This window comes from Geotrypetes seraphini, chromosome 10, assembly GCF_902459505.1.
Source record: "Geotrypetes seraphini chromosome 10, aGeoSer1.1, whole genome shotgun sequence".
NCBI classification, from domain to species: domain Eukaryota; kingdom Metazoa; phylum Chordata; class Amphibia; order Gymnophiona; family Dermophiidae; genus Geotrypetes; species Geotrypetes seraphini.
In genome coordinates, this window is record NC_047093.1 from 37,268,069 (window position 1) to 37,372,289 (window position 104,221).

Consider the following 104,221-nt stretch of genomic DNA (forward strand, 5'->3'; position numbering starts at 1 on the left):
ATTTGGTCCGATGCAAAGATATCTAACCTTAAACAGTATTTTATTTGCAAGCTGTTATTTCTATACCGTACGAGGGGCCACTGAAAAGTTCTCAGCCCAACCAACCGAATTGGAGTAGTCTCCATCAAGGGCTATACACTTAAATTAGTCCAGCAATTTTCCACTTTTTTTGTTCCGTATTTTTCCGACGGAACGAAAAAAGTGGAAAATCGATGCTGGCTGAGAACTTTTCTGCTGGCCCCTCATACTTTCTTTACAAACAAAAGCGCATCAGGTCTTAAACTCTTTCGGCCATGCGTGAGCTCACGTCACCTCCAAACGCCTTTACCCCGCCCTCTTATTGCATCACAGGCTCAGGCTCCGCCTCCCGGTTTTTGCGTGATGTCAGCTCTTGCGTGTTTGCCGGAAGCTGTAGCGACTACTGTGGAGTTGCAGCCTGACTGTTCCCCGTTTCGAAACACCTCTATAGAGGTGAGGGAACTAGTCACTGTCAGGCAAAGAGGAGGCGCTGGGATGATTTTTTAACTGGTGTACGGTTGCGGAAGAAAGAGGAGTGTTCCGAGGCGGCCGTTCGGTAAGTAGAAAACAAAAACCAAATGTGGGTTTCTCTGCCTGGAAGAGGCTGGTGAAGGGTAAGCGCCCGAGTCGGGGGGGGGGGGTATAGAGGTGAGGCGGCGCGAGGCGTAGAACGGGTGTCTCGAGCCGGTAGGCCGTTGGCGCTATCGGATTCTCCGCTGAGCGGCGCGAGGGCAGCAGCCTGACATCGCCTCGAGAAGGTCTGAAGTGTTGCTGGCAGCCGCCCACACTGAGGACGTGTCGGGAGAAAGGACCAGAAAAGGAGAGTCCAAAACTTAAAAGTGGCCGTTCATACCGAGATCCAAGTAGGTTCCGCATTTTGCTATCTACCCCACCCCCCGCCCAGGCCACCCTGATTGAACGTTATCCAGAAGCTTTTTTTTTTTTCCTGTCAGTTTGGTGTGCACTATTTTGAGTGACCTGTGATGTATTCCCCCACTTTCAGCGATATGCTTTATTTTTACGACTTATTTTTTTGCCATGCTCGGCTTTCTTTTAATTCTGTACCAACAGAATGATCGAAAAACTGACAGGTAGGCGCTTCCACCACCTTGTCCGTTGTCCCACCCTTTATCGTCAACCATTGGGCCGTCAACCAATGTAAAGCGTCCTGTGATTGGTGGATCATTCTATCATAAAAAGATTGTATTCTGTCTACGTCCTTCCTTTGCTGGCGACGAGAGCCAACTTGTTTATAGAGCTCTTCCCAGTTTAATACCGTTTGTATTATTGTTCATTAGTTTATTATGACTGATGTATCAGGCCAGTCATGATGGCAAGCTGTGTGGAGAACCTGGGAGATCAGTTTTTTTGTTCCGACAGAGGCCAGAGAGTACAGTGCATGCTTCTGAGGAATGTATCCGGAAAGGATGTCTTTATAGAAGAAAAACGGCTGGAATCAGTATCTTTAAATTACCTCATTCAAGAGTACATTTTGTCTGTCTGTTAATGCTAGTAGCAGTAGCATAGAAGGCAGTTTCTGGGTGGACCAATGAGTAAGCACAATAACCCCCCTCTCTCTCTCCCCAGCTCCCCTACCAAATTTAAAACTTGAGCACCTTACAATGTAAGGCTTACATGATGGTGATCCCCAAGAAGCCTGATGAACCCTCTGTCAGAAAACCATAGGGCTTGGTGATACTAGGATACAAAATATAAGTAAATGACAACAATAAAAGTGGTGGTAGTATGGCAATATATGTCATAGGTTCCAAAGTCAAGTAGGATAGAAATCTGCAGGAAATGAGCAGCATTTTGAAATCTTATTTTATGGATACAAGTTTCATTTATGAAGAGTATAATGCTGGGGACTTACCGTTGTGCATCAAACCAAGATGCTGAAAGAGACTGTGAAATGCTACTGCAGTTTAGGTAAGTTGTTAAGAATGGAAACATAATAATAGAATGTTTCAGTTGTTTCCAGCATGTTTGGGCAAATGTATCATCAAGGAAAGCTGGGGAAGTATATGTTCTTGGATGTCATAAATGACCACTTCATGGAACAACTGGTCCTAGAACTGACGAGGAGGTGAGAGCTACTTTGATGCTTCAATGTTATATAGTGGAAGTGCTGAAATTTCCTCTAATTCTCTTTCATCGGTATCTAGAACCTGCTGCTTTCCAGCTTTTAAAAAGGTGTTCAAGACTCATCTGACCATTAGGTGGTTTTCTAATGCCACAGTTATTTTAAGCAAAACCATAGGTTTTGACATCCATCATATATATTTTAATCTGCATTGTAATCGGATGTTTGTGTAATGATCATAATTGTTGAATTTAATTTAAAATCTTGGGGGGAGGTGCTGCAGTCTGTGATCCTGAAAGTTGATTGAGGGGGAAATATTAGGCTGACTAGGCACCTGTCGCCCTTGCATTGGCTCTGAAAGTTAGGTGCTGAACTTTCTGTCTGCATTTCATTAAGAATCTAGTAATATGGATATAGTTTTTGCTAGTTCAGCAATGATATTTAGGGCCTCTTCTACTAAACTGTGCTAGTGGTTTTAGTGTGGGGAACCGCGCTGAATGGCCTGCGCAGCTCCCGACGCTCATAGAGTTCTTATAAGCGTCAGGAGCAGCGTGGGCCATTCAGCACGGCTCCCCACGCTAAAACCGCTAGCATGATTTAGTAGAAGAGGGGGTTTAGTCTTGAGGCCCAATTTGGAACTTATTATGAATTTTCTACATATATCATGGTGTTAGTGTCTCTGGTTTTAAAAAAAAAAGTGGTCAAAATGTAAAGAGGAGACAGCAGTTCCTGCTTTTGAGACCTAGGGATTTTTCTTCTGATGTTTTCCCTACATATTTTATTAAATTCCAATCATGAAGGCATTTTTTTTTCAAGGAATCTTAAATGACAGCCATTCTGTGTAGAAAACAGATGTCTGACACGCCTCCAGCTGAGTCATTTTTTCCTAGAATCTGCCTAAATTAAATCATTTGGGATTATTGGGTATGTAAAAATTTCTTGCTCATGATGTAGTCGGGGTTTCTCTTGGTACTTTAGGAAAGAGTTGTGATGTATGCTTTATAATTTTTCATGTTTTCCCCCCTTTTTAATGCTAATTTTCTGATTTGGTGATGAAATGATCTCAACCCCAGACTATATAGCCTTCAGAACAGAAATAAAAACCCTGCTATTCAAGAAATTTGTTAAAACAAACTGAACCTGCGATCTTCAGAACAAATCTCAGACTGGAAACCAGATCTTGTAATAGGTTCTTGATTATGTAATTCACCTGGAAATGGCCAGAGTACCTCTTTTGTAATCCGCCTAAAACTGCAAGGTTAAGGCGGAATATAAGTCACTAATGTAATATAATGTAATTAATAAAAATACAAGAAACAGAGAGTCAAAATGGTCAGATTTACTAGTTGTTGTTAGGTGCCATTGACTCGTGCTTGAGTCTTAGCGACTTGATGAATTGCGGATCTAAAAAGAAATCTGTTTTGTGCTAGTCTGGAAAGGTCCTTCAGCGTCATCCCCATGGTTGTTTTCAATGTGTCCAGCCATCTGATTGCAGGTCGCCCTCTTCGCCTGGTTCCTTCGATCTTCCCAAACATAATGTCTTTCTTCAGTGATCTCTCTCTTCTGATGGTGTGACCAAAATAAGACTGTCATAACTTCATTATTTGGACTTTGAGTAACATAGCTGGTTTGATCTCTTCCAGAAATGATTTGTTAGTTCTTCTGGTGGTTCATAGCATGCCTAAAATTTACTAGAGGAAAGGTAAATAGTGGAGTATCTAAGAATTTGTTACTTAGATTGGTGTTTAACTTATGATCTGGAAAAAGAAACAAGTATAGTGATCACATTTTTGCAAATGACACAAAAATATTAAAAGTAGCTACAACCCATGAACTGCAGAAAGATCTTGATATTGGAGAACTGGACATCTAAATAGTAGAAGAAACTGAGATTTGTACATATTGAAGTGAAGTAATCCTAACTATATCTAAATAATGAGAGATTTGATGGGGCTCTTTACTACTAACATGCCAAATATGGGCTCTTGGCATCTTTTAATGCAGGACTTTGTCACTCCCTAAACCCATTTTTAAGGCACCGGTGTTTTAGCTTTAATCCAACTAATATGTTTGTATGCAGAAGTGAACAGATGGATCCTGGTAGTATTTTAGGGGTTTAGTCTGATATGTATTCAAAAATGTCTCTTCCAGATCTGCTACAAAGAGGATTGCTTATTGTGGTGCTATCTTAGTGCCAATAGCAGTGCCCATGATTTGCAGATAGATACCATTGTTAAAGCCAAGATAGTTGCGAGTTGGAATGGATTTGATAAATTTTGTAATAGCTATTTGTGGGTTTTTAGGAATTTTATCACATGCAGCTAGGTCAACTTTAGGGGAATTTTGCTGTATAGTGATTCTACATCCATTGTGACCAGAACAACACCTGATGCTTGATGCCTTTTTAATTTGTTCAGAAAGTTATGGTGTCTTGTATGAAGCTGCTTATCTTGTGTACTAAGAGGCTCACAAAAAAAAAAACCAAAACCCCACGTCTAAAAAGTGGCCTAAATGGGTACTTGGATGACCAAAACCCTGATCGTCCAAGTACCCATAATCAAAGCTGGGTTTAGACATATCTAAAACCAGCTTAGGCCTTTCCCCTGCCTCTAAACGCACAAAGAGAAAAGAGGTGTTTTTAGAGGAGGGGAAAGGGCGGGAGATGGGCCGACCTAGGAGAGCAGCAGGTATAACCAAAACTTTAGGCAGGTTGCCTAGTTGGCACTTATACGTTTTGACTTAGACCAAGTCAAAACAGGTATAAGTGCTGAAAAGGGGCCGCTGAGCTGATCGTGGCTGCTGCGATCAGCTCAGCGGCCCAAGCAACCTGCCTATCCCCTACAGCAGTAATCGCGGCAGGAGAGATGGCTCATCTCCCCTGCTGCGATCCACCCTTCCCCCCCCCCGACAACAATCAGGGCAGGAGGGAGCCCAAGCCCTCTTGCCCCGTGGTACCCCCGAACTCCCCAACACTATCGGGGCAGGAGGGGGCCCAAGCCCTCCTGCCCCGGGCACCCCCGAACTCCCTGAAAGGATCGGGGCAGGAGGGAGCCCAAGCTCTCCTGCCCTTAACGCAAGGGCCCCCCCGATCGCTGACCCGCGACCTCCCCCCGCCGACCCCCCCCACCCCTCTCCCCATACCTTCAGTAACGTTGGTCGGACGGATGGATGCTAAGCCCGTCCGTCCGACAGGCCAGCCATCTGTTGAATGGCTGACCTTAGGACCTGATTGGCCCAGGCGGCTCAAATCCCGCCCACAGGTGGGGCTTGAGACGCCTGGGCCAACTGGAATAGGCCCAGTAGGCTTAAGCCCCTCCTGTGGGGGAGTTCGGGGGTGCCCGGGGCAGGAAGGCTTGGGCTCCCTCTTGCCCCGATCTTCATCGGGGGTTCGGGGCTGCTGTGGGGCAGGAGGGCTTGGACTCCCTCCTGCCCCGATCCTGTCGGGGAGTTCGGGGTAGTCCGGGGCAGGGGGACGGGCTCCCTCCTGCCTTGATAGTGTCGGGAAGGTCCGGGGTGCCACGGGGCAAGAGTGCTTGGGCTCCCTCTTACCGCAATGCCGTCGGGGGGTGGAGGGGGGGGGGGGTTGGATTTTGTAACCGGTGTTGGTTTTGACAGACACCGGTTACAGAATCCAGCTTTTAAGCAAAGGACTGGCTCCTCCTTCGCCTAAAAGCCCTTGTTTTGGACATTTGGGGCTTAGGCTTTTTTTAGGTTGATTATATGGTATAAGTTTAGACTTAGTGGTGGTCTGGGCGTTTAAACAGCTGAACGTAGAGGCAGACCATTATAAAAAAAAAAAAAAACAACCCTCCTTTTGGATGTTTTTTTTGATAATGGATAATTTTCCCTGCTTCTACTTTCAACGTTTAAGGCCTTAGGCCAAAAGGGGACTTAGACATTTTTTTTTAAAATTATGCCCCTCTAAGTGTTTAAGAATCTTTTCTATAAGTCTAGGTACTTCCTCTGAGTGTACCTATACTAGATATAATTGGTCTGCTAGGGTTTCCAGATTTATGGATTTTAGAAAGCATGTGCTCATAGAAAGATGGTTTGGTACGTTTCAAATACTACTGTGGCTGGCAGGCACTCCATGTAGCTATCAGTAGACTATTTGATTATTCTTTCAATTCACTCTTGAGATCAAAATTGTGAATCATGCTTGCATGTTTCAAGTAGTGGGACCATCGTTGTGGAACTCAGTCCCTGATTGTATTTGTTTGATCACTGACTTTTTGGCCTTTTGAAAAAGTTTGAAAGCTCATTTTTTCCAACTGACATTTTCAGATTTGGGTATTTTATTGTTTTGTTATTAATTAGTTTATTTCTTTGTAGATGTTTTTGAATTGTATACTGTATGGTGGTGATTTATTTTGATTTGTTTTAAGTCTTTCTAGTTTTATTATGCATGTAATGATGTTATCTGCATAGATGCTTGACATGTAGGCTACAAATGTTTTAAATAAAAATAAATAGAGTGAAATTGAGATTTTTTTCACTTAATCCAAAATGAAACTATGGAATTTGTTGACTGAGGAAGTGGTCAAATCACCATCAGTAGGTGTGTCACACAGCATTTTCAACTGCCAGCAAAGGCTCCCTGCAGTTCCTCAGTTTGACCAGAAAAGTGGCTTATCACTTGTGCAGAAATCAGAACATAATCTGCACTAATGAGATTTTATTTAATCTCTCTCCATCAGATTGTCTCTGTAGATCATGCCCCTGTAACCTCACACAAAAGCCCAGACATGAAGGGCCAGTGCTGTACATCCTCAACTGAGACTTCTTAACCTATAGGTCTATGTATAAGGTAATGCCAACATAATCATAAGCAGACAAATCCAGACGCATGGGTTGTCCAGCCACCAGCAGGTGAAGACTGAGGACAGTAAATGTGTGATCCCTATATCTCAGATGGCATGTTCCTCGCACATCCAGTATATCTCCAGCAGGCAGATAGATGACTTCACCCATGCTCCTGGACCTTGCTAACATGAGAGGACTCCCACTGTAGTTTTCTGCTTTGGTTGTAGACTGGAGGTGTTGGGCTCTTTTCCTGTCTAGGGGATATATTCCTGGGGAAGCCAGGTCCATACCCCCCTTCTCCTCCCTACTGCTTCTGCCCTAAGGCTCCCTCCTATAAAAACAAAAGAAAGGGGAACTGTCCATGTTAATTTAAAAAAAAAAAAAAAAAAAATCTGGCAGAGCAACCCTTGTTTGTGCAGAGGCGGGTGAACCCCTCCTCCCTCAGGATAGATGGGTGAGAACCATCTATAGTGAACACTTACTCTCTGGCACTTGTCTCTCCTTTCAGGAGCATGGGAGGCTCCGATGCGGTCTAACACCAGCTATGGAACAGGCTCTCTGATAGCGGCCTCGCTAGACATTCATTATTTACTTTTCTGTCCAGGTGTTCCTCCTCTTCTGGGTTGGCTTGTGCACACTCTTAGTTCTCTCTGGGTCTTCTGGCACACCTTTGTTTCAAAACTTTGTTCTCATGGTGGAGGCCATGAAGCGCTGTTCCCACTGCAGAAAGCAGTGATGGCCAATACAGTGCTTGCTGGCGTGAAGGGGGTCCAGACCACGAACCAGCTCCTTCCACTGCAGAGTTGCCTGCTGGTTCTTTAATGGCTGGTGCAGGATCATCGGGCCAGTTGGCCCTTCCCCCTTGGTCTCCTACTTGGTCTCTCTCCTCTAGGCTCCTTATCAACTCTGATCTCTTCATCTGGCGGTACTAGTTCAGGAGTGCTGCAGTTGGATCCAGGGTGTGGGCAACCCTTTTCACCCGATTTTGTCTTGCTGCTCCATCAAGCCTATCTTTTAAAATGGGCCTAATTTTTCCACAGTTCTGTTCTCCATAGCCTCCTTGCCCAATAGCCAGGGGGAGGCTCTGGCAGTACAGGATGCTCTTTTGCAGCCATCTTCTAGGAGAGAAGCCTCTGCCCAAACGTCCGCGTTTTTGTGATGTGTGGAGGCAACTGCCTCCCCTGTTTTCCCGAATTCTGTGACCAGGGGTTCTCGCTCATCTCCCTCTATTGCTCCTGTGGAGGAGTTGGAAGAAGGCGATCTTCCACCTGATCTGGCAGAGCAACCCTTGTTTGTACAGAGGCGGGTGAACTCCCTCCTCCCTCAGGATAGATGGGTGAGAGCCATCTATAGCACTGGCACTTGGCTCTCCTTTCAGGAGCATGGGAGGCTCCGATGCGGCTATGGAACAGGCTCTCTGATAGCGGCCTCGCTAGACATTCATTATTTACTTTTCTGTCCAGGTGTTCCTCCTCTTCTGGGTTAGCTTATGCACACTCTTAGTTCTCTTTGGGTCTTCTGGCACACCTTTGTTTCAAAACTTTGTTCTCATGGTGGAGGCCATGAAGCGCTGTTCCCACTGCAGAAAGCATTGATGGCCAATACAGTGCTTGCTGGCGTGAAGGGGGTCCAGACCACGAACCGGCTCCTTCCACTGCAGAGTTGCCTGCTGGTTCTTTAATGGCTGGGGCAGGATCATCGGGCCAGTTGGCCCCTCCCCCTTGGTCTCTCTCTTCTAGGCTCCTTATCAACTCTGTATCCTGGCAGTTAATTTCCAAATCTTTATGGCAGTTGGTTTTGTAGAAAGATTTATGGATGACTAATCAGTTATATATACAAATACGTGCCTGTTTGTCAGATGCTAGGGAAAACCATAATCTCCTTCCCCAAGATTTGTTATTTTGCCAGTTTATACTAAGAATAGAGACCCAGGCTATGAGAAATACTTTATTAGAAATATAAAAATATAATTCATAAGCCAGCAGTAAATAATAAACTAATTATTTGTTCACAATGTCTTTGAATACATATATATATATCTCATTACATAATTATCACAGCACACTTGCTAGATAAATGAGTAAAACTAATTCTTACACTCTAAACAATTCCTTATAATAATAATTCCTGATTAGCAGTAACTAAAAATATAGCTTATCACCCCGAGTAACTTTACATCTCCTTATCCCGAACCACGATAGAATTCTTTTATCTAACCCCAGCTGATAAGATAGATAAGTTCCTTATTCTTACCATCTGATTAGGTCAGGTGAAAGGGAAGACGTCTTCTACTCAGCACTGAAGATAAGAATTCTCTTGGTACAGGAACAAGAGTCCGTTAGTCACTGGAACAGCTGTAAATTAGGTTGGCAGCCAAGGTTTCCTTTATGTGATGGAATCCAGATGTATAAAAGTCCGGTTTCTCTCTCAGGCAGAGAGTCACAAGAGGTAAGTTTCCAGGTCTTAATTATCATAGAAGTGCAGAGAACATCTATGATAAGATGCAAGTTCCCTCACATCCTAACACAGACTAAATTAATAATTAGGCACATTCCACTTGGTTCATCAGATGACCTCTCCGGACCAATCCAGAAACATAACTTAGATGAATAGCCTTTCTGTATAGAGTCTCACACAGGCCGTGAAACAGAGGCGCTTTCGTTAGATAAGACCAGCACATGAGCCATGACTCCCCCAAGATTCACACAGGCTGAGCATATAGGCATAGCTGGATGTCCTTGACTAGAATACAGTTCTGGTACATACCCAGAATGCATCAGGCATAAACAGCAAAGATGTTCTCTTCTTGCATGGTTTAGGCTGGAATGATTTCTTGCAAACAATGGTTCAGGCTTGATGTCAGAGAGGCCTAACCTTCAGGTGCAAATAAGGAAACACCCCTACAGTTTCCAAAGCTTCATTGTTGGAACTAGCTATTTCCCTTTGGGACATGTCACACTGCATTATCCTCAGTCTTTTGATTTTCTCATCAAATAAATCTTCCAATCTACAAAGAAGATCGTCTTTATAGGAGCTTTTCTAGTCATAGAACAAACAAAAAGCTTCCCTTCTGCAGGACATATTAAGAACATAAGAATTGCCATACTGTAATAGACTGATGGTCCATAAAGCCCAGTATCCTGTTTCTAACAGTGGCCAACCCAGATCCCAAGTACCTAGCTAGACTAGTTAAACAGATTTTATGCTACTTATCCTAGGAATTATCAATGGATTTCCCCAAGCCATCTCAATAATTGCCTGTTGGCAGTGGTTTATAGTGCATTAAAGCGGTCCATTATTCCCTGGTAAGTCATAGTCAGAATACAGATAGTACCATATGGCAACTTTTGTTTACCTTAAGATTAAGATCCACAACTGGATCTCAAGTTTTAGTGAAATCAATGAACACAGTTGTTGTCATCCACATTTCACTTTTCTACTTCCTTTTGTTCTTCAAGAGCATTTCTGTATGTTAACCAAAGATACGATTTCACTTTTAACAGCAGTAGTTTCTTCTGCTGGCATAGAAAGAATATTCTCTTCCTTTGGATTCATTCATTCCTAATTGAGAAATCGTTTGGAACATAATAAAGCTTGCTTTTTTTCCCCCCAGATTATGAACAAACAAAAAGATTGAAGATGAGTGAGCTACAGAAGCCAGTATTTTAAGATGTTTAAGCAAATATGAGAATACATGTGATATAATGTTAACTGTTTTGGCTAAATAAAACTATTTAAATTGTTGTTAAGGTAATTATGATTTTTCTCCTTTCAATAAAATATAGCAGAAAAGTCATACAAATATGAATTTTATTTTAAAAATTTAATATAACCAGATCAGATAAACTATAAAACTAATCTGAAAAGTAATTTTTCAAAAATGAAACCTTCATCTGGTTGTAAATATTAAGATTATACCAACAAGAATAAGTCTTTCTGTAGAAAACCATGATTTAAATAATTTACTGTATATACTCGAATATAAGTCGATCTGAATACAAGTCGAGACCTCATTTTTCCCTCCATAAAGGAGGAAAAATGGTTGACTCGAATATAAGTTGGGTGGCTTAATATTCAAGTGCCCTTCCCTGTCAGGCTCTGCACCCAGCTCCCTTTCTGCAAGGCACTGCACCCATCCCCCTTCCCTCTTTCCCCTGTCAGGCATTGCACCCAACCCCTTTCCTTCCTTCCCTCCCTGACCTGCCAGACTCTGCAGCCATCACCCTTCCTTCACTCCCTCCTTCTCCTGTCAGGCACTGCACTCAGCTCCCTTCCTGTCAGGCATTGCACACAGCCTCCTTCCTTCCCTCCCCTGTCAGACTCTGCACCCAGCACCCTTCCATCCCTCCCCCGTCAGACTCTGCACCCTCCCTAACTCCCAGGCTCTGCACATTGCTGCCCTTCCTGCTGCCGTGCACCCTGCCACCTTCCCTGTCCTAGACTCAGGCTCATACCTCTACTGATGATTGTCAGTGGAGGTGCAGCGGGCAGGAGCGAACTTTCCAAGCTCCTGCCCCACTGTTAACAGGTTTATGTGAGTGTCTTTAGCCGCGCTGAGAAGCATGAGCAGGCGTGCGATTTTGCACTGCTGCTTAGTGCTGAGCGGCTTCCTTAATGGCTCCTGCAAATTCTCGTGAGCTGAAAGGGGCATTATAGGAGGAGTGGTGAGGGTGGGATTTGGGCTGACCTAGACTTAGTCGTACTGCAAGTATAACCAAAAGTTAAACGAGACTGCTTAGATGGAACTTATACGTAGTGACTTCGGCGATCTAAAAACAGGTTTAAATGCTCAGAAGGTATCCAAAGTGACCAGATAACCACTGCAAGTATAGACCCCCATACAGTCCCCCAGTGAACACTGACTCCCCACCGCCGCCATAAAAATCGGAATAAAAATGTACATACCTGCCTCCAGAATATCAGCAGATGGCATAGGAAAGCCTATTAGATGTGCAACGAGGTGGCTTAAGTAGTTTATGGGGTTGACTAGTGAACCATAGAGAGGGCGACCCAGGCCCATAAGCCACTCTAACCACTTCATTCATGGTGAAAGATGTGCACCCCCCAAAACCCTATTGTACTGCCATATAAGTGGCACCTGCAGCCATAAGGGCTATTGGGGTGGTAGAAAGGTGGGTCTAGTAGGTTTTCAAGTTTATTAATTTTTAATATACCGACCATCAACAGGTATCTAGCCGGTTTACAATAAAATGTTAAAATAAGGATAAAAGGTTATGCTTATAAAAGTAAAGTTTTATTAGAGAGAAGGGAAGTGTACATTAAGGACATGGACGGGACAAACTTGAGAGTGATGATTAAGAGGAAGGAGAGGGGTAAAGTTACATTATTAGAAAAAGAGAAGAAAAAAAAAAGGGGGGTTGAAAGGAAATGGAGGGAAAGGAATAAAACATTAGGGATGTGATCGCTTCTTGAAAGCGGTTGGTTGAGTGAGAAAGAGGTAATTCAAGAGCAGTTGAAAGCATCTTGAAATAGGAAAATTTTTAAGCTAATCTTAAATTTATCGATTAGGTTTTCAAGGCGGAGTTGAGATTGTAAGGCATTCCATAGAGTTGGGGCTACTACTGAAAAATTTGATTTCCTGTTATAGAAAAAATCCTTAATAGAAGGAATGGAGAGTAAGTTCTGGTCTGCTGATCTAAACGTCCGTGTAGGGCGCAATGGGATGAGGAACTTATCGAGGAAGGAAGGTTGATGGGAGAGTTTGATTTTAAAGGTCAACATAATGGTTTTGTAAGTAACACGGTGTGTGATGGGAAGCCAGTGCACTTCTTTCAAGAGAGGAGTGACATGATCGTATTTCCCTAACTTGTATATAAGTTTTATTGCTGTGTTTTGGATTAACTGTAAATGTCGGAATTCTTTTTGGAGAATTCCGTTGTAAAGGGAATTGCAATAGTCAATATGGGAGATAACTAAAGAGTGAACCAAGGTTGTGATTTCATCCGTGTCAAGAATGGAAGTGAGGGAACGAATGAGGCGAAGCTTGTAAAAACAGGTTTGTACCACTGAGCTGATTTGGTCGTGAAATGTAAGGTCTTTATCTATAATTACTCCCAGTAATTTTATTCTTGTTTCTATTTTTACGGGGGAGGATTTGATGAAAATCTTTCCTATTATTGTTTCATTAGTTTTGGTTGGGAAGAGTAGACCACATGATTTATCAAGGTTAAGAGAAAGTCTATTTGTGTGAAGCCAGTCACTTTATTTTGTCTATTTTATTGTTGATTTCTTGTATTTCTGAGGTATTTGAAGTATCAACGGGATGAAGTAGTTGAATATCGTCTGCGTAAGCGAAGATTGTGAAACCGATTGACTGGGCTAAAGTAAGGAGAGGTGACATAAAGATGTTGAATAGCAAGGGAGATAGAACAGAACCCTGTGGAACACCGTAAGTTTGTGCTACAGGTGGGGAGGTTTCCTCCTTTGAGTGAACTTTGAAACTGCGTTCATTAAAGTATGAGGAAAACTATAAGAGAGCTGATCCTGTGAGGCCACAGTCTTTGAGTCGGCCGATGAGGAGAGAGTGGTCGACGGTATCAAATGCTGCGGACAGATCTAGAGAGATAAGAAGAACGGATTTCTGGTGATCAAGAAAATAGTATATAGTTGAGGTAAGACCTAGCAATGATAATTCGGTGGAGTAGGAGGAGCGAAAACCAGTTTGATGTGGATGGAGAGCACGAGTTTTGTCAATAAATTCAGCAAGTTGGTTATGAATGATTTTCTCTGTCAATTTTGAAATAAGAGGAAGATTGGCGATGGGACGGAAATTCGCTGGCAAGGTAGAGTCTAAGTTATGATTTTTTAATTTAGGAAATACAAGAGCTGATTTCCAAGCTTTAGGGACGAGACTGTCGGAGAGACTTAGATACCATTTCCAAGAGAAATGGTCCAAAAAAGGAGAAGAATTTTTTTAGAAGGGAAGGGGGAATACTCTCTGTATGATTATTAGGCACATTTAAAGATTGTAAGATATGGAGAAGATTAGCTAAAGAAGAGGGTTTAAAGTTAGAAAAGGTACTGAATGGTAGGTGGGTAGTATTGTCGGGGACATCTGGAAGTAGGGCAGGAATGGGTGGTCCTAGGTGAGATCTGATATCCTTGATTTTCTTATCAAAAAAGAATGCAAGTTCAGTAGCAGATGGCTGTGTAGATAGAGGTGGAGGTTTCTTATTGGAATAGGGAGGTAGAGATTGAACTATGCTGAAAAGAGCTGAGGAGTTACAGGTTGTAGTAATGTATTTAGAATAATATTCTTTTTTGGCCTGTTGGATAGCAGTTTTGTAATGAGTGGCTTTTTCCTTAAATAGGAGAAGAAAATTATTTGAACGAGTTTTGCGCCATTTATGTTCGATGGAGCGGAGTTGTCGGTGAAGGAGGATAAGTTTGTCGTTGTACCAGGGTTTCTTTTTAGATTCTAATTTTGGTGATTTTTCCTGAGGAGGAGCAAGGTCTATTAAGGATTTTGTTGAAGTGTCCCAGAGGGAGAATTTTTCTTCAATTGGGAGGGTAGTGAAATCTTGTAATTTCGGTTTGAAGGAGTTCTAAATGGCTGGTTATTTTATTAATATTTCTGGAGATATATGTGTTCTGTTGAGAAGAAAATGATTGGGAAGGAGAATTTAATTGACAATTAATGAGAACGTGATCAGACCAGGGAAGAGAATGAATTTGAAAGTTTTGGAAGAGGTGACTGATGAAAGTCAGACTAAAGATCATGTCAATGGTATTTCCAGCAGAATGGATAGGCATGGAGAAAAGAGGGGCTAGAGATAGGTCAGAAATTAGAGTCAAGAATTCTGCTGTATTATGGTGATTAGGGAGGTTAAAGTGTATACTGAAATCTCCAAGAATAATGGAATTGGGGTAGGAGATGTTGAAGTCAGAATAGTAGAAATAAGGGCAGTTAGAGAGGTTTTTGTAACTGGTGGGGGGGAGATAAGTCAGCAGGAAATTAAAAGGTGAGGAGTTTTTTTAATAGAAAATTGAAGAGTTTCAACCGGAGAGTTGGAGTAGGAAGTGAGAGAATCTGAATGAAAAGGAATAGTGGTATGATATATCACTGCTAGACCTCCTCCTTTTTTGTTTGAGCGAAGTTGAAATTTCGCTTTATAATTATTGGGGCAGGCTTGGGTCAGATAGGCCTCTTCCCCCTGAGTTAGCCAGATCTAAGTAAGGCATAAAATATGGAAGTTGTGTTGGAGAATTAAATCATGGATTTAAATGGTGTTTATTTTTAATGGAGCGCACATTAACAAGGCCTATATTGATATTGAAGGAATATTGTGGTGATGAGAGACGAGGGGTGAAAACTGAGGTAGTAGGGATGGTAATATAACATCTAGGTCGGGTTTCTGTGGAAATGAGAGGGGAGGTTCGAGAGAGGGGTCGGCGGCCCCATATAACCAGGATAGAAGCCATAGGTTTGAAGTTGTAGTGTAAAAACGGAGAGGGTACAAGAGTAGTAGGATATAAAGAGAATGGAGTTAAAAGGCCGTGGATAAGGAATACAGTTAAGAGCAATAATGAGAATTTACCTATGAATTTAGTAGAAATGATATCGGAGAAGTGAAAAATAGAAGCATGAAGCAGCTGCATGAAGGAGCGCACCAAGGAGCAGGATGCGCATGCCAAAGGCGTGCGCCTTTGCAGCGTGTGCCGCAAAGCAGGTGAATTTAAAGGCAACGCTACTGGAGGAGAATTGTGGGCGGAGTTGTCGGCGCCGCCGCTTTGCGGCGGCAGTCCCCTTAGGGAGCAAGAGGGCCTGTTAAAATCAAAATAAAAGCATATTAGAGAAGACAGTACAAGTTGAAAAGTAATACAGAAAGATTATACAGTCTTCAGTTAATAATAAAGAAACAGTATAAGGACAACCATACAGAAATTTCAATATTGACATACACGAAGATAAATATTTGAACAAAAAAACAAAAAGTAAAAAAGAAAAACTAACAGGGCAGGACGAGGTAATTAAATAGCTAAAAATTAAGTAAAACCACAGAGAAGGCAGAGTCAAGCTGTTGGTGGTATACGATACTGTTGCAGTAGTAGCTAAACCATCACTTTTAAGGGAGTTGTGGTGAGATATTTGTGGCACCCTTTTTGTGAAGTTCGCAGCAGTTCCCAGTATGGTGCCCCACTACTCTGTTGCCATGTCTGGGTGGCCAGTCCATCACTTTGCTTGCCCCTCCGACGTCCAAAAGGTCTTGTTCTAGGCATTTTTGACTTGGACAAATTTTTGAATGAGAATGGGCTATAAAGATAGATGACTTAGCGGTCTGGACGATCAAACGGCTGGACATACAAGTAGACAATTCTCAAAAAAAAAATAATTTGGATGTATTTTTTGAGAATGGACTTTGGACATGTCCAACTTTGGGCGACTAGTGACTTAGGCCCAAAATGGGCTTAGATGTATATTTTTGTTATGCCCCTCTAGGTCTTTATTTTATAGAGAACTCTCTTAACCAGAGATTTTCAACCGAATTCTCGGGACACACCTAGCCAGTCAGGTGTTTAGGATATCCAAATTGCATGAGATGAATTTGCATACAGTGAAGGCAGGCCATGCAAATTTATTTTGTGTATATTCATTGTGAGTATGCAGAAAACCTGACTGGCTGGGTAGGTTCCAAGAACAGGGTTAATAGTCCCTGCTCTGAATCTATAACAGTTTATTACTGTTTCAGCTGATTTCCAGTTTATTTGAATAATTTTCTAACTGAACAGACTGCTTTCTTAAGTCTTCTTCAATTGAGGAAACCTTTATATGCTGTCTCACTAGAAAACTGACACTATTGAGCAAGACATCCAGAAACTGCCACCTCCAACGTGGCTATAAGTCTCCAAATCTCTAGATTGGTCAGATATTTTTAGGTGGAAATAAAATTAAAACTGCCCTTACATTCTTCTAGATCAGGGGTGTCTAACCTTTGGCTTCCATAGGCCGCATTGGACGAAAAAAGATTTTCTGGGGCCACACTAACACTAGCTGATGAGCAAAAAAAAGGTTGAGCAGGTCCCAAATTAGCAATCACTAATATAGAAGATGTACATATCTAATAATAAACCTTCATTAAAGGGACACTGTGGAGAGGAACCCCAAAAAGCAGTACACTTCTCTCTCCGTACTCGCAGTTCCAGCACTTGTGGTTTCGCTTATTCACGATTTTTGGCATGCTGGCTCCTCCCCTCAGATTACATCATCCAATCACCGATAAAAATTTTGCAAACCCACATACAGGCAGTGCTGGCTCCACCGAGCTTGAGAAACGGAAGCACCAAAGCCAGTTTGACAGTCGGGGCCCTCACCCAATGAGAGAGGCGGAGGGTTTCCAAAAATCCTGTCCGGCCAATGGGAGTGCCGGGATGCATCGCGTGGGCGGGCGCTGTGGGTCATGCTGTGTGCGCCTTGGTGTAGTAGTTTATTGGCAACACAGCTGGAGTGCAGACTGCGATGAGACCGAAGTTGGGCTCCTCTCATCGCTGGGAATTTAAAGTGGTCGCAGCAACCCGTATGTGGCTTTTGCCCGGGAGGTGGCAGATTCAGGTCGCAACTCCGGCTTTCTCATGCCTGCCATGCTGGAAAAGGGCACCAAGGTCTCATGGAAAAGACAAGGCAGGAATAACACCGCTGACAACGGCAATAATAAAACTTTGGCACCAAATGGGAATGGCACCAACTGTTGTGAAGAAGGAAGCTCAGGCTCTTCCAGTGATGAGGAGCATAGTAGGTCAGCTCAAGGGGGTAGCCTTGAATGCACCTGCTTCATTTTTTAAATAATTTTATGCCGTATTCACGGGTCTGTTCTGCCCCTATCCACCGTGAATATGGAGGGAGGAGTTTAATACTTACCCTGACTGAATGATCCTCCACGTGCACTGCTGACAGTGGGAGCAGCAACAGGCTTCCGCATCTCCACACTGATAAGCAGGGATGTGTGCTCCTGGTTCTCTCATTCATTTCTATTAAAGCTACAATGAGCCTCTTCAGAGGTGTGCATCAGAGCGGGGATGCTGAATCAGCTGTCAGCAGCGCACATGAAGGATCGTTCAGTCAGGGGTAAATATTAATGCTTTTTTGGGCCTCCCACTTTGAGCTTAGGCTCCCTCAAAATGAACATCTCCCCTGCTGTAGCTAGTAGGGATCCCCAAGCCTCACCAACTGACGGCCACCTCCTCCCCCTCCAACTTCCCAAGTTCTGCAGCTAACAGCAATATTGCAAAGCTGCTGCCTTCCCTCCTCCCTGCCCCCTCCCCCACTTGGCTTTCATGCATGCATGAAAGCAGTGGCAGCTTGAGGATATTGCCATTGGCTGCAAAGCTTGGAGATTTTGAGTTGCCAGACTGGAGGAAAATGTCTTCAGTTGGCAGGGCTTGGGAATCCCCACTAGCTCAAGTTTTTATAAATTGCACTCAGGCAGGAAGAAACTTTGGTGCCCATCCACTAATTTTGGGCTCCAGTCCCTCCCCCAAATCAGCTGTATTTGACTACGCCACTGAATATAAAAATAATTATGATGCACATATCCCAAAGCTAACATATTCCAATTAATAAATTCAAAATAAAACAATTTTTTCTACCTTGTTGTATGAATGTTTTGTTTTTCTATCATCTTGGTCCCAGTTTATCTTTCTGCTTTTTGTCTATCTTCAACTAATTCTCATTCCAGTGTCTGCTGTTCATTTTTTTCCCCTCTTCTCTCATTCCATTTCCTTCTTATGCCTGTCTCCAATGTATTGATTTTTCCCTTTCAGCTTTCTTAACTTTTTCTTTTCTTTTTTGCCTTTGTCCACTCAAATCTTGCCTTCTTTCTCACCCTTCTTTTTAAATGTTCAACTACCTTTCAATTCTCCATCTTCTCTCAGGCCCTAGCTCTCCCATTTCCCATCTCACTCCTTTCCCAGCCTCCTATTTCCTGCTATCTACTCCCCATTACCACATTTCTACCACTATACTCACTGCTCGCTCACTCATCTTGGCATCTCCCTTTTGACCTCATCCACATGGCTCACCACTTTCAGAATCCTCCTCCCTCTCTCCTCTGGTCAGGCTATAACTCCCTGTCCCTTTCTTTCCATTTCCTAGTATCTTCTTATCCCAGCTCTCTTCTCTCCTATAGTCCATCTCTTCTCTTCTATCCTCAAGGTTCAACATTTTGCTCCCTCTCTTTTCTGTTTTCTTCCCTTCCCCCTTGATGCTGAACAATGAAATGGAGGGGAAAAAAAGAGAGATGCTGCATCTCTCTGCCTTCCATCTACAGGCCTAACATTTCTCCCTCCCTCCCTTCCATCCCCAGATCCAACTTCTCTCCCTTTCTATTCCCAACTGCCCCCCATCCCATCTCTCCCCCTGCCTGTCTACCTCAATTCCCCTGGTCCACCATTTCTCCCTTTCTCTTCCCAACAGTTCTCCCTTCAAGTATCTCTTTCTCTCTTCCTCCACACCACCCCAGGTCCAACTTCTCTTCCTTCTGACCATTGCCCACCATCTCTCTCTGTCCTCTGTTTCTGGCCTCATAAGCTCTCCCCCCATGCCCAATCTAGCACTTCTTTTACACTCTGTACTTAAAAAAAAAAAAAGTCCAGGAGGCTTCCTCAGCCCTGTATGTTCTTCCCCGCTTCTCTCCACATCCATGCATCTCTACCTCACTCCTCTTCCACCATCATGTCCAATAACTCTCTCTCTCCCTTTCTCCTCTCTCTGCCCAACAGTCCTCCTCTTTCTTCATCTCCCCATGTGCACCATCTCTTTCCCTCTCTCAGACACCCAATTCTCCCTTTCTATTCTCTCCCTCACCTCAGCATCTCTTTCCCTCACTCCCTCCATTCTTCCATTTTATGGCTCATGCTCCTTTCCCTCTGTGTCCTAAGTTCATGCCCTTCCTTCCTTCCTTCCATCATTTGTCCTGTTTGTGCTCCCTCCCTCTCAAGTCCCAACACGTCCTTCTCCCTCCCTTCTGTGCTGCAGGTGTTTACCTTCTTGCTGGTTCCCTCCTCCGTCTTGCTGCAGTGTTTGCTCAAAGCCGCGGGCAGTAGCTCCTATGTGCCTCCCGCGGCTGATCTAGAAGCCTTCTCTCTGACGTTGCGACTTGTTAGGGTTTTTATTTCCAGAACATAAGAAAAACCATTCTAGTTTGGCCAAAGCCTAATGTCTAGCATCCTGTTTCAGAGAGTGGCCAGTACAAATTGCGAGTATGCCAATTGTTTTTCATGCTTTACTACTTGCATTTTTTTGCATTAAGTTTTGAAATACATATTTGGGATGTATATTAAATTTTGATTTAAAATTAACTCATTTTTCCAGGGTTTCCGCAGTTCTGTTTTTGGATGGCTAGGTAGGATATTTTACACACAATGCAGGAATTTTTATTTAGTGGGGTTTAATGTATTTTTATGTACATTTAAAATTTTTATTCTGAGTGTAGGCATGCATCTTATTATTCTGTTGCTTTAGAAGGGTTTGGGGTTTATATGAAAAGCTTGTTATAAAAAAAAAATGCTTTTTGAATTGAATCTTTTAATTGCAGCTATATTTATTGCTATAGAAATAAGTACAGAAGGCAGTATTTCTAAAATTCTTTGTGCCTTGTGTATCTTATATATAATTTCAGATTTCATTGGTCATGGATGGTGAAGAAATTCCAAATTTCTCCAGTCCAAAGGAGGAAATTGATTACTGGAAAGAACTTTCCAGAAAGTATAAGCAAAGGTATGAGTTTATATAGAGAAATGAATTGAAGGAATATCTGCTTTTACCCCCCCCCTTCTTTTATGCAGCTGACCTCAGAACTCTAGGTTTTCTTTTCATTCCATACTAAATTCTGTTATGTCCCTTCCGTATTCTATATACTAGGGGCCAGATTCTATATAGGACACCCAGTCTCAGAAGCCGACCTGCATCCTATATAGAATTGGGACTAAGGCTGCTTAAAATAAACCCTATTCTGTTACAGATGTACATGATAAAGAAGCTGGTTAGAAAATCAGGTTATTGTAGATGTGGCCACTAAGCTTATCGTGGCAAGGATCTCCCTGCTGCGATAGGTTTAGCGGCCGCGGCCACCAGTCCCCCCCACCCTGCCGAATGAACACGACAGGAGGGATGACCAATCCCTCTTGCCCGGAAGACCCCCCACCCGCCCCGAACGAAAGCAGCAGGAGGGTTCCCAGTCCCTCCTGCCGGAACACCCCCCACTCCTCCCTGAAGATCACCAGCAGAAGGGTGCCCAATCCCTCCTGCTGGAACACGTCCAACCCCCTTGAAGATCACTGGCAAGAGGGTGCCCAATCCCTTCTGCTGGAAATCCCACACACAGTAGATATCCCGACGCAGCCCCCCCCCCCCGCTAACCTTTAATGATGGCTAGTTGGACGTGTTTTTCCACCATCCGGCTTGCAGGCCCGCCTCCATTGAAATGAGGCAGCCTGCCCCTTCCAGGTGTATTGTGGGATGCACCGGGGAGGGGCCTAAGGCCTGATTGGCCCTGGACCAATTGGTCCTTAGGACTTTCGTACTGGGAAGGGGTAGGCCCGCCTTATTTCAACAGAGGTGGGCCTGCCAGCCGGATGGTGGGAAGACCCGTCCGTCCAGCCATCATTAAAGGTTGGAGGGATGGATGGCATCGGGATATCTATGGTTGGGGGGGAGTTCCAGCAGGATGGATTAGGCACCCTCCTTCCAGTTTCATTCGGGTGGGGGGGGGGGGTTCTGGCAGATGGGATTGGGCACCCTCCTGCTGGCAATCTTCAGGGGGGTGTTCCAGCAGGAGGGATTGGGCTCCTGCTGGTGATCTTCAGGAGGGGTGGGGGTGTGTTTGGGGCAAGAGGGATTGGGCATCCCTCCTGCTGCATTCGTTCGGGGAGGTGGGGGGACTGGCAGCTGTGGCCGCTAAACTTATTGCGACAGGGAGATCTCTTGCCATGATAAGCTTCGCAGCTGCATCTACTTATAATGTAGGCCAGCATTTTGCTTGCCTACATTGTACGCGTCTCCTGCTGGACTAGGGAAATGCGTATGGCTGCCTGGGTTCGCCTAAGGCTATTTCTAGGACAAACCACACCCATGGCTAGGCTTAGGTGAGCATGCGGGCATTCCTAGGCTCCCGGAGGTGCCTCCAGTGTAGGCGGCCCGCCTCAGGAGCTTTTTTTTTAAAAAAAGTGCATCCCAATTGGCTGGTTAGACAGCGGTAGGACACCTACCGCTGCCTACAATTGGAATGCCATTTGCAGAATCCGGGCCTAGGTGTTCAATCCCCGGGCCTAGGTGTTCAGTCCCAATCCACAGTTCAGGTGTTGCAGAAATCTACATCTTTTCTGAACACATGCTGCACTTCCCCTAGTGTTAGAATCCGTTTCAATTTCTGCAAAAAGTCTGTGCAGAAGTCTTTTGCAGTTGCTCTGCTTCTATTTCTTATTTTTTTGCTTAAAGTTCATTGCTCAGTGGCTTCAGTACCTTGAAACCCCTTCCTGGTAGTCCGTTGTCAGACTGAGATGCTTGAAAAACACTGACAGGCAAAGGCATTTCAGAGACTTGAGTATCTCCATTATTTCCTATGGGAACATCGGGGGTGGCTTGTAACTTGCTTTAAACTCTGGTTTACAGAGTTTCTGAGGGTAGGGTTCAGGTTCCCCACCTTCCCAGACCCCAAATCGCTATTTTTTATTTTTGGAATTTGTTTATTTTTGCTATTTTTGGTACAAATTCGTGACGGTGGCCATCTTGGATTTTAAAATCTATCTTTTTTTTCTAACTTTAAATTCTGCCTCAAAAACCCCTCGAATGGACTCAAAATTGATTGGGATGGACTCCTCAGCCCCTAATCTTTTGGATGTTGACATTGATTGTGCCAGATGGGCGCCAGATCAGCGATTTTGAAATGCGTGCCTAGCGTGCCGGGGAGAGGTGGGAGCTTAGGACTTCGCCTCCTTCATGTACTCTTGAGTTGGGAAGCCAGCCTGGGTCCATGCCTTCTGAAGAAAATCTCGCCCAGGGACTGTTCTGGAGTCTGGCGCAGTTTGCCTGTGTTCTGAGTCTAGGGACTCTTTTGATGTGCTGCATGTACATAAACAGTGCCTTACCATGGTTTTGGAGTGGGCCTTATCACCGGATTTTATTTGGCTCCTCTGATAGGCTTATCCTTAGACCCTGCTCATTTTTCTGTAACCGGTGGGCATTTATGGGGCTTTTTTGTTCTATGGCATCTGTGGCGAAGCTTCCTTTCGGGAGCTCTCATGTCTGGCTGTGTCAGATTTTGATTTCAGTAATTGCCATGCAGATTTTTTCTTCTGTCTCCTGCCACTGCATTTAATTTGGATCCGGCTGATGCCTTTACTGAGACTGGTCTCCTTGGCCTCCTTGAGCGTACGGATTTGGAGGTGCTGATCCTTTGCATTTACAGCGGACCTCAGTCTGCTTCTTTACGGTTGATGTTCTGAAAGAGCTCCATTTGGATTTTTCACTTTCCAGGCTTCGATCCTGGTCAGTTCTCCTGTGCTTTTTCCATTCCATCCACAGCTCCTGGGTCTAGTTTCAGGACAATATGATCCCCAGACAGCTTTTTCCGATTTGCTAAAGCTACGTCTATGCTTCATCATCTGAATTCTGCTTTTTGGCAGGTCTGAATATCCTGAGGTAGATTGTGCCATAGCGCAGGTTTCCAGTGTGCAGCCCTCCCTAATGATGGGGGTGGGGTGAAGTTCAGGACTCTCTGGATTGCAGGAGGCTGTTATGATACAAAATATTCTTTTCTAGCATCCTCAGGTAGCCAAGTGGTGGTTGCCACTTCATTTATGACACATGCCTGTTCCGGCCTGCGCAATGCATCGTCTGTGGTGGTGCATGCCTGTCCTCCACTGGTGTAGCTGTGGTGCCGGATGACCTTTATGATCTCATTTGAGTCTTAGTACATGTTCTGCTGGTGCAGAGTTTTAAGTACTGAACTCTTTGAATCTGTCTTTGAATGCAAACGCTGCCTCAAGGACCTCTTCTCAAGAGTGGTGAACGCCACCCTATGAACCAGTTACGCTGTCCATTGGGAGGGGATCATAGTTCTCTTCATTCCTCCCACAGGTGTTGTAGGAGATATTCAGGTTTTTCCTCCTAGAGACATTCTCAGGGCTATGCCTCCATTACCATGGTTGTGATTCCAGGTGTCTTCAAGTTCCTGTGCAGTGGCTATGCCACACACAAAAATAAAAAGAAAGCACTGATGTCACCTGGGGTGGGCATGGCTTCCTCACTTGCAGGCTGTCTTCTACTGTTTTGTCAGGAGTGGACTCATACTTTCATCGGACACTTGTTAGTACTCCTTTGCCTGCCTTCAACTTGGTTTCTGGACTCCGGCAAGTCGACGGCAAAAGAGTCTAGGGTCTGCGCTATTCTACAGCGCCTCTTAGTCTTTGGGATGTTTGAATTTGTTCCAGTCCACGAATGGGGGCTTAGGTGGATGCTCCTTATTCTTCCTCGTGCCAGAAGGGCTTGGAGATTTGGAAACATATTCTGGTTCTACAGTCAGTCACTCACTTCTTGCGAATTCCACTTTTCCAAATGGTCAACGGGGTACACTGTGCTAGCTGCTGTCTCCAGTGGAGTTTCTACTGTCCTTGGATCTCCTAGAGATCTACCTCCATATTTCATTCTGCCCAGAGCAACGCAGGTTTCTATGTTTCCATGTTCTGCCACAGCATTTCCAGTTCGCAACTCTGCCCTTTGGCCTCACAATGGCTTTCGTCAAAGTGATTGTAGTTGAGGCAGCTTTCCGCCAACAGAGGGTCCACATCCACCATTCCTGGGACAGCAAGTGCTCCGGACACCGTCTTGTTGGATGAATGAAGGCATGATGGGGATGGTAGTGTCTCTGCTGCAGGCATGGGCATGTTCAGGAAGAGATGCAGGGCATCCTCCTAGTCTCTGGATTTTCTAAGGTTTCTTTTTGTCTCCAGATGGATTGTCCAGCTCTCTCGGCCTGGGTTTATTTGCAGGTTCTGGAGTCTCAGCCTCCTTGGAGGCAATCCCCTGGGCCAGAAAGACCATGCACCCTTGATGGGAGTCCCTCCTCTCTCAATGATCTCCACTGAGTTTTTTCCCCTTTAGAGGTCGCTTTCCTGGATGGAGCCAGATGGCAGCAGTTTGAGCTGGTGGCTTCGAGTGGCTCTTGGCCAGGCCTGGCTTCTTTGGACTTCTGAGTGGATAACTCTTAGCACAGATGCCAGCCTGTTGGGTTGTGGGCTCATTGTGGGGCTTGCTCCATTCAGGGGTAGTGGACTCCTGGACCACAACGTTGGTTGACCTTTCGTCTGGAGCTTCAGAAATTCGGCTTGTGCTACTCGCTCTCCAGCCCTTTCAGAAAGTCTGGCAGTGCAAGTTTTCTTCGACGCCATGGAAAGCTCTAATGCTTTCCAAGTCAATCAGGAGTTTAGATTGCCTATATTTCATATAGCAGGTTCAGAGCGCAAAGATCAGATGTTCTGCATATTAAATGTTCAGAGGATCTTGCTCCTTTATTTGGAAAGGATGAGTGATCACTTTTTTGTGCCTCACTGTGGTAGACTGATGGATTTGAATGGCCATTTCCGTGACTTACATCGCCCATGGTTTGCAGCTGCCGATTTTGCTTACAGCACTCTTGACGATAAGTGTGGCCACGTCGTGGGCAGTATCTCGTGCAATTCATCCTGATGAAATTTGCAAGGTGGCTACTTGGTCCACTCGTCATACTTTTACCCGATTTTACCGAATGGATGTGGCAGCGCATTCTGATTCCGTTTTTTAGGATCTCATTTATGTGGGCAGGCTCTTCTGTCCCTCCCTAGCTACCATTGCTTTGGTACGTCATCTAGCGTATGGAATCCGGAGGGGCATAACAGAATGGAAGATTTAGGTTTATACCTTAGATAATAATCTTCCCCTTCTGTTAGTACCTGGAGGTGCCATACGACCCGCCCTATCTGTATTCACTCAGCTGTTTGGAATAGCCTGCTTCTTCCTTCCTCAGTTACTCTCATTGCAGTGGCCAGATCCTGTGGTGAGTTTCTATGAGTATACACATTACCAAAAGCCTTTCTTGGGGTTCTTGTTACACACAGCAAGTTAGTACTGTATTGTTCCTCATTATTTTTCTGAGTTGCCTTTGTGCCTGTTTATTACTTGTTAATATTTTGCAGAGCAAACCAGTTCGTAAGTTATTTATGTTGATGGGGATTCTTCCCCGTACCCCCTTCTCCTGGATTTGCGGGTATGTGCTTGGCTTTGGGTCTGAACTGATTCTAACACTAGGGGGAGTTCAGCATGTGTTCAGAAAAGATGTAGATTTCTGCAACACCTGAACTGTGGATTGGGATTGAACACCTAGTGTATGGAATCCTCCAGGGACTAACAGAATATTATTGAAGGTAAAAACCTAATCTTCCTCTAGGCAACTCCCTTGTTTCTTTAGTTTTTCCATATAAAGCTTTAGAGTAGTGGTTCCCATCCCTGTCCTGGAGGACCACCAGCCATTCAGGTTTTCAGAATAGCCCTAATGAATATGCATGGGGCAGATTTGCATGCCTGACACCTTCATTATATTCAAATCTCTCTAATACAAATTCATTAGGGTTATCCTAAAAACCCGACTGGCTGGTGGTCCTCCAGTACAGGGTTGGGAACCACTGCTTTAGAGAACTTGTGTTTTAAGTAATGATTAAAAACCATCTACAGTAGAATCTTGGCTAACCGGCATTCAATTAACTGGCACACTCAACCAATTGCCAGCCCCCCCACAAAAGTCTCTCGTGCTCCTCAGACAACCTCCCTCCCTCTAGCCCCCAAAGCAGTAGGCAGTCACAAATCTCCTTCCCTCCTTTCAGCCCTTGAGGCAGCTGTCCTGACAACACCGCCCCTACCTCTGGACCCGAAGTGGCAGCCAATCCTGACAATTCCCCTTCCCTTCCTCAGCCCTTTCGACTGAATGATGTAGGCCAGTGTTTCTCAACTCGGTCCTGGAGTACCCCCTTGCCAGTCAGGTTTTCAGGATATCCATATTGAATTTGCATAAACTTGATTTGCATACACTGCCTCCATTAAATGCAAATTTCTTTCATGCATATTCATTGTGGATATCTTGAAAACTTGACTGGCAAGGGGGTACTCCAGGACTGAGTTGAGAAACACTGATGTAGGCCACCTAGATTAACTAATTATATAAATGAAATCCACACCCCTTTTTACGAAGCCATATTAGGCTTTTTTATTGCCGGCTGTGGTGGTATTAGCTCAGACGCTCATAAGAATTCTATGAGTGTTGGAGCTTTTACCGCCATGGTCAGCGATTTTATTTAAAAAAAAAAAAAAAAAGCCTAATGCAGCTTCATAAAAAAGGGGGAAGGGTTAGTTTATTGTGGTCATCCTAAAATACCTTCTCTGTTCATTCCTTTTTATCCTTCAGTTGCCAAGAAGCAAGAGAAGAGCTTGTTGAATTCCAAGAGGGAAGCAGAGAACTAGAAGCAGAGCTAGAAACACAGCTTGTACATGCTGAGCAGAGGAACCGAGATTTACATGCAGATAACCAAAGACTAAAACAGGAAGTAGAGACGATAAAGGTACTGTAATCTAGATGGACCCTTGATTGTGCAGGCTGCAAAAAGGTTTTAAAGATTTATGTTTCTTTGCTGCTTTTATATACTACAGTAATCAGCTTTTCAGGAAGTGATAAACTGGCATAAAAATTTTCAGCAGTGGGCTAGTTCTGTGGACATGCTTCTGTGTGAGCTGCATGAATATTTTAACCTGTTATGATATTTATTCAACAAAAGCTGTGAATGTTTTCTGAAATTGTGACTTCATATCCTTCAAGTAACTTTTCAGTACTTCAGAATTGAGTACTAGCTAATTAAGAAAATTAGATTGGGTTCAGCTAAGCGTTATTGCTTTCAAGTATTAGCTCCAACTGTATAACATTTTATCTAAGCCCTCACTGAAAAAATGAGTTTCAAAACCTCTCTTAAGAGCTACTATTTCTTCAGGGCTGCTACGAACATCTAACATATCTCTGTATCTCTTTATTATCTTTATCCCCATCATCAATGCTCTGTGCAATCTCTTTGCTAACTAGTTCTGTCCTCCCACACCGTATTGCCCTATTTGTTATTGTTAAAGTAAAACCCAAGGAGACCAAGGTCTTAAGGGAATTCCAAATGCAGACAACTTTATTAGCAACAGTTGCGGAGGGGTCAAAACCATGCCCGAATCAACTGAGTTTTGCCTAAACAGGCTGCCTTAGGCCTACAATACCAGATTGGTGAAGGAAACTGCTTGCACCAAAACTGGCTAAAATGTTGCTTTCCCTATCAAATGTTCCTTTAATTACCTTTATTTAAACATGTTAGACAGATCCTTCATTGTGTAATACCTTGATCTATGCTCAGTTCTATCTTGCTGACCCTCAGAAAGCAGCTGAAAGCTTTTTTTTGTTTGTTTTTTATTTCATTATTTGTTTGTTCTGTTATTTGGAACAAGCTGTCCAAATCCCTATAGCTGGCTCAGTCTCTAGCAGCATTCAAGGCCCAGTTAAAAGCCCATCTCTTCAAGAGTGTTTTGACTCCTAACTCCTCTCACCTTGGGTTCTGCATCCCCAGCCTTATATGTCACGTCATGTCTGTCCAAATTCGATTGTAAGCTCTTCTGAGCAGGGACTGTCTATAAATGTCAAAATGTACAGCGCTTCGTACGCCTTTCAGTGCCATATAAGTGATGATTAGTAGTAGTAATATTCCCCTTCCCAACAAGCTTTTCTTTGATATATGTGGTGCAGTATTGAAGTATTAGCTCTTATGGGTTATGCTGTGTGCTGGCTATGATGATTTTAATGATGATTCTGTTATGTCCCTTCCGGATTCTATACTCTAGGTTTCAATCCCTTCCCGCAATCCGGGAATTGCAGAAAAACAAAAACACTTTTCTGAGCCAATGCTCCTCCTACTTTAGAGAGTGAGTTAGAGCCTCCTACAGTTTCAGTTTCTGCAAGTAATCCGTGCAGAAGTCTTTTGATTTGCTCTGCTTCTTTTTCTTATTTTTTTTCGGTGGCTTCAGTGCCGTGAGACTCCATGTGATATCCTTTGGTGGAGGAAAGGACGAAGTCCTGCATAGCTGGAGTGCTGCTTTTAAGTTAAGTTTTTTAAGTTTTATTAGGATTTTATATACCGCCTATCAAGGTTATCTAAGCGGTTTTACAATCAGGTACTCAAGCATTTTCCCTATCTGTCCCGGTGGGCTCACAATCTATCTAACGTACCTGGGGCCATGGAGGATTAAGTGACTTGCCCAGGATCACAAGGAGCAGCGTGGGGTTTGAACCCACAACCCCAGGGTGCTGAGGCTGTAGCTTCAACCACTGCGCCACACACTCCTCCTCTGCTTCACAGAGAAACTTTGATGGATCTATGCAGCCAGCCTTGTGGGTTTTCATTGAAGGCTATTCTTCATTTTCACAAGATGCCTCTGAGAAAATACTCTTTCAATTCTCAGAAGGAATTAAGGATCTGAAATACCTACCATGGGTAGAAGAAAAAGACTTAATAAATATAAAAAATCCTTTTAGTAAATGCTCTTTGGCTACGTGGAAAAGTGTGAGGAAAAAATTTCTAGGTAGAGATAGAGGTATTTTTTCCCCCTATATTATTTGCACAAGATTTTATGCCAGGTAGGGAGGGGGGAATTTTTAAGAAGTGGGAGGTAAAAGGGCTAAGATGCTTTGGTCAACTAATTGAAGAAGGGGAGGTAAAGCCTTTACAGACATACAGGGGAAATATCAATTAGAAGGGAGAGATCTTTTCCCTTATTTACAGATAAAAAATTATATATCGATATTAAAGGTGAAGAGTAATGGAGTTTTAAAGAAATCTGAATTCAAAAAAAGATTAGGAGAATTGGATAAAGATTAGGGGAACCAGTAGCAAAAGAGTGTATCTCTTGGTTATACAAAATTATATATGAAGATAAAGCAATCAAAGCCTCATACATGAAAACATGGGAAAAAGACCTGGGGAAGGAATGGTCCATAGATGAATGGGAAGTAATTTTATCACATCTTTTCTAGACAGCTAGAGCTGTCACTTTAGTGGAAAATGCTATTAAACTCTTAACACATTGGTATATTACTCCAGTTTTAATTAGCAAATGTATTAAGCAGAGTGATGCTACTTGCTGGAAAAGATTTGGTAGAAGAGGTACATTCTTTCATATGTGGTGGGAATGTCAAAGGGTACAGAGGTTTTGGGAACAAGTATTTGGTTATATGAGCAGATTAATTAAAACTCCACCTAAATTGAATGCCGAGAGGGCACTATTGGGAGCAAAAATAGAAGGTTTAACATCCTCGCAATCTAAACTTTTGGATTTGGGCATTTATAGCTGCTAGATTGACATTGGCCCAGCAATGGCGCAAGCAAGATGTACCTACATTAGGAGAAATGAGGAAACGCTTAGGAATAGTTTGTGAGAAATAAGATTATCGGCCCTATTAACAAATCAGTGGGCAAAGTTTAATGATATATGGGAGAATTATATTCAAATAGAAAAAGAAGTTTAATGAAAGAATATATTGTCTTATTCTGATAGATTGGGGATCCAGGTTTGGGGCCAGACCACAGGGCTGATTTGTGCACCCGTTGTTCTTCCCTTCAAAAGAGGATCCTCAAGAACCGACAAATTCAACAACGTCTTTTTGGTTTGGCTTTTTGGTTCTGTTATGGAGGGAGATTCGGCACTGGTACCGACGTCGGAGTCCACACTGAAGTCGATGTCACATCACTCAACGTCACTGGAATCTGCCTCCAGTGTCGCATCCAGTGAGTAAGCCGGAAAAGAAGCCTTCCCCTACCCCTTTTTGGTCTTCAAGTCACTTCAGCAGTGAGCCAAGTCCTGCAGACCTCGAAGCGCCCTAAGAAACGCTCGGCTCCAATTGAGGTGAATGCCTCGTCATCGACCTCCTCATCTCCGGAGCACAGAGCAGCACCAAAGGTACCGGCGAAAAAGCCAGCACTACCGGTGCAGACTCTTAAGCAGCAAATTCAAGAAATGCTGCAAGCGGAGTTACGGGAGCAGTTACAACTCTTACTCCATGTCATGGTGACACCGGCTCCTCCGTTGCCGGTCCGGTCTGAGCCTTTGTTATCGGCATCTACCCTTACAACACTGGTGCCTACTGTCTCGGCACCAGATTCCCGAAAGCCTTCATTGGTGCCGTCGGGCATAGTTCAAGGTTCGATGTCGGATACAGCTCGACATCGCTCTTCTTCACACACATCTCCCGAGACGATGTTGGTCAAATCGGGTAAATCCTTGAAGAAGATGAAACATCTTGACCCATCGACACCCCGTTCTCGACATCATCTTCCACCAACACAGGACTCTGATCTCTCGGAAGATTCTGAAGAGCCTGTTCTGACTGATGCTGAGGCCTCTTCTAATGAAGACTCTCAGCCTGCTCAAAAACCAGATAAGGCTTCTTTCTCCAAATTTTTGAGGGAAATGTCAGAGACTCTTTCTATACCTCTGGAGGCTGACTCAAAGACATCTAAAGCATTTTTGGATGCATTAGATTATGAGCAGCAACCTAAGGAGTTTCTTAAGCTCCCTTTCCACGACATTCTATGGGAGACCTTTTATAAAAATCTTGAAATTCCTTTGACCATCCCTGGGGTTCCTCGTAAGCTTGATTCCCTTTATAGGGTGGTTTCAATTCCGGGTTTTGACAAGTCTCAATTCCCTCATGAATCTCTCCTGGTGGAGTCCACACTTAAAAAATTTGCATGGGCCAGTGTTTACGCTTCTGTTCCTCCTGGCAGAGAGGGAAAGACAATGGACTGCTTTGGCAAGCATTTATATCAAAATGCCATACTTGCCAACCGGTCCGGCAATTATGCTTTCCATTTTTCTTTTTATCTTAAACACTTAGTTAAGCAAGTGTCCATACTACAGAAATATTTACCTGAGCGTAAGGTACTTTTCCAAAATTACATATTTAGTTTGCTGCAGCTGCGAAAATTTTTAGCACGCTCTGTTTATGACACTTTTGAGCTCACCTCTCGAGCTGCAGCTATGTCTGTGGCTATGCTGCGCTTAGCCTGGCTTCGAGTGTCGGAGCTGGATGTCAACCACCAGGATCATCTGGCCAATGCTCCTTGTTTGGGCAATGAACTTTTTGGAGATTCCTCAGATTCCACCACCCAAATGTTATTGACCCATGAAACCAGGTTGCTCTTACCTCTGCCAGGAGGGTCAGTGAGTTAAAAGCACTAGTAGCAGATCCACCCTTCACAGTTTTCCATCATGATAAGGTGGTTCTGTGTACACATCCAAAGTTTCTTCCAAAGGTTGTCTCTGATTTTCATCTCAATTAGTCGATTGTTCTGCCAGTGTTTTTTCCTAAGCCTCATTCTCATGCTGAAGAAGCAGCCTTGCATACTTTGGACTGTAAACGAACTTTGACCTACTACCTTGATCGCACAAAGCCACACAGAACTTCTCCCCAACTCTTCATCTCGTTTGATCTAAACAAGTTGGGGCATCCTGTTTCCAAGAGAACGATTTCCAACTGGTTTGCTACCTGCATCTCGTTCTGTTATGCTCAGACTGGGACTGGCACTGGAGAGCCGTGTCACAGCCCATAAAGTTAGAGCTATGGCAGCTTCTGTTGCTTTCCTTAGATCTACTCTCATTGAGGAAATCTGTAAAGCTGCCACCTGGTCCTCAGTTCATACATTCACTTCTCACTACTGTCTGGAGTCATTAAGAACATAAGAAGTGCCATCTTCGGAAAAGACCCTAGGTCCATCGAGTCCGGCGATCCGCACACGTGGAGGCCCCGCCAGGTGTACCCTGGCATAGTTTTAGTTCCCATATCACTCTAAGCTTCTCATAAGGAGATGTGCATCTAGCTTACCCTTACTTATGTTACCATATGCCACTCATAAGGAGATGTACATCTAACTTACCCTTAAATCCTAGAATGGTGGATTCCGCAATTACCTCTTCTGGGAGAGCATTCCAGGTGTCCACCACTCGTTGCGTGAAGCAGAACTTCTGATATTTGTCCATGTCACATTGGACATTGTAAATAATTTTTTTTCCTGCTCTATTTTGTTGATTCCTTTCAGTATTTTGAAAGTCTCAATCATATCCCCTCTTCTCAAGGGAGAACAATCCCAATCTCTTAAGTCGTTCCTCATATTCCAAGTTCTCCATGCCCTTTATTAGCTTTGTTGCTCATCTCTGCACCCTCTCGAGTATTTTTATATCCTTCTTTAGGTATGGAGACCAATGTTGGACCCAGTATTCCAAGTGTGGTCTGACCATTGCTTTATAAAGCGGCAGTATTACTTTCTCCGATCTACTCGTGATTCCCTTTTTTATCATGCCTAGCATTCTATTCGCGTTCTTCGCTGCCGCCGCGCATTGCGCCAACGGTTTCAGAGTCCTATCGATTAATACGCCCAGGTCCCTTTCCTGTTCGGTTTTTCCCAGAGTTGCACCTGACATACTGTACTTGTATTCCTTATTATTTCTGCCTAAGTGCATCACTTTGCATTTTTCCACATTAAATTTCATCTGCCATTTATCTGCCCAATTTTCCAATCGGCTCAAGTCGCTCTGGAGTTCCTTGCTGTCCTTCTGCGATTTTATTGCCCGGCATAGTTTTGTGTCATCTGTAAACTTGATGATCTCACTGGATGTTCCATCCTCCAGGTCATTTATGAAGATATTAAATAAGATGGGCCCAAGTACTGAGCCCTGGGACACACCGCTAGTCACAGTCTCCCAGTCTGAGAATTTCCCATTTATGTCCACTCTTTGCCTTCTGTTCTCCAGCAATTTGCCTATCCATCTTAGTATGTCTCCTTCTATTCCATGGCCTTGCAGTTTCCTGAGGAGTCTTACATGTGGAACCTTGTCGAACGCTTTCTAAAAATCCAAGTATATAATATCCACCGGTTCTCTATTATCAATTTGTCTGTTCACTGTCTCAAAAAATTGAAGTAGGTTCGTCAAACATGACTTCCCTTTCCTGAATCCATGTTGGCTGGCTTTCATCAGATCTTGTGTGTCTAAGTGCCGGGTTATGCTATCCTTGATCAGCACCTCAACCATCTTCCCAGGGACAGACATGAGACCCGCAGGTCTATAGTTGCCTCCTTGCCACAATTTGAGGTTCCCAGGTCCCAGTCTATCCCTGGAAAATTGAAATCCCAGTCGTGGTTGAGGTTTTATTATCTTTCCCCTTCCCGACATCGAGTTTGAAGTTGATCCTGTTGTGATCGCTCGTCCCCAGCGTGACTGTGACTTCTACTTCCTTAGCCGGCCCCGTAATGCTGCTTAGGACCAAGTCCAAGGTGACGTTTTCTCTTGTTGGCTCTCCCACCAATTGTTCCAGGAAGCAGTCCCCTAGCACTTCCAGGAACATTGCCTCCTTGCCACAATTTGCGATTCCCAGGTCCCAGTCTATCCCTGGAAAGTTGAAATCCACCAAGATTACAACCTTACCCGTCTTACATTCGTGTTTAATTTCCTGTATCTATTCTCCAGAAGGGATGGGCACGTCGGCCAATCAGTTTTGCAAAAGTTATTTTCTTAAGGCCAAAACTCTCACCATCCCATTCTGTTAGCTTGGAGGTCACCCATATGTGAGAATATGCTGCCTGCTTGTCCTGGGATAAAGCACAGTTACTTACCGTAACAGGTGTTATCCAGGGACAGCAGGTAGATAGTTTCACAATCCACCCTCCTCCCAGGTTGGCTTCTTAGCTGGCTTATCATAACTGAAGGGACCGCGTGCCTACGTCAGGCGGGAAGACACTCACGCCTGCGTGATGCAGACTATCGTGAACTTTCTAAACTCTTAAAGTGGCGATGCACTTTTAAAGTGGTTCGTACCGGGGCTCCGTTGGTGACATCACTCATACGTGAGAATATCTGCTTGCTGTCCCTGGATAACACCTGTTACGGTAAGTAACTGTGCATTACAGGTAAGTAACTGTACTTTATACAGTAGTGAATTGTAGGTTGGTGTCTATGTATAGGGTAAGAGTGAGTTTGATAATTAAGGGGTCCTTTTACTAAGGCGCGCTAGACGATTTAGCGCACTCTAAATGCTAACGCGTCCATCATATTCTATGGACGCGTTAGCATTTAGCGCATGCTAAATCGACTAGCATGCCTTAGTAAAAGAGGGGGTAAGTGAGGTAATGAGAGGCTTGGAAGTAGGAGACTTAATTAGTGAAGATTTTCCTTAGCATCAGCTTGAGGATTGAGAGTAACACATAGTAGTATAAATGTAATGTGAGCCTAGGGGTGGGAGGACCTAACCACAGGATATGTTCAAAGAGTATCTGTGAAATTAGTCTCTCATGGTGTTCTCAGAAGCAAGCATAAACATTTTTCAGAAGCATATTTACCAAAGCAGAGAGGTAAGAAGAAAGAGAGTCTTCCTGGGTGAGGGAGAGTTTCTTAGGTCTAAGTTGGTGATACAAGGTAAAAAGATATGGGTAGGTAAAAAGATAATAAACTAGGCAGATAGGAACATTAAGTTTGTGTACTAAAAGAGAATGAATAACAGTAAATTGAAGATGTGTATCAAGGGAATTTAGCCAAATCACAGATTGCTTTAATTCTCCTTCAGTACCTATCCATAAACAAAAAATATCATTCAAAAAACGTTATCAAATTGAATTGTTTTGGAAAAAGGTGATGGAAAAATCTTATGATGTTTAAATTTAGCTACATATAGAGTAGCTAACATTACCCCATTGCTACACCCTGTGCCCTGCAGTATCTGTAGATTAAAATAGTATCACTAGAGCCCTGGCAATTTGTAATAAAGGCCAAACATGATGAATTCACAAATCTCTTCATAAAAGGTAAGAGGGGAAAGTTGAGAGTTCTAGACCAGACATTTTTTTTTTTATGTCATTTGCTTTTGAATCAATTGGTATCTCTCTGACTGATCAGGAATAGCAGATTGTTGTACAGTTCAGTTGTGTGTAGCAGATTTTTACCTAACCTGCCATTATTTTGATACAGTCTTTATTGATGTTCAGAAAAAGCAGGAGCAAATAATAGACCTCCAATAAACAGAAGTCCTTTTATTATAAGCACCACAGAAGAATTTAGATGAGTACATATATCCAGAAGACCCAATTTAGATGGATATATCCAATCTGTGTTGTCTTTATTTTTCTGCCAGTTTCTTTAATCTGCTGTGGCTGTGGTTCAGTCTTCTTGATTCTGATATAAGCAATAACAAAATTAGGTTAAGTAACCAGGCACAAGCATTCTTTCCTTTTATTCATGATATCTGTATGTGTATGTGTTGACTTCATTTTCAAATGGTGTATACCAAAACAAAATTATATCATGTTACCTTTTTTGTTTTCAGGAGAAGCTTGAACAACAATATTCCCAGAGCTATAAGCAAGTAGTGATGTTAGAAGATGAACTTGGCCAAACACGGGGTATTAAGGATCAGCTTCATAAATATGTAAGAGAGCTAGAACAGGCAAATGATGACTTGGAGCGAGCTAAACGGTGAGTTCTGTTATAGTGACTTCTGCTATACAGTGTCTTAAACAGTCATGTAATGTCATTTATGAAGCATAACATCTTCATAGCCAGGATTAATATTTTTTAAATGAAAAGTTTGCTTATTCTCTCAAGAGCAAGCAAGATTAGCCATATCATAGAGACCTCTATAAAAACCTAGACAGTCTTTCCAAGCACACATGGAATTTTACATGGTTGTAGTATCAGGTACAAATGATATTATATTCAGGCTATTTTTCAGAGAAAAATTCTCTCCATCAACAAGCGGGATTGAATTGTACACAGTGATAACTGGGTTGGAATAGTTCTCCCACAGTGCAAAGCTAAAGTAAAGTTCCGAGTATGTGTAACCCTGCCCATGTGCTTTCTTAGGGCTTGCAATCTCCTCGGTTTTGGTTTTAATATTGTATTGAATGCATTTGCACAAAAATGGATTATAGCTTAATTTAGAATATTGATCATTTTGGTGCCTTTTTAGGTGACCTGCATGTAAGTGTTCTAGGAGTTTAGTTTTGGATAGAATAGAGGCAAAGTTGTGATACCCATGTGATGATGTTGTGATGGGGGAACGATTGGTAGTAAAAAAAGAGATGACATGCTTGGATAATTGTTTAACTATGGCAAAACTAATATTGAAAACAATTCAGGCAGGATATATGCAATTGCAACTGTTATACAGATTAAAACCTATGTTACCAGCATTCGACTTCCGTAGTGTAGTGCAGTGTTCTTCAACTGTTGGTCTGTGGACTGGTGCCAGTCCGCAGCAATTTCCTGCCAGTCCGGAGGGCTGGCACATGCATTGGGCCCAAGACAGTATTCTTCAATTGCAGGTCCGCACTGCATCGATATGGTGTAATCTTCGGGCCGGCTCCCTCTTCCTCAGTGCTCCTACACATGTTAAGTGCCTGAACCAGAAGCTGCCTCTCTGACGTCGCTATCAGAGGGAAGGCTTCCAGATGAGGCACAGGATTCGTGCGAGGAGCAGCTGCCCGTGGCTTTGTGCAATGCATCAGTGAGGAAGAGGGAGCCAGCCTGAAGATAACACCAAGTGCAGCATAAAACGGACAGGTGGGAGTAGGCGAGAAGGTAAAGCACAGCATGGAGGGAGAGAGATAACAAAGATGGGAATGATTTTACTTTTAAATTTAGTGATTGAATTGTGTCAATTTTGAGAATTTACAGCTGCTGTCTGTATTTTGCACTGTTCAGGAAGAAATGCATTTGTTTCTTTTTCTCTGGGGTTGTACTGCATGCAGAGTCTTACATCTTAGGGTTTGTTTGTATATATTAGTACTTTTATTTTTTGGTCCCGTATTTGAATAGGGGTTGTCTGTGTTCAGGTAGGAATGAATGTTGAGAAGCATACAGGTTAATCATAAATGTGCTGTTAATAAGATTATATAGTGTGTGTGTGTATATATGTGTGTGTGTGTGTATGTGTGTGTGTATATATATATATATATATATATATATATATATATATATATATATATATATATATATATATATACATACACATATATACACACACACACACACATATATATATATATATATATATATATATATATATATATACATACACACACACCACACACACACACACACTATATAATCTTATTAACAACACATTTATGATTAACCTGTATGCTTCTCAACATTCATTCCTACCAGAACACAGATGAATTATGCTCGGAAATCTGGAACCTTGGTTTACGAGCATAATTCGTTCCAGAAGCATGCTCGTATATCAAAGCAAGTTTCCCCATAGGAAGTAAGGGAAACTGCTTTGATTGGTTCCACCTCTCCGAGATTGAGAGCGAGACCAGAAGGCTTTGAGTATGCGCAAATGCTCAAAGCCAGTCCAGCCCAGCCCAGACCAGAAGAGGGAGGATCTCTGACGCACCGCCAAGCCCAGGCCGCGCCAGAAGAGGGAGGAACTTCGGGCACCGGCACTGGTGCCAAGACGGGGTAAAGTTAGTGTCATTGACGTGCTAGGGGGGGGAGGGGAAGTAGGATCGCGGTGGAGGGGGGCAACGCGAGTGGGGGGGATGCCGGATCACTGGGGAGGATGCCGGATCGGGGGGGGGCGCTCGTACAGCGAGGCAAGCTCGGTTTACGAGGCACCAAGTTTGCAAATGTTTTGCTCGTCTTGCAAAACACTCGCAAACCGGTGTACTCGTAAACCGAGGTACCACTGTGTGTGTGTATATGTATGTATGTATGTATATATATATATATATATATATATATATATATATATATATATATACATATACATATACACATACACAGTGGTACCTCGGTTTATGAAAAATGAATGAAAAAAATGGTGTTGCAATTAGTATTATTATGGGGCGGGGTCTGGGGCGGAGATGGGCAGGGTCTGGCCCACGACTTAACCCAGTGTTCTTCAACTGCCAGTCTGCGGACTGGTGCCGATCCACAAAATAATTCTTATATTTTTGCCAGTTCATAGATGTCAAAAAATTGAAGAACACTGGTAAAGTGCAAGCACTGATCCTGAGTAAGGTAGATTATTTCAATGCACTAAACTTGGGAGTTGCTAAAGTGAAGATGAGGCCACTAAAGATGTTGATTAACTCTGTGGCAAGATTGATTACTGGTGTCCCAAGAATGATTCGCATAACCCCAGTGCTGAAGCAACTGCATTGGTTACCCATGCAGCATAGAGTTCACTTTAAGATTCTTTCAAGTATACATCAGATTTTGTATCATGTCTCCCCCGGCTGTTTTACAAGGATTTTTTGAAATTTATCAGCCTAAAAAGGTATCCGAGATCAGAAAATACTTTGAAACTGAGCTTAGAGGGTTAGATGCCAATCTCTCATGTTAGGATTGGTGCGGTGGTGCTGTCTGTGGCAGGTGCTAAACTTTGGAATGCATTGCCTGGAATTTTGCGATACTGTGCTGGAAGGATGAATTTTAAGAAAATGCTGAAAACTGTGACCCCATCCCCATAATAATAGCACTAATTGTAACACAATTTCTTTCATCAATTTTTCATATACACACAATATAATCTTATTAATACATAATGGTAACCACAAATTTAAAAAAACTCAAAGCACACTGTGTGCACAGAAAATGTTAATTTATTCAGGGTTTTTTTTTCCCAAAGAGGTCAATGCAGATGACTTTAAAATATGCAATCAGTAACAACTATAGAAAAATAGACAAATATAGAGCAAAATATAGACAGCAGATATAAATTAACAAAACTGAGACATTTTTATCACTAAATTGAAAATAAAATTATTTTCCTATCTTTGTTGTTTGGTGATTTCATGAGTCTCTGGTTGCATTTCCAATATTTCTTTCTTTCTGCCTCCTGCACGCTTCCTCTCCTCTGAACCCCATTCTCTTCCCCAACCAACATCTCTCTCTCTCTTTCTCCATGAGTCCAACTTTTCTTCCTCTCTCCTCCACCCCTATTGGCAACATTTCTTCCTCTCTCATCCCCTGAATCATGAAATTGTAATGCATGTAATTATTATAGACTGGATGGACTGTTCAAATCATTATCATTTACTATGTTGCTTTTGTGGCATAAATGCACAGGAGGCAAGTCTTTCAGTTGAAAGGAAGCTCTGGAATGAGGGGGGCATAGGATCAGGGCTGGATTAATGAATAGGCCCATAGGCATGTGCCTAGGGCCCAAAATGGTCATGGGGCCCCGCTGGAGAACACTGAAAAAAATTATTTTTTAAACAGCAATGGGGGCCTCCCATCGATCAGCAACACTGGGCCCCCCCGTTGATCAGCAACACCGGACCCCCCGATCGGGCCCTGCCCCCTCAATCAGCAACACTGGGATCCCCCATTAAAAGAAACCGGGCCTGCGATCTATCTCTCTCTCTCTCTCTCTCTCCTCTCCTCTCCTGGATTCCCTCCTCCATAAACGAAATGGGAGGTTACGTCATGAGGGGGAGGAGGGAAGCCATCAGCGGCACGCGCACTGTTTGAGCCCTGCGGCGTGTGTTCAATTTCTTTACAAGCTGCGGTAGGAGAGAGAGATAGCACAGAGCAGTAAATGAGTTGAAGTCGGTAGGCCTGGGGAGGGGAAGATGCTAGATGGAAGAACAAGAAGTGCGGTATGTTGGAGCAGGGGATGAGAGGGAGGGAAAGTAGGGGAAATGTTGGGCATGGGTGGGATCTTAGGGTGACAGGGAGAGAGAACAGCAGGAAAGAGAGCGGAAGCAATCTTGGACCCTGAGGGGGAGGGAAGAGAGAGGTGGTGAGATGATTGATTATGGGATAGGAAGATAGTGAAGGAAAAAGGACAGGGAGATGTCAGGCCATCAGAGACGGAGATGAGATGCTGGGCTACAAGAATGGAGGGAGGGGATATGCTGGAAATTGTGGAAATCGTGGGAAAGACCAAGGGACAGGGGTGGCAAGGAGATGAATGAGAGGAAGATAGCCTCTACCCCCTCACCTCCTCACTGCTGCTGCTGCTGCTTTCCAACATGTCCCTGACACTGACAGCACTTGTGTGCCTAGGGGCCCTCGACAAATTAATCCTGCCCTGCATAGTATAGAGGTGAAAGGTGATAGAATCGGAAGTAATTTGAAGAAATACTTTTTCTTGAAAAGGGTGATGAATTTGTGGATTAGACTCACAGTGGAGATGGTATAGATGAAAATGTATCTGAATTCAAGAAAGCTTAGGACAAAAGAGTAAAAGAGTAGATGGCATGGACTGGCAGACAGGATAGGCCATATGACCTTAGTTTGCCTTCTTTTTCCTATGTGTTTATATAAACTGCTTTGGTTGTACCACATAAAGATGGCAGGCAATATATAAAAAAACTAATAACTGCCCAAATATCCTTATGTGGGTTCTGACTGAATATGTGTTCCAGTGCAATAGGTAAGACATTCTAGACCAGGGGTCTCAAAGTCCCTCCTTGAGACCGCAATCCATTCGGGTTTTCAGGATTTCCCCAATGAATATGCATGAGATCTATGTGCATGCACTGCTTACAATGCATATTCATTGGGGAAATCATGAAAACCCAAATGGATTGCAGCCCTCAAGGAGGGTCTTTGAGATCCCTGTTCTAGACCATAGGGTTATTTCCCCATATTTGCATGAGCTGCAAAAGAAATCCAATCCAGATTTTTCACTCTGCCTCTGTATTACTTCATTGAACAGTCTAGCGCCCTCTAGCTGTCTTTTCTTCTGCACACATGACTGCAGCTATGTGTGTTCTGCTCTCCTCATTTTATTGTTTTTAATTCAACGTAGTTCCGTTGTTTTCGCAGTTATTCTCGTGTTTCCAGTGGATTTGATGCTCTGCCTACTTGAGAATTCATAGACTTGGGTCTGTAGCTGATAGGCTGATCCCTTCAGAGTACCTGTTAGCTAGTCTGCACAATCTTCCTTGGAGCTCAGGGCCGGCCCTGACCTAGTCTCACTCCCTGTTAAGCTTAGGAGGCTCAGTGATGTTCCGCAGCATGCAGGCTTCATTTTCGTGCCTCAGCCCATCCTGGTGTAAATCTGGTGGTCCGCAGGTGTGGAAACATTGTCAGACAGTGGAGTCTGACCTGCAGCCCGAAGATCAATGTGGAGAGAGCCTTCCCAGCATTGTGGCAGTGAATCCTGAACCAGCCATTGAAAAGGCTGGAAGCAGGTGTAGCATCTGTGTCTCTGGTCTCAGTGAGTACAGAGGAGCTGATAGGCTCCAATAACGATTTTCATCGATAGGCTGCCTCTAGCGATTTCTGGGCTCAGCATGGCTGGATATTTGCTCTGACTGGCGGTGGACGCTCCTTAGACTGAGTTAAGCGACTTTAAGTCATCTGAGGGTGAGTTTTCCCCCCAGGAGCTGGATACCTACTTGGCAGGTCAAGAGATGGGGATCCCCTCCCCAATAAAGAACATGTTCTCGCCTCCGTCTGCTGATTTGCCTTATAGTGCTTTGGGGAATCCAGAAGCTGGTCTGCTCTCTATCATTGCTTGTTTGCCAGTCAGCCCTTCCCGGATCGGGGGATCAGGACTTGTGTGCTGTATCCGCGGATCCTTTGGGTGCTGATTCTGTTGTCCTGTGCTTCATCTATTTTGCAGCTTTCCTGGTTCTTTCTGTGGCTTTACAGGAATTGGGTTTATCCACTCAGCCGCCTCTGCCAAGGCTTTAGAGTGGGCGCAAACATTCTGTGACCTTTCCCTGGCATCTGGATATGAGTTTCTGGTACCTGAGCAATTTGACTCTCTCTAGGAGGTACTTTGCAGAATGCTAGAGCTATGTCCTGCTGGTATCCCCTGGTTCTGGTGTGTAACCAGCTTTTGGAGCAGATCCAGGTAGATTCTCTGGTGGCACAGGTGACTTAGGTCACTTCTCTTCCCTGTGCAGGGGGTATTGAGTTGACAGCTCTGCAGTACCGCTGTGTGGCTGTGGTCCTCAGGCCCCTTTTTGAAACGGTCAATTTGGGCTTCAGAGCTGCTGTGGCACTATTTTTTGTCGCAAGTGCCTGTCTCTTGGCTGTGCATCCTGGAGACTGATGCGGTAGAGTTGCCTCTTCATCTGCTGATGGCTGGGAAACTTTCTCTAGCGATGCTTCATATGTCCTATTCAGGGTGCTGGCAATGGTGTCCGTGTACTCCCTTTCGGCCCACCAATGGGTTGGGCTGTAGGCTAGTTTGTCCATTTCTAAGGCGCCTTTAGCGAGCCTGATTTTTCAGGGGCAGTTGTTGTTTTACTCGGGCCTGCAAGTCCTCCTGGATTCAGTACTGGACCATCTCCCAAGGCCTGATAGTAACCACAGTGCTTCCAAGGGTACTGTGCATCATCATTTTCATGGCTCCAGCTGATTCTGACAGTGTGCACATTGAATGTCTCAGTGATTTTCTTATCCTGCCCAACCTACCAGAAGGATACCAGGTCGCCAGGATGCCAATTGCCTCTTTTCAGATAGGAGTCCAGTTCTCTGAGTTTTTTGCGTGCCTGGATGAGCATTACAGGTGAGTCTTAGACATTCTTTGATCAGGATGCCAGCTGAAATTTGTCCAGCTTCTGCCAGATTGGTTTGTGGATTCTCCATCTGGAGGTTTGGACACGCAGATCAGAGTCCAGTCTGCTGTTTAGTTCTTGCTGGATGTTCCAGCTTTAGGGCCGGGGGCACACAAACTCTCAGGCTCATCTTTCGACTCTTTATGCTTTTGCGTGTCTCAGAGCAGCTCAGAGAATTGGAGGCCTCTTTTGGATTTTCAGCATGTGTATGCGGCTTTCAGGCATCCCTGCTTCCGACTGGAGCTCGTGCAGTCGGTCATAGCAGCAGTGGCTCCAGGGGACTTTCTGACCTCTCTGGAGTGAAGCAGGTGCTGGAGGATTTGGCTTGGTTTGTCTTCCTCAGAATTAGTTCTCTACAGCTGCACAGTTGTTGGCATGCTTGGGAGTCTTCTTCAGTAAGGTTGCGGGCCGTGTCAGCGTGCCTATGTCTCGACGGCAGAAACAATGTGTACAGATGTTTGCGCTTTTGGAGCGGTCATCCCCTTTGGCAGGGGATTCTCTTCAGGTCCTGGACTTCATGACTGCCACACTGGATGTCATTTCCTGAAAAGGGGCACACATGTTGTCTTCAGCCTTCCTTCCAGTTTTGCTGGACCCTAACCTGTGATGCCTAGCAGATTTGTTTTCCGTGGCTTCTGCAAATTCAAGCAGGATTCACCCACAATCTCTCTACAGGAGCTTTCTACTCCTCCTTGTCTCCTGGATTGTGTTACAGACAGATGCCAGCCTTTGGGGCTGGGGATCTCCTTGCAATTGTCCTAATCAGAGGCTGGACGATCTCAAAGAGGGTGTGGTCCGTCTGTCTGGTGGAACTGAGAACCATTGGCTTACTCGGATGTGGTTACAGCAGACTACAGGGGACCAAGTGATCAAGGTTTTCTTCGCCTATTTGGCGGTGGTGGCTTCCTGTCTTTTGCCAGGGAGGGACCAAGAGTACTCCTCTGGCTCTGGAAGCCTGCCTTCGTTGTCTTCGACGGAGCGCCTTATCCTGCAACTGGAAGCAGCGCATGTGGCGAGAATGGGCAACCTGTGAATAGGCCTCATCAGCAGATGGTCTCTGGAACCAAACGAGTAGACCCTGTTCCCTGTTCGCTGGTTGTGGCATGCTGGTGGAGTCTCCGCATCAATCTTATGGCCGCTTTAGGATTTCAGCACTTATGTGTCTTCTTCCTAGACGATTTGAGTCCTAAAGCGGAGGGCCTTGGCGCACTTATGCAGTGCTGGCAGAAAATGCTTTCTCCTCTCTGTTTTTACTCCGGGGCCGCAGGTCGGCCATATCCTTCAAAGGCTCTTGGTACATTCTGGCCGTGTGCTGTTGGTGGATTCAGCTGGATTGTGTGAGTGTACAGGTTGCAGTTTTTGAGCTGCACACTTCGGACCCTTCCAAGCAGGGTCCTGTTGCCATGCCAGTTCTGGGCCCTTTGGTTTTTCAGTATGGCTCTTGAGCAGGCGGCCTTTGGGCATCTGAGATGTTTTGCCCTTGTTGTTGAGGCTCTTCTATGGTCTGTACAATCATCCAGGAGGTCAGTGTCCACTGTGGCAAGGGGGCCTTTCAATATGTGGATTCGTCTTCAGCTCCATTCTCTTTGGCTACAGTTTTGTGGATTCTTGCTTTTCTTCCCTCTGGATGAATGCTGGCCTTTCAGGGGTGTCTCTGTGGTTTATGGTGCCCAGACTCTTTCTTAGATCCCGGGACAGTTGGTCCTCTGTGGTGGCTCTTCTTGCTGTCACTCCATTCTTGCCGGGGCCTCGTCTCGGCAGACAGCTGGTTGGCTCTCCTATCCCGGCCTTGGACCTTAGCCTGGTGCTGTCTGACTTTCTCTAGGCTACCTTTGGCCTTCTTTTAGATGGTTCTCTATTGGCTTTGACACTCAAGGCCGTTGTTTTGGCTGTTCCTATAGAGCGGACAGTGTGTTTGCCTGCCTTTTCTTTTGACTGTTTCCTCAACTTAGGATGTCTGTGGTGGAAACTGGTCGTGTGCAGGGTTTTCATGTTTTCTTTGGAAATCACGATGGTGTTTCGTATCTCTGTCTCTGTGTGTGCTGACTCATTTGTTGTGGAGAGGTGCGTTCCGCTCTGAGGCCATGAGTTCCAATGAGTTCTGTAAGGCCCTTTCGTCAGCCTTCTTTCTTCGGGGACTCAGTCCTCTGTTTCCGTCAAGGTGCTTTCTTCCAGGGGTGTGGCTTCTTCGTGAACCGAAGCTAGCTCTTTTCCTTCTGAGGAGCTTTCTGAGGCTGAAACGTGGTCTTCTTTTCCCACGTTGGGTGCATTTTGCAAAGTGGATGTTACTGCTAGGCAGGACTCGGCCTTCCGTGCCTCTGTTGTACGGGCCAGTGCAGCAAGCCCACCATAGCTATTTGTGGGGGACTGATTTTGTACGTCCCTATGGTCTAGAATGTCTCACCTATTGCACTGGAAAAAGAGATTATGTACTTACCCTGGTAAGCTCTTTTTCAGTAGATAGGTGAGACATTCTAGACTCCCGGCCCTGTCTTTTCTTCACCTGTTTACAGTTCAATTATTTTATGCTTCTCCATGCTGGTCTTGGAGGGCTGGAGAGAATGGGTATAGTTGTTCTCTTGTGGAAAAGTTGGGCTGCACTTTTTTGGAGCCCGTGTTGGCGGTACACTTTCTGTTGCCTGTTCTTACTGGTGTCTCTACTTCACATATATGGTGCCTCTCGGTGCTTCAGTATTGACTACTAGAGGACGCTAGACTGTTCAGTGAAGTGATACAGAGGCAGAGTGAAAAATCTGGAATGGATTTCTTCTGCAGCTCATGCGAGTATGGGGAAATAACCCTATGGTCTAGAACAGTGTATCGCAAACTGTGTGCTTCCTGAGATTTCAAGTGTGCTGCGACACACTGTTGAGGAGGAGTCATCCTCGCTGGCTGACTGCCTACAGGACGTGCCTCTTGTGGCGCGAGGCACATCCTGTAGGATGACTGCTATTGGCTGACTATTGACCAGATATTTTTATTGTGTTGTAAAGCTCTCTTTATTATTACATCAAGCTTTTATTTTTTTTATTTTTTAAGTACTTTATAACTTTTCTTCCCACTTGTGTGAGTGAAACAGCAGTTCACTTAAAAAAAAACAATTTTTGTTTCTAGGGCAACAATAGTCTCATTGGAAGATTTTGAACAAAGGCTGAATCAAGCCATTGAGAGAAACGCATTTCTAGAAAGTGAACTTGATGAAAAAGAATCTTTGCTAGTTTCTGTCCAGAGATTAAAGGATGAAGCAAGAGGTATGGTTGAAGAATAATCACATTTACTATTTGCATATATCACCTTAAAATATTCAAATACAATTCTTGCAAGGATTTTGTTTTTATGGAGCTGATGGATTATTCAAGATTCAGGTTCATATATAAGGTAATTAGGATTTTCTTCTTGCAAGAAATTTCTAGAAATAGCAGACATAATAATGGTAAACCACATTTTAAAAGATCTGCCAACACATTATAGTTCTTTAGATTTTGTTTCTTTATTTCCTGCAATTGTCTGCTTTATAGGAGTTGCCCTATTGTTGTTTATGGTACTCTAGCTTTTGTTATATAGTAGAGTTTGTTCAGTTTTGTAATGTATAACTGCCATAGATGGGTTTATTGCTAAAAATTGAACATAAACCATCTGTGATAAGTACCTAATATGCAGTTTGGATACTGCAAATGATATATATATATAACAAACTTAAAGTGACAGTCGTCATTTGTCAGACTGTCCATATCGGGCTCCATGAATGATAGAAACATAGAAACATAGAATATGACGGCAGAAAAGGGCCTACGGCCCAACAAGTCTGCCCACTCATATAACCCTCCCCTCTAAGTTCCTCTTTGAAGTGAGCCCACGTGTTGATCCCATTTGATCTTAAAATCAGTCACGTTACTGGCCTCAACTACCTGAAGTGGAAGATTATTCCAACGGTCGACCACTCTTTCGGTGAAAAAGTACTTCCTAGTGTCACCATGGAATCTCCCTCCCCTGATTTTCAGCGGATGCCCCCTTATCGCCGTAGGGCCTGTAAGGAAGAAGATATCTTCTTCCACCTCAATGCGGCCAGTAACGTATTTGAACGTCTCTATCATGTCACCCCTCTCTCTGCGTTCCTCGAGAGAGTAAAGGTGCAACCTACCTAGTCGTTCTTCATAAGGGACATCCCTGAGCCCTGAGACCATCTTGGTGGCCAATTGTTGAACCGATTCCATTCTTAGCACATCCTTCCGATAGTGTGGTCTCCAAAACTGTACACAGTACTCCAGATGTGGTCTCACCATGGACCTGTACAGCGGCATCACCACCTCGGGCCTTCGGCTGACAAAGCTTCTCCGGATGCAACCCAGCATTTGTCTAGCTTTAGATGAGGCTTTCTCCACCTGATTGGCTGCCTTCATATCTTCACTAATGATTACTCCCAGGTCTCGTTCTGCCACATATGGGTGACATCATTCACGGAGCCCGGTACGGACAGTCTGACAAATGACAACTGTCACTTTAAGTTTGAAAAACTTTGCGACTGCCCGCACTGCACATGTGCGGGTGCCTTCTCACCCGCTGAGGCACGAGATTCCTCAGTTCTTTGTTTTCCGCGGAGCAAAGAAGTTAGTTTTCTTCTGAACTCAGAATGCTACTCTGGTTCGTAAATCTCAGCGTAGCAGCACTCCTCACCAATCTCACCCTGCTGCAAATACTTGTTGTACTATGCAACCACAAATCAATAAAACAATACAAAAATAATTCGTGGTCATGAGAAACTTGAGGCAAGTTTGAAAATTCTTCGATAGAACACAATTCCAGCTCTTGGTCCAGTCCCTAGTCCTAGGTCTTCTAGACTACTGCAACATACTCTATATCCCCTACCCCGCAACCATGTTAAAACAACTACAAACTGTTCAAAACACAGCGCTAAGACTTATCTATTCACTAAGGAAACATGACCACATCACGGCGGCATACCTCGACTCACACTGGCTCCCAATACAAGCAAGAGTACAATTCAAATTCTACTGCCTACTATTTAAAACCATAAATGGAGACAGTCCAAACTACCTCAACCAGACATAGGAGAACCCACAAACTGTTCACGCATCCCCCAATCAGAGACGTCAAACGAAAAAAACTGTACGATGGCCTTCTAGCCACGCAAGCTGCAAAACTGGACTACAAACTCTCCAATTTACTGATAACTACAAATCGTTCAGAAAAGAAATAAAAACCATGCTATTCAAGAAATCCTTGAAGACCAACTAACACCGCAAGACTCATCCCAATTCTCTGAAGCAACCCGCTCTTCTCTTCAATTCCTCTGGAAATGGCCAGATAACTTCTTTTGTAATCCGCCTCGAACCGCAAGGTATTGGTGGAATAGAAATAACTAATATAATGTAAATACTTTAAATACTGAACACAATTTTTCTTGTTTTTCCTATGTTTCTTGTTAATTCATTTGAACTTATTCTTCTTAATCTTTTCTTGCAGAATTCATTGCTAATTTCTTCAATTCATCAAAATTCATTTCTAATGATTCATTTTTAAACTTAGCTTAATTGTGTTGTTGCACTGCTCCCCACCAACGCGTTTCGATTCTTCTTCAGGACGGGGCTAGTGCCACAACTGTAGGGAACAACAAACACATCTCATCAAATCACATACTCTAAACTAGCTGCTGTTTTCCTAATTCATTAAAGACACCGCTTACCAACATACTGAGCTTTTATCAGCTTTGCTTATCCAGCGACCAAAAGATATATTAAAATGGCCGCGGCGTTCCTTGCAAGCTTGATATACACCCTCCCATGACATCATAATTCTTGCAAGCAACGTCGCGGCCATTTTAATATATCTTGGTCGCTGGATAAGCAGAGCTGATAAGCTCAGTATGTTGGTAAGCAGTGAATTTGCAGCAGTTAAGAAATACACAGGGTGAAATTGGTGAGGAGTGCTGCTACGCTGAGATTTATGAACCAGGGTAGCGTTCTGAGACTCCCCAGTATTAAAATCTTTCTAACCATTGGCTTGCAAACTTGATTTTATATGGCAAGAAGGCTTTATTGAATAGTATTGGACTACTTGCTATATAGCCAATTGCTTAATTGTCCTAGGATAGAGCACAGTTACTTATCGTAACAGGTGTTATCCAGGAATAGCAGGCAGATATTATCACATCCCACCTGACTCTCCTGGTTGGCTTCTTAGCTTAAATGGAACTGAGTAAGTAATCTTGTGCCTCGGCAGGCGGGAAGGCACTCGCGCATGTGTGGTGCGGGCAGTCATGAAGTTTTTCAGACTTAAAGTAACAGTTCACGTTAGACTGTCAAAAATCCCTTAGACTGTTTCTAGGGAGTGTGATACATATATCATCTCAACATGCAATGCTTATCTTGAATGGAGATTGCCATTTGAGTTATATGCTTGATGTCTGAATACTGCAAACATAGATGTACTTTGTACTATACAGATTTAAGGCAAGAGCTTGCAGTTCGTGAAAGACAAACTGATGGAATAAGAAAGTCTGCTCCTAGTTCTCCAACTTTAGATTGTGAGAAGATGGATTCTGCGGTCCAGGCCTCTCTTTCTTTACCAGCCACACCAGTTGGAAAAATAGCAGACAGTGGGTTTACTTCACCCAAAGGTTTGTTTTGCAGTAAACTACTTTTCATAAAGCTGTTTATTATAGTCAACCAGCATATCACATGCTTTATAACTACACACTCATTTTAAGTTCTTTCCAGTTATTGGAAAAAAAAATTGTAGTGAAACAAAGCTGAAATTTGACCTTTGTATTTTTTTATTTGGTTTAATAGAAGGTGTTATATTTAACATTAGCTAAGCTTGTGTTTCATTAACATTTGGTAAACATTCAGCTACAGTTTTTTTTTTGTTTGGTTGTTTTTTTTCCCCTTTAGGTATACCAAATGGTTTTGGTACCACACCACTAACACCTTCTGCTAGGATATCTGCACTAAACATTGTAGGGGACCTTTTGCGGAAAGTAGGTGTAAGTATTTCCAGCTCCTATTGTAACTTGTTTTTGTAGTATCTAGCCATTAAAAACATAAAACATAGACTAGCACAGTGTGATCCTTTATTAATTCTAGGCCCCTTTTTGTTAAAGAGAGTATGGTTTTCACACCAAGTTAACTCTTATACTCTAGCACACAAGGAAGCAGGATGGGCTGCCTTAAGCCCTGCATTTTTAGATGTGCGACTCAATTAGATAGAAGATGTTGAAAATCCTGTGCCTAGGGGTACATAAAATGTAAATCTGCTCCTAAGAACCAGGACTGGAATCTGATGCTATGAACTTTCATTTGCAGCTATCTGGACATTTTTTCCCCTTCCTGTCATATCAACAGGAACCCATTTGTGTCATTGCATTGTAATCTTAAGCCCTAAACTTGACTACTGGGTATTTCATGTTGTTGGTGGTGTGGGTGGGGGAGGGAGGTGTTGGCACTGCAAGCTTGCTACCTGAAAGTTAATTTGGATGTGTGTAAAACTGAAGGTTCCCTTAGAATGCCCATTACTTTGGTACTGACTTTGGCCCTTACAATTAACTCATTCATAAAGTTGATAAACAAGAAAGACAGACCCTTCTTAGTTTCCAGAGGGATAGATGAGGTCCATCTTAACAAGTATGTACCAGATACTTTCTCATATCAAGAAAATTGGGAGTGGTAGAGCTGATTCTAGATCTCAGGGACTTAAAACTCTTGACAAATCCAAAATAGATTTTCTAGCAAATATTCTTCTCTTCTTAAATGGGGTTCAAGATCTGAAAGATGTGAACATGTATATAACAATTCATCCAAAGCACAGAAATGTCCTGTGTTATATCCTGGACACTGCATTAGCCTGTCTACAGTACCTCAGGTCTTCACAAAGTGCCTAGCAGTGGACAGCACATCTTAGAATTCAAATATTTTCCTCCTTTGATTACTGTTTGATAGTTTATTTGCAGTTTAGTACTGGCAACAAAGCCCCCTTTACCAGACCCAGGAGTTATATGTTTTTTCTTTCCACCTCCTGCCCCAATGCCTAACAGTCAATCTCTCTCTTTTAAGCCATGCCCTAGCAATCATCCTCACTCAGGCCAGGATTCTCAAAAACCCACGTTAAAAAGCGACGGTCTCCTAATGCAGGCGTTTTGATAGCGAATTGAAAAAATCGAAACATTCTCAAAAAATCACGCATGTAAATGATTTTTTTTTTCTAATTTCTTTATTCATTTTATAACTTACATCAAGTGTACAGTAAATATCAAACAATTATAATACAACATCACTTGAAAAATCTTCAATATCATACATGCATGTAAATGAGATTGGCGGACAGCAGCAAAGATTTGATAAATTTGCATGTTCCCATCACTGGTGATAGCGATGGGCACATGTGCAGAAAATACACTAAAGAAAAAAACCCCCACAACAGTGGGAGAGATGTTCAATCTCTCCCTTCTGTCAACCAACAAACGCCCCCTCACCACCTGCAGCGGGAGAGATACCGATTCTCTCCCTCTGCAAAGAAATCCATGCTGTAGGCGAAACCCCCCTCACCTGCAGCAGGAGAGATGCCAATTCTCTCCCGCTGCGAAGAAACTCATGCCGCCGGCAAATCCCCTCCCTCTCCTTATTTTCAAAGAGATGCACGGAGGGATACAGACTCTCTCCTCCTAGCTGGCCTGCATCTTTGAAAATGGGCCTTACCCTCCCTGGTGCATCTTGGGATGCACCGGGGAGGGGCCTGAGGCTCTGATTAGCCCAAGTTGTTTAAGGCCCCTCCTACCTGGGCCAATCAGAGTCTCAGACCCCTCCCTGGATGCACTGAGAAGGGGCCTATGGCTCTGATTGGCCCAGACGCCCCATAAGAAGGGGCCTTAGGTGTCTGGGCCAATCAGAGCCTTAGGCCTCTTCACGGTGCATCCATGTAGCCCCACGATACTGCCCCTGGAAGTCTCTGCAGCTATTGTCGTCACTGACAGAGCATGGGCAGGAGCAAGTAGGATCACTCCTGCCCCAGTGCAGCTGCTAGACCACCAGGGAAACAAGGTAGGCCTAGGGTCTTTCCTGTGGTCCGGGAGGGGGGCTGGTGTCTGTTCAGGAAAGGCTGGAGGAGGAATGCTGCCTTTCCTTGTCAGGGGGAGGGGGTGCACTGAAGGTATTTTTAAAATTAAAAAAAATTATTGCAGGGGGGCATGCTAACTGTGGGGGAAAGTATCCTGGTTCGGGGGGGAGGGGGCTGGGCTGGGCTGGGCTGATTGTGGTGGCAGAAGCAGAGAAGGAGCACTAGTGGAAGGGAGAGTGATAGGAATAGTACTTCAGGGGGAACTCAAATATAAACTTAGACTCACTGAAGCAATCCAGATAATTGGAGTTCGAATAATCAGCATTGTACTGTGTTCTTTGCCTCTAGCAGATAGTGCAGATGTACTGGTGCAGCAGAATAAAATTTTTGGTAGATGTGGATGTGTGGAACAGGCCTTTAGTCCTGTGGTCAAGCCCTTGGCTGCAGGAACTCTCAGGGATTGGTCTAAAGACCTTTTCTCAGATTCTGGAAGGGAATATGGGGAAGCAGTGGTCCTGCAGGACTATGACCAAAAGAGGGTCCGGATGCCTCAGGCCTCATTCCCTGTACCTCTTTGCTCCTCTGGAACTGTAAACAGAGGGTAGGGTTATTCAGCAACGTTTAGGGGGAAAATGGGGTAACCAGGGTCTAGAGACAGGAGATTCCCTGGCGATAAGTGTTTGGTGCTGACAGGGTGCCGCACAGAGTTAGGAACTTGACACCATTTAATTGTAAAATGAATAGAAAAAAGTATTTGTTAGTTTTATGGCGTGTCCTAATCATAGTCACACTATTTTCTTTCTTTTTCCCCCTTACAGGCCTTAGAATCTAAATTAGCAGCTTGCAGAAATTTTGCAAAGGACCAGGCATCAAGAAAGTCCTATATATCTGGAAATATTAATAGTGGTGTAATGAACAGCAGCAACACAAAGTTTTCTCATTCAGCACATACATCTTATTTTGACAAAGGGTAAGGAATGTTTTAAAACAGTATTCCTTCATTATTACTTCAAGAAGGGTAGTTGTGTTAGTGTGGTAACAGAAATAGCAGAGTATAGTCCAGTCTATTTATTGTGGCAGTTGAGAATGACAGTTCCCTTCTTCAAATGCTAAAATGAAGTCCAGGAGGTGAGTAAGTACTGTATATATGAAGATGGAGTGGATGTGGGGAGAAGAAAAGATAGAGTACAGAAAAGACATTGAGACGTGGAGAGTGTGCAGAGGGAGTGATAACAGCATAATAGGTATTGTGTGATTCATTTGCAGATTAATGTGCATCCTCCCCATGTCCGACCCAATTATCTCCCCCCTACAATGTTAGCACTGATCTTAGAAATATATTAGTGTTGTATTTGAGGGCAAGATGACTGACTCTGTCAGCGGATGGTTATCTTCCTGGGTAATGTCTACAAATGACTTGGTTAGGTGCATAATATCAATTTAATAAAACACATTTTATCTAAATCAGTGGTTCTCAAACCTGTCCTGGGGTACCCCCAGCCAGTCAGGTTTTCAAGTTATCCCTAATGAATATGCTTGAGGTAGATTTGTCTATAATAAAGATGACAGGCATGCAAATCTGCCTCATGTGTATTCATTAGGGATAACTTGAAAACCCAACTGGCTGGGAGTACCCCAAATCAGGTTTAAGAACCACTGATCTAAATAGTAAAATTTGAAGCAGGGCATATATTCTGAGGTCCTTTTCTCCTTCATATTATTTATATGTTTTGATTTTACTACTTAGGTAATAGATTTTTAAGTTGATATTTTCTACTTTTACCTTTCCTGTTTGGTTTTCCTAAATTAGTTTTGTGCATGACATAATAGGAATGAGCTAAATGCATCGGAGATCATCCTTAAAGGATAGCTTGAGAGACAGATCTTCTCATTGTTTGCACTGTATCAGCAAGCTGCTTCCTGAAGTTAATATGTTATGTTATATTCCAGCAATATATCCAGGTGAACTTGAAGATTCTTTTTACTCAGGCTGGTGGTGTATAGTAAAATTTGGAATTGTTGTACCTTTCTGCTATGTTTCTTTGGTCTTTAGTTGCATTTTTTTAGTACTTGAGGATCTTGTCCTTTGCTACACATAGCACAGAATATGCATTTGGTAACAACAGGTCTATTTTTAATGTCACTCATATGCTTTTTTTTCCCTTTATCAGTGTCCAGAATATGCATTTGGTAACAACAGGTCTATTTTTAATGTCACTCATATGCTTTTTTTTCCCTTTATCAGTGTCCAGTTTTCTTGAATCAGTTTTTTTACTGGAAAGAATAGAAAATCCCAGGTGATCCACAAATTCTTCATAATCCCAGTCTTTTTCTTGTCCAAAATGTTGTAGTTTTTGTTCATTTTTCAGTAGATGAAACTCTACTACTACCAATCTTCATAATGCTACTAGATGTACGCAGTGCTGTACATTAAACATGTAAGAGACAGTCCCTGCTTGACAGAGTTTATAGTGATGGAATTCAAAAAAGCATGGGATGAACACGGAGGATCTCTAATTAGAAAATGAATGGTATACAACAAACTAAGGCTGGTACTGGGCAGTTTTGAACGGTCTGTGTCCCATATATGACAATTCGGTTTAGGATGGACTGGGGAGGGCTTTGATGGAAGCTCTAGTGATTTGGAACATGAGGACAGTGCTAAACCACAGGATGGTTAGGATAGAAGGCTAGAATGAGCTTTGATGGCAATTCCGGTAGTGGGAACCTAAAGACTGTACTGGGCGGACTTCCACAGTCTGTGGTACAGAAATATTAAAGAATGTATAATATAAATGAATGTATAATGTGTGCAGACTGGAAGAACCATTCAGATCTTTATCCCAGAACAAGCAGGCAGCATATTCTCACACATGGGTGATGTCAGCCTGGTATGAACAGTGCAAAAGTGTACTGTCACTTTAACTTCCTAGAAGTTTTAAGACTACCCTCCCTTCCTTCCCAATGTTGGCTCACAGGACCATTAGTTCTTAGTTTTCTGCAGAGCTAACAAGACGTGTGTCAGAGTCTCCAATTGTGCTACTTTTTTCCCCTTTTTTTGTGCCTTCCCATATTGGTTTTCTTCATGAATTTACTTTTCTTTGATATTACTACTATCCTTTGATCTCACTTCGGTGGTTTTCCCCCCCAATGTCAAAGCCTTCTACTTGCTTCAAGAGATGCTCTCGGTGCAATAGGATGAAGTTTCAGGTTTATCTAAAAATTTGATATACCGCCTTATTAAAAATTCAAAGCAGTTTTACATAATATAAAACAGAGTATAATAAAAACATACATTAAGAACAAATTACAAACAATGCTACAAACAATCAAACGCACTGATGAACATAAACTTACCGATACAAGATGGAGAAGGGCAGAAATACAATTTGTATGAAGGGAAAGAGTGGGGAAGAGGGATCAAGACAAAAAGAAGGGGAACAAAGTATAAAAAGTCTAGAATTATGTAAAATAAGCTAAAATGATTAAAAGATGACAAGGGTATTAAATAATAATAATAATAATAAACTTTTATTAATAATGACAGGAGTCGCCATTCAGCATATCATCAAAAATTGGAAAAACTACACAAGACTTAATTACACCTTCTGGTGTAATTCATTGTGTCATATATATATAAAATGGAAAGAATAATTGCTATACAAAAAGAGAATTATAATAACTTTAAGAAGATTTGGGGGCCATTGACCATTTATTGTAATGATTAGATGCCGTTTTACATTGAAAATATAATTATAATTATGGGAGGGGGGTTTATAGTTATAATATAGATTTAATCAATAATTATGAAGATAGCATATATATATGTTAACTTTTTATTATATCTTTGAATAGGGTGGTTCGGGGAGGGGGATAATTTATGTACTTCAGATGATAATAGAAAGAATTTCAAGTGATGTGTATGAATTAATTGATGTAATATTGTACACTTGATGGAAGATGAAAAAAATGAATAAAGAATTTGAAAAAAAAAAAAAAGATGGCAAGGAACAGATTTCCATTACCGTCCTTTAAAGGACTATCATACTTTTAAATTTATCAAGGGATTTAATTTCTCTTACATAATTTGGTGCTGAATTCCAGATGGTGAAAGGCTCAGGAGTAATCTAAGGAAATACTGTTTTACAGTAAGAGTGGTAGATGTGTGGAACAGTTTCTTGGAAGAGGTGGTGGAGACAGAGACTGCATCTGAATTCAAGAAAGCGTGGAATAGGCACGTGGGATCTCTTAGAGGGAGGAAGAGATAATGGTTACTGTGGATGGGCAGACTGTATGGGCCATTTGGCCTTTATCTGCCATCATGTTTCTATGTCTTCAGTGCCTTGGTCCTGAGCACTTGGTAGACTCTTGTCAATGTTGTTCAAAGTTACAAAAATGTTCTTTGAAGGCTCAACATCTGAAGCAAGAGAAACTTTTTGGACTTCAATATTCATCACATGTCCTCTACACCCGATGTTGACACCACATCGAAGTCACCACAATCACTGCATCAATTGACATCAACTTCCTCAGCACCGATACTGACACCATCAAGTAAACAAGCTAAAAAGGATTCCCATGCCTCACCTCACCAAACGACACCAACATCTCTAGCATTGAGTAAGTTAATGCATGCCAAATGGTGTTGCCAGCAGTCTCGCTCTCCATTGCTTACTGAAGTGTCATCTTGATATCGAGGTCACCAACGCCTCAACACCCTGTACCATCCATGGTACTGCATCCCACCAATTAGGATAAGCTTTGAGAGCTGCTTCAACAGGAGCTAGCATCGATGCTTCGAGGCCAATTGAAGACAACTGCTGCACTGACTCCTCCGATACCAGCCCAGCCTGAGCACAGTTCAATGAGGCTTTACAGAATCCGTGCCTCAAGGCACAAGTTTTCCATAAAGAATCATTCTTTATAATACCGAGGGCCTCAAAATTGTACCTGGTGAGCCGCCCTTGGGCTGTGAGTTTGAGACCACTAACCTAGACATAGGACACCACTGAAGAGCAAATGGGTCAAGCTCTTTCTGTGCTTATGAAATCTGAACCAAGAGTTGCACTTTTTGATGCACTTGACTTTGAGCACCTCCCAAGAGAATGTTTAAAACTCCCAATCCATGACCTCATAAGGGACTTCATGTTGAAAACCTGGAAGACTCCCCCTGCATATAACAATGGCTCCATCCAAATTGAATTCCCTTTACAGTGGACAGTCATGTCCTGACTTTAATAGGCCACAATTGCAGCATCAGTCTCTTCTGGTTGAATCAGTTTTGAAGAGGTCGTCCACCTCTAGATCATAGCGCATGGCCACTAGGATGATCTTGGGGCTTAAGGATTTCTCATACGAGGACAGGCTGCACAGATTGCGGCTATACTCTCTCGAAGAGCGTAGGGAGAGGGGAGACATTTAAGTACATCACTGGCCGCATAGAGGTGGAAGACAACATTTTCTCTTTCAAGGGTCCGTCAGCCACAAGAGGACATACGCTGAGAATCAGGGACGGGAAATTTCATGGGAATACCAGGAAGTACTTCTTCACAGAAAGAGTGGTAGACCATTGGAACAAACTCCCAGAGCAGGTGATCGCGGCCAGCAGCAAACAAGATTTTAAGAATAAATGGGATGCCCACGTCGGATCTTTACGAGGGCAGTGTAGAGGTGATGCCACCTGTGAGCGACCCCTTAGGAGGTTGTTAGGGGAGGGTTAAAGGAGTGGGCAGACTTGATGGGCTATGGCCCTTTTCTGCCGTTATCTTCTATGTTTCTATGCCACTGCACGTCCAAATAGGGGAAGTCATATGTTGGATAAGTTTGGTTGTAAGCTATTTCAAAATGTGATGCTTACTAGCCACACCCCCAGCTATGCTTTCTATATGACATTCTGTTTTAAGCACTTAGTTCAACGCCTGTCTCATTATGAACAATTCATCCTGTAGACCAGCTTCCTGACTTTCAGCAAACTTCACATGATCTCCAAATTCTTGTTTTCCATACTTCGAGCATTAGTTTATACTGTTTTCCAGTCATTGCTCCCTTTTGCCATTTGTGTAGAGGTAGTTAGTGATTCACTTACTTGAGGGCTTATTCTCATATGAGAAAAGACTAAAGAGGTTAGTGCTCCTCAGCTTGCAAAAGAGATGGCTGAGGGAGAGATATGATTGAAGTCTACAAAATCCTGAGTGGTGTAAGTGAATCAATTTTTAGCTCATCAAAAATTACAAAAACTAGGGGACACTCGAAGTTACAAATACTTTTAAAACCAATGGGAGAGAATATTTTTTCACTAAGAGAATAGTTAAGTTCTGGAATGTGTTGCTAGAGGATATGGTAACAGTGGTTAATGTAGCTGGTTATAAAAAAGGTTTGGACAAGTTCCTGGAGGGAAACGTCTGTAGTCTACTATTGAGACAGACACAGGTATCTGTAACATGGAATGTTGCTGCTATTTGGTTTTTTGCCAGGTACTTGTGACCTGAGTTGGCCACTGTGTAAACAGGATACTGGGCTAGATGGACCATTTGTCTGACCCAGTATGGCTAATCTTATGTAAATGTTTCAGGACAGGTGTAAAACAAATACATAGGATGTTAAAATGAACAGAAGTCAGATAAAATACTCCCCCCCCCCCGGGCAAAAGCCACCTAAAGAGCCCAAATGATCACAACCCTAGTCTGTTGGTATTTGGTTAGGCAAGTGGGTGGTAATCTTCTGTTGATTACCTTGGTCATGCATAGTGGTGATGATCTTGGTGCCTTTTGAAGATGCATCTTTTATCAAAAGTGACCTTCAAATCATGATATGACGTGATTGTTCCATGCCCTGTTCTAAAACACTTCCAGGAGAAATTTGATTAATCTTACCATGCTAATGTAATTTTGAAAGTTTTTTTGTAATATCGCTGTCTGTATACAGTCCTCTGTAAACCGCTCTGAACTGTTTGTGGTATTGCAGTATATAAAAATAAAGTTGTTATTATTATTATTATTATTGAAATAGTTCTGGGAAAGAAAAGGTTTTTCATTTCAGATATTTCTCCAGTTCTGGGGTTCCAAGCAGTCTGAGACTGAATAAGCAATTGTTCTTTTTCAAGTCTACTGCATGCCTCCAGATTAAGCCAGATGTGTCATTGGATTGATACGGCCAGGTGTATTAGATGCAAGGCAAGCATTTCAGCACCGAGCACAGTGCAGTTCAGATGACATAAGTCAGCACAACAAGCTGGAATTAAGTTAGTCTATGATGCACTGGGTATATTAAGGTGGGGGTGGGGTTTACCTTTTACAGTTGCGTGAAAACTCTGGATAAGCAATGTTCCTTTTTGCAGGCAAAGATAAGGATTTGAGTAGAGTCTTTGCATCTTTGCAAGAGTGGATGGATGCTGGCTTTTGTCATAAGTTTTCTTTTGAAAATTGGCTAACTGAAATCATGGCATTTAAAACAGGAAGTACAACTGCTCACACTAGCTGTTTTTCTGTTGCAAATATAGTTTCCTCTTTCATCTATGTTCTTAAACCCAGAGTTGTAATGAGGAAGTTAGAGCTGTTGAAGTTTTGCAGACTGGTGAGTGCACTGTCTGCATCTGCTACTGCAGTGTTTTGGCTGTGACAAAATACAGCAAATTTCATTCTACAAACCATTCCTATCATCTGTATTTGCTCAGTGTGTTTTCATTTTTTTTCTCTTGAGAGGAAATGCTTCAAGATTGATATCAATACAGTGAAGTCTTTTGAGAAATAATGAAAGCTGCCCATATTGCTCAAAAAGATAATCTCATGGGATCTCTTGGAGAGAGAAAGAGATAATGGTTATTGCGGATGGGCAGACTAGATGGGCCATTTGGCCTTTATCTGCTGTCATGTTTCTATGCAACAAAAAAATGCAGTCATGACTTCTACAACCACATTTTTTCCATCAGATCTTTTAGCCAACTCATAATGATAGTATAATGTCTTTTAACTGCAAAATCACTTCTCTGTTTCTCACCTTCTGTAAAGTCCTCAGTTGTGACTAGAATGTTTGTTTGCATGATCTGTGTCTTCTTTTAGATGTAAAACTTTGTGCATGTTGATAAATTTCTAGTAGTTGAACAGTTTCATGAAAGCAGAGAAAAGATTATCATGTACATTCAGAAATCCTATAATAATTTCCATTTTTATGAGTTTGTGCCATGCATTGAATGTGAGTTACAAACTGGTGGCATAACACAAGCACTACTGTAAGAGTGAATAAGCAAATTTTGTATTTCATTTGTTTGTAAACCTTTCTTCATGTCAGTTAAAATATTTTTTTTAAAAAGGAAACCTTGGAATCAAAGAATTGCCAATGCAAACTTTACGATAAAAAACAAGTCTAAGAGAAGGACTTGACATGGTGCTGTGTTTCAGTGCACCCACTTGCATTGGAAAGCACAATAATCTCTAGAACCACAGATAAAACCAAACAAAACAAATAAAATTAAAAATATATACATTGTATGAATCTTCTAGAGGCTGTCTGTTGATTCTATAAATGTAATAGTTGAACTATGTCAGAGGTGGAATAGGGTTTCTCCGGAGACAAGCAGGAGATAATGCAGGCACACTTGTTGGTGAAGTCTTCTGACTGAACCTTGTATCGCTGTTCATCCCTAGCTATAGTAAGCTTTAAGCTTACTGAGCATGTGGAGGATGCCCTACTTCTAAAGCCCCTCCCCCTTATCCTGTCAGTTTTTTCTTCAACTTCTCCTATACAGTTGCAGCTATCCCCTCTCTTCACAAAAATAAAAACAACTTAGAGGAAGCCAAAGAGCTTTCTTCATTTTTAAGCTTACTTTTTCTTTAAAAAAAAGAATAAAGTGGAATAAGCTGTCAATACAGGAAGCCTGTCAGAAAAAAGAATAAAGTTAAACGTGAGTAGCTGTTTTTAAACTGCCAGTTTTCATTTATATTCTTTTTAATTTGGTGGTCTTTAGGACCACGAAGACACTTTTTTCATCTCTGCGGCAGCCATGGATAACAGCGCTCCTTTGCTTTTTCGCACTGTGCCGTCCAAGAAGTGCTCAAAGCCGCTAACATCGCAGCTCCCTCCCTCCTCCAAGGGCCCTGACTTGGTACCAATAGGGGAGGGAAGCACATTACTACCACTGCCGACAGGAAATAAAAAATCGGCACTGGTGATGCCTCAGAAGAAAAAAAGCTCCCGGTGTTACAAAGGTGTGACACCCCCTCTTCACCAGTGGCAGCTTCGATGGCACGTTCCTTGCTGAAAGATTCAGGGACTGCTCCATTCAGTGTAAACACTTCAGAGGGAGCTCTTGCAGGCCCAGTTTTGGCTTTGCAGTCCTTTTTTTTTCTAATCAGGCTGCAAGAAACGCTTTCAACATTGGGAGCTTCAGCAAACCAGGTAAAAACCCGGGCAAAGACCAAACGGGTTGCCTCTCTAGCATCGTTAGGCCCTGAACAGGTACCTTACTACCAGAGCCTCCTTCTCTAGCTCCTGAGTCTGTTCAGTCACTCAATTTTTTTCTGCGTTTTACAGAAGTTTATGCAGGATAGTGCTGCTTTGCTACAGCTTTCTATTACTGCTGTTACTATTTCTCTTCTGGAAGCCCTGTAATGTCCTAGTTGTGTGGAGCAAATTCCTGCAGACCACCTGGTAGATATTCCTTAGGATGTAACTTGGGGACCTTGTACCCCCATATTCTCATCTGCAGCTCAGGGATCATCATCTCTCAAAGACTGGTCAGGCCATGTTGAGGTCATTGATTTAGAGCTAGACCAGCCTGCACTGCCTCTTCTGCAGTCAGCTTTAACAGAGGAGTATTACTATCCAAAATTTTAACAAAAGGTATCTTCTCCTTTGAGTCTAAATCAGACCACAACAGCCACAGGCAGTAAGGAGTTTCAAGCTACCTTCAGTCCTGTAAGACTCCAGTGAAGGAGATTATCTCCCTACCAGTGCATCAGATCCTGCAAGATCTACAACTGGATAATTGGCAGAAGCCCCCTCTCATAAGCACATAAGCATTGCCTCTGCCGGGTCAGACCAAGGGTCCATCGTGCCCAGCAGTCTGCTCCCACGGCGGCCCCCCAGGTCCGTTACCTGTAATTGGTCCTTACCTAAATTATTCATCCCCTATTCATTTAGTACCTGTACCTATACCCTTCAATCCCCTTCTCCTTCAGGAAGTCATCCAATCCTTTTTTGAAGCCCAATATTGTATTCTGCCCTATCACCTCCTCTGGGAGCGCAATCCAGGTGTCCACCACCTTCTGAGTGAAGAAGAACTTCCTAGCGTTCGTTTTGAATCTGTCTCCTTTCAGTTTTTCTGAATGCCCTCTTGTTTTTGTTGGCCCAGTTAGCCTGAAGAATCTGTTCCTCTCCACCTTCTCTATGCCTTTCATGATTTTATAAGTCTCTATCATATCCCCTCTAAGTCTCCGTTTCTCCAGGGTAAAGAGCCCCAGCTTCTCCAACCTTTCAGCATATGAAAGGTTTTCCATGCCCTTTATCATCCTTGTCGCTCTTCTTTGGACCCTCTTGAGTATCGCCATATCCTTCTTAAGGTACGGCGACCAGTACTGGACACAATACTCCAGATATGGGCGAACCATCGCTCGATACAATGGTAGAATAACCTCCTTCGTTCTGGTAGTAATACCCTTTTTGATTATGCCCAACATTCTGTTCGCTTTCTTTGAGGCTGCTGCACATTGCGCCGCTGACTTCCTTGATCTATCCACCAATACCCCCAAGTCTTTTTCTAGGCTGCCTCCCTCCCATCATATAGCTGTACATTGGGTTCCCCTTCCCCACATGCAAGACCTTACATTTTTCTACATTGAAGCTCATCTGCCATCTCTTTGCCCACTCACTCAGTCTGTTCAGGTCTCCTTGTAATTCTTTGCAATCCTCAACAGTTCTGACTCTACTGGAGAGTTTTGTGTCATCCGCGAATTTTATAACTTGCACTTTGTCCCTGTTTCCAGGTCATTTATGAATATATTGAACAGCAGTGGTCCCAACACTGACCCCTGTGGGACCACACTTGTGACCCCTTTCCAGTCAGAGTAGTGTCCCTTTACTCTTACCCTCTGTTTCCTATCCGCTAGCCAATTTCTGATCCATCTATGCACGTCCCCTACCACCCCATGGCTCCACAGTTTCCTCAGTAGGCGCTTGTAGGGTACTTTGTCAAAGGCTTTTTGGAAATCGAGATATACAATGTCTATGGGGTCACCCTTGTCCAATTGCTTGCTTATCCCCTCGAAGAAATGCAGTAGGTTAGTTTGGCATGATCTTCCTTTGCAGAAACCATGCTGGCTTGTTCTCATCAGATTATTATTTTCTAAATGCTCATTGATACTTTCCTTGATCAAGGATTCGGCCATCTTTCCCGGAACTGAGGTTAAGCTTACCAGTCTGTAGTTGTCTGGGTCGCCCCTCGATCACTTTTTGAAGATAGGTGTAACGTTCGCTATCCTTCAGTCCTCTGGGATTACCCCTGTTTTCAGGGTTAGTCTGGCAGCCACCTCTTTTTCCTCCTTCACCACTCCCTTCCTGTTGCCCTCATCCAGAGGTCCTACCTCCTCCCTCGCCGGCAGCTTTCCTTTCACATATCGGAAGAGTGGTTTAAAATTTCGTGCTTCTTCAGCTAGTCTCTCCTCGTATTCTTTCTTTGCTATTCTGACCACTTGGTGACACTCTTTTTGTTGCTTCTTGTGCTCTCTCCAATTTTGTTCAGTTCGATCCTTTTTCCACATCCGAAACGACCTTTTCTTGTCACATATCACTTTCTTTACTTCTGTTGTTATCCATGCTGGGTCTTTTGCTCGATTCTTTTTGCATCCTTTTCTAAATCTGGATATATACTGGTTTTGCGCCTCGTTTACTGTGTCTTTGAATAAGGACCAGGCTTGCTCCACAGTCTGCACTTTCTTGGAGCTGTGTTTGAGTTTTTTCCTCACCATTCTTCTCCATGGCTTTTAAACATCTTAAGCTAAAGTAGAAAAGGCACCTGGTCGTGACCTTCAGCTCCCTCACCAATCTATGGTCTCGGAGTTGGCTATCAAAAGATCCAAGGCATCAAAACATAGAAGCATGATGGCAGATAAAGGCCAAATGGCCCATCTAGTCTGCCCATCCGCTGTAACCATTATCTCTTTGTCTCCCGCCTTTCCTCCAAAGTATACAGATTGAGATCTTTAAGTCTGTCCCCATACGCCTTATCACGAAGGCCACACACCATTTTAGTAGCCTTCCTCTGGACCGACTCCATCCTTTTTATATCTTTTTGAAGGTGCGGCCTCCAGAATTGTACACAATATTCTAAATGAAGTCTCACCAGTCTTATACAGAGACATCAGTACCTCCTTTTTCTTTCTGGCCATATCTCTCCCTATGCATCCTAGCATCCTTCTAGCTTTCACCGTCACCTTTTCCACCTGTTTGGCCACCTTAAGATTATCACATACAGTCACACCTTAGTCCCGCTCTTCCGTCATGCACATCAGTTCTTCACCCCCTAAACTGTACCATTCCCTTGGGTTTTTGCAGCTGAAATGCATGGCCTTGCATTTCTTAGCATTAAATTTTAGCTGCCAAATTTAGCTGCCAAACGCCTAGTAATGCACCTCCAGGGAAAGAATGCCGTTTTTTAGATTCTACTGGCTGTAAGGTATACTAGGGCTCTATGCTTTCATCAAAAATCATGGCCCATCAGCTTCAAATCTTACACTTCCAACATTCAGTTCTACAGCAACTTAATATGGCTTCACCTGAGACTATTCCTAAACTTCATGCGACTCTACAAGGATTCACTTATTTGTTAAAGACCAATTATAACGCTTATGATATGACGACTAGGACAGCGGCAGTGGCTATAGCTGCCAGACATATGGCATGTCTTAGGGCATCAGACCTTAGGGAAGATCTTCATGATAGGCTGGCAGATGCTCCCTGTTTAGGAGACAGCCTGTTTGGAGAAAAGGTGCAAGCCACCATTTCACTTTTAAAAAGGATTCTTTGACTACTGAGATTTCAGTGCACCCTTTGGATCAATCTCAACAATTTTGTCGCCCTTCCTCTACTTTTTCTTTTCATAGAGCATATCAGCAACAGTTTTTTCAGCAATATTATCCTCAACTACGTTTTGTTCCTTACAACAGGATCAGCTTGCAATGAGCACAGCCTTCTTCTTACATGCCAAAGCAATGTCCTAGAAGACTGTAAGTAACCTTCTGCTTCTCAGCTACCTGCACTAAAACCCTCGCCTAGCTTTTGACCATTTGCTAGTGGAAGGGCAGCTAACTCACTTCTCAGCTTGGCAGGACATCACAACAGATCAATTGGTCCTCAGCATTGTGTCTCAGGGGTATTTGCTAAATTTCCTACCCCATATCCTACCCTCTCAGAATCCACCACCATCAACAGTTCCTCCTCAGCACATTCCATAACTTGCAGCAGAGTTATCTCTTCTTCTGCAGAACAATGCTATAGAAAAGGGTTCCACTACTGCAAATAAATCGGGGATTTTATTCAAACCTTTCCTTGATAACCAAGAAGATGCAAAGACTTTGATCAATCCTTGATCTCAGACCTCTCAATACTTGCCTCAAGAGAGAAAAGTTCAGAATGATTCTTCCCTTGATCAAACAACATGATTGGTTAGTCGCCCTAGACGTCAAGGATGCTTACACTCTCATCCCCATACATCCTTCCCACTGGCACTTCATATGTTTCAAGTTTCTCAATATACATTTCCAGTACAAAGTCCTGCCCTTTGGCCTATTGTCAGCACCACGGGTATTCACAAAGTGCCTGGCTGTGGTAGTGGCGCATTTGCGAAAACAGCAACCTATAGTTTTTCCTTACCTAGATGATTGGCTATTGTAGGCCCATTACAAAGACCATCTACTACTCACCATCCAAATCACAGTGCACACCTCGCAAACACTGGGATTCATAATCAACCTCGCAAAGTCCAAGCTAACTCCAGTTTGTTCTCTCACGTTCATTGGAGCACTCTTGGACACCATCTCTGCAAGAGCCTAGCTTCCTCAAAGACATCAAGCCATAATCAAGCTGGTAGACCAAGTAAGACAGTCGTCTTCCCTACTCAAACTGTATTACATCTATTAGGCCACATGGTAGCATCGCTTTTGCTGGTGCCACATGCCAGATTCCAGATGCGTCCACTACAGTGGCACCTGAAGCTACACTGAAATCAACACCTCCATCCACTTTCAAAGCTGATTCCTCTGCCTTCAAAGATCAAAGATTCTCTCCTGTGGTGGATTCATTCCACCTTCCTGCAAAAGGGATGTTGGTTCCAACTTCCACTGCCATTACTTACCATAACCACCGATGCTTCCAATCAAGGCTGGAGGGTGAATCTCAATAGCCTCAAGACTCGGGGTCAGTGGTCAACAAACGAAAAGACCCTGCATATCAATCACTTGGAACTCCAAGCAGTCTATTATGCTCTTCAAGCCTTCCGTCCGTAGATTTCCAAAAGAAACATTCTCATTCAGAGGGACAATCAAGTGGCTATGTTTTATATAAACAGGCAGGGAGGCTCGAGATCCTTCAACTCTACAGGGAAGCTTACTGTCTATGGAACTACGCTCTTTACTTAAAGTAGACCGAGGTAAAATAACATTATTCGTCGATGACGCCAAACTAAGCAATGTAGTGGGCAAAAGCACAACGGACAAAAACTCAATGCCCGACAACATGATGCACGATCTACTCCTACTGGAGCGCTGGTCTAGGACCTGGCAACTCAGCTTCAATGCCAAAAAATGCAAAGTTATGCACCTGGGTAGCCAAAATCCATGCAGCACTTATACCCTTAATGGCGAGATCTTAACAAGAATGGTAGCAGAACGAGACTTAGGGGTGATCGTCAGCGAGGACATGAAGGCTGCCAATCAAATGGAGCAAGCTTCATCCAAGGCAAGACAAATCATGGGTTGCATACGCAGGGGTTTCGTCAGCCGTAAGCCAGAGGTCATTATGCCATTGTATAGATCCATGGTAAGGCCCCACCTGGAATACTGTGTGCAATTCTGGAGGCCGCATTATCGCAAAGATGTGCTGAGACTGGAGTCGGTCCAGAGAATGGCCACCCGGATGGTCTCGGGACTCAAGGATCTCCCGTACAAAGAACGGTTAGATAAATTAAAGCTATACTCACTCGAGGAGCGCAGAGAGAGGGGAGACATGATCGAGACGTTCAAGTATCTCACGGGCCGCATCGAGGCAGAGGAAGATATCTTCTTTTTCAAGGGTCCCACGGCAACAAGAGGGCATCCGTGGAAAATCAGGGGCGGGAAACTGCAAGGTGACACCAGGAAATTCTTTTTTACTGAAAGGGTGGTTGATCGCTGGAATGGTCTTCCACTTCAGGTGATTGAGGCCAGCAGCGTGCCTGATTTTAAGGCCAAATGGGATTGACACGTGGGATCTATTCACAGGGTAAAGGTAGGGGAGGGTCATTAGGGTGGGTAGACTGGATGGGCCGTGGCCTTTATCTGCCGTCTATTTCTATGTTTCTTGCAGTCTATATTCCAGGGAAGCACAATGTCTTGGCAGACTCCCTTAGCAGGAAACTCTATCCTCATGAGTGGACCCTAAATCTGGCTGTCCTTCAAGACATTTTTCAGCAGTGGGGGACTCCCCAAGTGGTCTGTTCGCTTCTCAGATCAATGCACAATGCAGCCTGTTTTCAAGTTTTTATTAAAATTTGATTGATCGCTTATCCAATTTCTAAGCGAATTTACAGGATAAAAATCCACAGAAAACACACAGAAAACATGATGAAAAATAAAACAATGCCATTGACATTAACAGGGACAATATAATTAAAAGAAACATCATCTAATGAATGGCATAATGAGGGGGGACAGATGTAATGGTCAAACGTGAGACAAAAGGGACTAAAGGAGAGAAAATTACCAGCTTGTTCTCCAGGCTTCCTGCGAGGTGAGGTGCGTGGGAGCTCTGCTCCGCCCCTCACTTGAACACCGGGAGACCTCGGACCTACAAAACCAACCCTCCGAACGGCGTGCAGCCTTTTGCTGCCATTACCAGCTTGTTCTCCAGGCTTCCTGCGAGGTGAGGTGCGTGGGTGCTCTGCTCCGCCCCTCACTTGAACACCGGGAGACCTCGGACCTACAAAACCAACCCTCCGAACGGCGTGCAGCCTTTTGCTGCCATTACCAGCTTGTTCTCCAGGCTTCCTGCGAGGTGAGGTGCGTGGGAGCTCTGCTCCGCCCCTCACTTGAACACCGGGAGACCTCGGACCTACAAAACCAACCCTCCGAACGGCGTGCAGCCTTTTGCTGCCATTACCAGCTTGTTCTCCAGGCTTCCTGCGAGGTGAGGTGCGTGGGTGCTCTGCTCCGCCCCTCACTTGAACACCGGGAGACCTCGGACCTACAAAACCAACCCTCCGAACGGCGTGCAGCCTTTTGCTGCCATTACCAGCTTGTTCTCCAGGCTTCCTGCGAGGTGAGGTGCGTGGGTGCTCTGCTCCGCCCCTCACTTGAACACCGGGAGACCTCGGACCTACAAAACCAACCCTCCGAACGGCGTGCAGCCTTTTGCTGCCATTACCAGCTTGTTCTCCAGGCTTCCTGCGAGGTGAGGTGCGTGGGAGCTCTGCTCCGCCCCTCACTTGAACACCGGGAGACCTCGGACCTACAAAACCAACCCTCCGAACGGCGTGCAGCCGTTCGGCGTGCCGACAAAGGCGCACGACAAAGGCGCATGCGCCTTTGTGAGCGCCTTCGTGAGACGCCCTTTCAACCCACTACGTGACCGCCGAAAGCCTTCCTGCCTTTTCAGGTCCTGGTTCGGGCGGACCTGCCTACCTCTTCACCTGACCTTTCCTTCAGCCCTCGAGGCCGCTGAATAGTCTCTCCTCCCCCAGCGACTCCACAAAAACAGAGGAAAGAGGTAGCTTTCCAACATCTTGCTCCCCCCTCATTGCTCTAAGTTCCTCCCCCCCCTCCCTCTTTGAATTTTTGTTAGACTCAAATCGTCAGTTCCTATATTGCTTCCATTACTGGGATCCATGCCCGTCCCCTTCACAGTAATAGCTAGCCATTATTCTGAACTGTACTCTTCCCTTTGTTCCTGAGCGCCATACCTTTGTTCCCGAGCGCTATACCGTCCAAGCACCAAAGTTCTATTTCATTGGACCTCATTGTATTTCACTGTATTTTACTGGAAATTATCAGATGCCAAACTGGAAACTGTTAGTTGTTAAACTGTACTGTATTTTACTGGAAATTGTTAGATGCCAAACTGTACTATATTTTATTGGAACTGTTAGATGCTAAATTGTACTCCTGTCGTGATCTGTACCTGAACCCCCTCCCACTGTTCACCCTTCCTCCCACTAGCTCATTCAAGTCCCCTCCCGGTCCTGGCTTCCTGACAGTATAGCCTTTCCTTGCTTAATCCCCCCGATTAAGCCCCCTCTGCATACGATTCCGCGTGGAACACCCTACTGCCCAGGTTCCAAAAGATAAACAGGTCCAGAGGTAAATCCGCTCTCACTGCTGGGATTCTGGTTCAACCACTCTTCCCCTCCTGTGTTGTCCAAAAAAAACAAAAAAAAAAAAACAAAACTCCCTCCACTTAGTAAACTGTTTCACACACGATCCAAACAAGCCCTGCCTCCCAGCTTAAAAGACTCCCCAAGTCAAACATGAAGCCTCCCTTTTGGCTCTTATTTCTCCTTCTCTGCTCTTCTCTTAAAATCACCCTCTGCTTAAAACCCTCCTCCCCCAATCTACCAGACTCCCCAAATGTCACTTATACCTGCCCCAGCCTCAAAATCCCCACGCTGTTACGCACTAGAAGTCACCCTCACAAACATAAATCCCGCAAAGCCAACCTCGCCTATTTAAAGCCTGTGCCCCCTGCCAACCTTCCCAACCATGCCCCTGACTCTCTAACCCCAGTCCCGATACTTTACTGCAACGCCAGATCCGTATGCAACAAGACCCAAATTATAAAAGACCTCCTCACAGATTTTGATCCTGGACTCTTCTGTATCACAGAGTCCTGGATCAAAAAAGATGATTATTATACTGTAAACGAGATTTGCCCCCAGGGCTACCAAGGCCTCTTTTCTCCTAGATTAAACCGTAAAGGAGGCGGACTGGCACTCCTCTACAAATCTTTCTTTAATGTTGAACTCCTCGAAAAAGGCAGCCACCATTCACTAGAATATATGTTAGCCTCTATCAATGATGAGCTCCATCTTCACCCACTAGGTATCTTATTACTTTATCGCCCGCCCACCCCCTGGAGCAATTCCTCCGAACTTGTTTATGAGACCATATCTAACGCATTCCTTAAGTTCCAAAGACTTCTGATCATCGGAGATATCAATCTCCATCTTGATGACACCTCTAGCAAAGATGCATCCGATTTCAATAATTTCCTCATCTCTCTCGGCTTCTCCCCCCCCGCCTCCTCTCCAACTCATGAAAAAGGTCACTCACTAGATCTCATCAGCTTCCTCGATCTCACGGATTACAAAACCTCAACCGATGACATCCGCTGGGACCACGTTCCCTGGTCCGATCACTTCCTAGGAACCTTCTGTCTCCCCATCTTCATGTCTCCCCTTGGAACCTCTCCGCAGTCCTCTAAGTCCATTACTTTCCGCAAGAAAATTTCAAGTGACCAGTTCTGGTCCAAATTTCTTGACAATCTCCCATCCAAGCCTAAGCCACCAGATTCTGCAACCAACTGGCACACTTGGATCACTCTCTCAGAATCCACCTACCAATCTCTCGCCCCGCTTTCCACCAAAACCATCTCCTACTCCCGTAAGGCCCCCTGGTTCCTCCCACAACACAGGGCGCTAAAACAAAAATGTCGATCCCTGGAACGCATCTGGAAAAAATCGAAATCCCCCGCAGATAAACAAATCTGGAGAGTCAACATTAAATCTTACAACAATACACTCAAAAGAGCTAGGAAAGACTTCTATGGTGACAAGATCTCCAGATCGAAAAACCAGAATAGTATGCTGTTCAATATCTGGCGCTCCTTAACCCCCAACACCAACCCTTCTATTCTTCCCTCCTCCCCATCAGTGGATCAACTAGCAAACTTCTTCAACGGAAAGGTCACCGCCTTGAGAAGCTCCTTCCCTCCTGCAGTCTCCTACAACCCTCTGGTGCCCGCCTCCCCCGATCCTACTACAAAGGTCCCCACCCCCATCCCAGTCAATAGATCCTGGACCACCTTTGAGCAAGTATCCGATTCTCAGGTCCTCAAACTCTGCCTGAAACTGAAATCCTGCAACTGCACCTTGGACCCATTCCCATCCTACCTATTTGAGAAAATACCCGCACAGGCCATCTCTTCTCTCACTATACTCATAAATTCTGCCCTATTATCGGGCCTCTTCTCCCCTGAAATGGGACGCATTGCACTGACCCCCCTATTGAAGAAAGCTGACCTAGACCCCTCCTCCCCATCCAATTATCGCCCTATAGCAAACATTCCGCTCCTAACCAAATTGCTAGAGTCCATCGTCTCCTCCCAACTTTCAGCCTACCTGGAAAGATTCTCTATCCTCCTACCCTATCAATACGGCTTCAGACCCAACTTCAGTACTGAAACCCTCCTGGCCTCCCTTATCTCGAAGATCCAACAATTTCATTCTCATAAAAAATTTGCCGTTCTCCTTCAATTCGACCTCTCTGCTGCCTTTGACGTTGTCCACCATGACATTCTAATCTTCCTACTCTCCGAGATAGGCATCAGTTCTACAGTCCTCGACTGGTTTTCGAACTTCTTACGCTCTCGCTCTTACACCGTCACCAAACATGGTTCCTCCTCCTCCCCATGGAAACCGACTTGTGGAGTCCCACAAGGCTCCCCCCTATCTCCCATCCTCTTTAACATTTATATGTCCTCCCTGAACCTTCTCCACCTATCCCCCCTAGAAACACTCTACACCTACGCCGACGATATCCTGGTCCTCATCGAGACCGACGCAAACCTCACCAATCTCGCAGCTAACATTTCCTCTTGCATAACCAACCTTCAATCCTGGGCTCACACTGTACAAATGAAACTGAATGAGTCCAAAACCAAACTACTATGGCTCGGCCCCAAACTTGATCAATTACCCACTTCAATCCCGCTGCCCACAGGTTCCTCTCTTCAGCTGGAGTTCTCTAGCAAAGTTCTGGGCATCACCATAGATTCATCATTATCTTTCAATGACCACCTCAACTCCCTGATAAAAAAATGCTTTTGCAGCCTTCACATGCTGAGGAAAGTGAGGTCCTGCTTCCACCAAAAACACTTTGCCGTCCTCGTACAATCCATTATCCTTTCCAGATTGGACTATTGCAATTCCATTTACCTAAGCGTAACAAAGAAAAGCCTTCACAGACTCCAACTAATACAGAACACCGCGGCCAAACTTATCTTCTCAAAAAGTAAGTTTGATCATGTCTCACCGCTCCTATCCAAACTCCACTGGCTTCCCGTTATTTCCAGGGTCCACTTTAAATGTGCCTGTCTAACCTTCAAGATCCTCCATGGTATCCTCCCTCCTTTTATCCCTCTATCCTGGAATTCCTCAAATCCAACCTCCACTAGATCCACGCAAAAATTAAAACTATCCTACCCCTCCTTAAAAGGCATCTCCCTTGTTGGTAAACTTGGCTCCTCCCTCCCTTTCAGAATCGCTCAGCTCTGGAACAGTCTCCCTTCCCCTCTCCGCAATTTGAGCCCACTTCTACCATTCCGTAATCATCTGAAGACCTGGCTCTTCTCCAAAACGTAACCCCGTCCCGTTCCTGGCACTCTTACACCTAACCTCTCTCCTCTCTTACTTATATAATTCCACTGGAGTTCCGTTCCTTCCCTAACCATGTAAACCGTGTCGAGCTCCATCTGCGGAGATGATGCGGTATATAAATCCAAGATTTAGTTTAGTTTAGTTTAGGTAAGGACCTAATTTCTAAATCTTTTCTCTTTCCTTCTTTTAGTACCCCATAAGACCCCTGCGGAAGGCATTTTTATTTTGCCACAACATGGCCTATGTTAGGTTATTTGTATTTTATACGTTACTTGGTTTTTATCTTGTGGGTCACTTGTGACTGTATGCGTACCCATAGTGGATTGTTTTTAAGAGTATTGTTTTTAAATTATTTGGACGCTTATTAAACTACAAACTAGTACATCCACAATCATTTTGTTATTTTGATATTCAAAAGGACTTATAAATTTAGTGACCGCTGATAAATCATATAAATTCTGTCTATTTTCAACAGCGCAGTTGTCTCTAACTGCCTCAGAACTATCTGGATAGTGCTGGGTAAAGTTAGATTGTAATGACTAGCTATATTTATGGGGGATATTCAACTGCTATCTGTATCAGGGCTGGTGTTAGATGTGTAGCATCCAGGGAAGAAATTGGGGAGGAGGCTCATGTTCAGATGAGGCAGACTTGGAGCTTCCTGTGGCATGGGATCCAAGGCAATTGCCCTGCATTCCATCCCCTGCTTTTCCTTATTGCTTAAGTGACTATGTATATAAGTGATCTAGAGTAAACTGTTCATATAATGGCTCTGAATACACACTTTTTTTTTTAAACGACCACAGTTTGTGTTAAAATAAAAAACACAATAAACCCAAAAAACAAATCTGACCATCACTGCTGAAAATTGACCCAATGTGTCTATTTGAATAGCTTCAAAAGAACCACTTCATTCAATTACTCCAGGGCTTCCTTTTGGGAATCTTGTAACTAGCTAGGTTTTTATTCTTAATGAATATGCGTGTGATAAGGTTGCACACACTGGATGTTCAGTGTATGCAAATTGATTTTGTGTGTATTCATAGTGGATATCCTGAAATCTGAGATGTTCCCAGAACAGGTTTTGGAAGCCTTGGGTTATATAGAACCATTTGAAAGTAATGGTTAACAAAAACCCCCACCAAAACCCTAACAGGGTAAAAAAAAAAGATTGCCCCCCCATGTAAAATTAACAAAGAAGCAAAGGAGTAGGGGGTCTGACATTTTTGAATCCAATGTAAAGTTTAATCAGATCAAGACTCAACGCTTGGCATTTGCTGTTGCTGGATGCTTCTTTGTGAAGTAGAGCAAGAGGTTTTCCTTTTTTTTATTGGGATCATTTAATTTTTACATGATATAACAATTTGTGACTTCTGATGCTGGCGGGTGTCTGCTGAAACATGGTTCCGTGTCGAGTCTTGATTTGTTTAAACTTAACATTGGACTAAAAAAGGCTTGATTTATTAAACTTTATATTGGCTGGAAGACATTGTGTCAGACCCTACTCCTTTGTTTCTTTCTTGGTAAGTAATGATTACCATTAAAAAAATTCATTGATGTACTGTGTGTTTAGATATAAATTATACAAGTATATCCTTGTTTATACAAGTTTATTACAAATATTTTTTTTCTTTATTAGGCAAGAAACGGTCATATTTCCTACATTATTCATGGGTAATTGAATTAATTTATAGTGCTAAGGTGCATGCTGCTCCAGTCATGGTGTATTTGCAGCATTAACACACAAGATTAATTTTTAGCTGGACTAACTGCATGGGGCTTGGTTCTCTGTAGGACCTTATCTGCTCAGAATAACAACAGTTTTTCCATTAATGAAGTCAGAACTTTATCAGCACATGATCAGTTTTGTGTAACCAACAAAGAAAGAGGGCAGTGTGCAGATATTAGTGACACAGACCCAGATGCACTAAAGCTAGCGATCGTCGCTAAACCTGTTTTAACAGCTTTAGCGACGATCACATTTTCTGACCTGATGCAGAAAACGGCTCACTGCCTGGTTTTCTGCACGATCGGTCATTCCCCAATCCGATCATGCAAATAAGCTAATTAATATTAAAATGCCATGTAAACTAGTAGAGCAATTGATGATCTAACATAGGTTCTCGATGCACTAAAAAAAGTGATTGCTTTAATGATCCAAAAAAAGTGACTGGTCAAGACCAGTTGCTTGCTTACCTGTCTAACCTTTTTTTTTATTGGGACCAGATGCTGTGCACGTTACACATACACAATATCTGCCCCATTAGGGAAAAAAAGCACCCCCCAGTCAATGACGGCTCCCCACCTCCCATACCAGCGAAAATGGCAGGAGGTATACCCACTTCCTCCTGCCATGCCCAACCCACCCCCCGCAAAAGAAAATTAGCAGGAGGATTTCCTCCTACCGTGGCAACCCCCCGCCCTCCCTCCCGCCGCAGTGAAACTGCAGGAGTGATGTCCACTCCCGCACCAGGCGCCTCCCAAATATCCCCTACCCTTCACTTTTCCCCCCTGAATAAAAAGGCAGGAGGGATGCCCACTCCCTCCTGCCACCGGAGGTCTCCTAAAACCCACTCCCTACCCCTGTACCTTTTCAGAGAAGTTGGTGCAGGAGGGAAGCTCAGTCTGTCCCGCTCCTAGGCCCGCCAGTCCTAAATGGCGTACCTTTCCCTCTCTGGTGCATCATGTGATGCAGAGGTAGGGGCCTAAGGCCCTGATTGGCATCTGAGCCAATCAGTACCTTAGGCTCCTCCCTCCGTATCATGGGATACAAGGGGGAGGAGTCTGAGCCAATCAGGGCCTTAGACCCATCCCTATGCATCATATGCACCGGGGAGTGAAAGGCCCGCCATTTTGGACTGACAGGCCTACGAGCGGGATGGACTGAGCTTCCCTCCTGCACCAACTTCTCTGAAAAGGTACTGGGGGGAGGGCTCGGGGACCTCCATTGGCAGGAGGGTGTGGGCATCCCTCTTGCCTTTTTTGGGGGGGGATATTTGAGGGGCACCTGGTGTGGTGGTGGGCCTTGGTGGCAGGAGGGAGTGGTCATCCCACAGGTGGGAGTGGGGGGTGAATGGCAGGAGGGAATGGCCGATTTTCGCTAGTGCGGGTTGAGGAGATTCCCAAAGCTGCCTTTGTTGGGGAGGACTGTCATCGGCTGTGGGAGGGCTTTTTTTTTTTTTCTTCTTTTTAATGGGCAGATATTGTATGTGTGTAATAGGCACAGAATCTGTGCCCAGTAAAAGAAAAAAAAAAGGTTTCCTGCCCTGAACAGCAGGAGGCTGAGTTTGGGGCTTCCCCTGCTGGCTTTGCGCATGTGTGAGTCGCTCTCACAGCGATCATTGGACAGCAGAGTTGGGGATTACGACAAACATCCGCGTGAATCATTTGCATGAAAACCTTTTAGTGTATCAGTAGCTCTTTCTGAATCGGTCAAGAAATCAGATCGGTGCAGACCCATGTGGTCTTACCGATCCTCTTAGTGCATCTAGGTCACAATTTGGCAGCTTAAGTGCATTATCAAAAATGTTATTTAAAACTGCTTAACATACACACTTACCTCTAATAATAGCCAGTCATTAGAGGGTGATCAAAAAATATATAGTTTTGAAAAAGCTCAGAGATATGAAACTCTGAAGGGAAGGCTGAAAAACCTCCCTGTAATAAGAGTTCACCTTCCAGTCATTGCAAATCCATAAAACTCTTGATCACACTCTAAAAGACTCTGGTAAATACCTTAACTTGATAAAAAATTTTCGATGATGTAATGACTGGAAGGTGAACTCTTATTACAGGGAGGTTTTTCAGCCTTCCCTTCAGAGTTTCATATCTCTGAGCTTTTTCAAAACTATATATTTTTTGATCACCCTCTAGTGACTGGCTATTATTAGAGGTCAGTTTTGTTTTTTTGTATAGTATTATATATCTGACCCTCACCTTATACTTATTACCCCTGAGCTTTCTAAAGGAAATTAATATACACACTTGACACATTCACACATTTTATTCTTCTATAACAAATGGCTTTATGTACAATAAAAACTTGGCTCGCATATAGGCCTATGATCAAGCTATATGATGAACATGCAACAAACATAGTATGAAAAATATTTATAAATCGATGCCATAAACATCAGTATTTCTATTTGGACAATACAAGTTTTTGAATCAAATAAATTTATTCATAAAATTGATATTACCAGTGATTGATGCACTAGTGATTTCATGCACCACTAATGTCATTGATCAAGTTTAAGATCTGAAATTAAGTCAGGAAGACACTCTGCAGACTCATTAAGCAAAGGCATTTCAAACATGCACTTTAAATTGCCATTGCAAATAACTTAAATTCTGCAAATTTTTATGCGCAAATTGATTTTGAGCATAATGTTCTTAGCATGCACATTTATCATTTTCATTTGTTCATATGATTTTTCAAAGTACCTTTATTATGTTAAGTTTAGAAAGAATATTTATTATTCAACATGTTTATTGCTTGATCATATTTATCATAGAGTTCTATAAAACCCTGAATGGAGAGGAATGGGTAAATGTAAACTGATTGATCGCTCTTTCAAAAAGTTTTTTTCACTAAGCCTATAATTAAGCTGTGGGACTCGTTACCAGAACAAGCGATACAAGCAGTTAATGTAGCTGGGTTTTAAAAGATTTGGACACATTCCTGGAAAAAAAAGATCCATAAACCATTATTAAAGTGGTATTAATTCGTTTTCCATCCCGTCCTCAAAGAGCTCAGTACGGGTTACAAGTTAACGTACATTATATACAGTTAACAGGTTACTATTTATCATAGTAACAGTACACTTTTTTTTCTGGTACAAGTTTTTATCTTAACTTAATACATACTAGGGATCTAATACCAATATCCATATAAGAACATAAGAATAGCCTTACTGAGTTATACTAATGGTCCATCAAGCCCAATAGCCCATTCTCATGGTGGCCAATCAAGGCAACTACTACTTGGCAAAAACCCAAAGAGTAACAGCATTCCGTGCTACCAATCCAGGGCAAGCAGCGGCTTCCCCCATATTACAGGCTAAATTTGTCATAGTTACAGTGCAAGATTTTTCAGTACAATTTAGGGAAAGTCGCAGCTTATTCCTAGAGTTTAGCATGGAATGTTGATATTTTTGATACTCTTCCAGGTACTTGTGACTTGGACTGACCTCTATTAAAAATAGGATACTGGGTTGGTTGGACCGCTGGTCTGACCCAGTATGTCAGTTCTTATAGGCCTATTGAACCAATTATTTGAGGATCCAGTTATTTTAGGTTCTTATAGGCCTATTGATCCAATTATTTGAGGACACAGTTGGCTGGATTCTGCAAAAGGCGCCTACATTGGTGGCTGCCCAAACAATGCTGCCCATCATGTGTCAATCACGTTACAGTGTTCTTTTCTGTTATCTCTTTGAGGTCACGTTATTCCTCTGTTGAGCTATGACACCCAGTGTTCTCCCCAGGAATTTTTTCCAGCCGGGTGGCATGAAAAAGTGGCCATGGGGGGGGGGGGGGGGGGCGGGATGGGGAAATTTGGTGGTGGGGAAAATGAAAAGGTCCTTTTACTAAGGTTTGCTAGCCATTTTAACACAAGCTAAACGCTAACGTGTCCATTATAGTTTATGGATGCGTTAGCGTTTAGAGTTCGCTAAAACAGCTAGCACGCATTAGTAAAAAGATCACTAAATGTACACTATTTTTATTAGTTAATTGTTATTAATTATTTTCCAGTGCTCAATATGACTTCAGTGTTCTCCCCAGAAATTTTTTCCAGCCAGGTGGCATGAAAAAGTAGCCGTGTGGGGCGGGATGGGGAAAATTAACCCCCTCTTTTACTAAGGTGTGCTAACATTTTTAGCACACGCAAACTCCCGCGCTACGCGGGAAAACTAACACCAGCTCAATGCTGGCATTAGTGTCTAGCGCGCGTGGTAATTCTGCGTGCGCTAAGCACACGCTAAAACCATTTTCGCAAATTAGTAAAAGGAGCCCTAGATGTGTACTATTTTTATTAGTTAATTATTATTATTTTCCAGTGCTCAATATGACTTCCTTTTTAAAGGTTTGACACTTGTGCCAGAATATTTTTACTAAATTTAAGAAGTATCCAATGCTAGAAGGGAATAATTAGATATTTGCCCTCTTTCAAATGGTATAGAGGTTTAAAAAAGGGAAAGGCGTTAATTAAATCATTAGGTTCAATCTAACCATTTATTTCTGTATGAATTTAAACAACTAAAAAAAAAGATAAATATAGCTCATCCAGTCATACAAGAACGGCTCTACAGCAGGAGTGCCCACACTTTTTGGGCTTGCGAGCTACTTTTAAAATGACCAAGTCAAAACGATCTACCAGCAATAAAATTTTAAAAAACACAAAGCACACTGTACGCAGAGAAAATGTTAATTATCATTTATATTCTGTGGGTTTTCAAAGACTTCAAGGCAGATGACTATGCAATGTCACCTCAGAAACAACTATACAAAAATAGACAAATATACCCCCTCCCTTTTTATTAAACCACAATAGTGTTTTTTAGAGCAGGGAGATGGCGCTGCTTTCAGTGCTCATAGGCTCCCTGCGCTAAAAACCGCTATTGCGGTTTAGTTAAAGGGGGCCATAGTGCAAAATATAAATAGCAGATATAAATTCTCAAAACAGACACATTTTAATCACTAAATTGAAAATAAAATCATTTTACCTACCTTTTTGTCTGGTGATTTCATGAGTCTCTGGTTGCACTTCCTTCTGACTGTAAATCCAATATTTCTTTCTTTCTGCCACTTCCCTTTTCTTTCTGCCTCTCTTTTTTTCTATCTCCCCCCTGACTGCCTGTTACTCTCTCCCCCACCCTCTTTTTATTTCTGCCTTTCTCTTTCTCCCCCTGCCTGTCTTTCTTTCTCTTTCCCTCTGCCCCCCCCAAGCCATCGCGCTGATTTCTCCACTTCCACGATTCTTTCCCTACCCTCTAAGCCACCAAGCCGATTTCTCCCTGCTGCTTCCCTGAGCTAGGCCAGGCACGTACAAATGCCGGACTCACAAGACTTCACCTCTGACGTCAATTCTAACGTCGGAGAGGAAGTTCCAGGCCAGCTAATGATTTAGTATGTAAGTGCCATGCTTCTCATAGGTATACATGGGCATGCACTAAATCTAATGTGCACCTTAGTAAAAGGAACCCCATAGTGAGGAAATAAAATACTGTAACTGGAAATAGTGGGAAAACTTTTGCAAAATTGTGCACAAATTACTGTGTACAAGCACTGTAACCTTGTTATCTTAACATTTTAATAAAGGAGTAAAATTTGGTCTTTACAACTTTTCCATGTGTCTTAAAAACTAGAAATCCACAGCATATACCTGCCTTCTGTTTCTCTCACAGTGAAATATTTTGAAAATATTCTGAAGAAAAGAAAGGGAAAACTGGTGTTTTACTAGTCTTAATCACACACATCTGATGATCTGTCTATACAATTGTCTGTTCAGCTTTAGAGAGACTAGACAGCCTGGAACCAGCTCAAATACACATACTATGAACGTGTCAAAGCAAGCCATTTGCAGAAGAACATAAAAAAAGCCAAGACAGATAAGGAAAAGTAAGAAATTTGCTGAAATGGCAAAATCCCCAATTTTGTTGCGCTCATAATTTTCAGGTGTCCATTGTAATAGTTTGGAAGACTGCTTTGTTTGGTGGGCTTGCTGCTGAGGTATATCAATGATCAAAATATCCATTATAAAATAAAATGCCACTTTATTCTTCAGCATGCATGCTGACACAGTACTTTAATTAATCTACATCATGAATTGCTACAGCGAACACTATACTTTGTAAATTGTAATAAATTCATTCATTATCATAATCTCTAAGGTTGTCTTTTTTGTTTTAAGTCCACCTAAATTCTGCATTAGCTTTTCAGACCCTTAAAGATTTATTTGTGTTCAGTTGACTGGAGAGTTGAGTTGACAGTTAATCTTTTCATTCTTTACTGTCTTTAGTGAATGTTGCAGTCTTAATATGTTATTTGGTAGACTTGTCCAATAATAATATGCCCTTAAGGGCAGATTCTGTATAGGATGCCAGTCTCAGCGACTGCTTAAGAAGTGGCTGAGAAACACACCCCAGCATCCTGTATAAAATTGCATCTGTCTTAAAGAACAGACGCCTTACCCCTCCTCCCTGATTCTCTAACTGAATCTACAGAGGCCTGCCTATTTTTGCTGAGGGATCTCTTGCCATCAGCTGATCACGGCAAGAGAAGCCCAATGAGTTGAACTGGCAGGACTCCTTGAAGCTGGTCCAATACAGATGCCCCCTCCATAGGAATGGCCTTTGGTATCTGGCCTAGAAGGAGGCCTAAGGCCCGATTGGCCCAGGTGCCTAAGGCCTCTCATATGGGAAGCCAGTCAAGGCTTTAGGCCCCTCCCCTGTGCATCCAGGATGGGGAAGATCCGCCATTTTGAAGAGGTGAACTTGCCAGCTGGAGGGAATAGGCATCCCTCTGGCCGGCCTTACTTCTAAAGGTACAGGGGGAGGGGCTGTTAGGGATGGTGGGGTGTTGGTGTTTCAGGGGTGTGTCTGGTGGTGTGTTTGGGGGTTCAGGAGGTGTCAGGGATTTAGGTTGAGGGGTCAGAGGGTCGGCAGCAGGAGGGAATGGGCATCTCTTCTGCCAAGCTCAGAGCGGAGTATCTGTGTTGGAGGGTGTCAGGGGGGAGTGGACAACCCTTGTGCCATGTGGGTGTCAAGGGGGTCCTCTGCTGCTGCCAGCTCAGCTGACTGTAGCAGGGATATTTTCCCCTGATCAGCTGACTTTCAGGAAATCTTGCTGGCTCAGCTGTTTGGGAATTCTTGTGCTGCAATCAGTTCAGCCAGCCGCGTGTACTTTTCAGATGAAATGTAGGCTAGCATTTTGTAGACCTATATTTTAGGCTTCTGTTGTGGCTCTAGGGAAACACGTAGGGACACTTGCCCATACATAAATATGTGTGTGTGTATATATCAGCCAGTCAGGTTTTCAAGATATCCCTAATGAATATGCTTGAGAGAAATTTGTATGCCTACTATCTTCTTTATAAGCAAATCTTGCTCATGCATATTCATTGGGCGAGTTTAAGTACCCCTACACATCTCCCTAGATCTGTGACAAACACGTACATTGTAGGCGTCCTGCCTTGGGTAGGTGTGGGTTTTTAAAAAAAAAAAATAATAATACATTCCAATTGGCTGCCAGACGGCGGTAGGATGCCCATTTGCAGAATCAGGCCCTTAGTATCTGACACACAGCTTTTTCTTGTATATTACCTGAAGTCAACATAATTTATAAATCTGCCACACAAAGGAGTGATGCCATATGATGGTGTTGATGCAGATAGCTGTGAAAATTTTTCAGAGTATTTCTGGTAGTTCCTGCACAACCACTCTCAAATCTCTTCAGTCTAATTTTGTTCAAACTACGGTATAAATCTGGGTATGGTGCTCTTTTTTTTTCTGCTAAATTATTTATTGTTTGTTCTCTTTTTCAAGACCTCCCCCCCACCCAATTATATATTTATACACACATATACATAAAATAATCTTTATAAGTAATTTTTGTTTTCTCACACTAGATTTTATGAGTGTACTGTCTCTACTTAAACATTAGACCAAATCCATGATGTCTCTAATTTCATTACTGGAGAGGTACAGATCAAGCCTCTGAAAATCATCCCTGTCTTCCTAGACATAGAAGACTGAACATGTTTACTAGACCCAGTCTTCCTAGACATGGTAGACTAAGTATGTTTACTAGACCCATATATTCACACACTATATAGAATATTTCTCCAAAATTAGACTGAAAAGACTTTGAGAGTTCTTGCCTTTGGACATTTAGCAGCCCAGAGAGGCTTCTTAAGCTGTCTAACAGTAGTGCCCACTTGTCTACACAGAAAGGGGCTGCTTATATTTCCTTATCTAGAAACATAGAAACATAGAAACATAGAAAGGTGACGGCAGAAAAGGGCTACAGCCCACCAAGTCTGCCCACTCTACTGACCCGCCCTATCAAGTCTATATTTCCTTATCTAGAAACATAGAAACATAGAAAGGTGACGGCAGAAAAGGGCTACAGCCCACCAAGTCTGCCCACTCTACTGACCCGCCCTATCAAGTCTGAGTGTCTTGCTAGGCCTCTGTAGGGATCCCACATAGATGTCCCATTTATTCTTAAAGTCAAGCACGCTGTTGGCCTTGGCCACCTGCTCCGGAAGCTTATTCCAGTGCCCTATCACTCTTTCCGTGAAGAAATACTTCCTAATGTCACCCCTAAATTTCCCTCCTCTGAGTTTGAGCGGATGCCCTCTTGTGGCCAAGGGTCCCCTGAGTAGAAAGATGTCATCTTCTACCTCGACTCGACCAGTGATGTATTTAAACGTTTCAATCATGTCTCCCCTCTCCCTGCGTTCCTCCAGAGTGTAGAGCTGCAGTTTGTTCAGTCTCTCCTCATACGAGAGACCCTTGAGCCCCGAAATATTCCTAGTGGCCATCCGCTGAACCGACTCGACTCTAAGCACATCTTTGCGGTAATGTGGCCTCCAGAACTGCACACAGTACTCCAGGTGAGGTCTTACCATGGTTCTGTACAGTGGCAATATGACCTCAGGTTTCCTGCTTACGAAACTTCTATTGATACATCCCATCATTTGTCTTGCCTTGGATGATGCTTTTTCCACCTGATTTGCAACCTTCATGTCTGCACTGATGATCACTCCCAAGTCTCGCTCAACTATCGTCCTGGTCAACGTTTCTCCATTTAAGGTGTAGGTTTTGCATGGATTCCTGCTACCGAGGTGCATGACCTTACATTTCTTGGCGTTGAAGCCCAGCTGCCATGTTGAGGACCAGTTCTCCAATGTAAGCAGGTCCTGCGTCATACAATCCTGCAAATCATTTTCCCTTACTATATTGCATATTTTGGCGTCATCGGCGAATAATGTTACTTTACCCTGAAGCCCTCGTGTCAAGTCCCCTATGAATATGTTAAAAAGGAGTGGACCCAGGACTGAGCCCTGCGGGACTCCGCTGGTCACTTCCGATGTTTCAGAGAAGGTGCCATTGACCACCACTCTTTGAAGTCTACCACTCAGCCAATCTTTGACCCAAGTAGTTAGCGTCTCACCTATCCCCATTGATTTCATCTTGCTTAAAAGCCTGCGGTGTGGGACACTGTCAAAAGCTTTACTAAAATCCAAGTATACTATGTCCAGAGACTCCCCGGAGTCCAGCTTCGTTGTTACCCAATCAAAGAAGCCGATGAGATTAGATTGACATGACCTACCCCTAGTGAATCCATGTTGATTGGGATCCCTCAGATTCCCATCCTCCAAGATCATGTCTAACTTGCGTTTAAGTAGTGTTTCCATGAGTTTACACACTATCGATGTGAGACTCACCGGTCTGTAATTCGCAGCCTCTGCTCTGCAACCCTTTTTGTGCAGAGGAACGACATTAGCTGTTTTCCAGTCTAGTGGGACTCTCCCCGTCCTTAGGGAAAGATTGAAGAGCATGGCTAATGGCTCTGCCAGGACTCCACACAGCTCTCTGAGCACTCTTGGGTGCACTTTGTCTGGTCCCATGGCTTTGTTCACCTTGAGCCTTGCCAGTTCGCTGTAAACGTCAGCCGGTGTGAACTCAAAGTTCTGAAATGGGTCTTCCACGCTTGAATTTGATACCAGCTGAGGTCCGTGTCCAGGTGCCTCGCAGGTAAAGACTGAGCAGAAGTATTCATTCAGTAGTTTGGCTTTGTCAGAGTCTGCTTCTGCGTAATTCCCATCCGGGGTTCTAAGGCGTACTATTCCGCTGGTGTTCTTTTTCCTATCATTAATATACCTGAAGAAGAATTTGTCCCCTTTTTTAATATTCTTTGCTAGATTTTCTTCCACTCGTAGTTTGGCCTCCCTAACTGCTGTTTTGACCTCTGCAGACCTGGCCCTGTATTCACTGTTAGCTTCTCCTTTCCCCGTACGTTTGTATGAAAGAAATGCTCTTTTTTTCTCCTTGATGAGATACGAGATTTCATCCGTGAACCATTGAGGTTTCTTGTTTCTTTGACTAGTTGCTGAAGGACTCTTCTCCCTAACAGACCAGTCACTCCAAACAGTTTAGCTGCTAGGGTCACTGGATTTTGATATAAATTGTCCAAAACTAGAACTTCTGGTGGAGCCATGGAACTGTGACGTTGTGGGTCTTTGCAGCTCCAGATAACCCCACACTAATCTGCAACTACTGCAACCCAAAAAGATTTGCATTGCCCTCTTTTGATTGTGAGAATGCAGCATATGATTCTCAGAAGGGATTCCTTGTCAGATATTAACTAAATGACAATGAAACCACCAAGAAAAGAAAGAGAAGTCAGTGGAAACAAAGGTGTCGGATTGTGCTGCCCCAGCATCACCCACCTTGCCGAGTTTGGCCTGAATAGAAGTTACCACTGAGGTGGAAACAGCAGTAGAGCACACTATAGGGACTCAGCCACAACTAATAATTGTCAAATTACCGTAGGTACCATGGATCAGCATTTCGCCAGCCTTACTGTAGAACTTAAAGATGTGTAACACTGTGTCAGAGACTTGGAAGATCGCATTCAAATGCTAGCCAAGGAGTATCAGCAAATGAAGCCCTGTATCACTGAACTGGAGACCAAACTTGAAGACCTCAAAAATAGATTGTGGCACAATAATTTAAGGCTGGTGAACCTTGCTGAATCTGTTCTGGATAAAGACCTTCGGTGGTTCTTGGAGCTGTGGTTCTCAGAGTCCCTTCAGCTGACAAACAGATCTGGGCCGCTGAGGATCGAAAGGGCACACAGATTGGGCCAAAAACAGGAAGCAGCCAGTTTTTTTTTCATGTCTTAGATTTTAAAGAAGTAAACTCGGCTATTAAATTTATGGATGACCTTTTAACTCTCTCTAATGGAGCTTCCAGCTATTACTGTTCTCTCTTGCATAGACTTATGTGGGTGTTATTTTCTTGTCAGTTGAGGATTATTTGAAGAACTTTCCTGTTCAGTTCTGCAAAAGAACAGCTACTAAGAGCAATTTGGAATGTTGTTTTTCTGGGGTTGAAGCTTACTTGAAAGAACTCTCTTCAATTTTTTATTTTTTTGCAAGATAATTCTAAAGAATAATCTGGGGAATGCTATTATGCCACTGGACAAAGCTAGGTCCACATTTCAGAGATTCTAGCCTTACCAACTCATAAGTTGTCTGTTAAGGGAATACTTGAATGACTGCATGCACATTTGGGGAACAGGACTTTCTGGTAATGTGCCATCAGTATTAACTGTGGGTCAGATTACCAAAGCTTTGGGGTGGGTTTCTGGGCTCTCAGGAAGCACTTATAGGTGGTGCTCAGGCTGTTTTTTGGGTTTGTGGGATTGAAAGGGGGGGGGGGGTCGGGAATGTGGGGCTCTCTTACAGGAGATAATGCTATTAAGTGCTCCAGTCAGATGATGTAATGCTGGTTTGGGGTATCTTTTAGGAAGTTGTTGGGTGAAGGGGAGGGTTGGGACTTGGCAAACCCTTGGGCTAAGTTGACAATATTTTTCTTTCCTAGGATAGACCAAGGAGTGGTGGGTGGGAAACTCCCTGAGCATTCTGGTAGGATCATAGACATTATTGCAATAATGTCTCCTTTTATGACTCTTAAGATTACATTTTGGAATGCGGGAGGAATCCACTCTCCAGTAAAAAGACAGAAAACACTCTGTTGAATAATAAGCATGATAAGTTGCATTTTTTTGCAGAAAACATTTGAATTCAAAACAACATGCTAAACTGTGCAAATGGCAGGGGCAGGGGGGGGGGGGGAGAACTTTCATGGGAACACCAGCTCAGGGTAAGAAAGCTGGTGTACTGATATTGATTAGAAAAGGTATAAAGGTAATTGATTCAGGATCCCCTGGACTGGTATGTAATTGCCTCCAATTAGTTAGAATTCTAAACCTTACATGTTATGCAACATTTATGCTCCTAATAATCCTGGGGTTGTTCTAAATATTCTTTTGCAATGTGGAGATACCCCCAATACTTTTGGGCAGAGACTTTAATGAGATTGATGATCCCACATTAGATCCCTCTCAATGGGTAGGGAATCCATTAAATCAATCAAGGATGTATCATTGTTATGTTTGACTCTTGGCATGGTGGATGTGTGGAGAATGTTACATCCTTTAGAGCAAGATTTTACTCATCTTTCCAGGGCACATTTAACCATGTCAAAAATAGATTATATCCTGACCACTCAATCTCCTTTCTGATGTGACTGAGACATATATTGGCCCAATAGAAATCTCAGACCATGCCTGGATAGAAGTCGTATGGGCCAACATATTAGCACCAAAGGATAATGTTTGTTGGCGGTTCCCCTGCTATTGATATAAAGATCAAAAATATTTTGACTCTTTGATGGAGAAATGGTGATGTTACAGAGAAACCAATAGGGCACATATAGGAGACCTCACCCTCTTTTGGGAGGCTGCTAAAGCGATTCTATGGGGAGAAATAATAGCATATATCAGTTTTCAAAGAAAGGCATGTCACCGAGAAGTTATGCGTTTAGACCATATGGTGATATCCTTGCAAAAGCAATATAGGAGATCACATTCCTTGACTGTTAAGGTCTGTTTATTGGAGACTCAGCCTCTTTCTGTAGAACCTTTCAAAGCACCTCTTTCGACTATGCTGTTTATTTCTCTTTACACCCTTTCCCTCTTACAGTAACCACATTTCCTTATTACACCAAACCAGTCCATTCACATAGGTGTTGCTTCTCTACCAGGAAAAGAAAGCTTGATTGCTGGCATCACCTCAGCTCTCCAGTATTCTCTGTCCTCACTAGATAGCAGATATGCAAGACTATTCAGTTAAAGACTGCTTTGGAGCAATGGTCCTAAGAGATTGATCCACCCACTGGTAGAAGGCCATAGATGGTCATCCCTAGCCCTCTAGATCCATGTGGGCTTGATACCCAGAGAGGTCGTTAGTTTCTTCTCCCCTAACAATATCTCGGATTTTAATTTTAAGGAAATGTTGCGATATTGAGCAGGGTCACCCTTAGTTGGCAGCTAGAGCTGGCTGTTTTGCTCATGAAGCTTTAGGGGGAAAATAGAGACAGGTTGCAGAGAAAAATGAAGATCCTAAGGCCAACTACAGACCCATTGCCAACATACCCTTCTTTCTTAAACTAATGGAAGGTCTGGTTAACATTGCCTATTTAGAGAAATTCAGCATTCTACACGACTCAATCTGGCTTCCGTACAAATTACAGCACTGAAACAGTTTTAGCCTCTATGACTGACCATCTTTTCCATTTGTTTTCCCGGGGAAAAAGTGCACTGGTACTGCAGTTTGACTTGAGCAGTGCCTTTGATCTTGTTGATCATGACATCCTGCTTCGGTGCCTTGATTCCATCTGCATTTCCGAACATGTACTAAATTGGTTCACAGGTTTCCTAAAAAACCGTACTTACCTCTTTTGTTCTCTGTTTTGGTAACACCCAGGTCTGTCCTTACTGATGTTATTTGAGTGGTACGCAGGCAACTGAATTTAGGGAAAAGCTGTTGGGTTCTTAGTAAAGCATTTGATGTTGTCAAGGTAACACTAAGGTTCAGGAGTTCAGGTAAGCAGACTTGAGTAGACATATAATATTCTGAACAAAATTATCAGTAATATGCTGGGGTATAACATTCCACTCCTGGATACTCAAGTTTGCTTCTCCAAATTTAGAAGTCCTCCGAATTAAGGGAGAGAGTGTCCGACAATTAAGAAAGGTTAAAAGATAGTTAAACAAATTTATAGAGTACAAAATGAAGAAACTCCTTTTATGCCATATCACTGCAGTGGTAGTTTCAATATGATCTGCCACAGAATGCAAGTTATTATTTCAAAATTCAGTTGCTCACTGCAACACATTAACATTCTGTAAACATACTGAAAAGGGAGCTTGACTAGCAGGAATCACAAGTTCAACAGTACTAAAGACACATTGTTTCATTTCAAAATTTACACCATTTTCTATCTAAGGGTACAGAATGTGATGTGGTTTTTAAATCAATGCGATAAAGTTAATTCTTTGTGATATCATTAACGACATGTAACATTAACTGATCATATCGTAGCGTTAGTTCATAATTATGTACAGTATTTGTCACCCATTCACCTTCCCTTCTAAATACATCTGCTACTCTGGAGTCAAAATATGCTTCTTTGCCAGCCAGTATTTCAGAAACAAAAGTATCTATTCTACCTTTAAGCAAAGGTAAAATGGGAAAATTAATTTTCCCTTCATAATTTATTTCCTTATGTGCTAAACCTGTTGTTCTTGCATTCCCTAATATTTCTTGCTAATTAGGCCTTTCACTTGAAAGTATCACGTATTGGGAATCATGAAAATTAATAATCTTATTAATATTATATTTGTGCTCTTACTCATGGCATACATTTAGGGTAGCTTCATATTCACCATCGATCACCGCAGTTATCTGGTATCCCGTTTTTCTTAGCATCTTTGGTTAGGGTCTGGCTATGCTCCGGTTTCAATAGGCTTGCTATGCCACTCACATGCCTTCACTCGTGTAATTTTCAGGCACCACCTCCAGAGACCAGCCCTAATGTGAAGTGGCAGGATATGGGCTCACTTCTATTCCCCAGTTGGTGCCACATAACAGCCTCATGGCACGGCACTGTATGTCTGGTTGCGTCTTCATCTTCTCGGTCTGGTGAAATTTTCTCTTAACCCAGCATGTTAGCCAAATTATCAGAATGAGAGAGCAGAGCTGACCAATTTTATCACAAAAGGATGAAAGTCTATGTGTAATAACATTTCCCAGTACGTGATTTTTCAAGGAAAATATTTCCTCATGATTGTTTATCTTCAATGCTTTAATTACATTAAACCCCCCTAGTGGTAAAAGAGAGTATAAGAGAAAAAGGAGAAAAACCACTTTATGTACAGAAGGTGATAACATGTGACACAATACTTGTGTGTAAGGTAGTATTTGTGTGAGATAATAGAAACAACACTAATGCACTTAAAGGTATTCTGTAGGACATTCAGAAAATACATCTTTTTATGTTCTGGACATAATTATTATGTCATTTAAGAGAGACCATACACACGTACAGAATGTGATACCAAAATAACTTATGTCAGAGATGTGCACTGCACTGTTTATACCTGGTAAGTTAAATAAAGAGAGACCATTTTTTATTTTATTTAGCAAATATCAAATACCAATGAACACCATTTTACCAGGTATAAAGCTTTCTAATTATTTCTCTTCAGATATCCTTTTATAATATAACCCCTAACTAAATTATCATTGGGCTGTATAGAAACATAGAAAGATGATGGCAGAAAAGGGCCAAAGCCCATCAAGTCTGCCCACTCTATAGACCCTTTGCCCTTAAGATTAGCCAATGTTTTGCCCTGACCCACGTAGGGATCCCACATGGGCGTCCCATTTATTCCTAAAATCTGGCACGCTGCTGGCCTCGATTACCTTTGAGCCATAGCATAAAATCATTGTGAGCATGGTTTTCATAAGATGCTTTCTGGTATGTAGGGGAATCTTTTTTGGAAAGGGATATGGTACCATTTGGACTAATAGAAGGGGTGGAATAAACTCTGGAAATGGCCAATGTGCAATGTTGGGGTACCCCATAAGCTAAAACAGACAACACATAACAGAAACAGACAAACACAGAGCTCCGGCATGCTTTCTTCAATCAGTAATGATTCAGGGTTGAATTTAATCTGTAAATAAGCACACTATTAATCAAAAGAGTCACAAACAAATGTGGTATCCATTGGATTCCCACTATCAGGTCACATTGCTGGAAGCATTTTAAATGTGGCACAGTGAAATTGGTTCTCCGGACCATGTCTAGATAATAAGCTTCTAAAAGAAAGAGAGATAGAAATTTAAGTTAATTGCTCTATATAGTTTTACTGGTCTTCTTTTCTATTTTCTTCCATTTCAAAGTTCTGTCACACAATCATAAAAATTCAAGCAGGGACGCTTTAATCTATAAAACATATAAGAGAGGTTTACGTGCAGGTACAGTGGTTCACAATGTTAGTGTTTGAGGTAAAAGACACATTTGCAAAATTACTTGGAGTGCAACTTCCTTATACTATCTAACAAAACTTTATACATTATAAAGGTCACTTAGCAATATTTCTACTTTTTTATTGTCCAACCAACCCCATATGTTACCCCAGATGTGAAATATGTTGCCTCCAAAAATCCAAAAAGGCCCAAGTCTGTTTTTAACTTTGGGGAGAAGGGAAGTTTAGCTTTCTCTATCACCTCTCGGCATCTGTAAGTATTTTTTGTGGTAGTTTGGTATATGTATATTGCCTCCCTTGCCAAGTGGATGTAAATTGTTCTGGACATTGCTCCACTATAGGGATAGTAAAAATGCATTGGTTCATGTTTCCATCGGAAAGCTGTCATGTTAACCCTTTTTGGATATCTGGCAAGGAATCCCATAGATTAATCCCAAATTGGTAATTGTCCAATTTTAAAATTTGTAAAATTTTTTCTTCCTGCTTGTATAATTTTCCCCCCAATCCTGATATTTATATTCCTACACCCCAGCGTCCACTACAGCTTGTACCTGTTGCTCCCCAGGTTTCTACTAAATATTTATCTCTACCTGCGGACACTGTTCTAATTTGGTTCAAGCTAACTGAGGCTTGGTATTCACATCATTGATCCTCCCACCACTTCCACCCTTTTAAATCAGGATAAAGAGTGGAAGCAGTTTCCTCAGGAGGAGCAGTTGGCACTGGCACATCCTCACTCTTGCTTACTTGGGCTTGAGACATAGATTTCTTTCCTAATCCTCTACTTTTGTACATTTTCCATAAAGTCCCGGTATCTTTCCCATCTATTTCTTCCCTCTTTACCCCATTTTTTATTAATGCCAAAAACATATCCCTTCGGGATACTCGATTAGCCCTGTTTGAATTGGATTGTCCTTCCCTCTTTTTATCAAAAGTAGTTTGAGGTCCCCAGTCTCCCAGATCTCCTAACTGTCGGACCGCTTCCAAGACTTCCAAAATAGACCTGTCTGTTTGATTGATCAACAGAGTCATAATTACCTGTTTGTATGCCGGTGCAGCATACCTGATAATTTTATTTCTCATGGATACAGTAAAAGGTAATGACATATATGTGTCAGCGTGACCTATTACTAAAGCTACCTTCATAGCCTCTTCCTTAATTCTCATTTGTGCATCTTTCAATGTATACCAAACTTTATCATTGGAAGGCCAGTCAGATTCAAGGGGATATCGCCTCGTGACACCCCTACTAATTATCTCTAATAAAGACCTTTGGGCATTTTTTGTAGGATAAGGATCCTTCCGCAACGCATGTTGCACTGCTATTTCTTGACAAATTTGAACAAATTTAGGGGCATCTGTGGCATCTAACATAATCCCTGCTGCACCCAGCTCCTGTACCCGAACTACCCACTGTATTAGTGGTTCCCCAGGCTGCTGTGTAAAGCGTGCCATCATATCCATGATTTCATGTGGAGTAACATCCTCCCTAACTAGATTTTCTCCTGTTTGCAGATTTCCCTGTAATCTTTGTTTCCTCACAGGCCTTGCTTCTAAACTTTCTGCCTGCTCTCCTTCAACACATATATCCTCCTCACTGTTATTAGAATTTGAATCCCAAATATTCCCATCCCGTTTGTTTGGATTCCAATCATTCGGCAGATGATAAATTAAGATTTTAACTTTTCTGTAACTCACTTTCCACCTCCGTTTCTTGTATTTATATCGTGCATATTGCATAGCTGACTGTTCTATTACATTTTGATAGGTTTCTACCTTATCCATTAACAACTTATTCTGACATTGTAGCATTGTAATGGCATGCTGTTGTTTATTCCTTTTCTTTTCCAGCTCTTCTAATTTCAATTGTAATTCCTGTTTAGCTTCATGCAAATTCCTCCAGTCTGACAAAATCATCCTTCCTTGTCTAGAAATTACTTCTTGCTCTTCTCCTTTTGAGATTTTCACCTTTTGTAAGGAGGCACATAATTCATGTGGATCCCCACTTCCAAAAGTACAGGATTCACACAATCCTGCTTTTACAGACCACTCAGTGGCCATTAATGTTCCCATAATTTCATTCTCATTTGGAATGGAGGGATTGGGAGCCTGCTCCTCAACCCCTTGTTGCCTAGTTAGTTTTTCTGACATCATTAGATCAATCCCGCTTCTGGTACCAATTTGTTCCGCCACTAATTTCTGTCAAGTGGGATGATCAGAGATACTCAGAAAAACACACAGACAATATAAAGCATAAACAATAACACTTTAATATATATATATATATATAAGAATAAATTAGCATCACCGTATCTCACGTAAACCCTCCCTTCACCATTCGGAATCCCTCAATGGATAGGCGAGTAGGACACAGGAGTCTGCCCCTTTAGACCTGACGTCTTGGATAGCCGGCTAGGATTCTGGATTCTAGGAGCAGAATTCCGTCCTTATAAGCTGCTGAGTTAAACAGCTGGTCCTGCAGTAACAGCGTCCTTTGATTCAGGCACACCCCAGGTCGGTCCCTTTGAAGTTGTTTGGGCAACATTCAGGTCAAAGAGGTCAAAATGTCAGATAAACAGACTTGTGGATTCATATCGGTAGCATGCTGAATTTCAGTTACCCCCCTGGCCAGTTCCTTTGTTTGGATAACATTCAGGTCCCATCTGGCGTTAATGAGGTGTTGCAGGGACTAGTAAACGGCTGGTCTTGCTCTTTTGTTCTCTGTTTTGGTAACACCCAGGTCTGTCCTTACTGATGTTATTTGAGTGGTACGCAGGCAACTGAATTTAGGGAAAAGCTGTTGGGTTCTTAGTAAAGCATTTGATGTTGTCAAGGTAACACTAAGGTTCAGGAGTTCAGGTAAGCAGACTTGAGTAGACATATAATATTCTGAACAAAATTATCAGTAATATGCTGGGGTATAACACCAGGTCTACAGCAAAGGAACCTATTCTCAAGCTTGGTCCAATCCCTGCGGAGTGCCACAGGGCTCCCCACTCTCCCACTCACTTTTCAATATCTACATGGCATCACTGGGAAATATGTTATCCGATTTAAAACTGAAATCGTACATATACGCAGATGACATAACACTTATTATTCCCATAACCTCATTGACCCTAGACAGAACAATTCATCTCATCTGTCCTTACCAAGGTAGAACATGGACTATGCATTCCAAATTAAAACTGAACCCTGAAAAAAACCAAGATTTTCTTGGCAAGTCCCAATAACAAGATTATGAACACCTCCTTGAGACTAAATGGGTCATACTACCCAATTAATCCTACAACCAAAATCCTTGGTGTCACCGAAGCCTGACTTTTGAAGATCACAGTAATGCTCAAGTCAAAAAATGCTTTCTCACTTTATGGGAACATTGTACCATTAAACATTACTTTGATTTCTTCTCTTTTTGACTGCTGGTTCAATCCCTGATCTTAAGTACCTTAGACTACTGCAATATTATATACTTGGGATCTCTCAAGAAAACCATCAAATGACTGAGAATTGTCCAAAATGCTGCAGTCCATCTCATTTATGGCCTCAAGAAATCAGTAACCTCTTCCAGTATCACAGCTCTGGCTTAAATTGAACTAAACTCTATGCATAAATATATAATTTAATAAGTAAAGTGCTCAGACCCTTAAACCAAACTGTTCAGTGATAACACCAAACTATGGTTGCCAATGGGACCATCATCGCCTTTACTGTCCCATTGCCACTCACTGGTACCCACACCAACACTATTGAATGAATGTTTAAACACAAATAAAGGAAATGACTTATCTTATATGTTGGTTGGTGGCTTATTGATTTTACTGTGGGCGACCATAGATCTCTGTATAAAGTGCTTGTGCTCAAAAGTGCTCTAATTAAAATAACTAAATGCCAAATCAGACCATGTAAGCCTATATTACAAAAAAAACTACACTGGCTGCCTGTGGAAGCAAGGGTCATTTTTAAGTTTGCTTGCCTTTGCTTCAAAACCATGACAGGTTGATCCCCAACCTATCTCACCAATTTGAATTCCCAGACACAACTAATATATGCAGTACCTATTTGTTCGCTTTGCCATCCCTAAAGGGCTGTACCTACAAGAGATACCTCGATAGAACATTATCATTCCAAGCAGGCAAATGGAGCAAATGTTTAACCAACTTCATCTCAAACGTACTTTCGTACCAAACATTTAGGAAGTCAATCAAAACTTATCTCTTTGAAAATTTCTCTGACCCCACTTCAACCTTGATGTACTTCCAAAACACTTCCAGATAAACTTGACTAAACCTAACATGCCAATGTAATTTTGAAAGTTCTCTGTAATGTTGCTGTCTGTATACAGTCTCTTCCCCTGTAAACCGCTTAGAACTGTTTGTGGTGTGGCGGTATATAAAAATAAAGTTATTATTATTAATGGGGAGGTGATATTCTACTACTGATCAAACAGAATAGCTTTGTTGGGCAGGTGACTCCCTTTGAGTGTGGAATCTGCTACAGCAATGGCTCAGATTGTGTCTTGTTGGCATTGGAGGTGGGAGGTGGTAACCAAAAAATACTGTAACTCAGTGTATCTCAAACTGTGTGCCATGGCATACTAGTGTGCCTCCTGAGATTTCAGGTGTGCCACAACACACTGGGGAGGATAGGTGCCAGCGAGAGGCATGTCCTCTAGGCAATCAACTGGCGCTGGCGCCTCTCCGTGCCTCTTCCCTGCTGGCACCCCCACTGGTGACTCAGAGCCCATCTGGAGGGCCTTCGCATATGCACAGATGTCAACAGGATGATGTCATGCATGCATGCGATGTCATCACAGTGACATCTGTGCACTTACAGGTGCCTTGAGCCGCAGCCACTATGTTTAGTGTGCGGCAGCTTGACAAAGTTTGCGGGACACTGCTGTAACTTAAAATAATTAGGCAATCAAGAGATTGTGCTTCCTCCTAACTTGCCTCCTCACCATTTTACTTGAAATGTGTGCTGTTCCATCAGGCTTTCCACCTTTAAAAGGATTCTACCTCCATTCATTTTTCCACCTCCTAGTCAAGTCCTTTGTGTCTTGGTCCTGAGAGACCCAGATGGCAAGCAGACTAGGATCATGAGCAGTAGTTCCTGTTGGAGGAACCAGATTTGGGGAGACTGCAAAGGTGAGCTGAAAGGAGTGGAGTTGGAGAGGAGAGCACTTGTTGGTGAGGGGGATGATCTCGAAATCTGAGGGTAAAGGGGGATGGGATTTGATATACTGTTTTTTCTAGGTAGCTTATTCAATCAAAGCAGTTTAGATGGGGCAATGAAGTATTAAATGACTTGCCCAGAGTCACAGGGAGCTGTAGTGGGAATTGAACTCATAACCACAGAGTGCTGAGGCAGGTGCTCTAATCACTAGGTTATAAAAGACACTATATTAGATGATGTCAGCACTCTAGTTTTGTTTTCATCTGCTGGTAGAGGAGCAAAATTCATATTTCTGAACTGGTCTAATAGGGCTAGAGGAAAGAAAATTATTAGATAAAATCAACTTTTTCCTTAACACACTTTCAAATAACTGAAAATTGCTAGCAATTCAATGCCATATTTTTGAAATACACACTTTTACAGAAACTAGCAGTTGAATTTCACAGTATGCTAGCAGAGTTCATTTTTCATTACTGAATTGGCTTATTCACAAGCTTTAATCATGGTACATGAAGTGCATTTTGAAAGGGCTGATTGCTTGATTTAATACTTTTTGTTTGTTTGGGGGATTTATTATAATAGATTGAAAGTGTTACTGTACAGCGCTGTATACGTCTGGTAGCGCTATAGAAATAATTAATAGTAATAGTAAAACTATGAGTAGTTACAGTAACTTCTAAGTTGAATTACTGACACATTTGAGGGGTGTGTTAATACATAAATTTAGTATCAAATAAATGAGTATTGTGTGATGATGCATGTGAATAGTCTTGCAAGGTATCAAATTGTCATTGCTATCAAATGACTCTTGTCTAGTTTTCAAATATTGGTGATTAGAAACTCAAATGAAAGAGACTCGACTCATGCACATTTACATTACATAGGTATTTAAACGTCTCTATCATATCTCCCCTCTCCCGCCTTTCCTACAAAGTATACAGATTGAGATCTTTAAGTTTGTCCCTGTATTCCTTATGATGAAGACCACATATCATTTTAGTAGCCTTTCTCTGGACCGACTCCATCCTTTTTATATCTTTTTGAAGGTACAGCCTCCAGAATTGTACACAATATTCTAAATGAGGTCTTCCCAAAGTCTTATACAGGGGCATCAATATCTCCTTTTCCTACTGGCCATACCTCTCCCTATGCAACCTAGCATCTTTCTAGTTTTTGCCATCAACTTTTCAACCTGTTTGGCCACCGATCATCACATACAATCATGCCCAAGTCCCGCTCTTCTGTCGTGCACATAAGTTCTTCACCCCCTAAACTGTACCATTCCCTCGGGTTTTTGCAGCCTAAATGCATGACCTTGCATTTCTTAGCATTAAATTTTAGCTTCCAAATTTCAGACCATTCTTCAAGCTTCGCCAGGTCTTTCTTCATGTTATTCACACCATCCGGCGTGGAAGAATCTTTCATCATTGAAATTTGATTGTGTGAATATATCCTTGGTTGATGTGCGCTGTTCCATCCCTCTCGCTTGTATTTTGAAGACACACCATCATCACTTCCATCACCTCACTTTCTGTATTGTTGCATCTTGCAGACTGTCCAGCATTATTCCTTGAGTTGCACGCATGAGACCTAAATTACATACTTAAGAATCATTTTTCCTTTCAACTACTTCTTGTAAATAAGTTGTACCCTCACTACTTGCAAACTGTCCAGTTTTATCCTGTAATTCACTTATCCAGTAATTCACTTTATTCTGTAATCCGACTTATTCTGTAACTTGATTTATTCTGTAATTCGCTTCATCCTGCAATTCGCCTTATTGTCGAGCTCTATCCTAAAATTCACAGATTAACTTTATTCCTTGGGTTGAATACATGAGATCTATACTACATACTTAAGATTCATATTTTCCTTTTATCTATTTCTTATGTAATAAGTTGTACCGTCACTTCTTGCATTCTGTAATTCGCTGATTGTCCAGCCTTTTTCGATGTGAACCGCCTAGAAGTCATTCGATTGGGCGGCATAGAAGAATAAAGTTATTATTATTATTAAGTCATAACTGTATAGCTTTGTACTGGCTCAAATGCCTATACAGTAAAACCTTGGTTTGCAAGCATAATTTGTTCCAGAAGCATGCTTGTAATCCAAAGCACTCGTATATCAAAGCGAATTTCCCCATAGGAAATAATGGAAACTCAGACGATTCGTTCCACAACCCAAAAACTTTAATATAAAATACTGTATGTACTCATATTGCAAGATCTTATTTGTTTAGAACAGTCACTACACTCCTGCAGCGTCAGAGAGAGAATCACCATCGGCTCAGTTGTGATGTGTGTATACTGTACGTACTTGTATTGCAAGACATTGCTTGTATAACAAGTTAAAATTTAATAAAATATTTTGCTTGTCTTATAAAACACTTGCATACCAAGTTACTTGCAATCCAAGGTTTTACTGTATATTTAAAAAAAAAAAAAAATCCCAAACAAAAACAGTACAGTCCATGATTTGAATTTTTTTTTTGAGGGGGAGATAATGAACAGTCTATTTCTCTGCAATAAATGCTAAAATCACTTCAATCTGTTCTGCATTCATTTTAATAAAATGTTTAGCATATATTACATCAAATTTACAAGCCATACTAAATATTCTATATGTATATTTTTGTTTCATTCTTCTATTTTCAATAATTTTAAGTGGGTATAGTTTAATTCCCATTCTCTTTGCTGATCATCATGACAAATCTTAACTTCTCCGTTGTTTTCAGTTTTACTCCAAATTAAAAATTATTAGTCCTGGTAAATGACGATGGTGCTCATTTTCTAAGCAGATGGATGCCTCAAAAAACCTTTTTAAAAAAAAAGTCCATAACATCTAAATCCCGATTTTTGGAAAGTTAGAATTTGGATGTTTCACATGTTCATGCAGATAAGCAAGGGGGCATGTTTTCGGTGGGACTAAGGAGTACCCAAAAGTAGGTTGTCTAACAGCAATTTTTGAATGGAAAACATCCATGCCTAAAAAGGATGTTTTAATCTAGACCTGTTTGTCAAATCCATGTTACAAAAAAATGCTCTAAGTGAGCAGCTGACCACTGGAGGGATTAAGGCATGACTACTCCTTAATCACCTCAATGGTTGTTGTCCCCCCTCCCTCTCCTCAAAAGTGAAAACTGGAAAGGAAAACCTGTAGGGCAGTAGTTCCCAACTCTGTCCTGGAGGACCACCAGGCCAATCGGGTTTTCAGGCTAGCCCTAATGAATATGCATGGAGCAGATTTGCATGCCTTTCATTTCCATTATATGCAAATCTCTCTCATGCATATTCATTAGGGCTAGCCTGAAAACCCGATTGGCCTGGTGGTCCTCCAGGATAGGGTTGGGAACCACTCCTGTAGGTATTATGGCCATTCTGAAACACAGTAGCAGCAGGTCAGAGGAGTAGCTCAGTAAGTGCAGTGGACTGTAAACTCAAGGGACACAGGTTCAAATACCACTGTACCTCTTAATGTTTTTACTTGAGGCTCCTTTCAGGAACAGAAAATTATTTACTGTACCTAAAAATATAAATCACTTGTAAGTGAAGGCTTTTAAAGTGATATACATTGAGGTACTGTTTACTGCATGCATTTTCCTGTTTCTGGAGGGATCACATGTCCAAAAAATAATACCTGAATAAATTCATGTAAACCATTCTGAGCTCCTGTGGGAGAACGGTATAGAAAATTGAATGAATAGGATTTGAACCAATCTCCTTTGATTTACAGTGCCACTTCTCATTTCTGCAAGGATGTCTGTGTGGTCATTTTCATAAAATTGCTGCCAGAAATGTCTCTCTTCTTTGTTTCGTCCCATTTATAATTTACTGTAGATGTTTCAGTTTGCAAAGTGATGGTTTGAAGTCTCCAACTTAAGGATTTCCTGATTGGAAATTTCTGAGATGGAAGGGTTTTTTAAAATGTTGTGAACAGGATGTCCCAGTTCTGATTTTGACATTCTTTTGACAGCATCCCTTTTTTATAAACGCATAGTGCGGGTTATAGTGCTGGCAGCGGTGGTAACTGCTCAGACGCTCATAGAATTCCTATGAGCATTGGAGCAGTTGCTGCCGGTGCTAAAACCCACGCTATGTGTTCGTAAAAGAGGGGGTGTATTAACTGAAAAGAAAATGTAGCTGTGTTAGGTTTAGAATTCACCTCTTTTTTTTTGTGGGCGATGAGCTTGAATTAGTTCTGTAGAGCCTGATTCAAACATTGTGTGGCCTTTTGGGCCATTTGTCAGTAAATTGACTTTATTACCTGGAGAAGTCTGACTCAGCCAATCTGATTACTGTAGTTAGTTTAGGTTTTTCCATTAAGTAAATTCCTGCTATGCATCCAAGTATGTTTGAATGAGTCCTCTTTCCATACATAAGTAGAGTCTTAAATAATATTGCTTCTTTAAATAGAAGAGATGAACCTTGAATGATTCAGTTTTGCATTTCTAGAGATTTACTGTTAATATGCTTCTCTATAAAAGTAGGTAGCTGCTTGCTGCATGATTTGGGGGGTCAAAAGAGAGAAATAACTGCTAAGAGGGACCTAAACAAAATTGATCCTGATTTATTAAGGGGTTTTTGTATTTCTGCCACATTTTGCTTTGAGAATTATCTAAGATAAACTGTGTTTATTTTGCTAATGGGTATTAAACAGAATATTTTATTTTTGTCACACAACAGAGCAGTAAATGGTTTTGATCAAGGACCACCTCCAAGAATAGGATCCTCAAGGCCACCATCTCCCCCAGGCATGCTTCCTCTCAGCGTCTGAAAATGAGAGCCGTGTTTGAAATTGGCTTTTTCATAGATGGAGCAGGGCAAATGCTTCTATTTCACTTCTATTTACTTGAGCTGAACCTGGGACTGCACTTCAGAATATATCAGCAGCCTGCCTGTCACCATGGAAAATACTCCTCACCAATATTTGCTTCACTCTTGTCCATAAAGTTTTTGGGCTTTTTTTTTTCTTAACTATAATAGTACTTTGGATACAGAGTCCCATTAAATGCAGGGGGCTTCTTTGGCTGTGGAATACAGAACAATCACTACCCTAAAAAGCAAAAAATTCTTTTTTAAATGTCACCTAGACCCATATAGCATCTTATTATCAAAGGAAGGCATCCTTCATTTATTTCTTCCAGAGAAAGTTGTATATTGTAGAAAATCCTGTCATGGAAAGTTAGTAGAACTGGCTTGCTTATTTAAAAGCTGTATCCTAAAAACCACTAAACATTGTTTATTTTTGGTTACCAAAACTCTTATTTGTGTTAAACAGTGTTAGTTAATATGTAAATATAGAAAATTTTAGTTTTCACATTGTCATGGGTTTTTCTGTGACTGGATCACTTGTACATTGTTAATAATTTTGAAGCTTTGTATTTGTTTGTCTGTATATGTGCCTCAAACTTGGTGGATTTTGATAAACTCCACCAGAAATGTAATGTTGATATAAAAATCTGTACAGTTTGTGTAATATATTTCATTAGTTTATTTTTCCTTTATTGAATTCTATTTGGGGGAGTTAATTGATCCATCTACCAAGCTTGTTCATATATATATATATATATATACACACACACCCAGACACCCAGAAGAGCACTTCATTATTTTAATTTTATTTTTTATTATTTGGTTACTTCTATGCAGCATTCATAGGTACCGGTTGTAGTGGAGTTTGACCACCCCTAGTACTGGGCAAACTCCTTCACTGTATTCAGGGAAGGGTAACATGTTCAGCTACCCCAGTTATTTTGAAAGTTGGCTCATATGGATGCATTGGCTGTTTACATTTTTGTTTGATTGTATGTACTTTTCTAAACATAATACCTTTGCCCAAGATACTTGTAGATAACTTGGGGTTTGTATCTTTATTTATTCAGAATCCAATATGGCATGTTCATCAACTAGGGGCAAGGTAGTAGTATACCTCAGTTGATAAAGGGGTAACCCAGTATCATGATGTGGAATTGGCTGTCTGAAATGGTGAGCATTTAAAAAAAAAAATCTTTTAATATGGAACCTGTGGATTTTGCAAATAAATAAGGATAGTCCAGAATGGTATATTGTTTTGAATGTCATTTTAAAAAATATAAATACTTCTCCATGTTTCTGGAGAATGAATTAAGATGTGGTACTGGTTTGTGCCTTCTCTTCTGTAATTAAAACCAGACTTGATTTACAAAGAATGTTTCAAAATGGTTTCATAACAATAGTTAACATCATAGAAAAAATTAAGCAGTAGTAATAAATACAATCATCAAAATTAGATATACACACCAACCCACCTTCTTAGACAAGTTAAACTGTAAGAACTTCTGAGATAGCATGTATTGTGGATATTTTGGGGTCAATTCCTTTTGTTTTTTGCTTGTGATTACTAGCTCACATCATCCTAGTTTGAAAGATAATAGACTGTTCCCATGGTCTTTGAGGTACAGGGGGATTTGTGTTAGTATTGAGAGTTGGATCTCAAATTTGGTCCAGCAGGTTAATAGAGATGATATCCATTTCCATATGTTAAAATAGTATTTCTCAATTCAGTCCTGGAGTACCTCCTTGCCAGTCAGGTTTTCAGGATATCCACAATGAAAATGCATGAAAGCAATTTGCATATAAGAGAGGCAGTATAGCCAAATCAAGTTTATGCATATTCATTGTGGATATCCTGAAAACCTGACTGGCAAGGAGGTACTCCAGGACTGAATTGAGAAACAGTTAGAAAAGCATATAAACATGCATATTCATTAGGGATATCTTGAAAACCCAACTGGATGGGGGTCCCCCAGGACAGGTTTGAGACCCACTAGTTAATCAATTAAAAGCAACCTTAATAAAAGTGGAATAAATAAGTCCAAAACACTTTTTATCCCAGGAAAAGTAGGCAGCATATTCTCAAAGAAGGATGACATCCACAGAGCCCTGCTCCAGACAGTGCAAAAGTATACTGTCACTTTAACGTTTTTAGAAGTCTCAAGACTGCTCGTACTATGCATGTGCGAGTGCCTTTGCCACCCGACGTTGGCTTGTGGGACCTGCAGTTCTTATCCCACGGATCGGAGGGTTAGTGAATCTAGCCCTATGTTTCTTCCAGAAATTAAAAGTGGAGCTCTCTAAAGCAATCTGGCTAATGGATATGTTCTCTACAAACAAATCTAAGAAATGCTGCTGCTTGCCTAATCCAGATAGCAATGTTACTTACCGTAACAGTTGTTATCCAGGGACAGCAGGCAGCTATTCTCACTAGTGGGTGATGTCATCCGACAGAGCCCCGATACGGACGTCTCACAAGCATATTTTGCTTGAAGAAACTCAGAAGTTTCGAGATGCCCGCACCGTGCATGCTCCAGTGCCTTCCCGCCCGATGCTCCGGGCATGTCTCCTCAGTTCAGGTAGCTAGCAGAGAAGCCAACCCAGGGGAGGTGGGTGGGACGTGAGAATAGCTGCCTGCTGTCCCTGGATAACAACTGTTACGGTAAG

The 104,221-nt window shown here is 42.6% G+C and overlaps 1 protein-coding gene across 6 annotated transcripts; it reads left to right on the forward strand.

Annotated features, from left to right (window-relative positions):
* The first annotated feature begins 361 nt into the window (after window positions 1-361).
* Window positions 362-102,805, forward strand: NDEL1 (nudE neurodevelopment protein 1 like 1). 6 transcript variants are annotated; one of them, XM_033961240.1, is made up of 10 exons: window positions 362-574; window positions 20,539-20,636; window positions 27,352-27,505; window positions 36,337-36,485; window positions 46,652-46,788; window positions 50,001-50,174; window positions 50,449-50,540; window positions 53,425-53,576; window positions 75,079-75,113; window positions 80,846-81,240. In XM_033961240.1, exons 2-10 carry the CDS (start codon window positions 20,551-20,553, stop codon window positions 80,899-80,901), a joined length of 1,035 nt encoding a protein of 344 aa, XP_033817131.1. In that variant the 5' UTR covers window positions 362-574; window positions 20,539-20,550; the 3' UTR covers window positions 80,902-81,240. The 6 variants fall into 6 exon arrangements, with proteins under 6 accessions (XP_033817131.1, XP_033817133.1, XP_033817134.1 ...); XM_033961242.1 differs by having other exon boundaries at window positions 80,950-81,233; XM_033961243.1 differs by lacking the exon at window positions 80,846-81,240 and adding an exon at window positions 101,426-102,805 and having other exon boundaries at window positions 363-574.
* Window positions 102,806-104,221: the final 1,416 nt, after the last annotated feature.

Coding starts and splice junctions, on each gene's coding strand:
- NDEL1 (XM_033961240.1), top strand. CDS start 20,551: ATGGATGGTGAAGAAATTCCAAATTTCTCCAGTCCAAAGGAGGAAATT. Junction 20,637..27,351: donor TCCAGAAAGTATAAGCAAAG/GTATGAGTTTAT, acceptor TTTATCCTTCAG/TTGCCAAGAAGCAAGAGAAG. Junction 46,789..50,000: donor ATTAAAGGATGAAGCAAGAG/GTATGGTTGAAG, acceptor TGTACTATACAG/ATTTAAGGCAAGAGCTTGCA.